This window comes from Trichomycterus rosablanca, chromosome 7 (assembly GCF_030014385.1).
Source record: "Trichomycterus rosablanca isolate fTriRos1 chromosome 7, fTriRos1.hap1, whole genome shotgun sequence".
NCBI classification, from domain to species: domain Eukaryota; kingdom Metazoa; phylum Chordata; class Actinopteri; order Siluriformes; family Trichomycteridae; genus Trichomycterus; species Trichomycterus rosablanca.
In genome coordinates, this window is record NC_085994.1 from 9,647,215 (window position 1) to 9,791,393 (window position 144,179).

General features: G+C 39.0%; 6 protein-coding genes across 8 annotated transcripts; 5 read left to right on the forward strand and 1 right to left on the reverse strand.

Annotated features, from left to right (window-relative positions):
* Positions 1-2,137: 2,137 nt before the first annotated feature.
* On the forward strand, positions 2,138-36,335 carry dnmt3ba (DNA (cytosine-5-)-methyltransferase 3 beta, duplicate a). Its single transcript, XM_062998334.1, has 27 exons — positions 2,138-2,156; positions 6,504-6,638; positions 6,762-6,907; positions 7,404-7,611; positions 8,961-10,678; positions 12,053-12,215; positions 12,874-12,882; positions 14,107-14,166; positions 15,588-15,613; positions 17,170-17,193; positions 22,727-22,807; positions 26,698-26,847; positions 27,320-27,427; positions 27,502-27,631; positions 27,828-27,944; positions 28,997-29,041; positions 29,131-29,210; positions 30,149-30,261; positions 32,362-32,545; positions 32,762-32,846; positions 32,940-33,085; positions 34,010-34,100; positions 34,275-34,423; positions 34,650-34,735; positions 34,829-34,898; positions 34,992-35,110; positions 36,137-36,335. Exons 2-27 carry the CDS (start codon positions 6,515-6,517, stop codon positions 36,279-36,281), a joined length of 4,377 nt encoding a protein of 1,458 aa, XP_062854404.1. The 5' UTR covers positions 2,138-2,156; positions 6,504-6,514; the 3' UTR covers positions 36,282-36,335.
* A 3,133-nt stretch (positions 36,336-39,468) lies between these two features.
* mapre1a (microtubule-associated protein, RP/EB family, member 1a) lies at positions 39,469-47,219 on the forward strand. Of its 2 annotated transcripts, XM_062998335.1 has the most exons (8): positions 39,469-39,527; positions 42,782-42,904; positions 43,174-43,319; positions 43,414-43,609; positions 44,026-44,064; positions 44,137-44,240; positions 46,743-46,895; positions 46,993-47,219. In XM_062998335.1, the coding sequence occupies exons 2-8, from the start codon at positions 42,784-42,786 to the stop codon at positions 47,041-47,043; spliced, it is 810 nt and encodes a 269-aa protein (XP_062854405.1). In that variant the 5' UTR covers positions 39,469-39,527; positions 42,782-42,783; the 3' UTR covers positions 47,044-47,219. The 2 variants fall into 2 exon arrangements, with proteins under 2 accessions (XP_062854405.1, XP_062854406.1); XM_062998336.1 differs by lacking the exons at positions 39,469-39,527; positions 44,026-44,064.
* A 5,968-nt stretch (positions 47,220-53,187) lies between these two features.
* On the forward strand, positions 53,188-57,850 carry si:dkey-16n15.6 (organic solute transporter subunit alpha). Its single transcript, XM_062998339.1, has 7 exons — positions 53,188-53,257; positions 53,821-53,972; positions 54,068-54,141; positions 55,012-55,167; positions 56,047-56,158; positions 56,798-57,050; positions 57,155-57,850. The coding sequence occupies exons 1-7, from the start codon at positions 53,188-53,190 to the stop codon at positions 57,574-57,576; spliced, it is 1,239 nt and encodes a 412-aa protein (XP_062854409.1). The 3' UTR covers positions 57,577-57,850.
* Positions 57,851-59,910: 2,060 nt separating this feature from the next.
* On the forward strand, positions 59,911-71,427 carry suv39h1a (SUV39H1 histone lysine methyltransferase a). Of its 2 annotated transcripts, none has more exons than XM_062998337.1 (6): positions 59,911-59,941; positions 66,276-66,421; positions 66,903-67,562; positions 68,541-68,687; positions 71,058-71,187; positions 71,294-71,427. In XM_062998337.1, exons 1-6 carry the CDS (start codon positions 59,923-59,925, stop codon positions 71,425-71,427), a joined length of 1,236 nt encoding a protein of 411 aa, XP_062854407.1. In that variant the 5' UTR covers positions 59,911-59,922. The 2 variants fall into 2 exon arrangements, with proteins under 2 accessions (XP_062854407.1, XP_062854408.1); XM_062998338.1 differs by lacking the exon at positions 59,911-59,941 and adding an exon at positions 64,289-64,367.
* Positions 71,428-83,796: 12,369 nt separating this feature from the next.
* Positions 83,797-106,790, reverse strand: gpr173 (G protein-coupled receptor 173). The gene is made up of 2 exons (XM_062998340.1): positions 106,369-106,790; positions 83,797-85,307 (listed from the first exon to the last, which is right to left on the reverse strand). Exon 2 carries the CDS (start codon positions 85,065-85,067, stop codon positions 83,904-83,906), a length of 1,164 nt encoding a protein of 387 aa, XP_062854410.1. The 5' UTR covers positions 85,068-85,307; positions 106,369-106,790; the 3' UTR covers positions 83,797-83,903.
* Positions 106,791-132,963: 26,173 nt separating this feature from the next.
* On the forward strand, positions 132,964-140,952 carry foxp3b (forkhead box P3b). Its single transcript, XM_062998737.1, has 8 exons — positions 132,964-133,076; positions 133,330-133,417; positions 135,595-135,669; positions 136,751-136,889; positions 137,071-137,147; positions 137,244-137,345; positions 139,380-139,501; positions 140,815-140,952. The coding sequence occupies exons 1-8, from the start codon at positions 132,964-132,966 to the stop codon at positions 140,873-140,875; spliced, it is 777 nt and encodes a 258-aa protein (XP_062854807.1). The 3' UTR covers positions 140,876-140,952.
* Positions 140,953-144,179: the final 3,227 nt, after the last annotated feature.

The window sequence follows — 144,179 nt, forward strand, 5'->3', positions numbered from 1 at the left end:
TAACTGAAGTTTAATAGCACTCTTTCTTTTCCCTCTACTGCTATTTTTTCTCTTTACTTTTTTTGAAACATTCATTTTCAAGCCAGGGCCTTGGGTGGTGCAGTGGTCTATTATGCTAGCCCACTCTGTGTCTGTAGGGAAGAGAAAGTGACTGAATACCAAAGTAATTACACATAAAAATATGTATGGACAATATGTAAATATGTTTGTACATGTATACCAAATATATATATATATGATGTTTAATAATCGTGCATTTAATCTAACCTACATGCATGTATAAAGAACATGTTATTTTCTACAATGTAGTAGAGCACAGTACAGTATCTTTTCAAATCATAGGCCTAATCACACATGGTCCAAGCTGTCTGCAAAATGCTTAATAATGATTGGGATTTCATGCCTGCATTTTCTCAATGGTTTAACTAATCCACTAGTAGACTAGTAGACTAGGTGGCTCAGTGGGTAGCACTGTCGTCTCACAGCAAAAAGGTCCTGGGTTTGATTTTCAGTTGGAGTGGTCTAGGTCCTATCTGTGTGGAGTTTGCATGTTCTCCCCGTGTCTGTGTGGGTTTCCTCTGGGAGCTCCGCTTTCCTCCCACAATCCAAAGACATGCAGGTGAGGTGAATAAGAGACACAAAATTGTCCATGGTTGTGTTTGACATTAAAAACTTGGTAAAAACACACACTAGCACACCAGAGCAGGGATCTGGTGTGCTGCTGGCTGAGCTGAGCAGCCGCTTGAACAACGATTGGCCTGTTGTTCATATAGGGGTGGGGCATTAAGCATTAAGGGACTCTCTCATGACTGATGCAACTACGACCTCTGCTGGCTGGTTGATGGCGCCTGCACAGGGCCGGGGAAGGAGTGCGTTGATCAGGGTGTGTCTCTCTGTACACAGAGCCGATCTCGTCTAGTGTAGGTGACAAAATGCATACGGCTGCTGCCCACGTGTCGGAGGGGGCGTGGGTTAGCTTCGTTCTCCTCAATCAGAGCCGGGGCCGGCATTAGCGGAGAGGAAGCATGACGCAATCGGGCAATTGGACGCGCTAAAAAGTTGGGAGAAAAGGGGGAGAAAATGTATAAACAAACAAAAAAAAACCTGAACTGATGAATCGTATGTAACCAGTAACCTGTCTTATCATGAATGTAACCAAAGTGTGTAAAACATGTTAAATGTTAAAAACCTAATAAATAAATATTCAGTATGTGTTTTAGGGCAGTTGTAACCTAGTGGTTAAGGTACTGGACCAGTAATCAGAAGGTTGCCAGGTCAGGCCCCACCACTCCCAGGTTGCATTGCCCCCCCCCCAGATTTTCTCACTGCCCTCCCAAGCGCAACGCAAGCAAAAGCTATTTTTTTTAAAATTATCTCTGAACCTGTAACAGGGCGAGCGGCTTCTGCCGCTACCGTGGGAATTAGAAAGTGTTTGGTTATTATTTTAGGTAGTGTTCACTTTCAGTCTTAGTAACGCCGTGTGTGCGCAGGTTATATCAGCTTTACAACTTGTTTAATACACCGCTGTTTGAGTAGCGCAGTGGGCAGAGCGCATCGCGCATATTTTTCCACCCTAGGTTCGAATCTGGCTTAGGGCGAAACTAAAGTAACACATGCGGGGCCGGCGCTATGGGGCGCTGTGGTGGACATTGCCCCCCCAGATTTTCTCACTGCCCCCCCAATCAATGCAGTGCAGAACCAGGGCTGTTGCCACTGTTGAGCCCTTGAGCAAGGCCCTTAACCCTCAATTGCTTACACTATATACTGTCACAGTCAGTACTGTAAGTCGCTTTGGATAAAACTGTCTGCTAAATGCCTAAAATGTAAATCATTAGAAAAGGGCATCAGTCTGAGAGAGTCACTCCTTTATTCATCTATTTAATTAAGAGGGGGTACATGAAGACAGTTTAAATATGGGGGGTGGGGGGGGGGGGTGTCCTAACCCCCTCCCTGTCTCAATACACACGTTTACTAGCAATCAATGTCACGTGACAGCCTGGTCACTGGTAGTGCAGAATAGTCCCGCCTTTGTGAGTTCTCGACCAATCACATTTAGCGATGGTATAAATTGTAAAACGTCATGAGAGGGGGTTGCATGGGAGATTATTTTGTGGAATAGGGGGGCTGGTGGACTTCAGCAGCAGGAGCAAGCAGAGGTAAGTCCCATTCAGATTTCATACACAGCATGGCTTGATTTCCTAAACGCATTACTTGTGCTGCAGTAGTAAAACAAAAAGAATTTGCAGTGAGCTGTATTACAGTCGGTTTGCAGAAATGTGAGTATGTAAGGTCAGTCTGGGCATTTCCAACCATCAGGAGACAAAGACAGTTCTGACACAAAGACAGTCCAGCGGATCTGACACAATCATCTCAGTAAATAATGTGCAATACTTATTTGATTGTTTTTCGTATTCTTCCCTTGTGCTTTTGATGAAACGTTGCAGTAAAGGAACTTGGTTTACCAGCAATACGAAACTAACTATGTTAGTTGTTGCCATGTCAAGCTTAATTCAATTGTTTTTAAAGAGAAAAAACAGCATGGCGTGTTATGAAATATTGTTAGTAATACTACTCAGTTAAAAGTGGTGTAAAGTCATTAAGCTGACGTTGTTCTGTATTATATTGGAGCATTTAAGGAAAGCCGGTTGTCGTGTTCACCGGCTTGTCCTGACTCGGTGTTTTGTTTGTGCTATGTTCACTTATCCGCAGGGTGCGTTCATTCAAATTCCCTACTTTTCGCTTCTAAAACTAAATTAAAATGTAAATAAGAGAGAAAGTCCTGCAGCACAGATGTAAATCTTTACTGCAACTTCCTACCAAAACGTGGACAGTTCGCGGTAAAAAGTGTCCCGCGAGTTTTTTTTCTTTGCATTGAAAGGGGAGGAGAAAGTGCTTCACCGATTCTTAATGTTTGGAAGCCGCAGGCGAACTGAAACTCGGTGTTTATACGTTTTATAACCACAAAAAAACTATCAACACATGATAAACAGTGTAGAGAACTATTTTGTACATGGTTCTCAGAATTTTTACCATAATGTTACCATAATACAACCCCAAATCAGAAAAAGTTGGGACAGTATGGAAAATGCAAATAAAATAAAAATGCAGCGTTCCTTACATTTACTTTGACTTTGATTTGATTGCAGACAGTTTGAACCCAAGATGTTTCATGTTTTGTCTGCTCAACTTCATTTTATTTGTTAATATACCTCCATTCCTGCATTTCAGGCCTGCAACACATTCCAAAAAAAGTTGGGACGGGGGCAATTTAGGGCTAGTAATGAGGTGAATAAACTAAATAATGATGTGATTCCAAACGGGTGATGTCAACAGGTGATTGTAATCATGGTTTGGTACAAAAGCAGCATCCAGGAAAGGCTGAGTGTTTGATTAGCAAAGATAATCAGAGGATCTCCAGTTTGTCAACAGATGCATGAAAAAATGATTGAAATGTTTAAAAACAATGAACCTCAAATAAAGATCGGAAGAGATTTGCACATTTCTCCCTCTACAGTGCATAATATCATTAAATGATTAAGCTTAAGCTGAACGCCCGTGATCTTCAATCCCTCAGACGGCACTGCATCAAGAACCGCCACTCAACAATAGCTGATATAACCACATGGGCACTTTGGCAAACCTTTGTCAAGCACTACAATACAGAGTTACATGCACAAATGCCACTTAAAACTTTACTGTGCAACAAAAAAGCCTTATGTTAATCATGTCCAGATGCGGCGTTAATTTCTCTGGGCTCTGAGGCATCTAGGATGGACCATCACACAGTGGAAACGTCTATTGTGGTCAGATGAATCAGCATTCCAGGTCTTTTGTGGAAATAATGGACGCTGTGTGCTCCAGACCAAAGATGAAAAGGACCACCCAGACTGTTATCAGTAACAAGTCTAAAAGGCAGGGTCTGTCATGGTATGGGGCAGTATCAGTGCCCTTGGCAAAGGTCATTTACACCTCTGTGATGGCAGCATAAATGCAGAAAAGTACATTGAGATCTTAGAGCAACATATGCTGCCTTCAAGATGTCATCTTTTCCAGGGACGTCTATGCATTTTTCAACAAGACAATGTAAAACCACATGCTGCACTCATTACAAAGGCATGGCTGTGAAAGAAGAGGCTACGTGTACTGGACTGGCCTGCCTGCAGTCCTGACCTGTCCCCAGTAGGGAATGTGTGGAGAATTTTGAAACGAAAAATGCGACAACGACAACCCCGTACTGTTGTACATCTTAAGACGTGTTTGCAGGAAGAATGAGACAAAATAAAATCTGAAACACTAAATCACTTGGTATCCTCACTGCCAAAATGTCTTTTAAGTATGGTGAAAAGGAATGGCAACATTACAAAGTGGTAAATGCTTTACTGTCCCAACTTTTTTTGGAATGTGTTGCAGACCTGAAAAGCAGGAATGGAGGTTTATTAATAAATGAAATGAAGTTGAGCAGATAAAACATGAAATATCTCTGGTTCATCCTGTCTGCAATCAAATAAAAGTCAAAGTAAATGTAAGAAACTCTGTGTTTTTTTTTTTTATATTTGCATTTTCCATGCTGTCCCAACTTTTTCTGATTTGGGGTTGTATAATGAAAGCTAGTTTGACCAACACCCATTAAATAGCGATAGAGATGTCTCAGTTCTTTACAAAGAATTCTCTGTTCAGAAATCTTTATAAGTTAAGAACAAATCATGGAGCCATTCCAAAAAAAGGTAAAAAGACCATCTGTACAATTTAATGTCCACAAGTACACAGATTTGGCAGACCTAAAAGAGAAAATGTACATGGATGGCCAGACGTAATCTAAAAAACACAAAAAAAGCTCTGACACACCTGACATGAATTAGAAGCTGCAGCTGCTGGAGCACATGTGTTACTGTCCACAATTAAGCAAACTTTGTATTGCCATGGGCTGTGCAAGAAAGTAGTCCCTGGTCCACAATTAGCAGTTTAATGTATGACTGAGGACAGTTCTATGGTCAAATGAAACAATAATTTATTAAGCCACAATGACCAGAAGTGTTAAGGGAAAAAGGAGAGGCATTTAATCCAGAAATATATATCCAAAAATCCAGAGTCCTGCACCTAGGTGGTGCAGCGGGATATTCCACTAGCACATCAGCACGGAGATTCTAAACACCCCGGTTCGAATCTGGGTTCTGCTACTGGTCGGCTGTTGGCAGTGCCTACAGCATACACAAATTGACCACTGTGTCTGCTGGGTGGCAAGGACCCTGGATAGTGGATAGAGGCGCCTGTGCGTAAAGACTGGGTCCGCTAGGACTGTGCACATGTCGGAGGGCATGTGAGCAGCAATATACCCTCCTCGAAAATGGGAGAAAAAGGGAGAAAATGCATAAAAAATAGGAAAAAAAAGTCAAGAGTTGTGTTAGAAGCATGTGGAAGGTTGTCGAAAGTGGATAATCAAGTTGATTAGAGTTAAGGGAGCTATAAGCGAATTCAGTATTAGGTGTGCTGTATGTATTTTGATGCATACCATACACGCCCTTTACAAATGTAATAGGGAAACATTTGGCTTCAGCTACATATGAAGTAGTTTCACTTTGTAGGTTTAAACTTACTGACTGTAAAGGTTGCTGTGTTCCATACACTTTTGTACAGTGTTACCGCAGAGCAGCAGAACAAATAGTGTGAAACACTAGAAGAGTAGTTACTTTAGTCAACAATATATCCAAATCTCCACTATTTGATTTAATAGCTGAAACACTTACTAGCAAGATATTTACATTAATCAAACAATTTTGTCTAAGTGACTTACAACTGAATACAATGCGTTTAACAGTGATATCTGGTGGTGAGTGGGCTAGAACCGACAACCTTCTGATTACTAGTCCAGTACCTTAACCACTGAGCTACCACTACTTGTCCTTAAGGATGTAATTAATACAAAATTCCTAATGAAAATCAAGTAAACGACTCTTAGACTATCGACTACGAAGGCAATAATACTTGCCTTCTATAATATAATATAATACTATAATATACGAATAAAATACTCCTGATAATGAACCAACAACTCCATAATAAATTGTATGTTTCCACTTGCACTGCTTTGTCTATAGTCAAACAAAGAGCTCTGTCTCACCCGCATTTAAATGATGGCTGTAATGAAGTTGAAATACTGGCAAAACCTGATGAAAGCGAAACCCGATAAAATGCAAATATATGTGTGGTGCGTGTATGGCAGAGAAGACTTTTACTTTATTCTTGAGAGCAGTGAATGCTCCTGAATGTGGTCTGCAGAGAGTAGCTGTACCTAATAAACTGACTCTGTGTGAACAAGTAATTGCTTCTGTTCACATTGTCTGTTTTTACACCTTTTTCCACATTTATTGATTTTGGGTGGTGGAACGGTGGCTTGGTGGGTAGCACATGTTACTATGTAAAAATTTTATTATTACATTTAAATACTGTCATACAACCTGACTGCATTAATTAATTATAACCTGACTGCATTAATTTTCTTACAGGAAGCCAGAAAATGGCAACAAATGTTAGTCCGGACCTAGATAACAATGATGAAAAGTGTAACCGTTATAACCTGCTGGCCTGGCTTAACAGATCACTACAAACCAAGTTCACTCATATGGAACAGATATGTTCAGGTACTTTTCTGTGTTGCAGTAAAGTTACATCATGTTACATTTCACATACATCCTTTCTAATTCAGTAGGACTTATTAATACAGCATTTGACCAGCAACCTCATACTGTTGTGTGTTTCCTCAGGGGCATGTTTTTGCCAGCTGATGGATTGGCTCTTTCCCGGGTCTGTTGACATGACCAAAGTAAAGTTTCAGTGCCAGGACCAATCAGACTTTTTACACAACTACAGTCTCCTGCAGACCAGCTTCAGGAAAACAGGTGTTACAAAAGTGAGTATTCCTACCTTACCATCACAGTTTACAAAATACTTGAAATATATTCATTTATCATACCAGGACTAAACCACATCATATGTGGTTAAATCTACAGCTGAAGTGAAAAGAACATACAAATCTAAAGGGCATGTACACCATGTCAGTCTTTCAAGACTTTTGTAATTCTTGGAATCCTATTGAAATATTGAAATGCCTTTGGCACAGGCTAGCCCTATTTTTATGGGCACAAAAGTAATCTGCTGAATTTACCCATAATCAACGATAAATTCGAAGGTTACACTGCAATTTTTAGTAAAATGTGTTTAAGTCAAAGATGTATTTCAATTATTCAATCACAGAAACAACAGTTTAAGTAATTATTAAAATCCAGACAATGCCATGACAGTACATTTCTTACAACTGTATGTAAACTTTTGACTTTGACCATATATTTTTGTGATATTTAAATGCGTAATCTTTAATTTGAAATCTTGACTCTCTTCTTTTTCAGTCTATTCCAGTGGAAGAGCTTGTCACAGGAAAATTCAGGCCAAATTTTGCCTTTCTAAAATGGTTTAAGAAGTTTTTCCAAGCCAATCTGAATGAACAGGTTTACGATCCAGTGAAGGCACGCTTTGGACAAGAGATTGAACATTCAACACCCCACCTAAAGATATCAAAACAGATATCAAAAACACTGAGAGGCGGCAACAGTTCTGGTAAGACTATTACAGCCAGTGTAAAAACTATGTAATTACTCTATAAGGACAATGACCAATTATGTTTCCACTTTGCATCTTTTACACATGTGTTTGTGGCATGGTGGCTCGGTGGGTAGCACTGTCGCCTCACAGCAGGAAGGTCCTGGGTTCGATCCCCAGGTGGGGTGGTCCGGGTCCTTTCTGTGTGGAGTTTGCATGTTCTTCCTGTGTCTGCATGGGTTTCCTCTGGGAGCTCTGGTTTCCTTCTACAGTCCAAATACATGTAAGTGAGGTGAATTGGAGATACAAAATTGTCCATGATATGTATTTGATATAACCTTGTGAACTGGAGAATCTTGTGTAATGAGTAACTACCGTTCCTGTCATGAATGTAACCAAAGTGTAAAACATGACGTTAAAAATCCCAATTAACAAACACGTGTTTACATATTGGTATTGTTGAATATGCCTAGTCAAACAAACATGAGCTTTGACATGCACACTTATCATTATGTATTCTCACATGTATTCTCAGAAATATACATATATTAAAAAGTGCAAAACTTACTTTGACCCTAACTTTCCCCAAAAGGCAAAGTGTGTAAGGGTATTAATAAATGTAATTTTTATTTGTTTAAATTGTTTTACATAATTCAAAAACACTCTAAAGTAACTTCATTCTCAATACTACATTTTGGATGTGGGCTAGATTAGACTCACACTGGTGTAGAGTACACTGCTCAGTCAGCAATTCAATTTTCCCAGTGGTCTATCAGTCATTCCAGCATGTTTGCAATGATCGGCAACCAGTCATGTAGAGTTCACTGACTAATAAGTATTTACAAGAACAGCAGTTAGAAACTGGCTGTTACATATACATAGGTTTCTGATATAATGTAAGGCATAGTTTGGATTTGTAAGTAGACTCATGTAGTGTGCTTTAGGTCTAATAATGATAAATTAATAATAATTAAAATAATAAAGGGCAGATGAGATGCCTTTATTTGTGGTATATATACACATATTCTAGCTTGTTTGAAACCGAGGGGTGAAAGTGCAGGGTCAGCCATGGTATGGCGCCCCTGAAGCCGAGAGGGTATAGGGCATTGCACAAGGGCTCAACAGTGGCTGTGAGGCAGAGCCAGGATTCAAACCCACACCTTTCTGATGACCCGATTCTCTATTCACTAGGCTACCACTGTTTGTAAATTTCTTCCTAGTACATTACTAGAAAATGAAGTGCATTAAAAGAGTTTTAAATGAAAATGCTGTACAAAACTCTCTTGTCTCATTATGATATTACGATCATGTCATTGTAGAATTATGCAAATGAAAAGGTATGTGATTTTTTTCTTGCTTTGTTTCAGGAAAAATGAAGGAGGATTCTGACACAGATGGCGAAAAAAAGTCCTTTACCTATGACCCCCATTGGGAAGAAGCTCTAAAATGGGTGAAGCCCAGCAGTCTGGGAAATCTCTATGCATACTGCACAATCTGTGACATCAATATTAATGTGCTGAACTCAGGACTGCTTGATTTGAAAAGCCACCAGCAACGTAAAAAGCACAAGGCATTGGCGAAGGGAAACCAGATGGATGACTCCTTCATGTGTAGTGAACTAATGCTGCACTTTATTCAAACCCATTGTCTTCCTGCAGAGACGAATAAGATCTCCCAGCGAATTGCCAGGCATGTTCTTGGATTACAGTACCCAAAAGACATTTCCTCTGCTGCTCAAAAGGTCCTGTACTGTCTCTACTTTTATGGGAATGTGGTACTAGATAAAGAGAATGAGAATGGGAACCCTGCCTGTGTGGTACTTTTAGGGTTTTTTGACGAGAAGCCTGCAAAGCATTGCATACGAATTGTTGATGTTTTTAATCGTTTAGACTCAGTAGACGCTGTTGTTGAATCTTTAGTGGATGTTTTCAAAAAGTTTGAGCTACCTGTGAGCAACATGGTAGCTTTCTATGTCGACGATCATGACGACATGTCTGCAAAGGTTGCCCTAAAGCTGAAGGAACTCAACCCAAAATCTGTGGCTCTTGGTGGACTTTATAGCTTGGCGGACACAGCTTGCTTTTCTGCTCTTGGAAAAAACGTTCAACAGCTTGTTATGAACATTTATCAACATTATTGTGCTTGCTCCACTAAAAATGACAGTCTTAAAGGTCTGTTTACAGATGTTTGTGGCCTTGACAGCTCTGTCCACTCTCTCTCAGGGGACTGTAAAACGTTTTATCTTCTGATTCACAGGATGCTTGAATTATGGACAAACTTGACCTCATACTTTACATCCTGCAGTGAGAATGATGACCAGGCTAAACTCATCAGCTCTCACTTAAGAAATCCCAAAATCAAGCTTGCTTTTATGTTCCTAGACCACAGCCTTGGACCATTGAAAACATTTAACGATCGCTTGCAAAGCCGTGAAGGTTCTGCTCGTGCAGATCTTGTTCAGATCCTTCGAGAAGCCAGTGGTCTACTACGCTCCTACGCTTCTACTTTTCTCCTTCCTCACGGTGTAGTACAATTCCTGAAGAAACGTGACCCAGCCATTCTTGAGAACTCTCAGTTACATCTCCCAAGCACTGAGCTGAACTTCGGTGGCGCAGCAGTGGATGATTTTCTGGCTGAAAATGAAGCCGAGCTGGCTGACTCACTGAAGGCTTTTCAGGACGACTGTACGTCATTCTATAAGACACTTACAGCCTGCATTTCGGAACGACTTCCCTTAAGTGATGGCATCCTGAGAAGTATGTCGCAGCTTTTGAGCCCAGACGGAAGGCTTAAGGTAAAAGGCAAGGCTGTAGAGGATCTTGGTGAACTGTTTGGCCTCTTTACGACCCCAGAGGCATCAGCTCAGCTCACAGATGACTTTCTGGAGTACCAGCTTGTTGAGGAAGGAAATGATGAGGAGAAATTGGAGAATAGAAAAACTGATGGTCAGTCTGGGACTACACTGGAGCTTTATTGGAGCTCTGTGCTCAAAACCACTGGTCAAGCATCTGTCTTCAGGAAACTTATGCTCAGCCTTTTGGCTTTGCCCTGTCCACCTCTGGATGCCGAGAAAGTGTTTAATCAGGTAAGCAGGAGGGTAAAATTAAAGGTTAAAATTGATCATTTAGGTCTTGCTATGCAAAGAGAAGACACGCTGGGAACAGTGCCCTAATGAGTTTGTTGAAATATGATATGATTAAAAAGTTAAAAAGGTTGTTGCAAACATTTTGCAAAAGAATATTTAGCCCCCCCTTTCACTAAAAAACACTGTAAATACAGAATAAACTGGTAAAAGCAAACAGCTTTTTTACTAGGGGTTTTACTTGGGGTGATTAACCAGTTGATTGATAACCAACAAATTAGAAAATAATGTAAAATTAATTTCTACCTGCATTTCTGATTGCTGAGGCAAAGATACAGAGAGCAGGAGCCTTAAGACTTGCTCCTATCCATTATGGCATGACAAGTGAACACCATACTGTAATACACATCCCTTGATGGTCGATATGGCAGACAGCCTTAATACAATAAACCTGTTGGGCAACCCATTCCAAAACCACAGCCAAATGCCAGCCTCCACTTATCTAAGAAGGGTTTCCACAAGATTTGTACCAAATTGTACAATACTGCAGTTGTGAGGAAAGGCACTGGGTTACAATCAAAGTCAGTTGTCTTCTATGAGATTGAAGTCAGAGCTCTTTACATGCACTTGAAGTTGAACTAATTAATGCGGAGGGGCATCTGCATACATTTGTTCATATATAATGCTAAGATAATAATAATGCAGTGTTTATCAAACATTTCAATTCTAAAAAGAAAAACTATCATCCTACCAAGAATTTTTGTTGAACTGCTACTAATAATAAAATGCTACTTAGGGCTAGATGTAGCAAGTATTTCACAAGCAGTGAAACTGTTTTGAGTCCTTATCGAGTCAGCCTGCATGCCTACACATTTGAATCTGTACATAAAGATATTTGTTTACAAATGTCCCATTAAGAATTGTGAATCATTTTATAAAAAGTACTAATTTTGTCAGAAAAAGCTTTAATATATATTTTTCTTCTTTGTTTTAAGATACGCATCTTGAGAAACCCTGGTAACTGTTTATGACTACTGGCTAGTGAGGATTGGTTACTGTATAAAAGAAATTGGCAAAAATGTACATCTTTACTATTTATGTCTACTTTTTACATTAATAAAAGGTGTAATACTTGTGTAAAGGTGTAAAAAATATATTAAAGTATTTCAAACTACAAAGATCAAAACAAATAGACAAATATTAAAATAATAATAACAAGAAAATAATTTCTTTTATTAATAGGCTTTCTGTCATCTGACCATTTTTCTGTGTAAAATAGATAATGCTCTTTATTAACGTTATTTAGTTTAAAAGCTCATATGTATTTTTTAAGTTTTATTAATACAGTGCTTTTAATTTGTCTCTTTATTAACTCAGGCAGTACAGAATGGAGACATTAGTCAGCTGGATACGAGTTTAGATGATAGCGACAGTGATGGTCCCAAAACATTTGAATCCACCAATGATGACTCGTCCTCAGAACTCACCAGTGCTAAGTCAACGCCAGTCAGACCCGAGAGGAAAAAGAAGAAGACACAAAGTAAGTGGTGCATTAGACATTTCAGAGGTACGTTAAAAAAACTCAGTTGAGTTTACTGTATTGAAAGAACACTATATGGAGTGTAACGGGGCAGTGAAGCAGTGCCTGCTATGTTATATAATATTAGGTATAACAACACTTTGGCTAAAATGATCAGAAGAAAATAGCTCAAAACAAAAGAGAACCAAACCATAACCCACAGCCCAAAGGTGAGAGGAAATAAACAAATTGGCAAACACAGTGAGTGAGTGACAGCTCAAGCTTTTGAATAACAGAACAAAGGCAGGGAACTTGGCAAAACCAAAAAGGGAAGACAGAGGACTTCCACTCTATTGCCTGAATGATGGACCGTGTTTAAGTTTCCAGAAAAAAAGATCAAAAGAGTGCTGGCAAAAGAGCTGGCAGGAAAACAGAGCTGGGCAGAAGCAAGTGTCTGGGCATCATAAATAAAAGTAGGTAATATGATAAGCCTGTGGAAAGCTGGTCAACTAAGCTCAAATTAAAAATCCCTGCCAATTAACAGTTGATGAGGTGCGGAGACTGCCGATTAAGGAAACCAGCATTGTCAGTCATCTGTGCTTTCATGCCCTCTGCCAGTCCATTATGGCATGGCAAGTGAACAAGTGTAATCCGCACCCTCTGTTGGTCTATATGGAAGGCGGGTCCGGTACAAAAAGCCTGTTGGGTAACCAAAACCACAGCCATTGATATAAAGTTGCCCTCCCTGTTTGCAGCTGTAACAGTCTCCACTTATTTACATTTACATTTTTGGCATTTAGCAGACGCTTTTATCCAAAGCGACTTACAGTACTGTGACAGTATACAGCCTGAGCAATTGAGGGTTAAGGGTTAAGACCCTGGCAGTTGTGAGGCTTGAACCAGTGAATAGTCTGATTACTAGTCCAATACCTCAACCGCTAGGCTACAGCTGCTTTCGCCCTTATCTGTTGCCCTTATCTATTAAGAGTTTTCAGAAGATTTGTACCTATTTATTTAGTAATGAATTTTTTGAGGACAGGTACAGGCTCACAATCATTTTCTTCTATGGGGTTGAAGTCAGAGCTCTTTACATGCCATAGAAGATGAGTATTATTTAGAATGAGTTACATATATTAACACTAAGATAACACTTAAATGTATGTGGTCCCTCTTTTCATTCTAAAAAGAAAATAAATCCAAACCTACCATGAACTTTCGGTAAACTAATAAACTGCCATTTTTAAACGCAGGGTTAGATGAGATGTAGCAGGTCTTTTTACACCCAGTTTTAGGTGCACTAGGGCCACATTTTGCACAAAAAACATAAGGTGGCCAAATTAACTCAATATATTCAACACATGGTAGCTTTCTTATAAATAAAAAGGCATGTGTATCCATTGACTTATTCCATTTAATCAAAGTAGCAAAGTTAAAGCTTTACTGGCAGCCTTTCACACATCTTTACTAGCTTTAATGAGGACATGAGTCGAAGAGTTTAAGCACTTTTGTTTTTTAAAGCAACTCCTCTATCAACTATCACCTAGCACCTAAAACTTAAGAGTGGCTTTCAGATGGCAGCAAAAACAAGACTTTAGCACTGCTGATGAGCAGCCAATAAGCAGTTGCTCTACATCTTCGACTAATATAATAATTATTTAAACAAAAGCAGAAAGTTGAAAGTTTACAAGATTGGAAGGTGTATTCTTTTTACTCTTCTCAATCAAATGCAATGGGACCTCTCTCTAGTCTCACTGAGGCCCCCTAGTGGGCCGCGGCCCCCTGGTTGAGAACCACTGATATCCTGTATACCCCAGGATATCCTGTATATCCTGGTTCCCGCAGTAGTATGCAAGATAATAAAGAGTGTAGAGTTGAAAGTTTACAACAATTACAACAGTCTGTTGTTTTCCAGAAATGGTTGACGGTTCAGCCTCTGTGAAGCCGTGCACGGTGCGACTGCAGAAGATAACCAGTAAGAGATATTTGAACAGGACATTTCAGCTCAGTTTAAGTTATATGGTAGTTATGGTGGTTATATAAACTGCTTTATAAAGGCAGCTTGATTTTTTTATTTCCTTTTTAAGTTGAAATTACTATTTTTTTAAGTTTACTTATAATAGCAAATTCAGTCTGATCGACTCAAATGAAATGAAATCAGTGGGAGTGTTTAAATAAAGTAATTTTTTAAAGCTCCTCCTTTTACTCATTTAGAACAGCTCATTGTTTTGTCATTGGGTTTCAGTTTTACTTTATGTTTTCCAGAGATGGATTGGAGGAACGATGACTGTGATGTAGAATGGACAAATGAGGTAAATATAGTTTTATTTTTGTTCTAATAATCTGATCATAACATTGCATAGGTCACATCTTTTACAGATGCCTGAACTTAATTGAACTGAACTGAATCCAGTTAAACAAAAACGTTTAACCCATCTTTTTGTTTTTATAATGTTATTTTATTTTTTGTAGCTTTCATTTGTTGCTCAGTGGCTAGCAAATTATTATACAATTGTAACGGGACAAGCGGCTTCTGCCGCTACTGTGGGAAATAGAAAACGCCCAGCGGCACGCCGTAGTTTGAATTAACTACATTTCCCACAGACCACCGCACTCATCAGCGAAGATTTGCAGCACCTGGGTTCGCTGCTATATTAATGCGCGTTCCCAACAGTGCGGTGCTAAGTCTTTGAATTGTCACGGACAGAGCCGGTACGGTATCGGGTTTACCCGAGAGGTATTTTGTTTGTATATCTATAACAGTTAGAAAGAAACAGTGTACTCAGTAAAGGGAAAAGTAGTGAAAGAAAAGAAAGAAAGAAAGAAGTAAAAAGAAAGAAAAGAAAGAGAGAAAGAGTCTAGGGCGAGTTTCAAACGTGAGCAGCGTTGCCGAGGTGATTCGGGGCTGCCACGCCTTTCTCTCGCTTTATTGTTCCGTGCATCAAGCACACATCCGCTATCAGCGTTATCAGGAAAACTCACACGCTGAACCTTTATTTTATTTTATTTTATTTTGAGAGTTTAATCATTATTTTTAGGTAGTGTGTACTTTAGTTTAGGGGTTTAGTTCATAGGTGCGACATAGGAATCACAGGCTGATAAGCTGAACTATCTGCCATTCACTCACGCTGTGCGTATAGCGCAGTGGGCAGACGGAAGCGCGTCTAATCTGCCGTCCCCGGTTCGAATCCCGCGTAGGGCGGAAACTAAAGTATCAAAAGCACTACCACACTAGTTCATACATTTTTCATCCTGCACAGTGGGTCCAACCCGTGTGTTTGTGAATGATAAGTGAAATAATAATATATAATAAAATATTAAAATCACCTCCACTTTATTATTCACCACACACACCCCCCCCCCGTTACAGAAAGACTTAGCCAAACATGGACCCAGCAGAGATGGACAAGGTCAAGGAGGTGGTGGAGCGCCAGGGCAACATTCTTCACCAACATGCCCAGGTTTTGAAGCAGATCATGGATAGATTGGAAGCCATAAATCTTAACCCCCCTTCGACCACCCCTCCACAAGCCAGCAGCCAACCTCCTCCTATCCTGGAGGATGCCCCACGTGCACACCGCTCCGAACCCCATCTGCCGGCCCCAGACCGCTATAATGGGGACCCAGGCCGGTGTAGGGGTTTTTTGTTGCAGTGCTCGCTGGCATTTGAGCTCCAGCCCTCAAGCTTCCCCACCGAGCGAGCCAAAGTCGCCCATATCATTGCCCTGCTGTCAGGCCGAGCTCTTACATGGGCCACTGCGATATGGGAGAACAGGCCCGACCTATGTGCGTCCCTTGAGTTATTTATTAATGAATTTAAGCAAACCTTTGACAGTGCGGTTAGGGGAAGAGAGTCGGCTTCTCGCCTCCTACGTATTCGGCAGGGAGATCGCTCAGTGGCAGAATACGCTATTGAGTTCCGCACACTGGCTGCGGAGAGTGGGTGGAATGCTGAAGCTCTTATTGCGGCCTTCCAGGAGGGCTTGTCGGAAGAACTAAAGGACGAAATGGCCACCAGAGACCCACCATCGTCACTTGAGCTCATGTATGAGCAGGCCATTCGTCTGGACAACCGCCTCCGAGAACGACGCCGCAGCCGATCGTTCAAGCCCCAGTGGCGTCCTAGAACTGAAGGGGCTTTCTCCAGATTTCCTGTGTTAGCTCTGCCCCCCACTGCTAGCCCTGTCGAAGCAGCAGAAGAACCCATGCAGTTGGGTAATACCCATCTGCAGGGCCCTGGCCCAGTTCCATCTAGGGACCGGGGTTATTGCCCAAGACCAGGAGACCGACCAAAAACAGAATCAAATTTAAAAGCCAACGTCCGTCCCAGGAAGGGGGACCTGTGACGGACCATATGGCAACCCCTCGAACCTCTGGGGTATTTTTGAAGGCAAGGCTTACATGGGGCGCTAGACAGCAGAAATGTTTGAATGCTTTTGTCGACTCAGGAGCCGCAGGAAACTTTATTGATGTAGCTTTAGCTAGAGCCCTGGGAATGCCTACCATTCCTTTAGAGGTTCCACAACAAATTTCCACCATTGATGGGAGGGTTTTGGGATCTGGGGCAGTGACTCGCCAGACTCATCCCATTACCCTGCGTCTAGGGAGCCATGTAGAAGAAATCGCCCTACTACTGACCCAGGCCCCAGATCTACCCCTCATCCTGGGGTTTCCATGGTTGCAGCAACACAACCCCAGGATTGATTGGTGCACTAGGTCGATCTCCTTATGGGGGCCACTTTGTCAAAGGACATGCCTAGTAGGAGGAGTAACCTCCCCCACACCCTCCAAGGCACCAAATGAAGTCACTAACTTGTCAATGGTCCCTCCGGAGTACCATGACCTCAGAGAGGTGTTCAGCAAATGCAGGGCCCAAATCCTACCCCCCCATCGCTCATTTGATTGTGCAATCAACCTCCTTCCGGGATCAACACCACCTAGAGGGAGGTTGTTCGCACTCTCGGCACCTGAACAAAAGGCGATGGATGAGTATATACAGGAGGCTTTGGCTCTTGGATTCATTCGACCTTCCACCTCGCCAGCAGGGGCTGGCTTCTTTTTTGTGGATAAAAAGGATGGTACCTTGCGCCCCTGCATAGACTATCGAGGTATGAACCGCATAACCATTAAGGATCGTTATCCCCTACCCCTGATGAACACTGCCTTTGAGTCTCTGCAGCAGGCATCAGTTTTTACAAAACTGGACCTACGCAGTGCCTACAACCTCATCAGAGTAAGACAAGGGGATGAGTGGAAGACGGCCTTTATCACCCCATCGGGCCATTATGAATATAAAGTGATGCCCTTTGGCCTCATGAATGCACCCGCCGTCTTTCAGCGGTTCATAAATGAGGTACTCCGGGAAGCACTGGGGCAATACGTCTTTGTATATCTAGACGACATCTTGATATATAGTAAAGACTTAGATGAACACGTAGCACATGTTCGGCGCGTCTTACACCTTCTTCTGGACAACCACCTGTTTGTAAAACTGGAAAAATCCCAGTTCCATATGAACAGTATATCCTTCCTGGGATTTGTGGTCTCCAGAGGAGGTTTGCAAATGGACCCTGCCAAAACCAAGGCCATTTCTGACTGGCCACGCCCGACCTCGGTACGGCTGGTCCAGCGCTTCATAGGCTTTGCAAACTTCTTCCGCCGCTTTATACGCAATTTCAGCTCCGTTGCGGCTCCCCTGACCGACTTAACTAAAAAGAACGCAGGTCGGTTTCAATGGACATCCAAGGCCCAGGAAGCTTTTGAGACTATTAAGACGCACCTTGTATCAGCCCCAGTGCTTAGACTGCCCGACCCTGAGGTCCCTTTTATCGTTGAGGTGGATGCCTCTGATGCAGGGGTCGGAGCAGTTCTTTCCCAACGTGCAGGCCCTGACAACCTCCAACATCCCTGCGCTTATTTCTCTCACCGACTGACCCCGGCTGAGAGAAATTATGATGTTGGCAATAAAGAACTGCTGGCAGTCAAGCTCGCCCTTGAGGAATGGAGACATTGGCTGGAGGGGGCGAAACATCAGTTCCTAGTCTGGACGGATCACAAGAACTTGGCGTACATCCAAGACGCCAAGCGTCTCAACCCGCGCCAGGCTAGGTGGGCATTGTTCTTTGGCCGATTTGACTTCGTCTTATCCTACCGGCCAGGGTCAAAGAACATTAAGCCTGACTCCCTCTCCAGACAGTGGGAAACCGCAATTTCCTCTTCTCCCAGCGAGCCTATAATACCAGGATCTCGAATAGTGGCCCCACTACGATGGGGTCTAGAGGAAGCTATTCAAGAGGCTCAGCAACAAGAGCCCGATCCTGGTGGTGGTCCTCCAGGGACATTATATGTACCCACATCCGTCAGAGCACGGATGCTTCACTGGGGACACACTTCCCCATTTGCGGGACACCCTGGAGCCACTCGAACTCTTGAGTTCATTCGACGACGTTTTTGGTGGCCAGCCATGGACAGAGACGTACGAACCTATGTAGGGGCCTGTGAAACTTGCGCTCGCAACAAAAAACCTCGATCTTGTCCCACAGGTCTCTTACACCCTCTACCCATCCCGTCCCGTCCCTGGTCACATCTGTCACTAGATTTTATCACAGGTTTGCCACCCTCAGAAGGCAATACTGTCATACTGGTAATTGTGGACAGATTTTCAAAGTCCAGCAAATTCGTCGCCCTACCCAAGCTCCCCACGGCCAAAGGGACCGCCGAAATACTCCTGGACAAGGTGGTTAGAGTCCATGGACTGCCTAGTGATCTGGTTTCAGATCGGGGACCCCAGTTTGCTAGTCAGTTCTGGAAGGCTTTCTGTCGGCTTTTGGGAGCCTCAGTTAGTCTTTCCTCTGGATTCCACCCCCAGTCAAATGGCCAGACTGAAAGGGTAAACCAGGACTTGGAGAGGACCTTGCGATGTCTGGTTTCAACTAATCAGGCAACATGGGCAAAACACCTGCTCTGGGCAGAGTATGCCCATAACACACTCTGGCATTCATCAATTGGCATGTCCCCCTTTGAGTGTCAATTCGGGTACCCACCACCCATGTTTCCAGAGCAGGAAGCCGACGTCGGAGTCCCTTCTGCCCAGCAGCTGGTCAGGCGTTGTAGACAAGCCTGGCGAAGAGCAAGAAATACCCTTAGATCCACCTCTGTGTCCAGAACAATTATAGCAAACCGGAAAAGACGTTTGGGCCCGTCGTTCCGACCTGGACAACAAGTATGGCTGTCAGCCAAAGACTTGCCTTTGTCCATGGAGTCGCGTAAGCTAGGCCAAAGATACGTGGGACCGTTCAAGATTTTAAGAAGGGTCAATCCGGTAGCATATACCCTAGCCCTTCCCCGAACTATGAAAATAAATCCTACGTTCCATGTATCACGCCTCAAGCCGGTGCTTTGCAGCCCCTATAACCCCCCTTCCCAAACCAAACCTCCCCCGCCTCGGTTGATAGCTGGTTCCCCAGCCTACACAGTTAAACGTCTGTTGGATGTTCGTCAGGTCAGGAACTCCAAACAATACCTGGTAGACTGGGAAGGTTACGGCCCGGAAGAGCGCTCATGGGTCCCAGCTAAACATATCCTGGACCCAGAACTTATTCGGGAATTCCACCGTAACCGAGCAGCAGGCATGGGAACGTCGGGAGCCATTCCTAGCAGGGGGGATTCTGTAACGGGACAAGCGGCTTCTGCCGCTACTGTGGGAAATAGAAAACGCCCAGCGGCACGCCGTAGTTTGAATTAACTACATTTCCCACAGACCACCGCACTCATCAGCGAAGATTTGCAGCACCTGGGTTCGCTGCTATATTAATGCGCGTTCCCAACAGTGCGGTGCTAAGTCTTTGAATTGTCACGGACAGAGCCGGTACGGTATCGGGTTTACCCGAGAGGTATTTTGTTTGTATATCTATAACAGTTAGAAAGAAACAGTGTACTCAGTAAAGGGAAAAGTAGTGAAAGAAAAGAAAGAAAGAAAGAAGTAAAAAGAAAGAAAAGAAAGAGAGAAAGAGTCTAGGGCGAGTTTCAAACGTGAGCAGCGTTGCCGAGGTGATTCGGGGCTGCCACGCCTTTCTCTCGCTTTATTGTTCCGTGCATCAAGCACACATCCGCTATCAGCGTTATCAGGAAAACTCACACGCTGAACCTTTATTTTATTTTATTTTATTTTGAGAGTTTAATCATTATTTTTAGGTAGTGTGTACTTTAGTTTAGGGGTTTAGTTCATAGGTGCGACATAGGAATCACAGGCTGATAAGCTGAACTATCTGCCATTCACTCACGCTGTGCGTATAGCGCAGTGGGCAGACGGAAGCGCGTCTAATCTGCCGTCCCCGGTTCGAATCCCGCGTAGGGCGGAAACTAAAGTATCAAAAGCACTACCACACTAGTTCATACATTTTTCATCCTGCACAGTGGGTCCAACCCGTGTGTTTGTGAATGATAAGTGAAATAATAATATATAATAAAATATTAAAATCACCTCCACTTTATTATTCACCACACACACCCCCCCCCCGTTACAACAATGTCTGACTGGCAGGATGCATGTTTATATTATTAAAATTATCTTTATTAGGGTAAATCTAAAAATGTATGTCATAGCAGAGTTTGAACAACAGGCAGACAGGGTCATCACTAGTAGATGCATAATCATTTATTTATTAAAAACAGGTGCACTTGTGGAAAGAAGAGGAAGTGGGAATAAAGGAAGAGAGGGATGAATGGAATAGAAAGGAAAGATGAGAAAGAAACATCACCCATCACATTTTCGTATCAGATTCCAGTCATAATCTTAACACCAGGCAAGGGTCAATACTGAAAGTGAAACAAAGAACAGGAGAACAAGGAACTAGGTGCATAGGTAAATGCATAGGAAAATATGTAAAGTTTAAACCATGAAAACCACAGTTACAAAAACAAGAGGTAAAAACAAGGTGTAACAGACAATAGAACTAAACAATTACACATTGAGGGTTGCTATGGGCATCATGACAGATGAAGTGGAGATCAAGGAAAATGTAACACATTGGCCCCAAATCAGTATGTGACCAAAATGATTTTTTTCCTCTACATAAAAGATACCAGTATGACATACTACTCCGGCCAAAATATCCAGTATGCTATCAGAGCTATCTTTGAAGGGTACTGCATCCCATCATGCAGCACTGCCAGTTTTGAAATGCCATTAAAAAGTGAGCGGAACATTCAAGTGTTTGTGTGCCCTGTAGTATGGTGTGCTTTTGTCTCATTCTCTATACTATATTCCTAAACTAAACAAGAACTAGACTAAGACAAACAGAACATAGAGAGCAGAGCTAACAGGAACAAAAGGCTAACAGACAATGGCTAAACAGGGCTAAACAAGGTTGAACAAAGCTAAACAGGACTAAAAGACAAATGCAAAAGCAAGGCAAACTGACAGGGCAGAGTCTAATCAAACAAATTCAAACAGAGACATGTCACATTAAATACAATTCAAATCAAATTAACATGAGCAAAGAGCCAAAATTAAAGTCATATCAAATAGTCTCCCCTGTAGAGTCCCAAGCTCCATTCTTAAATAACATTCGCTCATTAGATACAGCTGAGGCTAATTAGCCAGAGGCCAATCCCAAAATGGTTGTTGTCTGGAGACTGAGAGTGCTCCCGGAAAGAGGGGCGTGGCACATCTAGGGATGAATTTGTGACGTAAGGTAGTCATAAGGTGCAGATATTGGCTTTTCTTTACTAATTTGGCAGGTCAAAGTAAAACCAGGGCTTTAAATGCAGATTCAAAAACAAAACGTAAAACATGGAAAATGGTCAACGTGCAGACATGCAGCTGGTGTGTAGGTGTGTAAAATAGCATTGTCTATAAGACACAGAGCAATTCAAGTCAATTAGTTTCCACATTGGCGGTGCTGCAGGAGGTGCAGCGTCTGTGTGAGGGATTGTATGTACATGTATTTGTTGTCCTTTAGGGCTCCATTAGGGGGATATTCGGTCTGGAAACCAGTTTGCGCCAAAAGCCACTGGCACGCACTATCTTTCAGGCTGGATCGGGCACCTGGGCCAAACCACAAAGCATTCAAGAAGACAAGCTGGACGAGGCGGTATGTACCTGCCCAGCTGGAGACAGGGTGCTTTGTGCCATAACTTTGATCGCTGTCTTTATTTACTGGCCTTCTGGACAGCTAATGCATTGCTTCTTGATGCTATGAGATTATCTGGATGGCTCTTGGTCTGTCATTGATTTCGTCCTTGCTTTTAGAGCTCTAGAACCTTGCTTCTGTGTTCTTAGCAGCTCTTCCTCTGTTGTGCATTTTGTCATTTGAGTTTCTGCTTATATGCTTTGTTAGTGCAATTTGTTAGGCTTTTCCACTTCAGGTTTTTGAGGCCTGTGATCAGTGGTGGGCTTAGCATGATGTCTGTTTGTCTGACGTTTATTTCTGATTGTGTTTTGTGTCATTTCCTGTATGCAATCCAGCAAGTTGGATTTGCATCTCAACTTCTAATCTAATATTTATTATGAGTTGTTTGTCTCTTGGTTCCAGATGAAGGATGATGACGCCCCTACTGTATCAAACATCTCCACACCAAGCTCCATGGCTGGAAAGAGAGTCAGAATGTACCAGGTAATTTTTTATTATGCATTTTTTGACATAGCAAATATAAGCATTTTTTTTTTTTTTTTTTTTTTCAAGCTTTTGTCAATAGAAACGGAATAGTCTCTTCCTACACAGATTGGCAGAAAACATGAAAACATGCTAAATTATTAGTAACTGTAACAAATAGGCTAGACAGGACAAGAGTGGCGGACATACACGCAGAGATGTTTCTAATACCGTTTAATAATAACAAAAGACAAGACAAAATTACACAAGACAGGTTTAAACTAGGGATGCATCGATACCATTTTTTCCCATCCGAGTACGAGTACAAGTACATGTATTTTTGTACTTGCCGATACCGATACCAATACCTATTTAGAATACCTTTTTTTTTTTTTAACAAAAACACACATGAGAAGTGACGAGAAGTTTAATGATACCACGTCCAAAAATGCACGTCAACAAGCGATCAAAGTGTTTGTGCGCTGATGTGATGAAATCAAGGAGGAAAAATAAATGAATCTGAGTGGATTTGGCAACACGAATAGCATGGATTGTTCTATAGTGAGTTGGAGGTTAATACATTTTTTTGCAAATATAGTTAACAAATATGTTGGTGTTTTGTTGTTATGTTTTGTAGAGATTGATCAGGTCAGAAATACTGTAAAACGTGTGTGTGTGCCAGTGTATTCTGATATAAACTATATTATCCCCCTGTCCCACCTGTTTATACTCCTCTCCTGCGTTTCCCCTCACACCGTATCCTGCGTTCTCATTGGCTGTTCGACATAGCACTCATTCCCAGTCGCACATCTCAGATCAGATATCTGACGCAGAGCCGTAGATTCTCTCTACCGCTCTGATCTGACGTGCTAGAAAACTCGGCGAGCCGGTCGGATCGAGTTGTTGGATAGTTCACACTTAGCGATCGAGAGCCGAGTTTTGATCGCCGAGCGAACGCCGAGTTGCTCCCGAGCCGGCAAATCTAGCGCCGACCAGTCGTCGAGCGAAAATCAGGGCAAAAATCGAGTAGTGTGAACTAGGTATAACGCAGCAACGTGCACTAGGCACACGGTATCGGATGTTTAGTATCGGAGCCTCGTTTGCGAGTACGAGTACAAGTTAATGAGCGCGGTATCGGGCAAATACCCGATACCAGTATCGGTACTCATGCATCTCTAGTTTAAACAAAACAAGACACACACACACACACACACATGAACTAAGCTAAATGCTAAGCTAACGGTAATCACTAAACACATAAAACAGGAACCTAAACCCTAAGCTAAGCTAACAAAGAACATAGACTGACTAAAGCAAAACATGAACAGAACTAACTTTAAACAAGACTCTTAAACATTAACAGGAGCTAACAGGCAGGAGCTAACATGAGCAAGGCCAAAAACCAAACCAAATCAAAATAGTCTCCAATTGACTGATCCACAGGCCTCCTTAATGCCCTGAGCATTTTCCCTAAACAAGGTGCACCTGTGGATCATTAACAGGAGACCAATCACAAAAAGGGGAGTTGGCTAGACTGAACACACACACCATTACACTATAACTAGAGATGGGACGATCGGGGTTTTTGGCACCGATTCCGATCTCCGATCTCCTTTCAGGGACATCTGCCGATAGCCGATTGCGATCGGTTTATTTATTTAAATAAAATAAATAAACTTAAAAAGAGCCTCACAGTGAAGATAAACCGGAGCAGCGCGCGCGCGTGTTTGTGTGTGTGTGTGCCTTTAGAAGAGACGCTTTGTTCACTGTATCGCTATAAGTGATTCATTGATTCACGAGTCATTTTTCGCGAAGCGTAAGTTTCTCTTCTCAGTTATCTCTCCGTGTTTACTGTTATTAATTAAATGTCGTGGTTTTAAATAAACACCAGCTACTACAGAACATTTTGTGTGACTCTCTTACATTAAAAAGCTTCATTAAAAAGCTTAATTAAACTGCTATTACCACAGATCTGTAACCAACCATCAGACTCGTTCCGTCTAAGGAGCTAAAAGTTCAGCAGATGATCCTGAACTAACGAATTTGGTAATGAATAAACTTTTGCCTCTGATTGGCTCTGTAACGTTTTCTGTTCTCATCTACATCACAAGTAAGAACCGCTTACGATTTACCAAAGTGAACCAGGAGTTTATATAACGTGCTGATAGAATCGACTCAGATGTGACCGGGTTGAATTATCTTTTTAAAGTAAATATTACAATCAGCAAAATTACATCGTATGTATGATGCACAACGTTAATGATGTTATTTTAGGTCATGAAGAGCTTTCACTGTGGTTTCTGTACGATGGTTGATGAATGGTGATGTGATGGTTGGTGCTTCGTAGCTCAAAGTCTGGATCAATCCACTGAGCTGTTAACTTAACATGGTCTTTATATATCACACGATCGGTTCGGCTACTTTTAGGAAATATCGCCGATAGCATATTTTGATTAAAAATCGGCCGATACCGATTCATAGCCGATCGATCGTCCCATCTCTAACTATAACCATAAACAAAAATGTGCTCGGAGAGGTGGGCATGGCAGGTGCGCATGACTTCATGAGTTTGCCTTCAGAGGCTGCATTCGTGACAGTAACATTATGTTACACTATGTAAACATTTAATAAAAGCACAAATGGCATTGGCAGGAGGGGTTACAGGATCTGTATAAAAAAACCTGTGTTTATTTAATTTTATGTTTTTCCACTACTTTATCCTGGTCAAGGAAGGTCCGGTTTCCCCGGAATCACTGGGTACAATGCAGGAACACACCCCAGACAGGACACCAATGCCCTCTCAAACAATCATATCTGTATGTAGAAGCCGACCGGCTGAACCCCAGCAGTAGTGGGTTAGCGCAATTTACTGCAATGCCACCCAAGCACTTCTGTATTCAAATACGTCATGTAACTTAAAATATACGTAACAATGATTCAATTTTGTGGAAAATCTTGATATCTGGCAATCCTGTCTGGAGCACTACTACAGGATTTGTTACATTTTGTTTGCTTACCTAGATTCTCAAAGTGAGAGACACCACCCTGTTATTCACGGAATCATTCAATTGTTTTTAGTGTTATTTTGATGGTAAACATGCATGTAATTTCAAATGATTTAAATGGAATTGTGAGTGAGTACAAAGTGTGATGTGATAGAATAATCACAATATTCCCCCTTGAATTAAAAATATGTGTCTTGGACTATTTTAAAAAAGTATTCAGATTATGTATTATTTACTTCTGCCTTGACCATTCCTGATAGTTTCTATTTTCTTTATTTAAACTTATGACATTTAGCAGATGCTTGTATTCAAAGCAGTTTAGAATTGTGACTGAATACAATGCATGCAGTTGAGGGCTAAGGACCTTGCTCAGGGGCCCAATACTGGCATCGTGGCAGTGGTGGGGCTTGAACCAGTGACTTACCGATCACTAATCCAGTACCACTAGGCCACCGCTCCCTCTCTGTGTGTCTGGCTAACTATTAGCTCTGGTTCCAGTTGGTAAATGCCTGCAACAGTATAGTTTTGCGTCTATTAAGGGCATCCTTCTGTTCTTGAGTTTTTTTTCTATGAGTGGTGTGACAGCATCTCAATTTTGTTTACCGCTGCTGGTTTTCTTAGTTTGATTGTTCGGTTTCCATCTGCTTTGAAACTCAAGGGTGAACTGAGTAGCTGAGCAGTAAACTCATCATACACTAATGTGTATTGTTTCTTCAAACAAGGCCCTTGAGCACGACCCTTAATATTGAACTGTATTTGATCACAGGTGTAAGTCGATTTGTTTTTGTTTTTAATAGTAATACTGGTTACTTTAGGCACTAAAAATTAAATTAGATGGAAATTGGAGTTTTAAATTAATATTGCAGTGTGTTGATGTGTACTAATGAGTTTCTGTCATCTTTTCAGGATGGGAAGGGTTTTGGTATTGGAGAGCTGGTGTGGGGAATGGTGAAGGGCTACTCTAAGTGGCCTGGTGTGGTTGTAGCCTGGAAGACGAAGATGTCTCAAGCATCCATGAGACGTGTGAACTGGTTTGGAGATGGCATGTTCTCAGAGGTCAGAATCTTACTTTCTTTTCCAGTATAAATCCCTGTCAGCTCTTTTATTGCAAGGCTCTGTGTCATATGATCACTGTGGTCTGTCAATTCACTGTTTTCACTAAAATCATTGACTTTCCGACAGATGCCAATAATGTACATGTATTTCTTTTCCACAAGCTCGCTCTGCTGTTTTATGTTTACAGTCCAGCACAGCCTCTTTAAATGAGCCTAAAGTCTATAATGATTAAACATTAAAAATAACTTCTAAACTTCAAATACTTTAGATAACCACTGATGGGACAGTTTAATACACCGACTACATGCCAGTGTTTGTTTTATTTTCTATTATTTACACAGTTAATATAGTTTTAGTTGTTCAGCAAGTGTTTATATAAATGTGCCTGTGCTTTTCTCTTTTTTCACTGAAAACCTGTGTTGGAGAGTAATGTGTGTTGTATGGTAATTTTTTATTAATGTTTTGTCTGCAGATTTACACAGAAGGCCTTTTACCTTTCTCTGCATTTACAAAGTGCTTTTGCAACGACTCCTTTACGAAACTACCTTTGTATAAGGATGCCATTTATGAGGCACTTGAGGTAAAGTAGACTCCAAAGTCAAACACCCAGCCAGGATATGGGTTACATACAGCATGCTGATATTCTGTTTGTAGTTGGCAGGTGAACGTTGCACGAAGAATTTTGCATCCTTACAAAACAAAGAACAGGAGTTGAAGGCCATGCTGGATTGGGCTTTTGATGGCTTTAAACCTACAGGTCCAGAAGGCTTTGCACCCCCAGATGGTAAAAATAAAACACTCATGACAGTTATTATTAAATGTTGTGTATCAAATTACATTTTTCTTTGTAATTTGGCAGTTAAATACAGATTTAAGAGAATAAACAAATTGCAGCTTTTTGTTTATACTGCATTTCACAAAATGTAAGTGTATAAGCTTTAGTCTTGGTGAATGCTAAACTCCCGACTTTTAACCCACAGATCCTTCAGTCAACCAAAAAAATGAGTCTTCCGACTCCTCTGTGTCCGATTATCAACCTCCATCTAAAAAGAAATATAACAAAGTCAGACGTACTACAACTCAGGAGTGCACCAGAGGTACAAGCTACTCTTATATTTTTCCTCAAACAAATGGCAGCACTGGCAATTTTAATCAGTGTAAAAACAAAATATATGTCTTTAAATATGTATGTACATTGATTTATTTGACCTTGACATTTTTGGCATTTATCCAAAGCGACTTACAGTAATGTGACAGTATACTGTCTAAGCAACTGAAGGTTAAGGGCCTTGCACAAGGACACAACAGTGGCAACCTGGCAGTGGTGGGGCTTGAACCAGCGACCTTTCGATTACTAGTGCAGTACCTTAATCACTAGGCTACAACTGCCCTTTTAAAACACTGATGTTGCTATGTTGGGCCAGGAGTGTCTGTGTTGTTCATGACCATGTGGGTATCATTTTGATAGTTTGGTTTCCATTCACTTTCCAAAATCATGCAGAGAAGTGTCCTTTTAGGGGTGTGTTACTACATTGTGCCCAGTGAATTTCTGGAATTTCTGACTAGGATAAAGTCGTGGTAGAACATGAAAACATTGTGCAAGTATAAAAAAGCATGTTTGATGGCCGCTCAGGAGGCGCAGCGGTAAAATACGCTAGCACACCACAGCTGGGTTTTCAAATACATCGTATTGAAACTCCGCTCTGCCACCCGGCCGGGCTGGGCGGCTGCATGAACAACGATTGGCTGTTGTTCATAGGGTTAGGGACAAGCCGGATCATGGGTCCTCATAACTGGTGCAATTACGAGCCCTGCTGGCTGATTGATGGTGCCTGCACAGGGCTGAGGAATAATGCTGATAAGGGTGTGCACAGTGCTGATTGGTAAATATGAATTTGACTCGTGCAGACGAAAAATGCAGTCTGTACTGAGCATGTGTCGGAGGGGGCGTGTAGTTGAGAAGCGTCCTCAGTCAGCGGTGGAGGGTTGAATTAGTGGAGGGTTATATCGGTAGAGCGGTAATGCAATCAGGGTAATTGGACACGACTAGATTAGGGGAGAAAATTGGGGGGTCAAAGGCTGAAAAAATAGAAAATTATATAAAAAGCATGGGAATCCTTACTTACATTATGATTTTTTTTCATAACAGAGCAAATGGTTGCTGAAGTGACAGAAAAAGGAAAAAACATTGAAGGTAAGTTCATTTGTATTATGGCTGTTTTGTAATCTGTATAATCGTTTATTTTGATGTAAGTACAAGTTTCTTTTCTACACTTTTTTTAGATTTCTGCCTTTCATGTGGAAGTGCCAACATTGAAACATTCCATCCACTTTTTGAAGGGAGCCTTTGTTTAAAGTGCAAGGTAAACTGTGATTTGTTGTAGTGAGCGATGGTGTGGTTTATATATATTTATTGTGTAACCCAAATTTGCTTTTAGTGGTTCTGACAACAAATAATTTGCACACAGAGAGTCATGATTTCCAGGTTCCTCCACTACTGTACAGGCACATCTGGCTACTAACCAGGGTCCTTACACAGTGTCGAAGACCTCACCCCCCTTTTTTTGTCCGGTTTTGTCTGCTACAGCACTGCCAATTGTGCCTGCTAGGGGGCACACAGTTGACTAGTAGCAGAGCTAAGATTTGAACTTGGAAAGTTCAGATTCCCAGCGCTGGTTCACTAGCAGCCATTCTTCTCTTTTAATGTTACTAAATGGATAGTTTAACTCAGCAACCGTAGTTATATCTTAAGAAAGCCCACAATAATGTAATCTAATAAGTGTGGTCCAATCATTCATTCACAGTGAAATAACAGTTCCTCACAGAAATCAAAAATCCACGCCCAGGTGTCGCAGCGGGATATTCCGCAAGCACACCAGCGCCGAGATTCTGAACTCACCGGTTCGAAACTCAGCGTTGCCACCGGTTGGCTGGGTGCCATCTAGCAGACATAATTGGCAGTGCCTGCTGGGTGGGATGACTGGACTATGTGGGTGTGGTCTTCAAACACTGTGTAAGAACCCTGATTAGCAGCTAGAGAGGCACCTGTGCAGAATGCATGGGTGAAAAAGGGTTCCGTTAAGGGCTGCGCGCGGGTCGGAGAAGGCGTAAGCAGCAATATACCCACCTGCAGTCAGGGATTCCCCCAGCAGCGGAAGACAAATTGACCAAGTTAAATTGGGAAAATGCATGAATAAATAGAAAAAAAATCCCTGACCAACCATGAAAAACTGTCTCTTACAAGTGTATGTGAACTTTGGACTTAAACTGTATGTATTTGTATGTGCTTTGTCCCAAACAGGAAAACTTTACAGAGACACTTTACAGATATGACGAAGATGGTTATCAATCTTACTGCACTGTCTGTTGTGGGGGACTAGAGGTCATGCTGTGTGGCAATGCTAGCTGCTGCAGGTTAGAATCATTGTTTTGCTTAAATACACTCTCTGTCTCTCAGTAAAAATGGCCTAATAACATAAAGGCTGCATTTTTTACATTGGTGCACTTAGTTAAAGCAAATGACCAAAAGTGGGTTTGGTGTGCCTCCAAATGAACTATAGCTAGTATCACCAGCCTTTTTGTGATTGTTCTGGATAAAATGCTTTTAATGTATCCTGGTGTAACTTCTGGCCGGCAGAGGAGGCAGGACACGTGCACATGCAAATCCAAGGAACAAAGCCAAAATTTGTTTAATGTGTTGTAAAACAAACAGACAGACAGAATGATAGCAAGCAAATCTGTAGTCAAAGTCCAATAAACTGACATGGGTCAAAGCCAGGAGAGCAATAAAACTGATGTTATTTATTTATATTTTATTTTTGATGTTAATATTATTTTGAAATTATTTACCTATTATTTAGCACCCATGCTCAGGTAATCTGTTCACTTTCCACACTACGTTTTATTCATGATCAGCAAATATGTTTATTGGAATTTATTGAAATTAACTTCATTTTCTTCCAACTTAGTCTTAATTCCCTCTCTCCTCATTATATCAAGGTCATTTTGGGTATTTTATGTTGTCAAGAAATCCCTGTTTGTCAAGAAATGCCTTTATTTGTCATATATTTGCCTTTATTTATCAGTCATAACATTAAAACCACCTCCTTGTTTCTACACTCACTGTCCATTTTATTAGCTCCACTCTACATGCTTTTTTAACCTGCTTTCACCCTGTTCTTCAATGGTCAGGAACCCCACAGGACCACTACAGAGCAGGTATTATGTAGATGGTGGATGATTCTCAGCACTGCAGTGACACTGACATGGTGGTGGTGTGTTAGTGTGTGTTGTGCTGGTATGAGTGGATCAGACACAGCAGCGCTGCTGGAGTTTTAAAATACCATGTTCACTTACTGTCCACTCTATTAGACACTCCTACCTAGTTGGTCCACCTTGTAGATGTAAAGTCAGAGACGATCGCTCATCTATTGCTGCTGTTTGAGTTGGTAATCTTCTAGACCTTCATCAGTGGTCACAGGACGCTGCCTACGGGCGCTGTTGGCTGGATATCTTTGGTTGGTGGCCAACCTTAGTCCAGCAGTGACAGTAAGGTGTTTAAAAACTCCAGCAGCGCTGCTGTGTCTTATTCCCTCATACCAGCACAACACACACTAACACACCACCACCATGTCAGTGCAGTGCTGAGAATGATCCACCACCCAAATAATACCTACTCTGTGGTGGTCCTGTGGGGGTCCTGACCATTAAAGAACAGCATGAAAGGGGGCTAACAAAGCATGCAGAGAAACAGATGGACAGTCAGTAAATTACAGTCAGTAATTGTAGAACTACAAAGTGCTTCTATATGGTAAGTAGAGCTGATCAAATGGACAGTAAGTGTAGAAACAAGGAGATGGTTTTAATGTTATGGCTGATTGGTGTATGTCAGGTGTGCTTCTTGTCATATTATACCACATAAATCCATTATTATAATACAGTAGAAATAACATTTTGGGTGCAATATTAAGACAGCTAAAACCAGTAACATTTTGTCAGTTCAAATCCAGGCTCTGCTTTCCAGACAAGGGCCCAACAGTGGCTGGATAGCAGAGCCTGGATTTTCATTGTACTGTAATGTCAGTACAATGAGTCTTATTATTGCACCCAAAATGTAATTCCTATTGTTTTATAATAATAGATTTATATAGTATAATATGACAAGGAGCACACCTGACATCAAACTGCAGCCAAGATTCCACAGGCATTAGCTCATGTGCTGTTAAAAATCTCATAGAACTGTAAAAGAGTGTGAATTAAGTACAGTCTTCCTAAATGATCCACAAAGATTCATTAACACAAGCACACAATACTGGTGTGTTATTTTAATCACATCCATACTCAGTTTGTGTGGGTTTGCATGAGTACATACTGTATATTTTCTTGTTAATTTTAATTATTTATAAAAGTGGAAAGTGAATCATATCAAATAAAATTAGAATTAAATTTGAGACTGGACAATCACTTTATTTGTTACTGAGACAAAATCTCCAACGGTCCTCTCTCTTTTTTCAGGTGTTACTGTAAGGACTGTTTGAATGTCCTGGTAGGACCAGAGACCTTTGATAAGCTGAAGGAGGTAGATCCCTGGAGCTGCTACATTTGTCTGCCTTCTAAGAAGTATGGCGTGCTCAAGCTCAGACCAGACTGGAGTAAGCGTGTACAAGAGTTCTTCGCCAATAACAGTGCCTTTGAATTTGTAAGTATGAAATAAGGAGTCATGTTGGTAGCACCATCAATCTCAGCATAATTTCTGCCTGTATTATTAAATCTATGCTGGTAAAGAAAGACTGAACTTTACTTACAGCACATTTTTCCACCCATTTTATTTTGATGTGGATTAATACAATTATTGCTGTGTGTGTGGTGTGTGTGTGTGTGGTGTGACTTGCATAAACATTTTTCTGTAATCTAGGAGCCACACAGAGTTTACCCCTCGATTCCTGCGCAACAGCGACGCCCCATGAGGGTCTTGTCCCTCTTTGATGGAATTGCTACAGGTCAGCTAAAGCTTTGATTCAATCTAAAACTAAGGCACTTATGTCAGATAAAAATGAACATGTCAGGATTTTGCTTCGATTTTCTTTTAATAGGCTACCTGGTACTGAAAGATTTGGGCTTCAAAATTGAGCGCTACATTGCTTCAGAGATCTGTGAGGACTCCATTGCTGTGGGGATGGTCAAACACGAGGGAAAGATAGAATATGTCAATGATGTACGCACCATCACCAGGAAACATGTAAGTACTGGCAACAGGAAGGATTCTGTATTCTGTATGAACTACATCTTCTGTTGTGAGTTATATATGAGTCTTCATCGTACACCTGGATTATTTTTGTTACATTTTTGTAGCAGTGGCACTAACCACTGTTATAGTCCTGGGCTCTAAACCCTGAGCTACCACTGCCCTGGTCACTGTAAAATGTCTTTCATTATTTACCAAACTTTATAATGACTATCATCTTATTCATATCCCTAACTAAAAAATAATTAATAAAAAAAGAGGGGAAGGCACCCAGGTGGCGCAGCGGGATATTTTGCTAGCACACCAACACCGAGATTCTGAGCTCTTCGGTTTGAAACTCGGCGTTGCCACCAGTCGGCTGGGCACCATTTGGCGAGCATAATTGGCAATGCCTGCAGCAAATACTAATTGGCCACCATATCTGTGCGGGGGTGGGGGGCCGGACTGTGTGTTTCTTCATACGCTGTGTAAGGACCCTGATTGGCGGAAGAGACGCCTGTGCAGAATGCATGGGCGAGAAGAGGAGGGCTGTGCACGTGTCGGAAGAGGCGTGTGCAGCGACGTGCTCTCCTCGGATGCAATCAGGTATCCCTTAGCAGCGCTAAATCGGGAGGAAAAATAGGGAGAAAATGAATAAAAAATTAGAAGTGAAATCTTGATTCACTGTCGCATCAAATATACAGCAGTGCACAGAAATGAAGGTGTTTGCTACCTTAATTTGCTCATCATACCAGCTGAAAACATTGTTTAAAAGACAACAAATAAGGACAAGATTTTCAATGATAAGACTGGTTTCAGATCTGATTTGTCTGAGTAAGTGATTTGTCCACCGCTGAGTTTATTAATCCAATGAAAGATTTGGATTTGGACAATTGGACATTTTTTGTCTGCTTAATTTGTGCTATTTTTCTTTTACAGCTGGCCGAGTGGGGTCCGTTTGACGTTCTGATTGGTGGCAGTCCTTGTAATGACCTGTCTATGGTGAACCCAGCAAGAAAGGGCCTTTTTGGTAAGTCAGATTTAGCTTACTCCATTTAAAAAATGTAGATCAATGTTGACCACTGCTTCCAGTTTCTAAAAAACATCCATACTCTTGCTTTTCTGTGCTTTTTTTTTTTTTTTTTTTTGCTTTTTGGTAAGAATATATCATTCTTATGCCATTTAACTGTCATACTTCTTTCAGAGGGCACGGGGCGACTGTTCTTTGAGTACTATCGCATGCTGACCATGTTGAGACCAAGGGAGGATGATGACCGTCCCTTCTTCTGGCTCTTTGAGAACGTAGTGGCCATGAGTGCACGTGATAAGGCCGACATCTGCCGCTTTCTGGAGGTTTGAACAAAGCTTTCTGTTCACTTTGAACTTCTGTTTCTTCTCACCTTTTTTTTGTCTTTTTCTCCAAACCCCTAATCTAGTTGTATCCAATTATCCTGATTGCTGACACATTATATTAATCTGGAACCTTTTCCTGCTTTTGTTCTCTACTGGTTTCTGTTGTTCTTAGTCAGGTGTTGTAGACTTGATTGTTAAGTTTTATTCTTTTCCTTTTTTATGTCAGTGTAATCCGATCATGATCGATGCTGTGAAGGTGAGTCCTGCCCACAGAGCCCGCTATTTCTGGGGCAATCTACCTGGAATGAACAGGTACGTAAACTTAAATTATTTCATCCTGCTAAAGATTTATTATTCGTCTGCTTACAAATATTAAAATGAGGTTATTGTGACTTATTTTATCAGACCGCTATCCATCTCACTTAATGACAAAGTGGATCTGCAAGAATGCCTGGAGGTCGGGCGAACTGCTCAGGTAAGCGTAGTGCATTGGTGCAAACCATGGTTTGGTGCCTCAAGTAGCTACATGTTGTTTAATCCTGGTGTTTGTGTTGCATTTTTTTTGCAGTTTGATAAAGTTCGAACCATTACGACTAAATCCAACTCCATTAAGCAAGGGAAAATGGGGCCTCTTCCTGTCACCATGAATGGCAAGGAGGATTATCTTTGGAGCACAGAAATGGAACGGTAAGAATCTATCCGAAAGGGATATGTACCACATATTTACTGGGTATTTGATTTGACGTTTCCCTCCTTAAGACATGGTCAGCTGTATCTGTTGAGCGCCTGACCAGGATTCTTAGAAGTTGGTGATTTACTCTAGTGACTAAAGTGGCAATAGTATAATGCCCTGTTTATGAGACATTATGTCATACTGGAAAGGACCACTGCAATCAGGATAGAAATATTTTACTATATTCATCAGTGGCACGGTGGCTCAGTGGGTAGCACTGTCGCCTCACAGCAAGAAGGTCCTGGGTTTGATCCCCAGGTGGGCCGGTCCAGGTCCTTTCTGTGTGGAGTTTGCATGTTCCTCCGGGAGCTCCAGTTTCCTCCCACAGTGCAAAAACATGCAAGTGAGGTGAATTGGAGATACAAAATTGTCCATGACTGTGTTTGACATTAAACTTGTGAACTGATGAATCTTGTGTGACGAATAACTACCGTTTCTGTCATGAATGTAACCAAAGTGTAAAACATGATGTTAAAATCCTAATAAACAAACAAACTGTATTCATCTGGTTATCAGTGAGGATAATTTGTTTTGATTTGCTGTGACCCAAACCAACCCATACCAGCAAAATGCTACCCATAGTCTCTACACAACCAATATCTTTATAGCAAGTACAAGATGTAATCTTTCTAGCCATAGTGATGTTCAGTCTGTAAAACGTACACACAGATTTAAAAAAATGCAAAAACACATATGTGGGCGACTCGGTGGGTAGCACTGTTTGCATGTTCTCCCCATGTCCGCGTGGGTTTTCTTGTAGAGCTCCGGTTTCCTCCCACCATCCAAAGACATGCAGTCAGGTAAATTATCTTACCTTGCAGCCAGTGTTTACCAGTGAAACTGGACTTGCATTGGTTCAGAACACGATAAAGAGGTTGATAAAAATGAAATGAAAATAAATTACATGTGTAACTCTGTAATCTGTGCAGTTGGAATTTTGGATTTTCATCTTTGCTTAAATGCAATCTTTTCTATTACAGAGTCTTTGGTTTCCCTAAGCATTACACAGACGTGAATAACATGGGTCGAGGACAGAGGCAGAAGGTTCTTGGGCGTTCCTGGAGCGTTCCTGTCATCAGGCACCTCTTCGCCCCACTCAAGGAATACTTCACATGCGAGTCTTAGTTATCCTTCAGCCATTTGCACTGTGAAACATACCAGAGATTCAGTAGGAATGGAATGATGATATATTGGTATTATTTTTACCTACAATTCCTACAACCCATTTTGCTCTTAAATGGATGATTTTAGATGTTTTAGTGTTGCTGTAGGCTTTGAGCTTAGATAAATTATTTTATTGTTGGAAAATTTTGTAATTTAAAATGACCTCATTATTTCACATACTGTTGATCTCTGGTATTACAACATTTTGCCAGAAAGAGCCACTGAAACTCCACTGCTACCTCAGTGATATGCTGTAACTGGTTTATTGTCAAGTGAAATACCATTTACCTATTTATGCTGTAATGAATGACTACAATTTGGTGCTACAAACTGTCTTGTTAGGATTTTGTACAATTTATAATATTTTACTCATGCAATCATGTTTGTTTAATCATTTTATCAAACGTTTTACTGCCTTAATATACAAACAGTTGCACAGAAACATTTAAAAAACAGTTAACTGGATTTTTGCATTAATTACTGACTAAATGCCATATCAGTAGGCAAACACATTCTGTGTTTTCTAAATGAAAAACACTTTAGTAATCCCTCACAGTCCAGGCTGTGAGCCTACTAATCACAACTGTAAGTCGTAGGGAAGGAAGTGTACATTTACTTTATGTCGTAATTAAACATATTAATAAATCATTCAATGCCCATGGAGGAAAAGTTATGAGAACACCCAACACTCAACCTGGTAGAATCTTTTTTCACATACTTAAAATACTTTTAACTTTTTCTTTTTTTAAACGGGCTGTAAATGATAGATATTTCTATTAGTTAAGGTAGAATGTTTGTCTATTATAACTTTTATTACCATCAGACCACCTTTTGTGAGTAATTAATACAGAAATTACAGTGGTAGTAGGCTAACCGATAGGTAAACAAACTTTACATTTTGAGGTTGACAGTCATTTTAAGCTTCCAGTGATGTGTTATCACTGTGCCTGTTTTTTTTAATAGCATGAGAGGAACAAGGGACATCCTGTAATAGCTAACTGCCTTCCTGTTTGTTTAGTGATGTTATTTTGGTGCTCTTTTAATGTAACTCTGTCTTATTTAATCAGGATATTTTAGGTGCCAACAAAGGACACATGGTGCTTTTCTGTGGAGGTTGTAGTATTTATTCAGTACATAGAATTGTTTTAATTATTTAACAATGTCTATTTAGAAGTCTTTAGTAAAATCAAAACAATGTCTGTTTTATGTTATTGTACAAACTGTGATAAGGTAAGGTTGTCATTTGGCTTTTAAAGTAAAAGACAGTTAATAAGTGGAAGTGTATTGGTGCAAGATGCATGTGGGATTCTTGTGGATTTAGCTTTAGAATTTCCCATTTGGTGTAAACAGTCGTTTATCTCATTGCTTGTGTTCTAGTATAATATAATGTTAGTAAATCAGGTGATCTCTCAACACCAGCATATCTAAAGCCAAACAAGGCCAAAGGACCTAAGGTTTTTAATAGTTTAAATTGTCTTTCAAGACCTAACTTGGTGCTATAATGTTTGTACTGTAACAATTATGTTGAACAAATAATAAGGTTTTTATATTTGGGGTTTACTTTTGTCTAGGTTTATCTTAGCTTAATCTAACACAATTAATTGTGCGATTGTTACAAGGTCTTACATTGTAAAAAGGACTCCTGTTGTATTTTTATACAAAACTTTTACCTTAGTGATTTGCATGTCTCAAATGGAAACTAATAAAATGTTTTAACATTTGTGTGAATAATTGTCTGTTTTCTTATTATCTTGTGATAGAACTTTGTCAGGTTTAAAGAAAGTAGGGTTGTGCATATGATACCTAGTACACCATGCTCACAATAAAGTATGGAGATGGGAGCATCATTATATCTGGCTGCCTTTATGCAAATGGAACTGGGATGGTCCATGTCATGAATCAATATAGTGGGGCACAAAAGAGAAAAAAGAACTAAATATGAATGTTTTCATTTAAAAATCCCAAAGCCAAAATAACTTAAGATTGGTTTGTTTAAGGTGCTTGCATGGACAAGCCAATCTTTAGTTAGAACCAATTAAAATGTATTGAGATTTTAACATTGTTTACATTTTACAAACTGCCAAGAAGAATAAATCAAACTTTGTTGGCAAACAAAGTATTGGTGTGTCTGAATTGTTTTCCTTATCAATTTATTTTAAGCATATCATTGTTTATGCTTATAAATTGTGCTTTTTATATTGATAACAAACTCAAATGTATGAGCGTACACCGATCAGCCATGACATTAAAACCACCTTCTTGTTTCTACACACATTGTCCATTTAATCGGCTTCACTTACCATATAGAAGCACTTTGTATTTCTACAATTACTGACTGTAGTCCATCTGTTTCTCTGCATGCTTTGTTAGCCCCCTTTCATGCTATTCTTCAGTGGTCAGGACTCTCCCAAGACTACCACAGAGTAGGTATTATTTGGGTGGTGGATGATTCTCAGCTGGATAAGACACAGCAGCGCTGATGGAGTTTTTAAACACCTCACTGTCACTGCTGGACTAAGAATAGTCCACCAACCAATAATATCCAGCCAACAGCGCCCTGTGGGCAGTGTCCTTTGTCCACTGAGGGTCTAAAAGATGACCAACTCAAACAGCAGCAATAGATGAGTGATCGTCTCTGACTACAATTACAAGGTGAACCAACTAGGTAGGAGTGTCTAATAGAGTGGACAGTGAGTGGACACGGTATTTAAAAACTTCAGCAGTGCTGCTGTGTCTGATCCACTCATACCAGCACAACACACACTAACACACCACCACCATGTCATTGTCACTGCAGTGCTGATAATCATCCACAGTCAGTAATTGTAGAACTACAAAGTGCTTCTACATGATAAGTGGAGCTGATAAAATGGACAGTAAGCATAGAAACAATGAGGTGGTTTTAATGTTATGGCTGATCAGTGTATGTGTGTACATTTTAATTGTATATACGAACTGGTTTGCCAGTCATAAATATGTAAAGTGTACTTGGCAAAATGATAAATAAGTCTTGATCAAGAAGTTACTTAACAAACAGCTTAACCTGGGAACAGGGTATGATTAATTGAACCATTTTTATGAGAATCAGGACATAGGACCGGTATTGTGAAGAGGTCACGTGACTGGAGGACGTTCCCACAACTAGTAGATTGGGTGGATGCAGCAGCAGTAGAGGCGCCAGCGTCCAAACCGAGGTCTACAGCGAGAGTGAGTTTACCACAGCTTTAACCTGGTCTGTCATGGATAAAATCATTTTACCTAGATATTGTTTACTAAACGGTCCATAATAGGTTAAAATTGAACGGTTTAAGTAGTTTAAATTAGATACTTCAGTTAAATAATGCAGTCGCGAGTTAACAGCAGCGTTATGTTAGGCGTCACCTGGCTAGCTAACACCTATAGCGGTTATTTTAACGGTCAAACAGTCATTTCTTTTGCCTCAGAGAGCCTAACAAGCTAAATGCTACATTATTCATAGTCAGGTTTGTGCATTTTGTAGCTTGAATATTGAAACAAGTATCAATAGTTTGCATTTTTCGTCGATAATACAAATAATACTCAAATAATTAACAGCAATTAACGGTGTTACCTACAATGTGTTTTATTTTTTTTCGAGTAACGTATGTTCACGGTATTACGTACAGTTCTCCAAACCTCATCAGTGTCATGTACTGGTTACCTTTACCACAGAATTTTTACCTTTCTTAATTATATCTGGATTATTAAGTAGTCAGGCACATTCATAAACAAACTCAAAACCATTTTTTTTTGTTTAATGTGAGAAAATACATAAGCAGTAACAGTACAGTAGCAAAAACAAAATATTAGTGTTTGTCATGAGAATAACCAAGGCCCACTTATTCAACCAAAATAACATTCCAAATTATTCCAAAAGAAATCCAAATATTTTAACTGTGCTATATAGCCAAAGGTATCCTAATTATTGAGCTCAGGTGTTTTAGCCACAGCCATTACTAAAATGTGTGATTTTTTTTTTTTTTTTTTTTTTTTTTTTTTTTTTTTTAATACATGCTTTCAACTTTGTATCTACAGTTTAAAAAGGCCTTTCTTTGTTTTAGCTTGATTTGTGCAAATCAATCTGTAAATATCATTGATGGGTGGATTGGTTGGTTGGGTTGGTTAAAAGAATTTTCAGTGACCTTCACATAGCCTAAACCCTACTAAACACCTTTGGGATGAAACCGAACATGGAATGAGGACGGATCATCCAACTTGAGTGCCTGACCGGACATGCTTTTTAACTACATGGACACAAATTCCCACAGACACAATTCAAGATCTTGTGGAAGGTTATACTATTATATTCTGTCCATTTAGTGTACAGATTTACCTATAAAATTGTATTATTCTGTATAGATCGTGCTTGGGAAACCATCTATTTATCTTCAAGAAACCCAAATTACCAAATAATACACTGGAAATTCTTGCATAGATTTAATTTAACACCATTAAGAAGATTTCATATGCGTCTTACTCAGTCACCGATTTGTGATCTGTGTTCCTCAGGGGAGCCTGGTACTTTTTTATAGAGATGGGACGATCGATCGGCTATGAATCGGTATCGGCCGATTTTTAATCAAAATATGCGATCGGCGATATTTCCTAAAAGTAGCCGATCCGATCGTGTGATATATAAAGACCATGTTAAGTTAACAGCTCAGTGGATTGATCCAGACTTTGAGCTATGAAGCACCAACCATCACATCACCATTCATCAACAATTGTACAGAAACCATCGTGAAAGCTCTTACGATGTAATTTTGCTGATTGTAATATTTACTTTAAAAAGATAATTCAACCCGGTCACATCTGAGTCGATTCTATCAGCACGTTATATAAACTCCTGGTTCACTTTGGTAAATCGTAAGCGGTTCTTACTTGTGATGTAGATGAGAACAGAAAACGTTACAGAGCCAATCAGAGGCAAAAGTTTATTCATTACCAAATTCGTTAGTTCAGGATCATCTGCTGAACTTTTAGCTCCTTAGACGGAACGAGTCTGACGGTCGGTTACAGATCTGTGGTAATAGCAGTTTAATTAAGCTTTTTAATTGAGCTTTTTAATGTAAGAGAGTCACACAAAATGTTCTGTAGTAGCTGGAGTTTATTTAAAACCACAACATTTAATTAATAACAGTAAACACGGAGAGATAACTGAGAAGAGAAACTTACGCTTCACATAAAAACGAATCAACTCATGAATCAATGAATCACTTATAGCGATACTGTGATCTCTGCGTCTCTGTAACTCTGTAACTCTGTAACTGCGTCTCTTCTAACACACACACACACACACACACACACCTCAATTTCTGGCACCAAGTTGCCACAGATCTCTCAGCCCTACTAGACCATGATGTTCCATGCTCAGTATCAATCCCCAGGTGGGGCGGTCCGGGTCCTTTCTGTGTGGAGTTTGCATGTTCTCCCCTTGTCCGCGTGGGTTTACTCCGGGTGCTCCGGTTTCCTCCCACAGTCCAAAGACATGCAAGTGAGGTGAATTGGAGACACTAAATTGTCCAAGACTGTGTTCTATATAACCTCGTGTACTGATGAACCTTGTGTAATGAGTAACTACCGTTCCTGTCATGAATGTAACCAAAGTGTAAAACATGACGTTAAAATCCTAATAAACAAACAAACAAACAAACTCAGTCCAGCAGAAACGACTGATGCTCTGTACTTTGACAGCCGCAAAAAAACTGTTAGCCAGCCGATGGAAGCCTCCTCATGTCATCTCAAGACGGCAATGGATTGTGTTTGCACTTGACATTATTTCTTTGGAACTTTCAGTTGCTCATATACATGGAGCTCAGTCAAGAACTATTAATGCTTGGAAGAAGGCGCTGCAATCAGTGGAGTCTTTACTAGGCTCTCACTAGAGCTGTTATTTATTTGCCATTTTTATTTGTATTTTGTGTCTCTCCAAGCTGGTGTTCTTATGTATACGCTCTGCTATGTACTGTCTATCTAAATTATTTAAGTTTTTTGGGCCAACACACCAGGGGTGGGGCTGGATGTTCTATGTTCGTATGTGTTCATGATAACATGCATGACAACATATAAGTTTAAAAACAATAAAACAATTGTTCACAAAAAATTATTATTCTGGATCTTTATATAAAACAAAGTAACATTTCACTAATAATATATTTTATCTGTATGTGTATGATTGTTTTCAAATATACAGTATTATGTAATTACTGCCAACGGGAAATTCTTTTGGATGTGTTCCTAATATCTTCCCTTTTTGTTTATTGCTACATGTCATGTCATGATTGCTTACACCCTCTTCTAAAAAGGTGTGCGTATTCCTCACGTCCTTAAAGACTGATTTAGACATGCATAATCATTTTGTCAGGGTTGATTTAGAAACAAATATAAACATGTCTTTAAAGGATCTCTAAACTTTCTGAATGTACGTTTTACTGTTTTTCCAGCAATGGCTGTGAACGTCTACTCTACTTCGGTAACTAGTGAAAACCTCAGTCGCCATGATCTGCTAACCTGGATCAACAGCTCGCTGCACATGAATCATGCAAAGATTGAACAGCTGTGTACAGGTAAGTGACTTTACACTTCTCAGTCTTACCCCCTCAACCTATTTGTTTCACAGCTTATGGTTAAACTAATATGGCTTTTTGGGGAGGTACAGTTGAGTGAACTGCTGTATGTATGTAACACTGGTTACCATTCCTTGGGTTTGGTAGCCTTGTGTATTTATTTGTCTGTATGGAACTGGTCATTTAAGATCCCTCCTATCACAGTGCACAGTTATTAGAATGGTGTGCTCTCGTTTGGGTGTTTTATTGGTGTTGCTCTTTTTACATAGGTGCTGCTTACTGTCAGTTTATGGATATGTTATTCCCAGCAAGTGTGCCATTAAAGAAAGTCAAATTCCAGGCCAAGCTAGAGCACGAGTATATCCACAATTTCAAAATTCTTCAAGGCAGCTTCAAGAAGCTTGGTGTTAACAAAGTGAGTAATTTGCATGCAATAGGTCAGTTGTGCTTGGTGTTGTGTAATGGTCTTTTTCTTTTATTTGATTGCCTACATATCCTTTTATTTATAGATCATCCCTGTGGACAAACTTGTAAAAGGGAAATTCCAGGATAACTTTGAGTTTGTGCAGTGGTTCAAGAAGTTCTTTGATGCTAACTATGACGGGAAAGATTATGATCCAGAAGCGGCTCGGCAAGGGCAGGAGGCTGCTGCTATACCGTGTGCGGTTTCAGCTGTGGTTAATAAACCTCGTAAAGGCAGCACAGGTGGGAGGACTTAACACTCAAACTAAAATATAGCACAGCATCGTTTAGAATTTTCTATTTATACATTTCATTTATGGTACAATGTTTTTGTTCTTTTTACTTGCTAGCCACAGTAGCCTTACTGTCAGTCCATTCTTGATGCCATAGCCTTCATGTTCTTGACATTAATGAGTCTTGGCCACCCAACAAACTGTCAGCGGTTTATGGCTTGTCTTTTGTTGTACCACTGTCGGCAGGTACTCGCAACAGCTGCCTGTGAGCACCATTAGTTTCAAAAACACTTCAACCCATTCGATTTGGCCCTTATTAAAGTCACTCAGGTGTCATCTCTTGAATAGTTTTGCTCAGGGATGTACCTGAAGACTTTTTTTTACAGGCCTAGGAATATTTTTTTCTAATTCTGTGGTTAATTACAGAGTTGCGTGTGACGCCGGTGAAGCCCACAGCTCCCGTTGGTAAGATGCAGTTTATGTATTTTGTCGTTGGCCTTATTTGTACATGTTTTTGATACTGTTGTTCTTTTTCAGCCCCACAGAGGTTAACCACAGCTGCTAATAAGGCTGCCGCACCTGCAATGCTGAGAACAGAGTCAGGATCTAGGGGTGAAAATACTGAAGAGCTTGCTCAAATGGTAAAGCTATGCATTTACTCACTGACATGTGACACTGACATACATACATACATCTCTTCAATGTAATTCATAGCTTTCAAAATACTATACTTATTGCACAAGTTTTGCTTTTGGAATACAGGTGTATACAGCAGTTCTAGTACAGCTCTGCTTGTGAAGAGATAACCCTGTACAAAAAAATCCCACTATCATTTGTAATATGTTGTAAGATAAAGTAGTAAAAAAAACTTCTTCATTTTAACTGCATTTTAGTGTATACCACTAATATCACTCAGTATAAACCTGGCAGGCCAGTCAAGCGCATGCATTCTCATGTCTATGAAGCCATGCTGTTGTAGCTTGTGCAGATTGTGGTCTGGCATTGACTTGCTGAAATAACCATGAACTTCCCAGGTGATACCTTTACTTACAGTCATGTGAAAAAGTTAGGACACCCCATGAAAACCTTTGTCTTTTCGAACATATTTAAACATATGGACATTTGAGCTTCATTTGAACAGTACTGAGAGATGGAGCTTATATATAACTAAACAAATAAAATGTTAAAAATTACTTTTAAACACAAGGTGTAAAATGTAATGAACAAAAATGGAAATTTATTGTGAGGAAAAAGTTTGGACACCCCCACATTTATTACTACTTAAATGTCTAAAATTAGAATCCGGTGCACCACATCAGCTGCAATGATTAGACCATCATTAGAGGACATTGGAGTTTTATTTAAACCTCAGACATTAGTTTGGTTTGCTCTTGATTGTTGAAGTGAGTGTTCTCACCATGGTGAGATCTAAAGAGCTCTCTGAGGCCTTCAGAAAGAAGGTTGTAGATGCATATGAGTCTGGGAAGGGATTTAAAAAGATCTCAAAACAATTAGAAATCAGCCGTTCCACTGTCCGGAAAATAATTTACAATTGGAGAACATTTAAAACAACTGCCAACATGGCCAGGTCAGGCCGTCCTAGCAAGTTCAGCCCAAGAGAAGACCTCAAGATGCATAAAGAAGTCTCCAATAATCCTACAATGTCATCACGGGACCTACAGGTAGCTCTTGCCACAGTTGATGTCAAGGTACATGTATCTATCATCAGAAAGAGACTGCACAAGTTTGATTTTCATGGGAGGTGAGCAAGGAGAAAACCCTTGCTGTAAAAAAAACATCAGAACAAGACTAAATTTTACCAGAGAACACCTAGACAAGGACCAGGACTTCTGGAACAATGTGCTTTGGACAGATGAATCCAAAGTTGAATTATTTGGGCACAGTAACAGAAGACATGTTTGGCACAAACCAAACACAGCATTTGAGCACAAGAACCTCATACTAACTGTAAAGCATGGAGGTGGAAATGTCATGGTTTGGGGCTGCTTTGCAGCAGCAGCTCTCCATTATAGGACCCACAATGAATTCTTCACTGTATCAGAGGATGCTTGAGGAAAATGTAAGACCATCTGTCCAAAAACTGAAGCAGAGGTGAACCATGCAACATGACCGACCCAAAACATTCCAGTAAATCCACCAAGGAATGGCTCAAAAGAAAGAAATGTAGAGTTCTGGAATGGCCAAGTCAAAGCCCGGATCTTAATCCTATTGAGATGCTGTGGGGTGATTTGATACGGGCTGTGCATGCAAGAAACCCCTCAAACCTCACACAGCTGAAAAAACTTTCTCCCAGTCGATGGCGGAGACTGATAGATGGTTATAGAAAACGTCTAATTGAGGTTATTTCAGCCAAAGGGGGAAATACCAGCTATTAGGGCATAGGGTGCCCTAACTTTTTCCTCACAATCAATTTCTATTTTTGTTCATTACATTTTACAACTTGTGTTTAAAAGTTTTTGTTTTTTTCCAGTTTTATTTATTTAATGATATAAGCTCCATCTCTCAATACTGTTAAAATGAAGCTCAAATGTCCATTTGTTTAAATATGTTCAAAAAGACAAAGGTTCTCCTGGGGTGTCCTAACTTTTTCACATGACTGTATATGCAAGTCACCCATGCCAAGACAAATGTTGGCTTTTGCTTCACCTTCTAACATTAGCTTAGGGTCACAGGGCTTATCAGACCATTCTATTTAGAAATGCAGTTATCACTTTTCATTAGCATGGCACACACCAACAGGCCTGCATTCTTAACCCTCAGATACAAGGTTTGGGTAGCTCTGATATGCTCTGAGCATTTTGCTGATTTGATTTAGGACCACAGAAAGGCATTTTATGTCTCTAGTACCATTCTAAAGAATTGTACAATCTATGCTAAGGCTCAATGAAGCTTTTTTGGTCACTCATGGTTGCATAAACCTTGCGCTGACCATTTTTTGTCACGTCTCTATGATAGATTCTAATAATATTCAGCTGAAAAACTGTAAAATGTATTGGCACTATTTATACCAGAAATGAAAAAGCATGATTATAGCAAATGCAGTAAGTTACCGCAAACCTATGAGGAGAATATCTTTCAATATCTCTTGTAACATAGCATGACTTGTTTTCCCCCCCCACTAGGTCAGTGACCTGAAATGCACTGTCACAGATCTGGAGAAGGAGAGGGACTTTTATTTCAGCAAGTTAAGGAACATTGAGCTCATTTGCCAGGAAAAAGAGGGGGAGACTGACCCTACACTCCAAAAGATTCTTAATGTTCTCTATGCCACAGATGTATGTGTAGCTTAAAAAGTTTTTAAAGATTTTAAAAAATAGAACCATTTAAATATATTTTATACAATTTATTTCTTTTTCTAAAATCTATCAACAGGAAGGATTTGAGATTCCAGAGGATGGTGCAGGTGAACAGGATGAGTTTTGATCAACCCAAAGTGATTGTTTAATCTGTATAATCTCAAGCTTTTGGGCAAGTGTGCATGCTGTAAATAAACATACATACTGCCAATTTGCTTTTTCTTGTTGGGTGTCTTTGGGCCATTGCGGTTGCACATTGACGCTTTGAATGTTTTATATTTAATAAAAGTTCTATTTATGTGCCTTCAGAACTCTATTATTAAAGTAACAGATGCTAATAATGATGTAGATTGCCCATTATTAAAGCTGTTTCATTGTTGCACTTTGTACAGAAGTGACTAGTTTAATTATTTATACTGTAATTGTCAAAATTTATCTTAATTTGATTAAATCTGAGACATCGGTTATGGCAACAGTAAACAGGATATGTGCACATTCTTTATGTAACCAGAGAAGGTATAAAAAAATAAATAAAAATGCCCCTTAGAGTCAATCTGAAGGATTGTCGGCATGGTTATATTAAGGGGTCTGACGTCTTTAGTGAAATTACGCCTCTAGTTCCATAACTTTGAGCCAGTCACGTTGCATTTCTCCAGCTCAGAATATAATGCAAATTATGGACTGATCCCCATTAAAAAAGAATTTAAAAAACAGTTCCTCAAGTGTAATATAACAGCATACTAGGTTTTACTAGGGTTCTGTTTCATGACTGTTCTATGTTAACTCTAGAGCCTGTTGTTGCTGTCTTATTGTTTGTGATCTTTGTTTGATGTGGCCATTAATTCAAGATTTTTGTCAGTGTGTCCATGCCTATATTCATTGTACTGCTGCCACTGGGAACATGAAAGCATGTGTGATTGAATGTAATTTTTAACTTCCTCTGAACACACACAATGGATATAGTTGAACTACTTCCCTTTAGTCAAATGCTACCACTGCATGCCTTTTGTTATCATGGCCCATTTTGTTTTATTCATCTTCTGTTAAAGTGGAAAGTGGATATAATGTAATGAAATTCATTTGTACCTTTAGGGTCCTTACGTATCCATGTGCTGGAAATATGATTTTTAAAAAGGTGTCCATGTCCATAGTGGCTATATGGTAAATTAGATCCTTTTTGCTTATTTTAAATGGCTGGGGCCCCACAATGGATTGGCGTCCGGTCTTGGGTGCCATAACATTTTACCCAGTGATTCTGGGAATACTGGACCCAGTGCATCCCTGACCAGGATAAAGGATTAGGCGGTTTGTGGATTATAGTGCAAGTAATAAAATGTAGGTTTTAAAATAGATTATAGAATGTCTAAAAAAAACCTACTAAACATTGTACTGTCAATATTTTTGGTGAAGCCATGTAATTACATGATTTTAAATGTTGTAAATTAACAATGAAACAAGAACCCGCTCCAGATCTCTTTAACATCTCTTTATATTTCTCCTTAGAAATTTGATTGAATTAAAACACAATTGCAACACAACTGCACATGTTAATTATTTTAGATTGATTGTTAATTTCCAATATGTGTTGTGGCAAGAAGGCAAGGGACATTCCCCCTGCTTACATTTACATTTTCAGCATTCAGCAGACACCTTTAATCCAAAGCGACTTACAATTGAGACTGTATACATTGCAAGCAATTGAGGGTTAAGGGCCTTGCTTAAGGGCCCAACAGTGGCAAGCTGGCAGATGTGGGGGCTTGGATCAGCAACCTTCCAATTTCTAGACTTGTACCTTAACCACTGAGCTACCTCTGCCCCTGAAAGAAAAAAAACCCTGCTTACATTATCGGCCGTAGAAGCGCGGTATCCTACAATGCAGTGCGCCCACGGCCAGAGCATTAATAAGGGTTAAAAATGGGTTGATAGTCGAAATGTTGTAGAAGCATTTATGCTCATTAAGATGTGTTCGATGCATAGTGGGAGGGATCTGCCATATATCAGATCTGGCTCTTCTTTCATGCCTTTGTTATTCACACAAGAGCAATTCCAAATAAATGAGCTGCCCTCTACAATAAAAGAGCAGAAATGTTTCCTTAGGTCTCACCAATGCCACAGTATCATACACGAAAGAGCTCTGACAGTTAGATCTTTTTCACATGAAGTTTTAAAAGCACCATGTGGCAACCAACATCACTTTTCCCCACAAAGGGCCAAAACAGTGTAACTCCTTGAAACACTTGTAACTAAACTGCTGTTTAATGTTTCAAGAGGAAATATAGCCTAAGAGTCAAGCACAAAACCAGCAAACTGGTATGTCAGGAGCTGCTCATGGGTGCTGAATATGTGCTTGTTTTAAACATGAATGAATAAAAGTCATTCTTGGTTGAATAAAGTTAATTATTAAGCAAATGAATTCTCATTACAAGTGTTCAAAATGTATCTTGTACATTGCATCATCAGTCCAAGGATTACATCAGCTATTTCTCCCAAGGTTTTAACTTTCTTGACATCTGTGACACTGTGGGCCGTTGGTTACAAGGTCTGATGTCCAGTTTTTTGAGTCCAGGAATCTCCTCCCCTGCCTGAATCATGCGGAACACTTCTGCAAATGACAGTTGAACATCCTGTACAGATTCAGCATCAGTGTCTGTCTGTGGGGAAGTCAATTTTTCGGAATTGCAACCATTAGCTTGATAACAGCAGTTCTCCTCAAGATGATCTGATGTAGAGGACTGAGCACGACTCTCCAGGTAACCAGTCAGGTCGATGGGTTCAACAAACCTGGAAACAAAGCACAACTGATTGAAGATTTCAGAAGCGGACAATTCCATTAGCAAACTCTGTACCAAATTGTTTATTTTGGATGGCACAGTGGCACAGCTGGTGAAGTGGGTGCGGCAAAGCAACGTGGTTTCTAAGGTTCTGGGTTTAATTCTCATTTCTAGACAGTTGTAGCCTAGTGGTCAAGGTACTGGACTAGTAATCGAAAGGTCGCCGGTTCAAGCCCCATCACTGCCAGTTTGCCACTGTTGAGCCCTTAAGCAAAGCCCTTAACTAGGGCTGGGTATCGCCACTAATTTCCTGGATCGATTCGATTCCGATTCACAAGGTCCCGATTCGATCTTCGATTTTCGATTCAATTTCGATTCAACACATTTAGGCATATTTGAGTTACATTAACAGGTTTTGTTTAAATATGTACAGATGTTCAGAGAACGAATGTGATAATTGTACAAAGAACACTCATTATTAAAAATATTTGTGTATTTTGTTTACATAAATAATTAATCCAAAACAGTAACATTCATTTTTTATTATTATTTTATGTCTGACACGCTACAACATTGTAAATGTAATGTAAACATACACCTGGCTGTTGAACAGCTTATGCCAAGTTTACACTACACGACACTCTGATTAACACCTGGTCGCTGTAATGTTCACACTACACGACTGATCGGCGATGGGGGGTTTTACACTACACCATCCATCACCAGGGGGAATCACAGGCGAGCTTCTCTGCTCTCCAAAACTATGTTTTGACACGAAAACACACGTGAGAAGTGATGAAAGGTTTAATGATACCACGTCCAAACATGCACATCAACAAGTAGCGAGAGATCAAAGTGTGCGCGCTGATGAAATCAATGAATCTGAGTGGATTTGGCAACACGAGCAGCATGACTTGTTCTGTAGTGAGTTGGAGGTTAATAAATGTTTTGTTTTGTAGAGAACGATCAGGTCAGAAATACTGTAAAACTCGCGTGTGCTGATGTATTCTGATAGAAACTATATTACGCTCCACCACCTGTTTATAACCTCTCCCCTGTGTTTCCCCTCGCTGTTTCACACATTGATTGAGAGCCGAGTTTCATAACTAGTGGTCATAACTTGAGCTTCTGCCATGCTAAACTGATGTGCAGGTCAGATCTCGTTGCATGAAAAAACACTGGCTGGTCACGCGAAATTAAAGGGGGTAACAGATTTCCGTGTGCACCGTAAAAAGGGGCGTATTTAAAAGATCGATCTCGCGTTTATATGAATCGATATCGGATCGTTCAAATAAAGATCGATTCGAATCGAAAAATCGATTTTATAAACCCACCCCTACCCTTAAATGCTTAATCTGTATACTGTCACAGTACTGTAACAGTACTGTGCTTTGGATAAAAGCATCTGCTAAATGCTGAACATGTAAATGTAGACATTTTTTGTAGGTGTTTTAACATGTTCTCCCAGTGTCCATGTGCATAATTGCAGGGAGCTTTAAAATTCCAAGACTCGCATGACAAACATGCCCCCATACACGCGTGTATTTGAATATTATTTGTATTGTGTTTAACAGTATTGTCCATCTCTTTCATGTCCCGTGTATTAAAGTTATTATATGTACTAAATATTTACGCTTAATGTAACAGTGTTCCGTACATCACCCTGCTAGTGAACACGTACTTGTTATAAAAGAAGATTTTCAGTTTCAGTAGATGTTCATCAGACACTGCAGAGTTTAGTTTGTTCAGACCTTCCTGAAATCGAGCATCGCCCTCAAAATTATACAATTTAAATCTGCTTTGCACACACTCCATTATTGCTAATCTGCTCCAATTGTGAAACTATCAGCTTCAAACACACGCACACACAAAATACCGTTTTAACGTGTCAAAGTCATGCCGCTTTCTTATTTACTATTGCCTTTTGTTTCCGTATACGCCTACTGGCAGTATTTCAAATTTATTAAATTTAATTATATAGTGCACTACTTGTGGCATTACAGTCATCAGCTCACCCCTACATAGTGCTCTTAACATAGGCTGCTTAGACGTATTTAGACTTTAACCCTTGGCTCTTAAAAGAGGAAACTCTTCAAAATAAGAGTCAGGACCTTAAATACTTCAATATTTAAATTGTAATGCACAATGTAAAATAATGTAAAATCTAATTGTATAAAGTAAAAAACTACATAATCATTAGATTATATTGTATTATATAATTTATATAATTATTTAGTTTTATTATATAAGATTATGTTTAAGGATTTATAAAGTAGTAACTTTGTATACGACCTTCTTGTTATTTATTATATATTTATTTACCTTAAATCTTTAAGTATCTTTAAATAATTTTCCATTAATTTAATACTTTATTTAATTTTAGTTTACCCCATTTCCCCTTTTTCATGATAGGGTTGTTTCCCAACCAAACATACTGCCTGGAAGCACCTGGCCTATTAAGATGGACACTATTTACAGAACCCTCCACCATCCAGAAAAGCTTCCTAAGCTTTTAAGTCTTATATCTGTCATGTACAATCTGACTGGCTGCTGCATATCGCATCCAACCATTATATCCCACCCTCTTTTCAAATTTTGGGTTCTTAGGTACAGTACAGGTCACCAAAAATTATTGTACCATAGTGTCCTATGCAGTGGTAAAATGGGGCATATGCACCCCAAACTACTGTCAATTGGTTAGGAACAGGCATATTTCAAAAAGCATTCCTACAAGACTCTGACATCTAGCTTGGCATTGTAAACCAAAATAAATGTGTTTTCTGTTTATAACATTATGTTCATGTTTACTGCTCATTATGTTCATGTTTACAACACATTAAAAAAATCAGCTGCTCTCGTATATAAATGAGGGGTTGCCACAGCAGATCAGGTTTGCATAACAAACAGTTTTTACTACTGATGCACTTCTTAAACAAGCCCTCCTATTTTATCCAGGTTTGGGACAGACACTTGACAAGTGCACCTCCCAGTCCCCTCCTTCCTGGACATAAGACATTTATTGAAAATGTATTTATATTCGAAGGAATAAGCGTCTTCTTTTATTGAAACCATAGATTAATAATTTTTAGTATGTAAAGTCGGAGATAGTACTAGACTATGGAGAATTAAAAACAGTGAACCAATTTTTATCCTCTATTGTTCAATCAACTCCTACTTGTGCTGTATTTGAAGATGGACTTGGCCCTTTACCTATGGCTCTACCTGTCTTAGTCAATCATTAATTCTTCAGATCAGGAAGACATCACTCCAACTATCAGACATTTTCTGAGCACTAAACCCGTTTGACTCAATAACAATCATTTAATCATGTTTTTGCGTAGATCTTGACAGAACCAGAAAACCTTTTAGCAAAATAATAAAAAAAAAAAAATGACTAAACGAAAGTACAAAAGAGCATAAGCTATGTTGTTCTAAGTTAAAACCTCTTTACATTAAGCAGCTGGTGTCCTGAGACTTTTTTTAGAGAGTTTTTTAAAGTAATGGATAGTAGAGTAGATGACTGCAGCCTGATGGAAGGTGAGATCCCCCTATCATCTACATTCTTCAAAGGTAAGAAACCAATATAAAAATTCTGCTTCTATGCTTCGGAATGAACTTTTCTGCAGTGTGATGCATTGGTGTTCTGATAAGCCTCTAAATTATTTAATCTAAGGTAATGTAATTTGCAGAAGGTAGAGTTGATGCTATATAGCTTCAGGGTCCTGGGGACCAGGGTTTTAATTTTCAGTTGACATAGACTGGCTACATAAAATTGTGAGTGGGTGAGTAAGGTTATAAAGGGGTGAGTAGTGGCCTGTCCTGAACCCACCAACCCATCACTCAAAAAAAGCTAAATTATTTTTCAAAGACAGGAGGACTATATCAGTGGTTCTCAACCTTTAAATGAGATGGCTTGCAATGGGCTGCAGCACAAAAACACAGGCCACACATCCATGTTGCAAGTGGCTTATTGGCTGTAGGTTGACAATCCGTGGACTATATCGTGCTATAATATAATAATAATATTTTGTTATGAGACTGTTCTCTACCTTCACCATTAACATTTTGGCTGGTGGCTGTTTGGCTCTTTTATTAATTTAGATTTGTTGATATTGTGTTTTCACTGTATGAAGTAATTAAAAATGAGCTGTGGTTGTACCTCGTCCCGGCCGTGCTGGCTGTCCTGCTGCTGGCTCTTTTTCTGGAGGAGGTTGGCTTCTTTCTCCGTCACGAGCCTTCAGTTAGACGCAGACACCTTTGCCTATGGATCCTGGGCATGTATCCGGTAAACAACTCTTTTATAGGGCCAACATTTTATAAGTATATGGTTTTGAGCTGTTATTTATTTCTGAAGGTTTTTTATTTATGCTTTTCTTTCAGGTTTTTGGAATGACCTCTATTATTGCATTATATGTACCCCGGTCTTCATCACTGTGCAATTTTATTGCTTCTTTGTAAGTGGCTTTTTAATTCTGATGTATTTTTTTAATGTTTGTTTTGCATAAATTTGAAACAGTAAACTATTCAGTGTAAAATGTATCCAAAGCACACCATATGGCTGAAAGGTTTTGGACACCTGACCACGAACTTGTTAGAAATCCTATTTCAAAAACAAATGGTATTAAAATAGAGTGACTGCTATGTGATCCTTCTAGTTAAAACAACAGCCACTCTTGTGAGATGGCTTCTAACATGACTTTAAGGTATGTATGTGGCAATTTGTGCCTATTCAGTCAAAAGAGCATTTGTATGGCTGGGGACTGATGCTGGTCAAAAAAGCCCCAATTGATGCTGTTCAGTGGGGCGGCAGTTAGGGCTCTGTGGATGCCACTGGGTTTTTTCATTTGTTGTAACCAAACCAAAACAAACCTCTCAGACACACCCTGGAATAGCTGTAAGTAACAAAGTGTGGCACCACGTGGCCAGAGGTAAAGCGAGTGGACATTTAAAATTTGTATTTTGTTAGTACATGATTTTATTAGTGTAAAACGAGCTCCAAAATAATTAAAAGCCTATTATTAATGGTTTCTACAAATCCTCCACAACTACATTTGTGGTAAACCAATAGCGGTCACAACCCCAAGGATGAAAAGCACTACTTTTCAATTTTAATATTATATGAAATTTGTTTTTAAATCTTGGAGCTTAAAATGATTACGCTTCATATTCTCCTACACAAATCCCCAATATATAATCAGAATCATTCTTCCAAGAGGTTTTGACTATGTATATACCATACCTCGAGTCCAAGGGCTCTCAAGAAAAGCATCATATCAGTGTGTATTATTCTGAGAGTATTATTTTTTTTGTTTTTTGTTTCAAAGATATCATTCTAGCACTCTGCTGAAGTTTATGGGTCTTATTGAAAGCTTCTTTGGGGGAAAAGCTCGAATGCTTGAAGTGCTGGCAGGGGAAAAGGTTTCTCCCAATCCATTTCCATGCTGTTGCTGCTGCTGTTTGCCCCTTATCAACATTACCAGGTGAAGTGCTGTGTTACACACATGCAGTGGGGAGAAATGTCTGAGACCACCAGTGAAATTTCTGCTTTGCATTGTTCTCTAATGTAATACCCTGTTTTTAAATCTCAAACATCTTAAACAAAGCACTGCAACAACTACTTGAAGACTAAAGTAAATCAAGCAGTGCTAATTGACTCTCCACAGTCACCTGACCAAAACCCCACTAAGCATTTATCAGGGCAAATAAATACAGAGAAAATCAAGCATTTAGTAACATCACAGGATGCTCTTTTGAATATTGTGAAATGATGCTGGGATTGTATTTAGATTTTGCATGTCCATGTTAGCTCAGGCTCATACTGAGTAGGGCAGGGGTAGCTCAGAGGTTAAAATACAGCACTAGTAATCAGAAGATTGCTGGTTCAAGCCCCTCATCTGCCAGCTTGCCACTGTTGGGCCCTTGAGAAAGGCTCTCAATTGCCATATATGCTCTCAATTGTCGCTTTGGATAAAGACGTCTGCTAAATGCTGTAAATGTAAATGCAATAAGGCAAATCGGAAACGTACCAGATACTAAGAACTTAAAAAAATGTGTGTAATTTTGTAAATATTTAATGTTTCTCTAATATTGTTGTGCTGATTAAATTATTTGTATTCAAACATTTACTTAATTTAAAAAATACGAAATAGAATTACTTTCACTAGTAGTCTCAGAATTTTAGCCCACACTTTAAAGAAATACTTTAAATTCAAATATATAATGATAAAAAACAAACCCAAACTAGTGATTTTTTCTATCTATTTGAGCTGAAGTTGGGGTGGGTTAATTAAATAACTGAACTCATTTAGGACTGTGGTGCTATAATGTAACAGAATAGAATCACTGATCTTGTGTTACAGTACAAATCTGAGATGGATGATGATTGCTGTACTACAGCTCTCTGTGGTCCGAACACTCCTGTTCTTCATCACTCTCGTCCTCTGGACAGACGAACAGTATGACTATGGGGATGTAAGTACAGAGTGCTTTTGCAAGAGTTGCATGAATTCATTTAGTGCATACGCCAAATTTCTGTTAATGTTAATTTACTGTATAATTATTGAATTGTGGGCACCACTGTGGAGCAGCTGGTAAAGGGGGTGCCTCACGGGTCTACATGGGTCCTGTGGAGTTTGATTCTTGCCTTTGGTCAGAGAAGCTTTCTATGTTTTTATGTACGGGTTTCCTCTTAGTACTCCAGTTTCCTCCCACATCCTAAAGGCTTTAAATTGCTTTTGGATGTGAGTTTAGTGTGAATGTGTGATGCTATGCAATTGGCTGACACACTGTCCAGGGTACTACAGGTGTCCAGTTATCGGACTCTGTAAATAATAAAATAAATGAATGAATGAATGAATTGTGGGTCCCATGGTGGTAGAGTTGGGGGTACAAAGGTAAAATTGCCTATAGATATTATAGTTGTATGTGTTGTATTGTGTAATAGTAAGTGTGTGATTTCCTGTGAAAAGTGTATTGCCAACCAGCGTTAAGGCTTAACACTCTTGATGACCTGAACCAAGACAAAACAGTTACTGAAGATGAGACAATCTTTAAACTACTGTATATTAATGATAAACTATAATTCCCTTTTTCTATTTTTTCATGTTCCAGGTGGATTCTGTGGATCCCAACATTTATGTAAATGCAATCATTGGTGTGTCCACTTTTCTCTCCTTCTATGGCTACCTGCTGTTTTATAAGGCAACCAGGAAAGCACTGCATGGTTATGAGCTTCGAGCTAAATTTATTTGTATCATTGTTGTCTTAGTATTGTGTGGACTGCAAAATGGCATTTTGGAAACTACAGGGGCACTAAAGGTCATACCATGTGCACCTCCCTTCTCTGCACTGTTTCGCTCTCAGTGTGAGTACCTGAATCAGTCAAAAAAAACCAAAAAACTTTGTGTTTGGAAATATTTCTTTAACCTTTTTTCTACCAGTAATTCTAAGTAATTCTCTTTTTCTCAGTAATCTACCATTATGCAGTGATTGTGGAGATGTTCTGCATTAGCCTCTTTGCTCGGAACATCTTCCGTAAAGTGGAGCTGAGTCCAGAGTATGCATACGAGCTTGAAGAGGGGCTCACCCATCATAAGGAGGTTCAAACAGAGGATGTGTTGCCTCTTGCAGTGCAGTTGAACTCTCAGACAGAGGACCCGTCTTGCTCGAACCCGGCCTACAGCAGCGATAGTGAGGACAGCCTCTGCAGAATTGAACATGCTCCACTGGACCACTTTCCCTTTCCACTACAATCCAGACATCTTCAGTTCACACGGTCAGAGAGTGACAGTGTGAAGCTAAGTGAAGAGTGTAAGAGCACAGAGTCACCAACTATCACAGTCAGTGCTGAGATCAACTATGTGGAAAATCCGGATGTGACTGTTGTATAGCTGCAGAAGTACAGTGCTGTTGCCCACCTTTTTCATTTGCTTTTACTCCTTTTATTTTCTTATTTGTCACAGTAAATCAACAAAGATGTATATAAGACAGACAATCTAAATTAAAAATATATATAGTTTTAAAATGATTTAAAATTTAATTTATTTATAAAAGGGTATCAACTGACAGTGTAAAACTTAAAAAGTGTTTGCAGCACTTTCAGAGACAAAACTGCAACCAAGTGCCTACTATAACCAGAGGTAAGGCTTTCATATTACAGTAAAGAATTTTGGCTACCACTTTTTGATGAATTGCTTTAATTTAGCCACATTATAGGGCTTTCAAGCATAAACTGCTTATCCAAGTTCCTGCCACAGCATCTTAGTGATGTTCAAGTCAGGACAGCACCCTTGTTGACCAACAAGGCAAACATTTTGAACCATGGGGAACATACTCCATGTTCTCTACAAGAAAGGAATGGAAACGTTGTGACTTTTTCTGACCCATAGTGTACAACGGAAATACATGAAAACATTATCCTAATCATCTCAAAATGTTACTGCATTGTACCTAATATTTTTTCCCCCCACAAATCTAAAAAAATTTAAATATCAAAACATGAGCATGGCATTCTCTGAACCATGACAGAATTTGACAGAATTGGATCCGCATAAGAACAGCTCCAGAACATTACTGCAAAGTTTCTGCAAACATTCTAAACCATGATCTTTGACAAAAATTTGGGGGATATGTTATTACACTATTCTAGAACTTTGTGGCAAAGTTCCTTAAAGCTTTTAATCAGCAAACGTTAACTAAGCTATAATGTTTAACAGATTTATTTCCAATAACATTTCAGAATGCCACTGCAAGGCTCCAGAAATATTTTAATAGCCTGAAGAATGCCAGAACATTAGGGAAACATAACAATGGTTTGGAAAGTATTTCAGAACCATCCCAGAACTTGACTGCTAAACTCCTAACAGGATTCAATGATAAAAATATAATTCTTCTAAACCATGTTAACTTACAAAACGTTATGGGAATGTTGGAGGAAATGTCTGGAACCATGGTGTGTGACAGAAATATATGAAAACCATTATATAATGATAATGATAATGATACCATTACAGAACATTACTGCATCATTTTCAGAAGGTTTTAATTATTCAAAGGTTTAAAGGACATCAGGGAAATGTTTTTTGAAATATAATGTGCAACAGAAAATGATAATTTATCAAACTAATCCCAGAATGTAACAGGGTTTTTATCAATTTAAAGGTTATTAGAATACTAAGAAAATATTCTGAACCATGATGTGCAACACTTAGGGTTGCCAACTTTCGGAACTGGAAATAAGGAACACCCTGGGCTGGCAGGTTGGCGGAAGGCATAGGGTGGGGGTTGCTTTGGCGGGTGTTTACACCTATAAAAAATATTACAGGTCTTACACCGTCATAGGAACATTATCAAAATGTTTAATATAGGCTGTTTAACATATATTATTTTCGCTCTTTATAATAATACATCAGAACCATATTTTAGGCAAAACAACATGCATGAGGAACATCATGTAACATTTTTTCTCAAGAGTGCAAACTATTGCAAATTTCACTCTTTAAAAAAATAAAAATACAACAGATCTATAAAAATGCTGAACATTTCTCACACTTTTTCATAAATACTTGTTTTTTTTTTTTAGTGTTGTTTAGTTTACGTATTACAGTGGGCACTGTTTGAAATAAACTCAACTGTGTGGCATCTTTTGCTGGCATGTTACTTTTATATTTTGTTAGAATTTCATATCACATGTACACTGTCAATTTGATATTTTCTTCCACAGTAATTTTAGTTAAATAAACTAGATTTCTTCTCAGGGTAATTTTGCTGTAGTTCAGCTTCTTTCAGTGTGGAAGTCTCAGTCTAATCTGCAGCATTTCTCTCCCACTGATAAAAATACGGAATAAAGCGAGTCCAGTATCGGTTCAATAAGGAACACCACGTTTAGTTTCCAAATAAGGAACGATTCCGTATTTTACGGGACGGTTGGCAACCCTATGCTAGCACTAGCATTATTTGTATGCTCACAGAAAAGTTACAGCCTATGTTCAATATTAACCACTAACAATGAATTATGTAAAAATGCAAATGCAAAAGTGAACAATATAAATTTTACGTGTATGTAAACTTTTGACTTTTAAGTTTATATATTGAGATAAACAAATGATTTGACAAAACCGCGATGCGTCTCTATTCTTCGGTCCAGTAGGTGGCGGCAATGCATTAATAACTGCTGTACAACTCCAACTACAGCAGAAGAAGAACCAGTCAGCGGAATGATATAAAAGAGGAATAGCATGGCGCTAAATTTAAAAGGTATGAACGTGCAGAGATCAGTGTTGTTTTAAAATGTTACAAGAGTGACATTAAATTAAAGTGACTGTGTATTATCAACACGCCTTTAACACGCGTTCCAGTAACGTGTCATGTTAAATAAATCAGACAGACCGGTTATTGTGATTGTTGTTGTGACTAGAAAAGTTGGGTAACGGTGTTCCGCACATTATTTAGCATCTAAACTTGAGATTGTCGACGCTGCAGGTGGAATAATTGTCTTAAAAGCCGGAGTGTGTTATACCTTGAGTTTATAACCCTTCTGTTTATATGGCGCACTGGAAATGTTAACTGGACCACAAAACACAATAATTATTTTTATTATTATTGTAAATAATAATTATTTCAGCCTGTGATTGGAAACGGTCACATAATAAACATAATACATATTTATGTGACCAACAAAACACTTGATAGATAAATGTCTATGTAAAAATGTGTTGTAGTTTTAGACATACCACCCTGCTGAATAACGGATTACATTTCCCAGACTCCCTTGCGCTGCTGTAGTAATCCTTTACAAGATGGCGACGCACATGCACGATGTACAGTGAAGCAGAAATTTTCTTAATAATTTACCACATTAAATGGAACACATTAAATAGATTAATTGGCAGCAACATGTAAACAACTTCAACAGAAATGTTAACTTCGCATCAAATGACAAGCAGAATGTTCGCATCAAATGCTAAAGGCTAAAAGTTTTTGTATATCTATATATATATATCAAAACATTTTTTTTGGAATAGCTTTTAAAAAATAAAAGTTACTAAAAAAATTACCAACAAAGCCAATTGTGTGTATGTATGTATGTATGTATGTGTGTATGTACAGGGGTTGGACAAAATAACTGAAACACCTGGTTTTAGACCACAATAATTTATTAGTATGGTGTAGGGCCTCCTTTTGCGGCCAATACAGCGTCAATTCGTCTTGGAAATGACATATACAAGTCCTGCACAGTGGTCAGAGGGATTTTAAGCCATTCTTCTTGCAGGATAGTGGCCAGGTCACTACGTGATGCTGGTGGAGGAAAACGTTTCCTGACTCGCTTCTCCAAAACACCCCAAAGTGGCTCAATAATATTTAGATCTGGTGACTGTGCAGGCCATGGGAGATGTTCAACTTCACTTTCATGTTCATCAAACCAATCTTTCACCAGTCTTGCTGTGTGTATTGGTGCATTGTCATCCTGATACACGGCACCGCCATTGGATGCACATGGTCCTCCAGAATGGTTCGGTAGTCCTTGGCAGTGACGCGCCCATCTAGCACAAGTATTGGGCCAAGGGAATGCCATGATATGGCAGCCCAAACCATCACTGATCCACCCCCATGCTTCACTCTGGGCATGCAACAGTCTGGGTGGTACGCTTCTTTGGGGCTTCTCCACACCGTAACTCTCCCGGATGTGGGGAAAACAGTAAAGGTGGACTCATCAGAGAACAATACATGTTTCACATTGTCCACAGCCCAAGATTTGCGCTCCTTGCACCATTGAAACCGACGTTTGGCATTGGCACGAGTGACCAAAGGTTTGGCTATAGCAGCCCGGCCGTGTATATTGACCCTGTGGAGCTCCCGACGGACAGTTCTGGTGGAAACAGGAGAGTTGAGGTGCACATTTAATTCTGCCGTGATTTGGGCAGCCGTGGTTTTATGTTTTTTGGATACAATCCGGGTTAGCACCCGAACATCCCTTTCAGACAGCTTCCTCTTGCGTCCACAGTTAATCCTGTTGGATGTGGTTTGTCCTTCTTGGTGGTATGCTGACATTACCCTGGATACCGTGGCTCTTGATACATCACAAAGACTTGCTGTCTTGGTCACAGATGCGCCAGCAAGACGTGCACCAACAATTTGTCCTCTTTTGAACTCTGGTATGTCACCCATAATGTTGTGTGCATTGCAATATTTTGAGCAAAACTGTGCTCTTACCCTGCTAATTGAACCTTCACACTCTGCTCTTACTGGTGCAATGTGCAATTAATGAAGATTGGCCACCAGACTGGTCCAATTTAGCCATGAAACCTCCCACACTAAAATGACAGGTGTTTCAGTTATTTTGTCCAACCCCTGTATATATAGACTGTATTATAAAGCCATACAGTGCCTTGCAAAAGTATTCAGCCCCCTTGAACTTTTCAACCTTTTGCCACATTTCAGGCTTCAAACATAACGATATGAAATTGTAATTTTTTGTGAAGAATCAACAACAAGTGGGACACAATCGTGAAGTGGAACGAAATTTATTGGATATTTTTAACTTTTTTTAGAAATAAAAAACTGAAAAGTGGGGCGTGCAATATTATTCAGCCCCCTTGCGTTAATACTTTGTAGCGCCACCTTTTGCTGCGATTACAGCTGCAAGTCGCTTGGGGTATGTCTCTATCAGTTTTGCACATCGAGAGACAGAAATTTTTGCCCATTCTTCCTTGCAAAACAGCTCGAGCTCAGTGAGGTTGGATGGAGAGCGTTTGTGAACAGCAGTTTTCAGCTCTTTCCACAGATTCTCAATGGGATTCAGGTCTGGACTTTGACTTGGCCATTCTAACACCTGGATATGTTTATTTGTGAACCATTCCATTGTAGATTTTGCTTTATGTTTTGGATCATTGTCTTGTTGGAAGATAAATCTCCGTCCCAGTCTCAGGTCTTTTGCAGACTGCAACAGGTTTTCTTCCAGAATGGTCCTGTATTTGGCTCCATCCATCTTCCCATCAATTTTAACCATCTTCCCTGTCCCTGCTGAAGAAAAGCAGGCCCAAACCATGATGCTGCCACCACCATGTTTGACAGTGGGGATGGTGTGTTCAGGGTGATGAGCTGTGTTGCTTTTACGCCAAACATAACGTTTTGCATTGTGGCCAAAAAGTTCGATTTTGGTTTCATCTGACCAGAGCACCTTCTTCCACATGTTTGGTGTGTCTCCCAGGTGACTTTTTATAGATATCTTTGAGAAATGGCTTTCTTCTTGCCACTCTTCCATAAAGGCCAGATTTGTGCAGTGTACGACTGATTGTGTCCTATGGACAGAGTCTCCCACCTCAGCTGTAGATCTCTGCAGTTCATTCAGAGTGATCATGGGCCTCTTGGCTGCATCTCTGATCAGTCTTCTCCTTGTTTGAGCTGAAAGTTTAGAGGGACGGCCGGGTCTTGGTAGATTTGCAGTGGTCTGATACTCCTTCCATTTCAATGTGATCGCTTGCACAGTGCTCCTTGAGATGTTTAAAGCTTGGGAAATCTTTTTGTATCCAAATCCGGCTTTAAACTTCTCCACAACAGTATCTCGGACCTGCCTGGTGTGTTCCTTGGTCTTCATGATGCTCTCTGCGCTTTAAACAGAACTCTGAGACTGTCACAGAGCAGGTGCATTTATACGGAGACTTGATTACACACAGGTGGATTCTATTTATCACCATCAGTCATTTAGGTCAACATTGGATCATTCAGAGATCCTCACTGAACTTCTGGAGTGAGTTTGCTGCACTGAAAGTAAAGGGGCTGAATAATATTGCACGCCCCACTTTTTAGTTTTTTATTTCTAAAAAAAGTTTAAAATATCCAATAAATTTCGTTCTACTTCACGATTGTGTCCCACTTGTTGTTGATTCTTCACAAAAAATTACAATTTCATATCGTTATGTTTGAAGCCTGAAATGTGGCAAAAGGTTGAAAAGTTCAAGGGGGCTGAATACTTTTGCAAGGCACTGTATATATATATACAGTGTATCACAAAAGTGAGTACACCCCTTACATTTCTGCAAATATTTTATTATATATTTTCATGGGACAACACTATAGACATGAAACTTGGATATAACTTAGAGTAGTCAGTGTACAACTTGTATAGCAGTGTAGATTTACTGTCTTCTGAAAATAACTCAACACACAGCCATTAATGTCTAAATGGCTGGCAACATAAGTGAGTACACCCCACAGTGAACATGTCCAAATTGTGCCCAAAGTGTCAATATTTTGTGTGACCACCATTATTATCCAGCACTGCCTTAACCCTCCTGGGCATGGAATTCACCAGAGCTGCACAGGTTGCTACTGGAATCCTCTTCCACTCCTCCATGATGACATCACGGAGCTGGTGAATGTTAGACACCTTGAACTCCTCCACCTTCCACTTGAGGATGCGCCACAGGTGCTCAATTGGGTTTAGTCTATCACCTTTACCTTCAGCTTCCTCAGCAAGGCAGTTGTGATCTTGGAGGTTGTGTTTGGGGTCGTTATCCTGTTGGAAAAGGGAGTTTTCGAAGGGAGGGGATCATGCTCTGTTTCAGAATGTCACAGTACATGTTGGAATTCATGTTTCCCTCAATGAACTGCAGCTCCCCAGTGCCAGCAACACTCATGCAGCCCAGGACCATGATGCTACCACCACCATGCTTGACTGTAGGCAAGATACAGTTGTCTTGGTACTTCTCACCAGGGCGCCGCCACACATGCTGGACACCATCTGAGCCAAACAAGTTTATCTTGGTCTCGTCAGACCACAGGGCATTCCAGTAATCCATGTTCTTGGACTGCTTGTCTTCAGCAAACTGTTTGCGGGCTTTCTTGTGCGTCAGCTTCCTTCTGGGATGACGACCATGCAGACCGAGTTGATGCAGTGTGTGGCGTATGGTCTGAGCACTGACAGGCTGACCTCCCACGTCTTCAACCTCTGCAGCAATGCTGGCAGCACTCATGTGTCTATTTTTTAAAGCCAACCTCTGGATATGACGCCGAACACGTGGACTCAACTTCTTTGGTCGACCCTGGCGAAGCCTGTTCCGAGTGGAACCTGTCCTGGAAAACCGCTGTATGACCTTGGCCACCATGCTGTAGCTCAGTTTCAGGGTGTTAGCAATCTTCTTATAGCCCAGGCCATCTTTGTGGAGAGCAACTATTCTATTTCTCACATCCTCAGAGAGTTCTTTGCCATGAGGTGCCATGTTGAATATCCAGTGGCCAGTATGAGAGAATTGTACCCAAAACACCAAATTTAACAGCCCTGCTCCCCATTTACACCTGGGACCTTGACACATGACACCAGGGAGGGACAACGACACATTTGGGCACAATTTGGACATGTTCACTGTGGGGTGTACTCACTTATGTTGCCAGCTATTTAGACATTAATGGCTGTGTGTTGAGTTATTCTCAGAAGACAGTAAATCTACACTGCTATACAAGCTGTACACTGACTACTCTAAGTTATATCCAAGTTTCATGTCTATAGTGTTGTCCCATGAAAAGATATAATGAAATATTTGCAGAAATGTGAGGGGTGTACTCACTTTTGTGATACACTGTATATATAATTGCCGAACCTGACAGTTATATTTTAATTCTTAATTACATTTTTGCTTAATTTAATTTTTGCTAGTAGATGCTGCCTGTTTATTTACGCAAATGACATGCAAAATGACATGAATGAACATCTAAGTTTTAAAAATCAAGAATAGAGACAGTGATGCAGTTTTATCATTTGTTCATTAACTGGGTTATAATTTATTTTAATGTTTTATTAACTGCGTTACAATTCATTTCAGTGTATGAAAGGCCTACAACGTTTACCCCATGTCAACATTTTAAAATACCTCTTTTTAATGTTAAATGACTGCTTTTTTTCCAACGTTCCTCGATTCAAAACTCAGCATTGCCACCGGTTGGCTGGGCGCCATCTAGTGGGCATAATTGGCAGTGCCTGAAGCAGACACGTTTCTGCTAGGGCGGGATGACCAGACTATGTGGGTGGGGTCTTCAAAACGCTGTGTAAGGACCCTGATTAGCGGCTGTGCAGAGTGCATAGATGAAAAGGGTTCTGCTAAGGGCTGCGAGCAGGTCGTGAGCAGCAATATAACCACCTCGACAGCAATCAGGGACCCCCCAACAGGAAGACAAATTGACTATGCTAAATTGGGAGAAAATGGGAAAAAATGCATAAATAAAATAGAAAAAAATGACATTGCTTTGGTGTATACTTACGTTACATGAGCAAATCAGTTAAAATTCTAGACTAAAAAAGATCCATAGTTTGCTGTGTTGTTTGTTTTACTGACCCTCATATACTTGAGATATAGTTGAACAGTACAAGTCAGTTGAAGGGAACACTGTAATCATAGTCAACGTTGATCCAGGACTTAGAGTTCATTTCTGTATGTATGTACAGTATGTATGTATGTACTGAATGTATTTCTTATTTACTAATTAACTAACTATAAATGGTCCCATAGTAGCTCTGGCTTCAGACTTAAGGCAGTGGTAAAAAAGGTCTTTGGTGGTTGTATAACTGTTTAGTTTGTAATAAATGTGTCTGCAGGCTGCAGAGTCTGCTGTAAATACTCATTTGATGAGTTGGGAGCTGTGTGCAGAAGACAGAAACTGAGGTGCAATCAGCTGTCAGTAACCAAGCAGGACTTTGACGACTATGTAGTGGATTACTTATGTAATTACAGAAAAATCAAGGTAAGAATACAATAAAAATACTACAGCATTTAAAATTATTATCTATCCATTCATTGCAAAAAGTTGTATACACCTGTAAAGAACATGTATGTCTTGGGATTTCTAATTAATTTCTGTAACAGATTTTTCTTTACTAAAGAACAGTAAACCTCAGAAAGGCTTGGAAACCTTTAGAAAATCTTTTTTTTATTTTATTTATTTTTTTTTAATCAAATGCCAAGCTTAGGTGCTTAACTTTGAGTAAAAATGACAAACTTGACCTCTAAACAGTGAGGAGTACTTGTATGTTTTGATTGTCAACTTACCATAGTGTTTACATGTGATGGATAGCTTGAGAGAAACTAAAAGATGCCTGTAATCAACAGTTTCTGCTGCCAGATGTTAGTGTAGCCACGTGATGAAAATCATTAGATCCAGTTATTGCTTTACATCTTTTTGTTCTGCTTTGTCATCATGTGTAATTTTCTGTATCCCTTTGTAGGGTCAGGAGTTTTTCTTGGTAAAATGGAAAGGTTACTCAGAGTCTGAGAAAACATGGGAACCACAGGGAAACCTAAAATGCCCCAAAATCCTTCGACAGTTCAAGAAAGACATGCGCTTAGCACTTCTCCGCGCCAACAAGCCGCTAGACTCCAAATCACTGGATGCTTCATCAGTTTCCTTCCTGCTCAAAAGAGCCAAGCAACAGGTCAAGCTGCGCCGCTGGGAGGAAGAGGTGAACCGCGTCAGCAGGCACAAGGGCCGCATCTTTGTGTTGAATGACGTGGACCTGGACGGCCCTCCAAAAGACTTTACCTATATCAGTGACTACAAGTTCGGGAGAGGTGTGAAGCTGAGCCAGGCGGCAGTAGGCTGCGAGTGCATGGACTGTATTAAAGAGCCAGTCAAGGGCTGCTGTGCTGGGGCATCGGAACACTGTACGGCGTACAACGACAGCATGCAGGTCAAAATCATGCCCGGTCTGCCTATCTATGAATGTAACTCACAGTGCTATTGTGGGCCGGACTGTAAGAACAGAGTGGTGCAGAGGGGTCTGCAGTATGACCTGTGCATCTTTAAGACGGCCAATGGAAGGGGCTGGGGTGTTCGCACGCTCGAGAGGATTCAAAAGAACGCATTCGTCATCGAGTACCTTGGAGAGGTGAGTGCTTTGTACTTTACGTAAGCATTATTTGGCAGACACTTATTTCAAGCAACAATTACTTGGAGTCAACATGCTCTGACCCAAACTCACTCAAATCCTCACGCTTGCCCATTTTTCCTGCTTCTAACACATTAACTTTGAGGATAAAATGTTTACTTGCTGCCTAACATGTCCCACCCACTAACAGGTGCCGTGATGAAGAGATAATCAGTGTTATTCACTTCACCTGTCAGTGGTCATAATGTTATGCCAGGTCGGTTTATGCTTAGGCATAAAGTTAACAAATATGGATTTACAAACAGTGTTACTGGCAAGGGCGGGAATGTTATGATACAGGTGTGTTTAAGGCCGTAGTGAATTGTGACTAGCACTAATCTCTTAATTACGAGGGTCCTCTATTTATTAAGAATTTAAAAAACAAATGACATCAATTTTCTATATAGTCACCTTCCAATGCATTTTTCTAGCATCGTACCAACTTTTTAATGCCATCAGCAAAAAATTTTTTTGGTTGACCGAGTAGCCAAAGATTCACTACTGCTTTCACATCATCATCACATGAAAATCTTCTTCCCCTTAAAGCTTTAAGTGTCCAAAAAGGTGGAAATCAAATGGCTCTAAATCCAGACTATGAGCTCTCTCAGTCTCTCAGACACGACCAATTACTACAGTATTCCTCCCACCCTCACCGGTTCCAGCAAAAATATTAAAGTGTGGAAACTTTTTGAAGAACCCTCGTACATTCTGGTTATTTTAAACAAGATTGATCTCACAAAGAGTGCTGGTATTTTAATGGCAAAATGATTTGCAACACCCATGCAAACACACACACACACACACGCACACACAAACACACAAACAATCGGTCCTTAAACCTAATAACTTTACACACAGTTTGCCGTAGTTTGGACATCGCTGTTGTAGAGCATTTCACCTTTTCTGCACGTCAGGTAATCACTGATGTTATGTTTTCAGATTATTACATCAGAAGAGGCTGAGAGGAGAGGAGAAATGTATGATCAGCAGGGAGTTACCTACTTGTTTGATCTGGATTATATAGTAGATGAGTTTACTGTGGATGCGGCTCACTATGGAAACATTTCTCACTTTATCAACCACAGTGTAAGTAGTGCTGGACAATAATTCGATATCGATATATATCGCGATAGAAAATGTTTCAATAACGGTGATATGATTCCTGACCTGCTGGCTGAGGAATAATGCTGATGGGGGTGTGGCCCTCCATACACAGTGCCCGTCAAGTGTATGAACTCGACTCGTGCAGGTGAAAAATGCAGTCTGTACTGACTGTACGTACTGGAAAGGGCGCAAGTCAGTTGAGAGGCGTCCTCAGTCAGCGGTGAAGGGTTGAATCAGTATAGAGGATGCAATCAGGGTAATTGGACACGACTAGACTGGGGGATCAAAAATTGAGAGGGGAAAAAGAGGGGGAAATATATATATATATATATATAAATATAAATATATATATACAGTGGGGCCAAAAAGTATTTAGTCAGCCACTGATTGTGCAGGTTCTCCTACTTAGAAAGATGAGAGAGGTCTGTAATTTTCATCATAGCTACACTTCAACTATTAGAGACAACATGAGAAAAAAAAATCCAGGAAATCACATTGTAGGATTTTTAAAGAATTTATTTGTAAATTATGGTGGAAAATAAGTATTTGGTCACCCACAAACAAGCAAGATTTCTGGCTCTCACAGACCTGTAACTTCTGTTTGACCTCGTTATCTGTATAAAAGACACCTGTCCACAGCCTTAAACAGTCAGACTCCAAACTCAACCATGGCCAAGACCAAAGAGCTGTGGAAGGACACCAGGAAGAAAATTGTAGACCTGCACCAGGCTGGGAAGAGTGAATCTACAATAGGCAAGCAGGTTAGTGTGAATAAATCAACTGTGGGAGCAATTGTAAGAAAATGGAAAACATACAAGACCATTGATAATCTCCCTCGATCTGGGGCCCCACGCAAGATCTTATCCCGTGGGGTCAAAATGATCATGAGAACGGTGAGCAAAAATCCCAGAACTACACGGAGGGACCTGATGAATGACCTGCAGAGAGCTGGGACCAAAGTAACAAAGGCTAACATCAGTAACACACTACGCCGAGAGGGACTCAAATCCTGCAGTGCCAGGCGTGTCCCCCTGCTTAAGCCAGTACATGTCCAGGCCCGTCTGAAGTTTGCCAGAGAGCATATGGATGATCCAGAAGAGGACTGGGAGAATATCATGTGGTCAGATGAAACCAAAATGGAACTTTTTGGTAAAAACTCAACTCGTCGTGTTTGGAGGAAGAAGAATGCTGAGTTGCATCCCAAGAACACCATACCTACTGTGAAGCATGGGGGTGGAAACATCATGCTTTGGGGCTGTTTTTCTGCAAAGGGGACAGGACGACTGATCCGTGTAAAGGGAAGAATGAACGGGGCCATGTATCGTGAGATTTTAAGCCAAAACCTCCTTCCATCAGTGAGAGCATTGAAGATGGAACGTGGCTGGGTCTTCCAGCATGACAATGATCCCAAACACACCGCTCGGGCAACGAAGGAGTGGCTCCGTAAAAAGCATTTCAAGGTCCTGGAGTGGCCTAGCCAGTCTCCAGACCTGAACCCCATAGAAAATCTGTGGAGGGAGTTGAAAGTCCGTGTTGCCCAGCGACAGCCCCAAAACATCACTGCTCTAGAGGAGATCTGCATGGAGGAATGGGCCAAAATACCAGCTACAGTGTGTGCAAACCTGGTGAAGACTTACAGGAAACATTTGACCTCTGTCATTGCCAACAAAGGTTATGTTACAAAGTATTGAGTTGAACTTTTGTTATTGACCAAATACTTATTTTCCACCATAATTTACAAATAAATTCTTTAAAAATCCTACAATGTGATTTCCTGGATTTTTTTTTCTCATTTTGTCTCTCATAGTTGAAGTGTACCTATGATGAAAATTACAGACCTCTCTCATCTTTCTAAGTAGAACTTGCACAATCAGTGGCTGACTAAATACTTTTTGGCCCCACTGTATAAAGTATTGCACGAAGAACTGCAGCAGCAACAGCTTATGTTGATCTAAAGTGCATGATTGCTAAAAGTATGCTTAGTATAGCAAAACTAAGCAGCACAAATCACAAGATGGTTAAAGTGACAAGTGTGCCAGCTGTGTTCAGTATATGGCAGTGTGTACAGTGTTTATATATGGTTGTTAAGATGTGTTATGTTTGTATAAAGACACACAGTTAGAGAGGGACGTGTGCTAGACCGCAGCCCTACTCAGTCCGGGTGGTAATAGTGCAAACAGCACAGGAGTTAATAATTATTTTTTTTTAGGAATTGAAAACTACTAGATTGGGAGCAAAAGTGGAAAAAACATAATTGTGACTGGACTTCATACTGATGTTCTGTCTAGATTGATTGATACAGATAACTTGAGCCACAAATGTAACGGTACTTCATCAACTTTTTTCTTTTAGTGCAACCCGAACTTGCAGGTGTATAACGTTTTCATTGATAATTTGGACGAACGTCTTCCAAGGATCGCTTTTTTTGCAACCCGCCAAATTAAAGCAGGGGAGGAGCTCACTTTTGACTACAAAATGACAAGTATGTGACAGTCTGTTTAAATGGCATTAATTTTTACCAGTTTATAGCAAACATTTTCAGAACGTTCTTTTTTTTATTTGTTTGCTTGGTGTTCCTTGTGTTCCAGTTGATGAAATAGATGCAGAGAGCACAAAAATGGATGCTAATTTCTCCCGAGCAGGGTTGCAGGGCACACCTATCAAACGCAACCGCATGGAGTGCAAATGTGGGGTAGAAAACTGCAGAAAATACCTCTTTTAATTCTGCCTGCACTGACCAAATCACACTGTTACTCTTTCTGTAAAGGTCTGGTTTATTGTTCATTGCTTATTTTAGATAAACTTCATGTTGTTTTTAGAGACTGTGATGCTAATTCCTCAATCATTTTGAGAGGAAAAGAGCACGTGTTCCATGCAGCATATATTTTATATGTATTTCCGTTCTCCAAACTACACTATATGGATAAAACTATTAGGACACCCTTTCAGTTTTTTGAATTTGTGATTTTCAGCAACAACAGTTGTGAAGATGTAATTAATCAATCATATAAATGAAATTGTAATGCTTTTATTTTTATGGAAGGCCTTTTCCTGTTTTAATGTGACTTCTCTGTGCACAAAGTCTATAAAACATGGAGCTCGGTTACAAGATGTAAGAAAATCCCAGTTTGAAGAATGAGCTGTGCACAGAGCCCTGACCTCAGCCCCACTGAACAGCTTTGGAATGAACTAGAGCATCAGTTAAGGCTTTCTTGACCAGCATCAGTGCTCAGCCATAAAAATGCTCTTTTGACTGAATGGGGACAAATTCCCACAGATGTACTTTAAAGTCTTGTGAGAAGCCTTCTCAGAACAGTGGCTGTTGTTATAGCTGCAAGGATCACAAAGAGGTCACTTTATTTTAATACCATTTGTTTTGTGGTATTAAATGGGACATCCCACAAGCTCATGGTCAGGTGTCCAAATACTTTTGGCCATATAGTGTGTGTTGTGATATTTGAATGCAATAGTGCCAAATGATACATTTTTTGATTTTTGAAGTGAATCAGGGTAAGCTCAACCACAGTAGCAATATGATTTCCCTACAAATGCATTGTTACTTTATATATGTATATTTTATATTTTAAATATTTTAAAAATGTAGGATTGTTGCACATACAAAAGTTAGGACTTCCTCTTAGATCAGGATTTATTAACACCACCACGCTAATCTCAGCTTGCCATTTTAATTGCCTTGTTTTGGGAATCTTCACTATTTTTTAGTCTAGCTTTGGTTTTAAAGTTAGTATTGGTTTTACATTGAAGATGGAATTTAGGAGTACATTTCATTTCAGAATATACTCATTTTTAGTGGAATAATATTTTAAATCTAACTGTGCAAGATTTCCTGTGCTGGTCTGTTCATTCATTGTCTGTTTTACCACCGCTTTGTCCTGGTCAGGGTTGCGGTGGGTCAACCCAGTCAGGTCGCTAGTCCATCATATGCCATACACAAAATTTTTGTAGCTCCAAATGACCTGACTGCATGTCCTTGGACTTGTGTGAGGAAACTGGAGCATTTTCTAGGCCCTTCTTGCTGTGAGGTGACAGTGCTACCCACTGTACCACCCTGCCTTTATTTATACCCATACATATATAGGAACAAATATATATTTGTTCACATCTATAACTTCATATGATATTTGTTCCTATTTTGTCCACAGCTCTTGTTTACAATCTAAGTTTTGTATACATCAGAAGACTTGTGATAAGGTTACAGGTAATGTTTTCTTCTAATTACTCATGTTTGTGCAAGCAACGATTGATTTGTTGTCAGTCTGTTGTCATATTAGGCTTTTGCTGTATTTTTTTGGTTAGCATATAAGCAGACCCAGCTGAGACTTACTTGGTATTCCAGATCTTCCCCTGACTTTCTAAACTGCTATTTATTAAAAGGCGTTTTAGACAGACACATCAGACTTTGTTTTTAGATCAGTAGTCAGCTGCTAAGAGGAGCACATGGTAAAGATGACCAACTAAGGACTTAAAAATAAAGAAACATTTCCTTAAAAGAGTTTTACTGCAGAGGTTGTTTCACACAAAATGTTACAGTTTTTTCATTTAAAAATTAACAAAATGTGTCATTTGGCAAGGGCTATTGACCTACAATGACCCAAGAGAGAGTGTATTCCCAGGATTGTTTGTTTGTAACACTATACTGTGAACGTGCATGTTATGAGCCCCTTTTTGAAGATATTTTATAAATGTTTTACCTTTAAATAAAGGACTGTTAAATTATACCACTGTAGCGTTGTTGTGCTCTTTTTCAGCCAGCAGATGGTGCAGTAGTATTCCTGTCGAACTAACATTGAGCCATAAATGTTTACAGAGTTTTTACAGGAGGTTTGTGGACACCCGTCCTAATTGTTGACATTAGTGTTTAGGTTACATTTATGGCTAACAGGTTTATAAAGTCATATAAAATAAATGAGGTGCTTCCAAGTTCTTGGCAACCTTAAGGAATGGCATCGTCATAACTGCTTTTGTCTTTAAGCAGGGACCATACAGACATATGTGTTATGTTAGGTTTAAAAGAACTCCAGTGGCCTGCAGAGTCCTGACCTGAACCTCAGTGAACTTTGGAATTAATTAAAACGTTAAGTGCGAGCCAGGCCTTTTAATCCAAAATCATATGGAAAGCCTTCCTTGAAGAGTGAAGCCTGTTATAGCTGCCTCAAAGCAAAACCTTTGCCTTTGTGTCTGTATACCTTTTACATGTGGTTTGTTGGCATGGACGTAATGTCTAATTAAAGAATGAAATAATATCTCTCTATTTCCTCGGCTGCTCCCGTTAGGGGTCACCAGCAGATCGTGATCCGCATTATTGATTTGGCACAGTTTTTATGCCGGATGCCCTTCCTGACACAACCCTCCCTGTTTATCCGGGCTTTGGACCGGCACTACAATGCACTGGTTTATGCATCCTAGCGGCTAGGTACCTTTAGGACAATTCAGTGTCACCAATTAGCCTGGCTGCATGTATTTTGGACTGTGGGAGGAAACCGGAGCACCCGGAGGAAACCCATGAAGACACAGGGGAGAACATGCAAACTCCACACAGAAAGGACCGTCCCACCTGGGGATCGAACCCAGGACCTTCTTGCTGTGAGGCGACAGTGCTACCCACTTAGCCACCATGCCGCCCCCAAAGAATGAAATAATATCAGCCACGATCTCTAAGTAAATGTTGCTGCTCTAAACATCCTCTTTACTAAACACAAATATCACTTGTGTCTAAAACCAGGCAGGTTTGTTACAGCTGTTTTAGTGTGTTCTTGCATTATTTTGCCCAAGTCCTGCATTGTCACCCTTAGCATTGTGAAAATTCAGTTGTGACATTCCAGTTTAGGTCAGTCAGCTCTTTCTGGCTTTAGGATCCCTTAATGGAGGCAAGTTCTCTAGTCCATCAATCACTCTTGAGCCATTTATCCCTCCTTTTTCATCTTTCTCTCAGCTAATCTATCCTTACTTTTCTCTATCCCCTGCCCCCAATCAATACCTCTCTATCTTTTGCTTTTCTCAGTGCAGCACTTCCATGATGTGCTTTTAACTCGGGCTGAGTGCAGACCTCCCTCTAGCCTTTATTGGATTGGGTGGATTTATGGTGGATCAGTCCTTGCTAAGCATAAAGTCTGAGATGCTAGATGCAGAGCTCACTTATGTGGTCTCAGACCCTGAGCAACCCCATCTTTACCCAGAAAGCATGAATGCTTACTCTGCACTGTTGGTTAAACAGCTTGACCCAGATCTTTGAGCTTTGTTTTGTGTAGTGTGTTAGAGTATTCTTACAGAAAATTGTACAGCTGTCTTGTACAGATGTCTTTTTTTGAGTAGCGGTGTTGTGCAGTCAGGACAGTTCAAGCCCTCAGAAAAAGGGTGATGTTAGACCAGCAGGAGATCTTAAAGTAATCTTGTGGTTCAGATTCTCTTCTTCAGTGCCATTTGCTTGCTGAGTTTGAGGGAAAGAGCCCTGCAAAACCTGAGTGCGCACAAAAAGAAACATCACACACAGACAATCAGAGTAAGCTTCTAGTTATTGTATGAAGGAGGGAGTTTAAATAGATGGAGATAACAGGTGTACTTAAGAATTTGAGCCTGTGTCCAAGCTTAGTGGGATTTTAATGAAAGCAGGGACCAAAGGGAATTATTTACAAGCAGAACCAAGTTAATAGTTAGGGGTGTTGGGGTTGTTCAACATTTAGAGGGGGAAAGGTTCTGTGGTTAACTATTACTGAAATGAGCACCTCTGTAACACAGAGGTCAAAGGACAAGTTACCAAAAGTTTATGGACACCTTGATATTTTACCAGGTAACAAATTTAACAGGTGACAAATGAAAATAAAACAAATTGAACAAATTCTACAAAACTAAGGAAAAAAGGCCCATCTCTGCAAAGTCTCTGCTTAGCAATCTGTTGCTTTTTAGAAGACCTAGGAATGCCACTATAGCAAATTCTTGGTAATCCATACTAATCCCAATAAAATATAGAAATCTCCGGGGTGCTTAGGTGGTACAGCAGCCCAAAATGCTAACCCACAGGTGTGGAGACACAAGCTTATGCCTCAGCAGTGCCAGCAGCCCTGACACTTGACAAACACAACTTGACGTGTCTGAGGGAGGGAAGTTTGGCTGGGAAAGCACCTTTCTGCCACTGCAACAGCAGCTCTCTGGTTATTATTATTGGAAGTATATATAAATGTCTAAATATTAGAAAATAAACCAAACAATGGCAAATAGCGTTTCTATATTTCACAGCTAAGAAACTAAAATGATGTATTACTGAGTACTACAGTATTGCATAGCACAATGGGCTGTTAATTTATTAAAATATGTTTTTCCCTTCTTAATACTTACTCACCTTCCCTCATGGTTCACATACTATGAACTGAATGTCACAGACTTAAGGTTCATTTACAGATACTTAAAGAGAAGAAAACTACAAGCAGGATTTTGAAACCAATTTCAACTGGAGCTACCGAACCTTTAGAAAAACAAATTAGTTTTTTATTACCTTGATGTTGGTACTTCTGTGGCAACTTAATAATGTTTGCAGCCCTAATATGATGATTAGAATGGAAAGCTGTTGTGTATGGCTACAGCCAATCAAAACAGCTCATCAGGACTCAGTAGTGTGCGTTTTTTTCATTTTATTGTCATTAAACTCTTTATCCTGGTCAGGGTCCGGATGGCTTCGGTTTTGCCGGGAATTACGTGGTGGAATACCCTGGACAGGGCACCAAAAGCATAAATTGTGTCATAGCTGATTAAATACATTTCTAGTAGGAGAAAACCATTGGCCATCTTTGAGGGAGGGAGAGTCAGATGGGGTCTCTTTATGCAGATGCTGTGAAATATAACCTCCAGGGCTGGTCCAGGTACCTGCATGAGTGGGAAGAAGGGTGTCACATGGAGCTCTGTATGGGAACCCACCACTGGCTGTAGATCGGATACATGTCAGAGGGGACCTGTGGTTGTGTAAGCGGCAGCAAATACACAATTGGGAATTGGACCTGTGGTTGTGTAAGCGGCAGCAAATACACAATTGGGAATTGGACCTGTGGTTGTGTAAGCGGCAGCAAATACACAATTGGGAATTGGGCATGACTAGACTGAAAGATAAAAAGGGTGGAAATCCAGAAAAAAGATACAAAATAGAAGACCTGATTAAAAAAAACTAGTATTATACATGATTAATGACAACTTTTCAGAACTTTTTAACTGTTGATTGCACAGCAGTGGTTGGTGTGAATGAATCTGAATGGTCTGCACAGAGCCCAGATCTTGGAATGCCTATTTAGAGCTGGTCTCATTACTGTTCCTAAATAGAGTAGAAAGATGTCCCAAAAAGGTGGGATTGTTGAGCAGGAAAGAGGGACCAATCCCATATTAATCTACCACGTATTTAGAAGCTGTCAATATTTTGTACAATGTGGGATAGACTTCTGAAGCGGGCAAGGTCACAGTTCTTCTGGAACAAAGCTTACACCACATTAACAGTCAAAAATGCAACAAAAGTAAACTTTTATTGTTGTGTCAGGGGGGAAAACCCTTTAATTTACAGAACAAGATTCTTCTATCTGATATCCAACTATTTTCAGTCATTTGACAATTGTTTTTTTTTCTTTTGTACATGGTACACTCATGAAAAATGTTACTCTCAAGTTAATTCAATAATTAAATAGAAATTTATAGAGTGAAATGATATCACTAAGCATGATGCTTATCAAGTAATGTGGGCTTGTTGAGGTTTTTTTTATTTTTAGTTACATTTTCAGACATAAGCTGATAAAATCTCTCATGTATCTGTGGCATTTACTGAAAACTAGATTTACTGGAAAACTGATAATAGATAAAACTATTTTTTATTTTAACTAGTTTTATATATTTTCCAATATAGGCAGGTATTCAAGTTAAATAGAGAATTTAATTGTATACTTTTTTTTATTTTTATTATTTGACCAAGCCATAGCCTAGAGGTTAAGGTACTGGACTAGTCATTAGAAGGGCACTGGTTCAAGCCCCACCACTGCCAGGTTACTGATGTTGGGCTCTTTTTTAAAATGCATTTTTTTTCCTCCAGATTTAGCATATCCAATTTGTCTTCTGCTGATGACAGACACCAGATTTTGCATCCAAGGAGAGCACGCCGCTGTCCACGCCTTCTTTACATGAGTACAGCCCTCCTTTTTGTGTGTGTGTTCAATAAATGTAAATAACCATAGAAATCTACATTTGTTAACAGTTGTGTTCATTCTTCTCTATTCATTTTTATTTTAGTTATTGTGTGTTTATTCCCAGTTATTAGTGCAACAAAGAAATTGGCAAAAATAGTGAACAGTTGTGGGAATGGCGCAGTTTAAATCCTCGAAGCAACTAGCATTGTCACTGACTAGATGCGGACCAAACCCAAAAGATAAAATCTTCTTTTTGTCATTTTGTCAGTTTTATAGTAACTGTAGACTTTATTCCACCATCTGTGTGGTGGTATTAATTTCCTAATGCCACCAGCTAAAGTATAAAAACACAAAAATAGTATAATTCATTAAAATGCTATTTAAGACCACCTGCATTTGTCCAACACATGGTCTGTTCATGTCTTACCATACCATGCTTGATAGACACATGGTACAGGACAAAATTTTTTTAAATACTACAATAGTTAAACAAACTTTAACTCCATACAAAAAGTGATAAAGATTTGGCAGATTTGTGTACTGATGCAGTAAATTTGAGACTTTTTCCCACTGTTTACTTTGCAGTTGCTATAGAAGATTGCTATAGTGATTTAGTTTAGTTTTAAATGTCTGACCATCCTGTGGTCAACATTACAATGACTAAATATTATAATTCTGCACCACTCATAGTGAGCTGAAATTACAGGCCCTACAAAACACTGAATTCATTTAAAATGAGTTGAGGGTCATGGTGGGTCTAGAACCACACAGAAAACCTGGGCAATAGGCAGGAATACGACCTGGACAAGGATGCAAATTTTTTGGAGGACCCTACACACTCGATCATTCAGTGTAAACACAAAATTTAAGATTTTACAGGCTTAGTTACTAACTATAGATACAAATCTATGCAATTTTTGGGCATCCCAGTCAAATGTCATTCTTTTATTTAATTCTAAATAGAAATAAGATTTAAAATGAGAACATTTAATACAGGAAATAAACCTAAATATGGCATTTTTCATTTTCTAATTCTGTAGTACAATTTCTATTTATGTGCTGTATTTTATGCTACTAATGCCACACCCACCAATGTGTTAAACAGAAATTGTCCACACTCTATCACGCGGACTATTTTAAGAATCAAGTCAGCTATCTAACTCCAAAGGAAATCATGGTGATATAAATCTTAAGTCCTGGGTTCGATCCCAGATGGTCCGGGTCCTTTCTGTGTGGTTTGCATGTTCTCCCCGTGTCTGCGTGGGTTTCCTCCAGGAGCTCCGGTTTCCTCCCACAGTCCAAAAACATGCAGTCAGGTTGATTGGAGACACTCAATTGCCCTCTAGGTGAATGGGTGTGTGCATGTGTGTGTGTGCCTGCCCTGCGATGAACTGACCAGGGTGTTACTATGTGCCTTGTGCCCATTGAAAAGCTGATAGGCTCCAACAGTGAGTGAGTGAGTGAAGAATGGATTTTAGCCCAAACACTACTATTAGCTCTTAGAACTGAAAAAGTGTTGGTTAAGATTGTAAAACTGTTCAGATCTACTGTTCCGATTATTTTTTTATCTTATTAATCTTCAGTGAATGTGGTTTCTGTTTTTTCTGAACCTAACAATTATTCAGAAGATAATGCATTCACTGACGTCATACATAAAAAATGTTGCTTTAAATGGAAGTGAACTTTGATCAACTGTGGGAGTAACGTTTTTCATGAGACCGTCTCTCCGTCTTCAAATACACCATCGTCGATGTGGCTTAGTCCTCAGCACCCACTTCCCCCCGAATGTCCGCTCCCACATTCATACTTGGCATAAACAATCACTCACACATGCGTGGTAAAAAGATGACGACCGAGAATCTCCCACTCCCTCCCCCGTTCCGCCGTTAGTCCATGGTCCATATAATACACAGGAAATCGCACAGAGGTCACAGTTATTTTACAAAAGATAGGATGCCTGAAGCAACTAAAAATGTTCTACCAGGCATTTTTGCTCATTACAAAAAAATCACTCCCCTTTTCACCCACAAGCCCTCCCTCCCTTCCGATGAGCGCTTTGTCCGGTTCTTTCCACCTATGAATACCACCAGCCTGACCTTTCCTCAAAGATCCAAAGAAACAAATTAAAGAAAAAAAAAAGAAAGAAAGAAAAACTGTCTCAAAGAAATCCACAAGAATGTAGGAAGTTCCTGTTAATTCCACAGGGAAATCAAGTCTCTTGTTTTTATTCAAGTCTTTCCATTGTACTGTGCAAAATTGTACACGCCAGTGTCACAATTTGGCAATTTGTTTCCAGCAATTTAGCACCTTCTGATGCTTTCTTTCCTTCTTGACCTCAGGTTGTGAAGGTGAGTGAAAAATGTCCTCCAGTAGTCAACAAAGACACAGTGATGTTTTCTTGCTTTAATGTCTGTAGAGGCATACGGCTGTCAAATCCTCCGTCCACTGACAACATTTAACCGTTCTAACAGAGTAAGGCAATAAATGCAGGTAAGAAGAATTATTCCCCCTTGATTTAGTAGAAGATGGTTGGATTTAGCTGTTGGCATCACTGTTTATTTTTTTATTCTATGTTTTTTTTCATTCAATATTGTCAAAACTGGGGCTGAAACTAATAAGACCATCTCTACCAACTGAACTGGGCTACCCCACATAAAGATCTGTAACATTCAGTTGAATCATACAATCTCTGTGTCTCTGTGTACACGGTTCAGCATTCAAATCAGCGTTCTCTTCTATATCTGTAATATTTTACTACTCAGCAGTATTTTTTCATTATTTCAAGACTGTTTAGAATATTATCTGATAGGAATCATCAGATCTGTCTGATTTTCTTTCTTCCATTTTTTTTTTAAACAATTCTGATATAAAATGCTCTTAGCATTTTCTGATTTTAATACTGATCTGGTATCAAGATCTTCACAGTCACTAAGCTGACTTGCTTTAAGCAGGTTTTGTACTGTGCCAGCATAAAATCTGTCAAATACAATCCAATACCAAGTCAGCATTTTAGGCCATTCAAATACCTGGTATCTATACCTAGTATTAGGTAAAATAAATCTAACTCTTTTATTTTTGTTTGTTCAATTAGATTTAAGTAACACTTTGATACTGATTTTGTATAATACATCTCAGTAAAACCATTGTTTATGTTGAATCAGTACTTTATAACACCATGTATTGGCATGATTATAATTTAATAACAGAAGTTTAATCAGTATATCACTCCTGTGGAACAGAAGTCACATCGGCTACTTTAGTCTCTTCATCACTTTAAGCAAATTCACCCCTTCTGTATTATCTAATAATAAATAACAGCACTCTAGAACATTTTATGATACAAACTGAACATGTTTTATGATTTTAGTGTATAATTTGACTTTCTTTAACATTTTCTGTTTTAGTAATTTCATTATATTTATCCCAGTTTTAAAAACACACTTCCACATTTAAAATCATAATTTAATTGTTCAGTAGGGCTGTCAGTTTTTTTTTTATAGTAATGGTATAAAACATAAATAAATTCTGATGATTAATAGTGCTATTATTGACTAATATTTTTTGACAAAGTGATTGGTGCTTAAGAATTTGATCATATTACATTAGCAACCATATCAAACCTGTGGTACCACATTTAATTGCAATAGCAGGTTTCTTTAGTTTGTTTGTCATTTTCTCTTCTCATGTTTTTTTAATGGTTCTTCATTGACTTTGTTCTTAAATATTCGATGCACTCATTTGAAGCACACAAAAGCAAAACATTTGTTCAATCCTATCTGATACAGCTAGAGACTGGAATTAAAACATTCCTTATTCTGCTGTCACCAATAGTATTTCTGAAAGCTGAAAATTGTTTAACAGGCTGAAAATTGTGATAACAGTTAAAACAAAAACAAAATTAATAATTATAATTATTAGAACAGATAGCTTTGTTGTATTACAGCTAGTGTGACAGCCCTGTTATTTAGTTGTATAATGCTGATATGAAACTTTGCAGCATTAACCTTTATCCATTCAATACAAATTTTACGCCCACCCACAGAAATCCCAATAAATTACCAAAAGGCAGTCTATAATTTTTCATCATTTGTGTTATTGATCTGTATGGGCCAGCAGCAATGGCTTATGGATAAAAATGTAGGGAGTTCTCCCCACAGGCCAGTTGTGCTGGCCGAAAGATTGCAACGACATTTCGATCCAGGACAATGGGGCTTGGCCGTAAGATAGGTAAAAGGTTAAGGTTGTTTATCGTAACTTATGACACATTGTTCATGTTCCTGGATGTGTGCAATTTTCATTGTAATTAAAGGTTCTAACTTTCATTAATTTGAATAAATATTAAAATAAAACAAATAAAAAAATAAACAAACTGTAATTACACCAAAGCTTACATTGTGTGCATGTGATTATGCATTGGTTAAACTTCAAATTGTTTGAGACTATTGATGTCTTTGGTACAGATAAATAATGTATACTGTACGTATTCTAAACTTAATAACTCAAAAGAAAAATCAAAGTGACCCAGAGGAATTACTTCAGTTGGTTACTAATTCCAAAGGCATGAATGTATTAAATTATGTTGAATAGTTTTATGTCTTTATACTATTGACCATTGGCATTTATTGTTTTCCTATAAAAAATAAAACTATCAAAATTATATGGAAATAAACTGACATTTAAGTTAACACAAATTACTGTGTAGAATATGATGCTTTCTTCATTAATGATGTTTTGAGAGATAAAGAATAGCTGTGGTTCTGTGATTAAGGCTGCATTCACAAGGACCTTTTTTGCTTGTTAAAATGCATTAACGCAATGCGTAAAAATCATACTGTTATTGTAACCAGGTTTAACAATTAAAAAAAGAACTCTTTAATCCAATTTTGGGACAACCAGTCAAGGAGGATAAATCAGAACAAGAGGCTAGACAATAAACCAGCATTTTTATTTGGTTATCTTTTATGTTTTACCAACTTATCTTAGTTATCTTATCTGTCCCAGAAAGCTGAGCCTTATCATTGCTGGTTTTTACCCAGTGCAGGCATGTAGTGTAGATTTGTTTCTAATGGATTTTGGATTATTATTGTCTATTTATTTATTTGGCATTATTATCCACACACAAAAATGCTAGCCATTTAGCAAAGAGTTCCTCTATGTTTGTGTTTGTGAGTAGTAAAGAGGGGATTGGAGTTACAGTCATGTGTCTATATAATGTGATTTCAGGAAGGATGTAAACAAGCAAACCAGACCATAAATTCTAGCTCATTATGTATTGTCACCTGATTTGTTTGGGTAAGAACAGTAAGTCTTGGTTTGGAAATATGGTCTGGAATGTGGTAACATTCTTCATCGATGTGAAAATATTTTACTCCTACCTTAAACATTAACCTACAAGAACCAGCACTAGACACCAATGTGTCTTCTGACAGATGCAAACAGTGACCTTGTAAATGCAGCCTGGGGATTTGGACTACTATTAAGTTCAAATCCTTGCTTTACCAAGCAATCATCATAGGGTTTTGAGCAATACCTCCAGGTCACTTTGTATAAAAGCATCTGCTAACTAAAAAAATTGAAATATTTCTGTCAGAATAATGGTTTTCTGAAGGTCTTTCACATTAGTTGTTGAAAGAAAAGTTGAATTTAGGTATTTTTGAAGGATTTGATCCAATCCTCATACATTCTTACCCAAAAGTGTTTTGGTATAATTATGTTTTTGTATTATAAATGTACCTCTTTCTTAAAGTAACACTACACTTACATTTGTAGTGACTAACACTGCTTTTCAAAATGTTTGTATTTAATTTAGTGGCCCAGAAGGAAAAGATTTTTCCAAAAAGGAAAAAGATGATATAGCTATACGTTGAAAGCAAATGCTATTTCCATGACGCCACACCCCGCAAAAGAAAACAGCCCTCATGCCTCCATCTTTTAATACCTTTTAACCCCAATTTACTGTCAATTGTGACCCCCCTCCTCCACAGAGAAACAAATAATAAAGATAAAAATTAACCAACACTTGTCTTTACATGACACAGTAAGGCTCACGGGGTAGTTGAGGTGTAGTTCTACAACAGGGAGGCAGGTGGGCCAGCAGCCCCTTCTTAAGGTCTTTGTTTAGGAAAAAGCAGATAATGGGGTTCACCCCTGCCTGGGCGAAACTCATCCACACCGTTGTGGAGAGGTATCGGTGTGGGATGGTGCATTCCTTCACAAAGACCCGCCAGTAACAGGCCACAATGTATGGAGACCACAGCACCAGAAAAAACAGGGTGATTACATAAAACATCCTGCCAAGCTGTTTCTCTGCCTTGAACTCCTCCATGCCCAGCAGCCGTCGGTTCTGGTTGTGCAAGTTCTGCCTGATACCCAACAGGGTAGGTGGCATTGGGCCGCGGCCGAATCCTGCAATCCAATTGGCAGCCGCCTGACCGGTGGCTCCCGGCCCATGAAATGTCCAGTTTTGGCTGATGGCTGGCACCATCTGGACAGGCTTCATCTTACGGTGCTTGTATTCGAAGAGCAAGAGCTTCATGTAGACCACGTGAGTGGCCAGGATCAACACGGCCAGCATGAGCATGAAGCCCAATGTGTCATTGGCTTTGAAGTAACGATGCTCAAAAATGCACTGATCTTCTTCCCGGATAAACTTATAGGTGCCTACATCAAAGACTGGGGGAAATGCCATGGCGACTGAGAGCGTCCAGACCATACACACCACGGCAACACAAGTCCAGAAGGTCATGCGCTTAGAGTAAAACCTGTGGTGGGCAATAGCCATGTACCGTGTGACACTTATGCAGAACAGCATGAAGGCAGCGTGGAAGCAGAAGAGCACAGCCATGAAAGCCACTACCTTGCAACTGAGTATGCTGTAGGTCCAGGCTGAGCCATTCTTAATGGACACCAGTACAAAGGGGAAGCAGACTGCCGATCGAATAGTGTCAGCCAAGCAAAGATCCAACAAAAAATAGTATGGGGCCTTGTGTAGGGCCCTGTCTCTTAACACTAGCAAAGAGATGACTAGGTTGCCCACCAGGCTGATGCATATGATCAACCCTAGAAGGACAAGCTTGACATAGGTGGACACATGTGATGAAGGTCCTCCACCTGCCATGCCACCGGTAGTAGCCACAACCGCTGCCAGAGGGTTGCTAGGTCCATCACTACTCTCGTTTCCGTTGGCCATGCCTCTTGGTGCTCTGACTGCAGAGCTCCTTCCTCTTCTTTAGAACCAGCAACTTCTTTTCTGTCGCCACCTTCGCCGCCTCCTCCTCCTCCTCCTCCTCCAGCTGAGCTGTCTTTCGTCCTCGTGGTTGCCTCTGTTTGTCGTCTCACATTGGACAGGAGAAGCTGGTTCTGCATTGCCTCATTTTGCACAGCTCTTTCTGAAGTGCCGTCTCAAAACTGCCACGTCTGGCCCTCACACCTATGAATAGAGGAAAATATTTATATCATGATGGCTTTAGTTAAATAACACATTCATTTCTACACCACGTAAATGTGCAAAATTCATCATAAATAATACAATTCATCATTGTTAATAGCAGATTGGAGGTGTGGTGTTGTATTTTTCCATGTAAACCATGAAAAAGCATTTGTTTTTAAGCCACAATTAGACAAACTTTCAAAACAAGGACTGTTGCTGCTTACTTTAGGGTTATAATCCTGCAAAAGGATGCAATGCAATGTAAAAACAAATAAAAACCCAAAACAGGAGAAAAAGGATTTAAAAATTACACATAATTCTAAAGGGTTCACATACTTTTTACTGTTTGAATGCAGTAAAACTGATCAAAGCAAAGTACACTGTATTATTGTCACAATAAATGTTTCAGGTAATTTCCATTTAGCGAGTCATTGGTATGAAAACATAATGATATCGTTTTATTGGCTAGTGGCTACCACAGTGGTTCAGTGGATATCACTGTCGCCTCACACCAAGAAGGTCCTGAGTTTGATTCCCAGGTGGAGAGGTCTGGGTTCCTGAGTCTGCATGTTCTCTTAGTGTCTGTTTGGGTTTCTCCCAGGAGCTCCTGTTATCTCCCACAGTTCAAAGCAGAGATGTTCACAAGTCACGAGTCATTAGGCTAGAGTCCGAGTCAAGTCACGAGTCTTTAGGCTAGAGTCTGAGTCAAGTCACGAGTCAATATAATCTACACAAAACATATATTGGAAATGTAGCGTAGAAATAAACAAATAATATGTAAGTTCAGATAAAAAACAACAACAGATTAGCGACTGTATTTTGCCATTTTACTTAGTGCCTTTACTTTCCTAGGTACCAGTTAAAAGCTTAAACTGATACGTTTTGTTTTCATTGCAAATTACGGCACAGCAGCCAAAATCCAGATCACAGCAAAATATCCAAAACCACTGCTTACCTTAGCTTATGTTGTTCCAGATGATATTAAATTTATAAGCGTGTGTCCCATTAGTAATATAATCCGTTATTTTGTAAATGTGCTTATAATTAAAAACCTCCAAACTTTTCCCGGTTGTGAAGTAAAACACTAACCCGTTAGAAAGCCAATCAAGCGTTTCATTGACACATCATCTGTGTGATGCTGCAAACTAAATACATGCAAATAACAGCATTTCTTACTAAAAATTAAAATCAGAAGGTCTGATTGGTTCAGAAAGCGGTTCTTTCAATTATTAGCGCCAATTCTGTAGGAGCGTTTCATTCACATTAGCTGTTACTGTGAAGTGCACTATGTATTCCACCATTTTAAGTGAGATTCATATTCAAAGTAGGGAGCGACGCTTTATCACTACACCGGAATGTGGCTGGAACATTTACCCATTGCATGCGTTGCGGGTTAAGACAGCCGGAGCGTTATTGGAGAGCAGAAAATGACACGATCAGAATGATGCCGGATCATATACAGGGGTTGGACAAAATAACTGAAACACCTGTCATTTTAGTGTGGTAGGTTTCATGGCTAAATTGGACCAGTCTGGTGGCCAATCTTCATTAATTGCACATTGCACCAGTAAGAGCAAAGTGTGAAGGTTCAATTAGCAGGGTAAGAGCACAGTTTTGCTCAAAATATTGCAATGCACACAACATTATGGGTGACATACCAGAGTTCAAAAGAGGACAAATTGTTGGTGCACGTCTTGCTGGCGCATCTGTGACCAAGACAGCAAGTATTTGTGATGTATCAAGAGCCACGGTATCCAGGGTAATGTCAGCATACCACCAAGAAGGACAAACCACATCCAACAGGATTAACTGTGGACGCAAGAGGAAGCTGTCTGAAAGGGATGTTCGGGTGCTAACCCGGATTGTATCCAAAAAACATAAAACCACGGCTGCCCAAATCACGGCAGAATTAAATGTGCACCTCAACTCTCCTGTTTCTACCAGAACTGTCCGTCGGGAGCTGCACAGGGTCAATATACACGGCCGGGCTGCTATAGCCAAACCTTTGGTCACTCGTGCCAATGCCAAACGTCGGTTTCAATGGTGCAAGGAGCGCAAATCTTGGGCTGTGGACAATGTGAAACATGTATTGTTCTCTGATGAGTCCACCTTTACTGTTTTCCCCACATCCGGGAGAGTTACGGTGTGGGAAAGCCCCAAAGAAGCGTACCACCCAGACTGTTGCATGCCCAGAGTGAAGCATGGGGGTGGATCAGTGATGGTTTGGGCTGCCATATCATGGCATTCCCTTGGCCCAATACTTGTGCTAGATGGGCGCGTCACTGCCAAGGACTACCGAACCATTCTGGAGGACCATGTGCATCCAATGGCGTTGCCGTGTATCAGGATGACAATGCACCAATACACACAGCAAGACTGGTGAAAGATTGGTTTGATGAACATGAAAGTGAAGTTGAACATCTCCCATGGCCTGCACAGTCACCAGATCTAAATATTATTGAGCCACTTTGGGGTGTTTTGGAGAAGCGAGTCAGGAAACGTTTTCCTCCACCAGCATCACATAGTGACCTGGCCACTATCCTGCAAGAAGAATGGCTTAAAATCCCTCTGACCACTGTGCAGGACTTGTATATGTCATTTCCAAGACGAATTGACGCTGTATTGGCCGCAAAAGGAGGCCCTACACCATACTAATAAATTATTGTGGTCTAAAACCAGGTGTTTCAGTTATTTTGTCCAACCCCTGTATATATATATATCATATATTGTCACACTTAACTAATGTTGCTGACTTTTGTTGTCCACAAGTCATTTATTGCGAGTCACGAGTCGAGTCATTTGAAACAAGTTCGAGTTGAGTCTGAAGTCTGTGTGTGCGACTTACGTGCGACTCGAGTCCCCATCTCTGGTTCAAAGAAGTGTAAGTTACATGAATTGGAGATACAAAATTGCCTGTGATGATGTTTGACATTGAACTTGGGTAACCTGTAACTACCTGTCCTGTCATGAATGGAACCAAAGTATAAAACATGATGTTAGAATCCTAATAAACAACTTTCCTGAAGAAAGTCTTGCCCTGGTGCATAAAAGTATTTTATATTAGTGGTGTTGTGCTCAGATCCTTCCTTTGCATTCGTGTCCTAGGATACTGTGTACTGTAAATCTTGTACTTAGACATTTTAACAAATACTGAAATGGTGCTTGGAGAACAGCTAGGCTTATGGATGCTATACACTAAAGTTATGTAAAAACACTGCTTGGTATGGGAACTGCACCAATGGCAACCACAAGTTAACATATGTTGTGTATAGCTTCAGCCTCGCTGCCAAGCTTCTCACTTCAAGAAATGTGTGTTTATCTTCTTCTATGTAGCAAATAAAACATTTACATTTTCGGCATTTAGCAGACGCTCTTATCTAGAGCGACTTACAGAAGTGCTTCCATAGTGAACATTACCTTACTCTAGTTTAAGTAAACAATAGTCCAAGAACACAAATCTGCTGAAACCCTGTTAAAACCAAATTTTTTTTTTATATTTTTTTGCAAAAAATGAATAAGAATAAAATCGTTTTTTAAAGACAGCAAGAGACTCGGATATTCGGACAGACAAGAGAAGTTCGTTCGATATCGTAAGATATAATTTCACGGACCAGCGGGGGCAGGGGGATTTAAAATAGAATAACAATACTACTCACAAATTATAGAAAATCAGTGGAAACCCTGAGCTTTTTTGCTGCAATGAGACGCTTCCACCTAGGGGTGATAGGAGACAATAAGACTCAAAGTGTGTTGGAAATGGAAGCAGTGTTTTCATTGGTTTGTAGCGATCTCTAATTATTTATTCTTTCTGTGCAGCCCAGCAATAAAAGGTGCACAGACCGAAACTGGTCCGAAACGGCCTGGTGGTTGGGGACCACTGTCTTAGACAACCCACAATAAATGTCTTTTGACTTTGTACTTATAAATATGTGCACAAAGACCCAGTCCCACCATCCCCAAATCACCCTGTTTGGCTCCCCAGCACACAGTTAAAATCCTTCTGCTTCCTGGGCACCATTATCGCACAGGTCCTTAAGTGGGAACAGAACATCAGCTCCGTCACCAAGAAAGCACAGCAGAGGGTGTACTTTTTGCGGCAGCTAAAGAACTTGCCAATAGCACTCATGGTGCACCTTAACACAGCCATCATTGAGTCCATTCTCTGCCCCTCCATCACAATCTGGTAACCTGCTGTCACAAAGGACAAGGCCAGACTACAGCGCATCACCTGCTTCGCTGAGAAGGTGATTGGCTGCAAGCAGGAAAGATAATGGCTGATCCCTTTACCCCAGACATACACTCCTTCGACCACTCCCCTCTGGCAAGAGACTGAGGTCTATCATAACCAAAACCTCCCATTGTAAAAACAGTTTCTTCCTGACTGCAACTGACCTTATCAACAAGGCCCGGAACCCCTACTGACAGCCTCTATCATAGACAGTGCAGATCATATTCATTAAAACATCTGCACATCTTGCACAAAATGTTTGCACATCTGTTATGTATCACTTTAACATGGCACATCATGACACATCATATAAATGCAATTATTTGTACTTGCACTACATACTGCTCATACTGTGAACATCTGCACTGGACACGTTTTCTCCTACTAAAGATTCTATTGAACTTATTTATTATTAATAGTTTTTATCTTTTCTATGTTAGGCACCAGTACACCAAGTCAAATTCCCTGTATGTGAAAACTTGATTCTGAGTATCAGAATACCTAAGTATTCTTAGGTGTAAAAAAATATGCCTATATGCTGATATGCACATTTACACGTTACTTATTTATTTGCTCAGAGCACAATTGCACACACAATGTCTATAAACTGCACCCTTCAGTTTCTGTTCTTTTTTATATGTTCTTATATTCTTATAGATTTTGATATCTTATTTTGCATTACAATACATTTTAACTTTTAATTTATTTCTTTTTGCACTACATCAACGTGGTTTGTGTGATGCTTGTGATGTTTTCAAACTGCTGCTGTAACACTGCAATTCTGGGATCAATAAAGTAATCAATCAATCAATTAAAAATATGCATGGAGTAGCAATTATGCTAAAGCTAAACAAGCTTCCTAAAGTTCCCAGGGACAAAATTATCAAACAACACTAAGAAAAAGCTACAGAGCTACAGTAAATAACTTAAACATCCCTGGCAGTACAACTGTTTTTTTAATGTACAACCCGAAAAATTCATAGAACCACAAACACTCCTCAGATTAAACCCCTCAACTAAAATAGAAAAGAGAAAAAAAGCTGTTTGTATAAAATCACAGTAATTATCACACCGAATTACAACTGTTTTACAGAAATGTAGCATGTAACGTTTGGTAAAACAGGCTGCAAGTTTCAGCTAAGTAATCTTAGTAAAGTATGTAGATTAAAGCATCATGACATGGGACTGGTTTTCTGCAAATTGTAGAGGGAATAACACATCACCAAGAAAAAAAAAAGAAACAAAGTAAAGAGATTTGTATGACCTAGCTAAATTCCAAAATAAATCTCACTGGAAATACATAGAAGTGTGAGGTACAGTGGGGCCAAAAAGTATTTAGTCAGCCACTGATTTTGCAGGTTCTCCTACTTAGAAAGATGAGAGAGGTCTGTAATTTTCATCATAGGTACACTTCAACTATGAGAGACAAAATGAGAAAAAAAAATCCAGGAAATCACATTGTAGGATTTTTAAAGAATTTATTTGTAAATTATGGTGGAAAATAAGTATTTGGTCAATAACAAACAAGCAAGATTTCTGGCTCTCACAGAACTGTAAGCTCTTCTGTCCTCCACTCATTACCTGTATTAATGGCACCTGTTTGACCTCGTTATCTGTATAAAAGACACCTGTCCACAGCCTCAAACAGTCAACCATGGCCAAGACCAAAGAGCTGTCGAAGGACACCAGGAAGAAAATTGTAGACCTGCACCAGGCTGGGAAGAGTGAATCTACAATAGGCAAGCAGGTTGGTGTGAATAAATCAACAGTGGGAGCAATTGTAAGAAAATGGAAGACATACAAGACCATTGATAATCTCCCTCAATCCCGTGGGGTCAAAATGATCATGAGAACGGTGAGCAAAATATCCCAGAACTACACGGAGGGACCTGATGAATGACCTGCAGAGAGCTGGGACCAAAGTAACAAAGGCTACCATCAGTAACACACTACGCCGAGAGGGACTCAAATCCTGCAGTGCCAGGCGTGTCCCCTTGCTTAAGCCAGTACATGTCCAGGCCCGTCTGAAGTTTGCCAGAGAGCTTATGGATGATCCAGAAGAGGATTGGGAGAATATCATGTGGTCAGATGAAACCAAAATGGAACCTTTTGGTAAAAACTCAACTCGTCGTGTTTGGAGGAAGAAGAATGCTGAGTAAACACCATACCTACTGTGAAGCATGGGGTGGAAACATCATGCTTTGGGGCTGTTTTTCTGCAAAGAGGACAGGACGACTGATCCGTGTTAAGGGAAGAATGAACGGGGCCATGTATCGTGAGATTTTAAGCCAAAACCTCCTTCCATCAGTGAGAGCATTGAAGATGGAACGTGGCTGGGTCTTCCAGCATGACAATGATCCCAAACACACCGCTCGGACAACGAAGAAGTTGCTCCGTAAAAAGCATTTCAAGGCCCTGGAGTGGCCTAGCCAGTCTCCAGACCTCAATCCCAGAGAAAATTTGTGGAGTCCGTGTTGCCCAGCGACAGCCCCAAAACATCACTGCTCTAGAGGAGATCTGCATGGAGGAATGGGCCAAAATACCAGCTACAGTGTGTGCAAACCTGGTGAAGACTTACAGGAAACGTTTGACCTCTGTCATTGCCAACAAAGGTTATGTTACAAAGTATTGAGTTGAACTTTTGTTATTGACCAAATACTTATTTTCCACCATAATTTACAAATAAATTCTTTAAAAATCCTACAATGTGATTTCCTGGATTTTTTTTTCTCATTTTGTCTCTCATAGTTGAAGTGTACCTATGATGAAAATTACAGACTTCTCTCATCTTTCTAAGTAGGAGAACTTGCACAATCAGTGGCTGACTAAATACTTTTTGGCCCCACTGTATATCGGGGCATCTACATGGACAACGATTGGCTCCTCTGTTTGGTTGGATTGTCGGAGGGGATTCTTTATAACTGAAAAAATTACGACCTCTGCTGGCTAATCAATGACGTCTGCACAAAGACGAGGGATAATGGAGATCAGTGCGTGACTCTCTCCATATGTGATACTGAATGCTATGAAAACTCAGCTCATGCAGGTGAGAAAAAGCAGTTGGCTACTGCACACGTGTCGGGCGCATGGCTCTCCTCAGTCAGTAGTGAAAGTCAGCAACAGTAGAAAGGAAGTAAATTGCAACTGGGTAATTGGATACGACTAGATTGTATTAAAATACAAAAAAGTGTGAAAAAAATGTGAAAAAAGTGTGGCATATTGAGGGACCCTGGAAAGCTTGTGGCAAAATTAAACCTTATTTCTGCAAAAGGCTAATTATTTCTTACTGAGGAGGTCTTAAAGCTGTAATTGATTTAATCGTTAATTAAACAGCAGCTTTGTAACAGAACTACTGTTATCAGTTTTAAAATACATCTGCTTTTAGAATACCTTTATATCCTATGCATATTTTCGTTCAAATATATTTTATGCTTATGAATACAGTATATATAGTCATTTATTAACACTACAATTCCAGTCGATTTCAATTGTATCTACAGTAGAGATTCTGCAAACCTTTCTGTGTTATGAAAAGATAATTGGAGGCTTCTTGCAAACCATTAATGTACACAGGGTTGCTTTTCATAAAACATGAAAAAACAGTAAAGAACTTTTTTTTATACACCACAGCTGTAGCCATTAATCACACATTCAAATTTACCTGGGTTTAAGATGGACTGGGCATTCTTGCCATTATAAACAATCCTGCCATCAATAACTGATGGGACCACTGATAGATCCTAACATTACACAAAGCTAGTGAGTGGAATATGTTTATCATTTTACATCAGTAAATTGGGTGGGACATTTTAAGCATATCTAAATATTGTGGGGGGACGTGTATATATACTGAATATATATACACTGATCAGCCATAACATTAAAACCACCTCCTTGTTTCTATGCTCACTGTCCATTTTTATAATTACTGACTGTAGTCCATCTGTTTCTCTGCATGCATTGTTAGCCTCCTTTCATGCTGTTCTTCAATGGTCAGGACTCTCCCAGGACCCCCAAAGGACAGAGCAGGTATTATTTAGGTGGTGGATCATTCTCAGCACTGCAGTGACACTGACATGGTGGTGGTGTGTTAGTGTGTGTTGTGCTAGTATGAGTGGATCAGACACAGCAATGCTGATGGAGTTTTTAAACACCTCACTGTCACTGCTGGACTGAGAATAGTCCACCAACCAAAAATATCCAGCCAACAGCACCCCGTGGGCAGTGTCCCATGACCCCTGATGAAGGTCTACAAGATGACCAACTCAAACAGCAGCAATAGATAAGCAATCGTCTCTTACTTTACATCTACAAGGTGGACAAACTAGGTAGGAGTGTCTAATAGAGTGGACAGTGAGTGGAAACGGTATTTAAAAACTCCAGCAGCACTGCTGTGTCTGATCCACTCAAACCAGCACAACACACACTAACACACCACAACCATGCCATTGTCACTGCAGTGCTGAGAATGATTCACCACCTAAATAATACCTGCTCTGTGGGGGTCCTAAACATTGAAGAACAGGGTGAACGCAGGCTAAAAAAACATGCAGAGAAACAGATGGACTACAGTCAGTAATTGTGGAACTAAGTGCTTCTATATGGTAAGTGGAGCTGATAAAATGGACAGTGAGTGTAGAAACAAGGAGGTGGTTTTAATGTTATGGCTGATCAGTGTATATATATTGTGATTACGGCCTTGTTATACACAGGAAAAAAATGCCAAACTCCTCACAGACTGTGACAGGATGAAACAAACCCAAGCCTCAGGAGACTACACTAATGGTAGTGTTTTCATTTGTCAGGCATTTAGTACAGTATAATGAGTATTAGGACACAGCCAGAAATGCATGTCGGCTGCTGGCTTTCCTGTACACTTGAGAGAAGTGAACGCAGCACTCTGTAGATAAACGTCAGTGATTTAAAAAATACTTTTTTATTTTGATCAGATTGATTTTGTGTAGAAGAAAAAAATATTGCTGAATGAGAGCTTATAGCTGTTGATATTTATAGTTTTGGATGAAAGTTTTAGCTGTGATTTATTTCTCCTTCATCTTCTTCTTCAATGAAAATGACTACAGCACAGACTTTAATTCACCGTTACACACACACTATATAGCCAAAAAGTATTTGGACACATGACAATGAGCTTGTTGGAAATCCCATTTCAAAATGAATGGTATTAAAATAGAGTGAGCTATGTGTGATCCTTTCAGCTGTAACAACCCCTCTTTTGAGAAGGCTTCTGTACGAATATGAAGTATGTCTGTGGGAATTTGTTCCCATTTAGTCCTAGGAGCATTTAGCTGGGCACTGATGTTGGTCATCAATCAATCAATTGATGTTCCAGTTCATTCCAAAGCTATTCAGTGGGGCTGGGGTCAGTACATTGCATTGGTATCAATCAGGATGATTTTTTCCTTTTTGGAATTGTGTCCAAACACTTTTGGCACTCTCTTCTCAAAGAACACGACATCCAATATTTTCCAAAACAATCTGAAAGGTGAACTTGTTAGACCACAGCAAATGTATATGGCTTCCGCTTTGTGAATTCAAATCTTAATTTGCATTTGTAGATGCAGCAACGAGCCATGTTTACTGACAAGGTGTTTACTGACTTCCTGAGGTATTTCTAACTCCAAGTGGTTATATTCATGTTTATTTTCTATATTTACAAATCATGGCAATTAGTGCACTGCTATCTGAGCGATCTAAATGTATGGCCATTTAATATTAATGTTCAATATTTCCATTACCCTGTAGGCACATAGATTTGTCTGGATTCTTTAAATCTTTATTTATATGTTTATGTTTATGCATTATATATGTTTATGCATTTTCTCCCCTTTTTCTACCAACCTTTTAGCACGTCCAACTGCCCGATTGCGTCACGCTTCCTCTCCACAAATGTCGACTCCTGCTCTGATTTGAGGAGAACGAAGCTAACCCACGCCCCCTCCGACACGTGGGCAACAGCCGTATGCATTTTGTCACCCACATAGGCGAGTGCATATATGCGAATCTGCCTTGTGTACGGAGAGACCCTGATCCGCACTCTTTCCCCGCCTCTGTGCAGGCGGCATCAATCAGCCAGCAGAGGTCGTAGTGCATCAGGTACGAGGAGTCCCTATCTGGCTTAATACCCCACCCCTATATGAACAACAGGCCAATCGTTGTTCGTGTAGCTGCTCAGCCCAGCTGGATGGCAGAGCTGAGATTCGATACGATGTATTTGAAATCCCAGTTCCGGTGCGTTAGCGTGTGTTTTTACCGCTGCGCCACCTGAGCGGCCTGGATTCTTTAAATCTTTTAATAATGTTAGGAACTGTAGATGATAAATTCCCTCACTTCCTTGTACTGTATATGAACATAGATAACTTTTGTTCTTAAACTGATAGACTAATCACACAGTTTTCCCAAAATGTCAAAATATTACCCATCCCTGCTTGTAAACAATTGCGACTTTTTATACTCAATCATGACATCATGACAGCATAATCTTCTATTTTCTGTTATTTTGCTTTCTGTTTTTAACTGAATTAGACCTACTGTACCAACTGTTTTGATTTGGGTTTGTATGATAAAGCATCATTTTTATGCAAGGCCATGTGACAGTGCATACGGTCTGTCAACACAGTCATTTAATTAAAAACCATGGCTTCTGCGCATTTTTGAATACAACCAAAAATGTCCTTGTCTGTACCACTGTCTGTACCACATTCACAACACATACCGGGGATCCATCAAAAACTGCAAGTGTCATTAGTTGCAGTGTGCGTGGACTGTGGGTGAAGACTACAATTGTGGGTTGGTTTTCCACAGTATGTGAAGGTACATTCTGTTAATGTATCTCTTACAGTTTTTTAACAAACGCTGAGTAATTTTTACAAGGTCCAACATAGTAAGAGTACATTTTAGATGTATGTTGCCTTGTGTACACAGACTTCATCATTTAACATCTTACCCAAAAGGTAGGGGCTGCACATTTGTATATGTCACTTGTAAACTCAAATCAATCAATAGTCCCCTGAAAGGGAAAAGCAGGACTCCAACAAGCATCTGCTGTAACATGCTGAGGAACATCATCTGCCTTGCTCCCAGCACAGAGCACATCAGCTGTTCCCACCACACACAACATGGCATGCCAGCAACTAGTCTGTCACAGTGATTACCTCACTTGTTGCTAGGCTACAACACCTAACATCACTTTTTGCATGTCGCATGTGGGTATCTCCGAGGAAGGGAGGCAGAGGGATGGGGAGAAGAAAAGATAGGTGGGGGAGGGAAAGCTAATCGCTCATGATCTATGCCGAGGCTGAAAAACCATTTGGTTGCAGACGGAGACGCTGGATTCCAATAGGCGGTGATGAAAAACTATTTAATCAGAAATATTGTTCTGATTAATCTTAAGAGTGAGCAATGCTGGACTGTGAACTGACGTGAATACTATTCTTGGTGGTACCATTTGTATTAGCTATGACTGGGTAAAAGATCTTACCTAGATAAATATCTTATTCGGCTATTAAAGAGTATCAGACTCTAAAGACACAGTGAACAACATCAACCTATTGTTTTAGAGCAGTCATGCTAATGCACTTCTGTTACAGCAATTACAGCAGCTTGTTGCTAAGCTACAGGCATCGTGCAGTGTGTGTGTGTGCGTGTGTGTGTGTGTGTGTGTGTGTGTGTGTGTTATGACTTAATGCTCTTAAGTTAGGTGGGAAGAAAGTCTCATCAGATGCAATAAGGTACCAAGGAAAAAATAATTGTTTATGGGTAGTAGCACCCGTCAAATGCAGATTAGCAATTCGACGTTACCTTAGATGACCGGTTCTGTTAATATTTCACAGGAATAGACTGATAATCATTCAATTAAACTAAATAAAGATAATATTATGCAAATGTAAACATCAGTGATCATGAATGGAGAGAGGCGAGAGAGCGTGAATAGTATTTTTGCAACAGGCGTGTCAAAGTAGTTTCTTTCTTTAAATCTAAATTCATACCAGACTTGTTACGTAAGCATTGCATTTTTGTCCCGCAGAGATCATAAGTCTATGCCTAGTCTTTAGGAGTCTATTCCTAGTCTATACCTGAGGAGTCTTTTTGTTCCAGGCATGTTATAGGCTGTTACATACACTGATCAGCCATAACATTAAAACCACCTCCTTGTTTCTACACTCACTGTCCATTTTATCAGCTCCACTTACCATATAGAAGCACTTTGAAGTTCTACAATTACTGACTGTAGTCCATCTGTTTCTCTACATATGTTTTTAGCCTGCTTTCGCCATGTTCTTCAATGGTCAGGACCCCCACAGGACCACCTTCTCAGAACTGCAGTGACTCTGACATGGTGGTGGTGTGTTAGTGTGTGTTATGCTGGTATGAGTGGATCAGACACAGCAGCTCTGCTGGAGTTTTTAAATACCATGTCCACTCACTGTCCAATCTATTGACAGACCATTAAAGAGATAAAGTGTGTGGTCCAACCTCGAACAGGATGAAGTAAGATAAATATGGTACAATTCATGAGCTTTAATGACAAACAGATAAAACTGAAAACAGAACGTGAGACAGTAAACAACCAGCATATTAATGCTTATCTCACATTGCCATGTTGGTCTGAAAATCAAGATCATGCTATAGAGGTACAGATTATGATTATGTCATTTTATCTGAAATCAAGTGCACAAAGCTTTAATTTTTAGTTTTAAAAGCAACTTTACACATTTTAAGCAAGACTTTACTCGTGAGTAAAAACATAAAAACAAACATGAGACATTTAAGAGCATCAGTAAATTATGATTTTGTTGGTGAGTTAATAAGCACACAAGCACAGCTCGTATGTCTGCTCATTTATAACGTACATAAATGCATTTGGTCTGATGGAAAATTGCACAAAAATCTCTAGCAAATTATATTTTTAAGTGGAAAACAGGATTCTTGATTATAGTGTTAATTTAAGAGATGTGAATTGTATTGAGAACTATAATTTTTTCTCTTGTTGTGAATTAAATATTCTACACATTTTAATCCAATAAAATTAATACATCAATTTATCAGTGTGTTCAGCAAATTAGAGTGGCTACTTCAACAGTGAAAGTAAAAACTAAGCAAAAATGAATGGGCATGATTAATATATCTGTTTTTTTCCCTACATATAGTGTATGAAAATGGGCCACACTTACTATACTTTAATATTATAAAGAAAAGCATTATTTTTTTATTGAGCTTTAAATTTTTTTTTCTACTTTGTTCCTGTATTTTCAGGCAAGGAACCGAACAGAGTGAATTAGGTATTTATTAGGTGACCATCTGGTATAGACAAGCTCCTGCTTAGCACCAGAATGCAGTATTATTAGTGGACACCACCAGCTACATTCATTAACAGTTTGTTCTGTATTAGACTGTATACCAGTATGCCATAACATATGTCAAAATCAGTACTACACAATCAGGAGTACAAATTAATACATTTACATTCTATTTTGTGGTATGACGGGATGTTCTGGAGAAACACTACCCATATGATCACCACAAATTGGAATTTTGTCAAATCTGCTGACACTGGCAGTGTAAGATTTTTATATGGGCCTTTAATTATTAAATGATGTTAGAGCAAATTCCAGCAAATTGTATATTTATGCTAAATACATAAATTTATGCAAATTTAGGCAAGCCGTAGCCTAGTGGTTTAGGCACAGGACCAGTAATCCAAAGGTTGGTGGTTCAAGCCCCACCACTGCCAGGCTGCTGCTGTTGAGCAAGGCCCTTAACCCACAGTTGCTCAGACTGTATACTGTAACTGTAATGTAAGTCGCTTTGGATAAAGGCGTCTGCTAAATGCCAAAAATGTAATGTAAATGTAAATACATGGCAGCTACTCGTACCCAAACCCAAAAGGTGTGGCTCCCTCTTCCCAGGGGAATCTTTAGTGGGGTACTTATTGAATTTGTGTTTGTCAAGGAGATCGTGTTTCAAGAACCTTTGCAGTGTGGTTGCATGAATCATGTTACTCAATGTCCTGTCAGTGAGACATTCCCTACGAGACCCACAGATCTACCAGGAACGTTTTGTTTATAGTCTTCTGTATTTCCTAGAATTTGCAAAAAAAATAAGATTCACTTGTTTACATTTTAGATGGTCCATTTGACAACAACATACATCTGCTGGCCTCCAAATGTACACCGATCAGCCATAACATTAAAACCACCTCCTTGTTTCTACACTCACTGTCTATTTATCAGCTCCACTTACCATATAGAAGCACTTTGTAGGTCTACAATTACTGACTGTAGTCCATCTGTTTCTCTACATACTTTTTTAGCTGGCTTTCACCCTGTTCTTCAATGGTCAGAACAGCATGTCAGCAGTGACAATGACATGGTGGTGTGTTAGTGTGTGTTGTGCTGGTATGAGTGGATCAGACACAGCAGCGCTACTGGAGTTTTTAAATACCATGTCCACTCACTGTCCACTCTATTAGACACTCCTACCTAGTTGGTTCACCTTGTAGATATAAAGTCAGAGACGATCGCTCAGCTATTGCTGCTGTTTGAGTTGGTCATCTTCTAGACCTTCATCAGTGGTCACGTGGTCACAGGACGCTGCCCATGGGGCACTGCTGGCTGAATGATTTTGGTTGGTGAACTATTCTCAGTCCAGCAGGGACAGTGAGGTGTTTAAAAACTCCATGTCAGTGTAGTGTAGTGCTGAGAATGATCCACCACTTAAATAATACCTGCTCTGTGGTGGTCCTGGGAGAGTCCTGACCATTGAAGAACAGCATAAAAGGGGGCTAACAAAGCATACAGAGTAACAGATGGACTACAGTCAGTAATTGTAGACCTACAAAGTGCCTCTATATGGTAAGTTGAGCTGATAAAATGGACAGTAAGTGTAGAAACAAGGAGGTGGTTTTAATGTTGTGGCTGATCAGTGTATGTTAGTTTGGTCGAAGAGTAAAACTTTTAATGATCAGAGAAAAATGGTCAATATTTACATTAAAATTTACATTAAAATGGCAGGTGATTAAAGCCAGTAGTCAGAGAACACTACTAGTATTATTATAATTATTTTTGAAAGTATGATGTACATTTAATTGGATCTTGTAAATAATACAAGCATAAATAATCTAATATTTGAATTTTAATTAAATACAGTATAGAATTCAGTCGGTGTGCCAAGATCTGAATCAGCAGCTTCTTGCTACAAACCCAAGATTGGTAATTGGCTAATTTTCTTTATTTTTTATGGATGTGTTTTAAATTCTGAACGTGAGCCATAACTGCACCCATGCTGCAGCTGGATGTTCCTCCTACTTGCTCAGTTTACAATGTCTGCACTGAAAAATAGTCTAGTACCAAGATAGTCTAAAAGGTAATTCATGTTATTTCATGGGTAGACGCTCAGATTATGCAGACACCTAATACGATTCAAATCCAGATCCCAGCAATGCTATTGGCCATCCAGCGTCTATACAGACAAATGGAAATATCTGTGATGGATTGGTGTCCTGTTTAGGCTATTCCTGCATTATGCCCAATGTTTCCCAGTAAAATCGGACCTGCCATGACCTGGCCAGAATAAATCATTTGATAAAAATGAAATGAATTAAAATGGTATTTATTGGCTAACAGAAATAGCCTAAAATAAGCATTTCACTGATTTGATTTAATAAAAAAGAAAGAAAAGGTTGGTAATGTCATATATAGGTTTGCATCTTCATGCATTAAGTAATCTAAAACTACTAGGAATGTAGTGATCCAATGCAAAATATCAGATATGATATCTGATTTGTGATTTGATGCTTGTCTCCAGTCACTGTGAAAAGTTTGGCACATGTCTGTGTGGAAGTACTCCAGTTTTATTTCACCTCCCAAAAACATACAGAATATACACTGGCTGCTTAAAACTCACCCCAGGTGTACGTAAGTAAATTAGTAACTATATGTGATTGTATTGCTTTGCAATGCATTGGCGCCCAATGTTTTTGCGTGGTAGCAAACCCACCATGACCTTGAACAGAAAAAAAGTAATTACAAAGAATTAATGAATAAATAGATTAGTGTTTTTAGACACTGTTCACATAACAGCTTTACACTGACCATTATTTTAATAATTAATTTTCACTAACCTTTTAAGGGTTGCAATGCCATATGAGTATGAAATCTACAGAGGATATTTAGATTAGCCATTACTGGCATACTTTTAGAATGTGGAGGGAAACTGGTGTACCTGAAGGATATTGAGTAGACATCCACCTACTTGCTTTTTTGGTCATGTGAAAGGAAAATAGTGTACCTACGCAGAACTGGGGAGAATATCTAAAACTCCACACTGCCAATAATCAGGAAGATAATCAGGAAGAGACAGGAAGATAACCCAGGATACCAGGACATTGGAACTGGAAGGGTTAATTTACCATATATTTATTTTGGTAACTGCTTAATTCTGTTAAGTCTCACAGTGGAACATCCATGCTGCTTGTTATGCTGATTGCTTTTTTTCTGTTGTTTAGACAGATGGATGGATGGATGGATGGATGGGAAGAAAGGAGGGATGAATGGATGGGAGGGATGAATGGATGGGAGGGAGGGAGGGAGGGAGGAAGGAAGTTTATTAAACCTGAGGGATATTGTATCCTTAAGCTTGAGAAAGACACTATATAAATAACATTATTATTATTATTATTATTATTATTATTATTATTATTTATATTATGAGGCAACCATTGCTTTCAGTTTCTGCAATACTGTGCCCCTATACACAAAGCAAGGTTTGACGTTTTTTTGAGTCTAGGAACTTCAGTGCCCTACACAGAGCCTTGACCATAGCCTTCATTTTCAATCCCCTACATAGAATTCCTCACAAGAGCACACATTTGCAAATTGGGTGTTGTATCAAGCACACCTGATGCAACAAATCAAGGGCTTCTTTAGTTGCATCAGTGTGTTTCAGGTCTTTCTTACATGCCATCTTGAGGCTTTGCATAGCTTACCTGACTGTGGAGCTTTGAACTATTTTAGGTCTGTAAAATATACCTGACCATCCTCAACAAAACAACCCGATTCACCCTCTCTACATTAAAGGAGTTAAATATTCTAATCTCCCTACAGATGTTACTGGACATCCTACTGCACCATCATGTTCCTTTATAAAATTAATTAGCTGCTATAGCAATCCAGATAATGATCAATAGTTGTAATGTATGGTTTACCAAACAATGCTCAGAGTTTCTTACTGCGAATAAATGACAAAACAAACACTGGTCTCAAACATAGGGGTAGTATCTTACCTGCATATCAAGCATGTATTCTGGCAAGTCAATTTGAAAACAAAAGGCAACATCCACAGCTGACTCGCTGCCTGAAACCCTGTATGTGTTTACAGTATTCAATTCTGTATGACTATGTGCTGACAACTCCGCACCTTCTATTTCCACTCCTTCAGTGTTTACACCCACATTACACAAGCAAATTATTTCAAATTCTTATTTAAGTGGTACAGAACTAAGAGTATATACAGTTTGCAGTGTTTTTTTGACATATCTGAATAAAATAAATAAATGAACAAAAAACTTGTTTGAAAATTGCATGAATAAATAATAATGAATGAAATAAATACAAGGGGCGGCACAGTGGCTAAGTGGGTAGCACTGTCATCTCACAGCAAGAAGGTCCTGGGTTCGACCCCCAGGTGGGGCGGTCCGGGTCCCTTCTGTGTGGAGTTTGCATGTTCTCCCCGTGTCTGTGTGGGTTTACTCCGGGAGCTCCGGTTTCCTCCCACAGTCCAAAGACATGCAAGTGAGGTGAATGGGAGATACAAAATTGTCCATGACTGTGTTTGATATAACCTTGTGAACTGATGAATCTTGTGTAATGAGTAACTACCGTTCCTGTCATGAATGTTACCAAAGAGTAAAACATGACGTTAAAATCCTGATGAACAAACAAACAAAATAAATACATGAATAAAACATCTTGACAGTATTGTGTACAGTCCTGATGTACCATAGAACTGATATTTTAAATGAAAATTGTATTAAATACAACCCCAAATCAGAAAAAGTTGGGACAGTATGGAAAATGCAAATTAAAAACAAAACACAGTGTTTCCTTCATTGACTTTGACTTTTGAAGACAGAACGAATTTCATGTCTGGTCAACTTCATTTTATTTATTAATATACATTCATTCCTGCATTTCAGGCCTTTGTGATGTTGCCATTCCTTGTCAAAAAACTTAAGATGTTTTGGTACTGAAGATACCAAGCAATGAAGTGTTTTAGGTGTTATTTTTTCCCATTCTTCCTGCTTCTTCGGCTTGGCATTGTCTTGCTAAAACAATAAGGGACATTACTGAAAAGACCCTGTCTGGAGCATCCAGGGTCCTTAATGTGTGGAGTTTGCATGTTCTCCCTGTGTCTGCATGTGTTTTGGCAGGTGCTCTGGTTTCCAAAAGACATGCAGTCAGGTCAATTAAAGCTACTAGAAAATTCAGACCTTTTGCCCAATAATTTAGACCCACCACAACTAGGATAAAGTGGTGGTGAAACAGATAATGAATATAAGAACATTTTCTGGATTGCAGCATATGAAGGATAAGTATGGACAGGATGGGTCAGACCCCTTTTCCGTCTGAAGGATTAAAGGTCACAGGCACTGAATATTATTTTTTGGCTTTGCCCTATCAGATTATAACAGATTTTTTAAGATTCTTTTAATCGTTTAATAATGTTTGGGAATGTAGATTGGTACATTCTTATATTCCTTGCAGTCATGCATTAAATCACTGTGCTCAAAGTGGTGGAGGATTTGCAAGTGGTGAACCTTGACCATCCTTGCTCACAAAAAACTAAGCCTTATGCTAAGGCTACTTTTATTCCCAAACATAATAGCACCACCTGTTACCTATTCACCTATTTACCTGTGGATTATTCCACAAATTTTCCAGTCTTACATTTACTAATAAACCATGCAACTAGTTTTTGCCACTACACTGATTCGTCAAACTGTTCTCTCTCTGTATGATTGAGGCACAGTGATGTTAGTGGCCTAGTTATTTCTTTGCCTTTGTTTATAAACTAAGGAAAATATTTATTTCTTAAAACCATGGCATTAAATACAATTTTATGATGTAAAAAAAATTGCATCATGTGACAGTTTCCATTAAAAGAAACGGTACAGGTGCTCAGGTGGCACGGTGGTGAAAGATGCTTGCACACCGGAGTTGACATCTCAGACTCCAGCAGGCTGGTCGCCTACACGAACAATGATTGGCCTCGTCCGTTGGGCTGGATTGCCAGAGAGGATTCCATATAACTGATGGAATTATGACCTCTGCTGGATGATTGATGGTGCCTGTGGATTCATATGAATTAGCTTTGTGCAGGTGAAAAGAAGTGGTCGGCTACTGCACTAGGGGGTGTGTGTTAGTCACGGCTCTCCTCAGTCAGGAGTGGAAGTCAGCAGCAGTAGAGAAAAAGTTAAATTCAATTGGGTCATTGGATACAACTAGTAGATAAATGAACAAAATAAAAAATATAGAAATGGTATAATGCCTTGCAATGGACTGGCACTTTAAGTATGGTGTATTCCTGCCCTGAGCCCAAGTGTTTCCCGGTGGCACCAGACCCACAACAAGCCTGAACAGGACAAATGTTACTGATGAAACACTAAACGTGCAGTGAAATGGCATTAGGGAATGCTTTTCATTTGAATGTTTATGTAGGGTAATGATCATCTGAAACTGGACAGATTCCTGTTAACACCTCTTAACCTCCTTTTACCCAAAATTTTTACCAAATAAAGGCTTTGATCTTATTCTGGACCATTATTAGGACTATTATGCCAGTTAATACATCATCATACTAATGTGTAATTGACAAAAAAACGTATCCTTGGGGAAAAAATGAGGAACACCATGGCCCTACATTGCTCGTTCCTGAATTCACCTATAACACACAGTTACGCAAGATGACGGGCATTTGTACTGTGCATTGGAAGGAAGGAAGGTTGTACTTTCATTTCTTTAGCTAATAAACCTCACATTAGTGTATGTGTTCATGAAATAGTCGTGTTTGCAGGGTTGAGCTGGTATGGATATAGAAGAGATGTATAGACAAGGCCAGGCTACAGTTGAAGGCTGGATAGCAACAGAGGAGCGAGTGCGGCTAGCGGCGCTCACTATGGGAGGAGCAGAAGACGCGCAATTCACCAACCAAAAGCCGCCAGATTCACTCCCACCGTCCTACACCTAGCCTTCGACTTCAAAACCAAGACAGGAATGTAGCAAAAGAAAATCATATTTATCTAGGTATTGACAGTGCACTGCGCGTAATGCGCAATTTGAACTGTTAATGTTGCGTCGTTTCCATCGTCCAACATGCGTCTGATTTTGTTCGCGCAGAAAAGAGCTTGAATATGATCGTAATTCATCCCTGAGAGTTGGCTATTAGCCAGACAATGCCAACGCATCCATACATACATCCTGTGTATGTATAAACTACCAGAATTTTGTGCTTTCATTCCGAATGGGGTGGGGTTTTCTGTAGATCAATCCAAATGTACATCATCTGGATTCAAAATACATCTAGTGGTAGTGTTAAATCTGTTTAAAGCTATCCTCATGATCATCCTATGACAGCTTATGCGACAGGCTACTTTGTCTCAGCCCCCCTGAAGGGGTTAAATCTGTTACCCAAGTGCGCTCTGTTTCCCAAGCTTGTGGTATATGTATTAACATTAAGTAAACAGGTATGCAGAATTGCATATAACAATACGTTTATTTCATTAGTAAAAGCAATGTGTGGCCGTGGTGAAGCTCCTACCTGAAAATCTTCAGCGTGTCCTGGACACAATGGCTTTGGCTTGGACAGCAGGCCTAAACAAGAGCTTGTTGCAGTTGTCAACCAAAAACACACAAAATGTGGTGCTTCCAAACCGACACCCCTCATTTAGGGAGAAGAACATGAATCCAAATGTGAGACTTAGACTGTCAAGTGTCGTTTAGGAACAGTGAAAAATAAATATAAAAATAAACGAATACATGGGTCTTTTGGAAAAATAACGCCAAAAATGTCAGGTGTCGAACGGTTATTCCAGAGGTTTAGCTGTTAGCTTATGTAAACACGGGATTTAAAAAGCAAAAAATGTCGTTTCCTCTTTTTTCGTGTGCATGTCATGTCTTCTGGTTTTCCATAAACGCTAGCCTAAGCCTCAGCCATGAATTTCCATCCCACCGTGGCGAAATTAAATCAACATTTAAGTAAATAAAAAAGCACAAAGAGAAAAACTGTGTTTCTAGCCGCTCTGTGGTCGCTAATTTAAAATCCTTCGATTTAGACACGGTGTCATTTTGAATACGCAGCACAGGTTCGTAAATAACGGCTCTGCGCTCGTTAACGGCACTCCAGCACAAGATGCTTTCTCCCAGTCCTCATTTTCCGGCTAAATTTCAACCTAAAGCGGTTCTCCTTCGCCACATAGATATCCACAGTTCGTCTCAGACTGATTTAATCCGTCTGTTGAATTAAGCATAGTTTCCCAGCCTTTCCAGTGCTAAGCACGGTGTCCTTTCGCCCAGCGCATTCATCATCATCTTCTTCCTCACTGGATGTGTCGGTTACACGGCGCAAGTAGGCGCCCTATTTAAAACACATAGGCTATACGCCCCACACTGGCTTTGATGAAAAGCCCGCAAAATGACAATTCATCTCTTATGACAGTTGCTTGCCGTTCAAAGCAGCGACATGTGTCACGGATTTTAACATCAAATAGTCATCACTGAACAGAGAAAGAGGACAGAACATGAAATAAACGGGAAACCGCTTTTCTAAACGGTGAAAAGGAGATTGCGTCTCGGCTTCAATTCGGCTCTCCTTCGGCTGCTTTCGGAAAGGTTCGAGCCGAACTCGGGAGTGTTCGGCAGGATCGCAAAGCTACTGCGTGCTTGACCGAGTTTTGTTTGTTTGTTTGTTTATCAGGATTTTAACATCATGTTTTACACTTTTGGTTACATTCATGATAGGAACGGTAGTTACTTATTACACAAGGTTCATCAGTTCACAAGGTTATATCAAACACAGTCATGGACATTTTTGTATCTCCAGTTCACCTCACTTGCATGTCTTTGGACTGTGGGAGGAAACCGGAGCACCCGTAGTAAACCCACGCAGACACAGAGAGGACATGCAAACTCCACACAGAAAGGACCCGGACCTCCCCGCCTGGGGATCGAACCCAGGACCTTCTTGCTGTGAGGCGACAGTGCTACCCACTTAGCCACCCTGCCACCTGCTTGACCGAGTGCAATGGTTAATATGGGGATTTGTTATACAGAGGCTCATTATGACTGAGCAATGACCCGTTCACCTGTGTAAGTATGTGTGTACTATGGTAACCAAAAGTCTGAGATTGCACATTGAAATGCTTCTATATTGCATTTTTTAAAATGGTAATTTAATGTTTGGCATTACAAATATCAACCTTTAAAGGGCTTGCACAGATAGACCCCAGGTGGTGCACTTTTGGCCTCTGAAGTGCACTTTTTGCAAACATTTTTTTACATTTTAGTTTTTAAATTTGAATGAGTTGAGCATTGAACATCTGCATAAATAAATTATTATGTAAGTATTTTTTTTCATGATATTCAGACCACTCGACTTTTTGTACAATGTGTTGTGTATTGATGTAGACCCATCAGTCTACACTTAAAAACCTGTAACAAAGTGAAAACATGTTTACATACTTTTTAAAAATTAAAATAATCTATTATTCACAAATGTAGCTTCTACATTGTAGACGCTACTTTGACAGCAATTACAGCCACAGGTCATTTTGGATACATTTGGATTTGGTGTATCTCATTTTTTTTACCACAGATCATTTCAGGCTAGGTCAGATTGGGTGACAAGTGTCTCTAAACTAAAAACTTTAAACCACTGATGTTTGATATGGTTTAGATCTGGCCTTTGCCTTGGCCACTCAAGGACATTTACAGACTTTCTGTGAAGTCTCTCCAGTGTTGTCTTTACCCTATGCTTTGGTCATTATCATAATAAAATGGAAACAGACCAACAGGTTCTTTTACTGCACAGGATATTTAAGATTTTTTTTTAGGATTGACTGTTGGGTCGTTTATTATCTTGCTGACCAAGGTCCTTCTTGTCAGATGCCCAAACATTTTTTGTTGACGACCACACTCAGTCCACATGAAATTGGCATTTCGCAGCTTTGACATAGAGTTGATGAAATTACTTTATTTGACCTACTGTATATGCTCCTCTAGATTGCAGGAATACATCTGTACGTCTTCTATTTAGACAACCTAAAAGCTATTGAGTAAGTCATGGAGGACCTCATAAACAAGAGATTGAAATACCACTGGGGCATTGGCATGCCCATTGGGGAAGACCAGAGAATCATAGTGGCCAGTGGTTCGGGAGAAAAGCTGTCCTCTGCTTGTCTCCTTCTTGGAAGCAGGTTGTATGCACTCCTTAGGTCTAGTTTTAAGAAAAATCTTTCTCCATGCAATAGTTTCATGGAGCAGCTGGCAGTGCACCAGTGGCAGGGCCAACTTCATGGTGATCTGGATAAGTGACAGATAGTCAATACAAGGTGGAAGACCACCATCTTTCTTGTTCACAAAGAAAGTTGTAGGGGACTTGGAGGGATGGATAAATGCCTGCCCAAGGTCCTATTGAATGTAAACATTCATAGCTACGGTCTTTTTAACTGTAAAAAGGGTAATCTTGGATTTGGGGAAAACTAGACGTCTGTGAAAGCTTGTGTTTGTATTTGTTATAAGGTGTCATGATAAGTCTTGGGTATATAATTAAATCCAGACCTGGGGGGACTTTTAATAACTGTGGATCCACACTGAAACTTCTCAGTTCTGCTTGAGCAGTTCTTTGACCATTCTGTAATCTTACCCTTTTACAGATGACTTTAGGGTAGTGCTGCTTTTGTTATTTTGGGGATCAATCCTCAGGTGACTTATCTCAATGGCCTTGGGTCTAATTGGGTTGGTACTAGGAAGAAAGACAAATTACAAATATCCTATGAGATTTTACAGAACTGTTTGATACAATTTCAAAATGAGGCAAAGGCGGCGAGGGAGCAATATTTTTCTGAAATTATTTCTCGCAACTATAGTAGACCTAAAGTATTATTCAATACTATTAACTCAGTTCTAAATGACCCTGTTTGTTCTGGTCCTACTGCATCACCTAAAACATGTGAGGATTTTTTGCAGTTCTTTATTGATAAGATTCAGAAGATCAGACCTGCTATAAAACCCCTTGCATATGATTTCTCACTTGATTTTCAGTGTCCTGTCTCTTTTGAACATTTTGAACCAGTTTCACTCACTTTTCTAAAGGACATAGTATCCCAGATGAAATCTACAAACTCACCAGGTGACATCGTCCCCTCATGTCTTTTAAAAGAGACATTTGATGTGACAGGTCCGAGTGTTCTATCCATCATAAATGTAAGTCTGCTCACAGGCAGTGTTGCTACTTGCTTTAAGCAGGCAGTTGTTCAGCCACTTCTAAAAAAACCTAACCTAAACCCAGATGTCTTTAGTAATTTTAGACCTATCTCAAAATTGACATTTCTTTCGAAAATACTTGAAAAAGTTGTATATTCTCAACTGTCTGCACACTTAATTTGCAATGACATTTTTGAAAATTTCCAGTCTGGTTTTAAGGCTCAACATAGCACAGAGTCTGCTTTACTTAAAGTAACTAATGATTTGCTGCTGGCTGTAGACTCAGGTAATTGTGTTGTGCTGATGCTATTAGACCTTAGTGCAGCTTTTGACACAGTTGATCACGACATTCTCATTAAACGCCTTGAGCATTCTGCTGGTCTATATGGTACAGTCCTTGACTGGTTCAAATCATATTTAAAAGACAGGACAATGACAGTTAATATTGGAAATTATTTCTCCTCACCTGCTATTGTTAGTAGTGGTGTCCCACAAGGGTCTATTTTAGGGCCAGTCCTTTTTTCCCTGTATATGCTCCCACTCGGAAACATATTTCGGAAATACAATTTATCGTTCCACTTATATGCGGATGACACTCAGATTTATCTGCCTCTGAAACCCAATGACATGTCTGCGTTAAGCTGCTTTAGCAGTTGTCTTAATGATATAACAGCCTGGATGGCCAGCAACTTTTTACAATTAAATGAGCAGAAATCAGAGATTCTTTTGCTTGGACCACCGAAATTGACAAACAATCTCGTTGGAAAGCTTGGAGTCTTATCCAGCTATGTGAAAACTACAGTTAAAAATCTCGGTGTGACCTTTGACTCAGAACTTAGATTTGATCACCAAGTCAATTCTGTTGTTAGGAGCAGCTTTTACCAGCTCAGAGAAATCTCAAAAATCAAGGCATTTTTACCAGCTAAAGCCCTGGAACAGGTCATCCATGCTTTTATATCTTCTAGAATCGATTATTGTAATTCATTGTATCTGGGTATATGCAAGAAATCATTGTCACGTCTGCAGCTTGTACAAAATGCTGCTGCTAGAATGTTGACTGGAACGAGGAAAAGAGATCACATTACTCCGGTTCTGGCTTCACTTCACTGGCTTCCTGTTTCTTGCAGGATCCAATTTAAAATTCTTTTGTTTGTTTTTAAGGCATTACATGGGCAAGCTCCATCATATGTTTCAGAGTTACTTAGTCCTTACTCAGGATCTAGGTCTCTGAGATCATCAGACCAGTTACTGCTGGCTGTTCCTCGGTCACGACTGAAGCTGAAGGGTGATCGTGCCTTCTCAGTTGCTGCTCCTAAGCTATGGAATAGCCTACCACTGAATATTAGGTCTGCCTCCTCTCTTACAGTCTTTAAATCAAGACTGAAAACACACTTTTTTAAATTGTCATTTAATTCTTAAGTGTTGTGCAATCTTGTTAAGTATTAATTTATGTTTTAATTTTTTTTTTTTTTTTACGTTCTTCGGTGTTTTATGTTTGTATTGTACAGCACTTTGGTCGACTTTGTCATCTTAAATGTGCTTTATAAATAAATTTTACTTACTTACTTACTTACTTACTAGGGACAGGGAACAGTGGCGTGGCATTGAGCCCTTAGTGTGTTATCAAGCCTGATTAAAAGATCGGTGAAATGGTCCAGGGATAGGGAGTTATCTCAGCAGGCTATGTTTGTTTGAACTTCCAGAAGGGGGGTCGTGTCTGTAAGCGGTGGGTGCTTGTTTGTTACACCCACTTTGTGCTGGCAAGGTTTTAAAAAGTAATTTGCGGTGTAGGCACAGGATTCTGTAATGAGGGAGCACTAAGACATGGGTGAAGAACACTAGTGAAGGTGTTTATTACAAAGTGAAACATACACCAATCAGGCATAATATTATGACCACCTTCCTAATATTCCTTTTGCTGTCAAAACAGCCCTGACTTATCGAGGCATGGACTCCACTAGACCCCTGAATGTGTGCTGTGGTATCTGGCAACAAGGTGTTAGCAGCAGATCCTTTAACTCCTGTAAGTTGCGAGGTGGGGCCTCCATGGATCGGACTTGTTTGTCCAGCACATCCCACAAATGCTCGATTGGATTGAGATCTGCTGAATTTTGAGGCCAAGTCAACACCTCAAACTCATTGTTGTGCTCCTCAAACCATTCCTGATTTTTTGCTTTGTGTCAAATGTGATGTAAAAGAAAATATGATTCATTAGACCAGGCCACCTTCTTCCATTGCTCTGTGGTCCAGTTCCGATGCTCACGTGCCCATTGTTGGTGCTTTTGGCAGTGGTCAGGGGTCAGCATGGGCACCCTGACTGGTCTGCGGCTATGCAGCCCCATACGCAACAAACTGCGATACGCTGTGTATTCTGACACCTTTCTATCAGAACCAGCATTAACTTCTTCAGCAATTTGAGCTACAGTAGCTTGTCTGTTGGATCGGACCACATGGGCCAGCCTTCACTCCACACATGCATCAATGAGCCTTGGCCGCCCATGACCCTGTCGCTGGTTTACCACTGTTCCTTCCTTGGACCACTTTTGATAGATACTGACCACTGCAGACCGGGAACACCCCACAAGAGCTGCAGTTTTGTAGATGCTCTGACCCAGTCTTCTAGCTATCACAATTTGGCTCTTGTCAAACTCTCTCAAATCCTTACGCTTGCCCATTTTTCCTGCTTCTAACAAATCAGCTTTGAGAATAAAGTGTTCACTTGCTGCCTAATATATCCCACCCACTAACAGGTGCCGTGATGAAGAGATAATCAGTGTTATTCACTTCACCTGCAGTGGTCATAATGTTATGCCTTGTCGGTGAACATACCAGGTAATGATGTAAACCACCACCAGACATGTTTAGAGTTGCACACACCCAACGTGATAATAGATGTCGATGCTAATCATAATCAAGCTGACTATTGTGCTAATGCTATCTGCTAAATCTAAGTGGCTAATAGTGCTAATGCTAATACTAATCACTAATGTGTTTAAAAGTGTGAACTATTATAACAAGAAAATACTGCAATTTACTACCATTAACTTAGAGAACAACTAAGAAATGTTTTGAAAACACTAGGACACATACAATTTGAAACAGCAGAGTGAAGGTACATGGTGTGTATTATGCCCTACTCTGTGCCCTAGGTAGACTGACTGGAGGAGTGTAAATAGTGCCTTGATGTCATGAAATGAGCTACAGAGGTTACGGCTCAGGTGATTCTGAGCCCGGGGCAGAACAAAGAACAGAGGCTGCTGGGAAATGCAATTTGTTACATACAGTACATGTAGCCCACAAGTGTATGTAAACATTTTGACTTCAGCTGTTTGCTGATAATGCCTATTCATAATCCAATTCATAGAGAATGCACTAGTCCTGTTTTGTTAAACACTAATCTTTTGGCTGCATTCTGTGTGTGTTTGATGGAAATGTACGTTTCGTAAGCCAGCTCACCCTGTAGGCCATCAGTGCAAAATCATTAAGTCTATCTGTAAGTTGCTGGTAAAAAGGTGTTTCATCTCTGCATGACACAGTGCTCTGCCATGCGCCCTTATGGCTGCCAGAACAGCTGTTAAAACTGCTGGAAGCTTCAAGAACAGATGGCCTTACCTCAAAAAAGAAGAGCTAAGGACATACAAGCAGGCACTGGGAAGTATTAAATAATGAGCATGTAATAGCCAGTGTCTTTGTTTGTTTATTAGGATTTTAACGTCATGTTTCACACTTTGGTTACATTCATGACAAGAAACAGTAGTTATTCATTAAGGTTCATCAGTTCACAAGGTTATATGGAACGCAGTCATGGACAATTTAGTATCTTTAATTCACCTCACTTGCATGTCTTTGGACTGTGGGAGGAAACCGGAGCACCCGGAGGAAACCCACACGGACACAGGGAGAACATGCAAACTCCACACAGAAAGGACCCGGACCGCCCCACCTGGAGATCGAACCCAGGACCTTCTTGCTGGGAGGCGACAGTGCTACCCACTTAGCCACCGTGCCGCCCCAGTGTCTTTGTAACACAATATGTGTATTTTGCTGTGAAAAAGTTATTGCCCCCTTGTTACTGTTTTTGTAATTGTATAATGTTTTGTCATAATTAATAATATTTGATCAGCAAAAAAATTATATTAAACAAAGGAATACAGAGTAAAACGTGACATTTTTTAACATAATTTTATTTAATATGCTAGCCCACCTAACACTAAGATCTGGTTTGAATGTTAGCAGTGCTATCAGCCGGCCAGGTGTCCCGCTCAGAGAGGGGATGGCTGAAGGCCTGCAATGGACTGGCGCCCTTTCCAGGGTATTCCTGGCTTGCACCGAGCATTTCCTGAAGAAACAAGACCGGCGGTGACCCTGAATAGAATAAAGCAGTTGGTGAAAACAAAATTAAATTAAAGGTGCAAAGTTATACAATACCCATATCACCACATGTATAGGTAATTAATTTCATTATCTAACCATTTATGCAGTTTTTATTGGTAAGCAAATGAGCCAATGATCCTTAACCTAACTATTGGGCGGCACAATGGTTTGGTGGGTCACACGGTTGCCTCACAGCAAGAAGGTCCTGGGTTCGATCCCCAGATGGGGCGGTCCGGGTCCTTTCTGTGTGGAGTTTGCTTGTTCTTCCCGTGTCTGCTTGGGTTTCCTCCGGGAGCTCCGATTTCCTCTCACAGTCCAAAGACATGCAAGTGAGGTGAACTGGAGCCACAAAATTGTCCATGACTGCATTTGATATTAAACTTGTGGGCAGCACGGTGGCTAAGTGGGTAGCACTGTCGCCTCACAGCAAGAAGGTCCCGGGTTCGATCCCCAGGTGGGGCGGTCCGGGTCCTTTCTGTGTAGAGTTTGCATGTTCTCCTCGTGTCTGCGTGGGTTTACACAGTCCAAAGACGTACAAGTGAGGTGAATTGGAGACACTAAATTGTCCAAGACTGTGTCTGATATAACCTTGTGAACTGATGACTCTTGTGTAATGAGTAACTACCGTTCCTATCATGAATGTAACCAAAGTGTAAAACATGAGTTAAAATCCTAATAAACAAACAAACAAACATATTAAACTTGTCAAACTATCAAACTATCAAGTCAAGCTCTGACTGTATTATTAAATAAACAGTAAACTGTAATTGCAGGACAATCCAGAAGAGCTGAGAAAAATGGTTGTATATCAGTCTAAAAGGGTTCACAAGGTTTACAAAGCATTGTCTAAGGTTTTAGATTTAGCTATTATTGAGCCATATGGGAGGAAACTTGGATAAGTCTACACAAGAGATGACCAACTGCTTACATTTCCTGCTTACACTCTCTTTTCAAGTTTTTTGTGGCCGACCAAGTTTGTAAGTATATTTGTTTTTTTTTAATGTCTGCACACACACTCAGAAACAGCTTAAACTGAATAATGAGAAGAATACTGATGAATATTGAAGTAACACAGTTTTGAAACAAAATGCCAGCATACCTTGCATTGTGACAGTTCAGGTGTGTCAAATTTGAAACTGCCCTGGATGAGTGTGGTGCCTAAGAGGCGGGGTGACAACTCCTTTTCCAAAATGGTTCCCACATAGTGAGGTCATGCTGGGCACAGGCTGCTCCAGTTGATGGTAGTGGGCTTACCACTCGTATTTCGCCATCACCTTAGGGGTCCCTGTCTTTCCTTTTTCCCAAGAACTGGGTTGTTTGGAAAGTTGAAACAGCCTGTTATTCTGTGACAACCAGTTCTCAGTTCTGCACTACCCCTTTTGGCTAACTTATTTATTTGCAGTTGTCTTTTTTTGTTTGTGGATTTGCCATAGTATTGTTCAACCTTGTTCAAGCATTCTGCACTTGGGTTCTTTTACTGTTATTGCAGGTATAGGGCTTCACCTTGCGTTTTAGAAGCGAGATGTGACCTGCCCCGTTACAGGTTTGTGATAGACATTTTGTGTTTCTTATTATTTAGATGTTCCAGTCCAACCCTGTTTTATGAAATTAAAGGGGGCATTGAATAGCATTTGGTGGTTACAAAGTGAACTCCAAAAAACATTTATTTACTTATAAGAAGTCTGTTTTTTTGTGTTTAAAGCACTGTGTGATGTGCCTGATTTTGTGGTCGCTGACAAAACTGCTCATAGTGACAAATTTTCTCATAATTTAATAAAGAAAATTATCAGTGTTCTTGGAACAGAAAATGCAGCATGATAACCAGTGGCCAGCTTAGTGCTGAATAAACGTACACCTACTTAGATCAAATAGATTTATTATTTCTGTTTTGTTATGTTCTTCAGATATTCACACATTATTGGGAATAAAATACAGTAGTACCTTGAAACTCAATGCCACTTGGTTCTGGGAGTGGTGTTGAGTTTAAAAGACGTTGAGTTTTGAGGTATTTTTTCCCATAAGGATGTATGGGAAACCTGTTAATGTGTTCCATGGTCCCGTGGAACTGCATATATTTTAGGCTAATGTAAAATAATGGGGTTGTTTTTGACACTTATAAACTGACAATAACACAAATATAATATAAAAACACTGAAATACAATAAAAGCTGCACATTACATTTACTTCTTATTGTTTCTTTATGCTTCTTAATCGTGGAGATGCTTGATCTTGGAATACCGTATTTTGTTCAGTAATAGTGCATTCATTTCCTAATAGTGCCATTATTTCCTATGTAGTGTGACGATGCACAAAGCTTAATGTGACTTTTTGTACTAAAACAATGAGCAAGGAATTTCATTAGTGGAAAGAACTTATGAGTAATAATTAAGAGAAGTTTAGTCAGTGGCGTAACTAGGAGCTCATGGGCCCCAGTGCAAAAAAAATAATTTGGGCCCTCTCAACAAATTTCATATACAGTATATTTATTCCCTCACCTCCACCACCACACGCAGCAATATATATGAAATTTGTTGAGAGGGCCCAAATAATTTTTTTTAATGTATATTTTTTTAAATATATATTACATGTATCCTGATATTTCATTGTCTTGTAGTTATTCTAATATTATAGTGCTGCTCGTCCGGCGGGGATGCTACGGGTCCTTTGCTGCGTGTGGTGGTGGAGCTGAGGGAATAAAGGCACACAACAAGGTAGAGTTCACTTTAACTGTTTAGTCTGAGCATTACAACACTTTAGACTGCCTAGCTCCAGCACCCAGACTACCTATTGGGTTCAATGCTGGGGCCATACGGCGAGTCTCATATACAAAATTAACTAACTGCAGAACGTCCGAACACACGTATAAACCGGGTGCTGCATTCTGATTGGCTTAGCTGAATGTCACTCACATATTGCTGCTACAATATTGTTGTATAACAACAACAACCTGGCGAGTGCAGCCAATGGGGGAGCAGTGCGGTAGGAGATGAGTTAATGTCATGAAGGGCCCCAGTGCACTTACCCCGTAGTTACGCCCCTGGGTTTAGTGTTCCTGTGTTGTTCTTTTAATACATTAAGTCACATTAAGCTTTTTTTTACTTTAAGCGTTTTAAAGTTACATCCTTGTTCCATCCTTTTCCATTTCCAAAAAATAAAAAAGCACTTTGGTTCTAACAGGTTTTAGCAGATTTGTATTCTTCGACTGTTGTTTACCTAAACTTGAGAAATGAAATGTTCACTATGGAAGCACTTCTGTAAGTCGCTCTGGATAAGAGCGTCTGCTAAATGCTGAAAATGTAAATGTAAATGTAAAGTCTCTCTAAAAAAAGCTGATTCTTACAATTTCTCAGAACCCTAAGCTGTAACACAAGTTTTAAAGTGAAACAGAAGGACGTTTTACTGCACCGTTCAAGCCGAGTGTGCAAAGCGGCTGTTCATTGTTAATTTGAAATTAAATAAATAAATGTATTTAAAAAGCTGGGTTTAAGGTAAATGTTGAGTTTAAGGGTATACGTTTCTCGACTGAGGGTGTTGAGTTTCAAATATTTTGAGTTTAGGGGACGTTGAGTTACAAGGTACCACTGTATATTATATATCAAAATATATACAACAATAAAATATTGATAAGTGCACTTTTAAGATCATTTGACAAAAATTTGAAACCGTCTGACAAAGGAAATGTAGTCTGCATTATCGTTGTGGGTACAACAGCGCCTCCCAGTGGCCAGAAGTTCACAGAAATCTTTTTTTAAACTCGGCCTATTAGCACAGATAAGAAAATCACACCTTTGTGACACGTGACTCATATTAGTCCTAGAGACTGCTTTTCCAGACTTGTTACTCTCCAACCAACATATAGTGTAAATTCAGCATATGCAGATGTAAAGTTTGTGATTCATTATAGTGTGCAAACTAAATGATGCTTCTTTGAAACTGTTTATCTTAGCACGTATCAGCACATTTTTTAGCACCTAAGCGCACGGAACATAATGTTTATGAGACAACTTACTGAAAATGTGGTAACGTTTGCCAACCACAAAAATAAAAAAATCAGGCCGTCAGCATGACAATGCACGTCATTTGCACCATGAGGACAGTCCCACAATAGATGTGTTTTTGAAGATTTTTCTTGAGGTTTATTAAGTTTTGCTCATGAAAATATTTATTAAGTCGTTCATATGTTCCACTATAAAACATTTAACAGCATTTCAATGTCAAGGCAAGTGAAACTGTAAAACTGTAAATACAACAACTGTCCACAATTAGCAATATGTGAAAGGTACTGCTAATTATTCACTTTAGATTTTCAGCCACACATTTGCTAACAGGTATAAAATTGATTAAATAAAACAAAGGGTATGCGTCCAACAGTTTGGGGAAGGCCCCTTACAGTTCCAGCACTAATGCACCCCTGGGTACAAAGTGAGGTCTGGCTAAGTGGGTAGCACTATCGCCTCACAGCAAGAAGGTCCTGGGTTCAATCCCCATGTGGGTCCGGGTCCTTGTGTGGAGTTTGTATGTTCTTCCCATGTCTGCATGGGTTTCCTCTAAGTGCTCCAGTTTTCTCCCACAGTCCAAAGACATGCAAGTGAGGTGAATTGGAGATACAAAAAAATGTCCATGACTGTTCGATATAACCTTGTGAATTAATGAATCTTGAGTAACGAGTAACTACCGTTTCTGTCATGAATGTAACCACAGTGTGTAAAACATGACGTTAAAATCCTAATAAACAAACAAACAAAGCAAGGTTCATAAAGGTTTGATGTGGAGAAACTCCAGTAGCCTGACCCTAATCCCACTAAACATCTTTGGGTTAAATCGAAATGTTGACTGTCATTCAGGTCCATATTTTTCTAGCAATTTAGAGTACAATTTGGATTCAATAGGATATATTTGATGGGATTAATTATATTAGATTTTATTCATTTTATTTTAATAGTAATGGTGCTGATAATGACAGTTATTTTAAGAAGTGCAGTTGTTATGAAGGATAAAACTTGATTCAAAATATTGATCTTTTGTATTGACCTAAGACCTGATTTACACACTCATGCAATAAATGCAAATTGGTAAAATAATGTGTCAATAGCCATATTGTTACTAAAAAATAGCATGCTATCTGGTGTCAGTTAACCACAATTGTCACTATCTGAATCTTACATACATGACACCTACGAAGGAAAATACTGAGTCAAATTTTGATGAATCACTACAACCATGCACACATTCTTATAATGTAGTAAGTTTGTAAGTGTAAAGAATCAGCAATCATTTAACACTGTATGGTAAAAAAAAATCTGCTAACTTTTTTCTTCTTTTTTTAACTTTTAAACTTTGCTAATGTTTAATATTTAAGGTAGATTTGGCATTAAAAAGATTGATGGACATAGAGAAAACAACCAAAAGTTAAAGATTCATTGATGTTATGGTTCACTTTTTACCACTATTGACCACATGTAGAGATGATGAATATAAGTGCCATTTTACCCATTAATTTACAATAAATTACCTATAATTAAAAATTAAAAACTCAAATCTCCTATTCACAAAAGTATTAAGACCCTTTATTCAATATTTTGGTAGCAATTACAGCTGCAAAGTCTTTTTGGTTCCGTTTCTACAGGCATTTTCACTTGAATTTAGGCAGTATATCTCATTCTTCATAGCAGATCCTGTCAACATATAACATGGTAGGATGTGCCTCACCACTGAGGTACCAGGTGTAGCCCCAGATCTGCAAGAATTAAAAATGAATCCAATTTGCATGATGTTTAACCAAGGTAGAAGAATCTGGCACAGGAAAATAAAAGCACTTGAAAGACAAAAACATCTGCAGCCCACAGCGAAGAAAGGGGACAAAAAAAGGATAGCACAGAAAAAAATTTTTGTCTTAATATGTCGAGCTGCTCAGAGCGCCTGTTTTGAAAAGAGGAAAGAAAAACAAAACAGAATTAGCTGGGTACGAAAATAAACTCTATTTCTATTTATCACAATTTCTCTTTCACAGAGTTGCTGGCTCTGCTGTTGGCAACCTGCTTTCTTTAAAATCATGGTATCGGTCTTAATCCGGTCTAGTGTCACAGCGACATGATGGCCCTTTCCGAAGCGCGCCCCGTGTTTGACTCCTGGGCATGGGCTGCGCCATTTGGTGGGGTGAGGTTTATTGCTTTCGCCGGCTTGTTGTGGGTGTCCTTTCTTTCATATGCTTTTTACTTAGCATGTAAAGGCCTAATTTATAGTGTTGGAGAGATAGTTGTCCATCCCCTCACTGTCCATTTTATAAGCTCCACTTCCCATATAGAAGCATTTTGTAGTTCTACAATTACTGACTGTCGTCCATCTGTTTATGTATATATATAAACCATATATATATATATATATATATGGTTTGGGGTGTTTTTAGTTTTAATATATGATTATTGTTTTAATATTTCAGGATTCTTTGAAATGAAATATAAAATTGCAAAGCAGATATAGCAAAACTAGTCTTAACAATATAGAAATGTAGAACAGTGTTTAAATGACAGGGTTTGTAAGTTTAAGAAAGTGTGATAGTGGTTGTCTCTTGCACTGACAATTGTACAATTTTTACACTTTGTTGAGAATGGTTGTAAAATTCATTTATTTGATTGTTTGCTGATTAACTGTATCATGGGCCAGTTGTAATGATCTTTTATCAAAGCATGTGCTAATAAATGGTTCATACATGAAACACTTGTCTCTGTTTATTATACAATAATAGTAAAAAAATATATATTCAGATATAGCAAAGCTAGTCTTAACATTATAGAAATGTAAACAGTGTTTGGTAGTGGTAGAAAACTTGGTAGTGGTGTTTTCCTGCAATAAAACTTTACATTTTGATGAGAACGGTTATAAAAACATTTTTATCATTTATTAGATTAACTGTATCATGGGCCAGTCCTAATGATCTTTTATTAAAACATGTGCTTTTAGATGGTTGATAAATGAAACACTTATGTCTTTGCTTAATATACAATAACATGGTAATTGGTAATTCTTTTATCATCCTAATGTATTCTTATTCATATCAGTTAGTATTTTTATTAAATCTGGATTAGATTTAGTTACTGGGGTGAAACTTTGTTTTTTGCATTGCAATAGATTATTTAATTGTGGTTATTTCCTTATTGATGACTTTAAGCATTTCTGACTATAAATACTGATGATGAAGAAGAATGCTGTGTTTGTGTAGACGGGAGGTGATAACATAAGGTGAGTGCCAGCTATGTAATGCCACTGCTTACTGACATGGTTAATATCTACTACTATCAAGAACTGTTTCTTGTTATGGCTTCACATTTAACAATATATACTTTACTTTTTATGTTGTGGCTAAATACATTTAACAATACATACTTTACTTTTCTTGTTAGGGCTTTACATTTAACAATACATAATTTTCTTTTTGTGGCTAAATACATTTAACAATACATACTTTACTTTTCTTGTTGTGGCTAAATACATTTAACAATACATTACTTTTCTTGTTATGGCTTTACATTTAACAATACATACTTTACTTTTCTTGTTATGGCTAAATACATTTAACAATACATACTATACTTTTCTTTTTGTGGCTAAATACATTGAACAATACATACTTTACTTTTCTTGTTATGGCTTTACATTTAACAATACATACTTTACTTTTCTTGTTATGGCTTTACATTTAACAATACATACTTTACTTTTCTTGTTATGGCTTTACATTTAACAATACATAAATTTCTTGTTGTGGCTAAATACTTTTAACAATACATACTTTACTTTTCTTGTTATGACTTTACATTTAACAATACATAGAAGTAACAGTTGTTGTATTTATAATCTGAGCAGATAAATTGTCATATACTTAGACAATTTAATGTGTTTCATTAAAACACATTAAAGTAACATTTATAAATAAATAGGTTAGAATAATTAAAGCTACAGTGTATCACTGTAAATATTGTACAAAATCTCCACGTATTATAAGTTGTGAAATGTACTTACTAAGATTTAACATGACTTGTGATTGCAGACTTGATTGTATCAATCATAAGCCATTTCTTTTAGTAGAAATATTGCTTGTTTTTTGCACAATAATAAAAAAAACAACTTTTTAAGCTATTTGGTTATTTATAGCTTATTTATTACATACTTTATTATACTTATTTTAGACATGAGGAAATTATATAATATTAATGATTTATTTCAATGAGACTTATTAGGCTTATAGAAAGATCTAACCTCCCATATTAAGTGTAAATGTTTGTAGCTAACTTAAATATTTTTTTCTTTCCATCTGAATCTTTTCTAACCACACAGAGTGTTCTCATAACACCTAGGTGCGCCACAGGTACACAAGAGTTTAGTCTTTGATGATTTAACTTGTCTTTAAAACTAGTTTAAATGCACACAAAAAATCACAGTTTTGCAAGTTGTTTATTATGGCCTAAACCACATGGCTTTTATAAGGATTTTGTTTCAGCAAACTAGATAAAAATAGTATTTTACGTTATAATAATTTGTTTCAACATCAAGACAGGAAGAGAACAGGAGCCACAAAAAGTGTAAAGCGACGCTTGTTGTACGCTTTTGAGCAGGTATTTGCTATTTTAATTCAGTTATTGTAGCACAGAGTAAAAGTATCAAACATTATTTGTAAGTGTATAAATTATAAGCTGTTATTATTATTTTTATGTGCTTGTCCTTACAGGGTTATTTGAGGGTGCTTAAATGAAATGTAATTTTAATGTATGTCTTTGGTTTAGATTAATTAATAAATCAAACAAATAGACCAAAACACAATTTCTGGCATTTAGATGTTGATGTGGTTGATGTGCTGTGATTTCTACATTAGATTAGATTAGATTAGATTCAACTTTTTTGTCACTGTGCATTGTGCAAGGTACAGAGCCAACGAAATGAAGTAGCATCTAACCAGAAGTGCAAGTTAGAGATTATTTACATATAATAAAGTGCAGTAGTGACCAGATAAGTAAAATGAAGAGACATATAAGAACTGTAAACAGATAATGATTGTCCAGTGTTTAGACTAGTATACAATTACAAAGTTGTGAAAGGTGACTACAGTGGCTAAATGAATGAGAATAAATAGAGTATATAAGTATAGCAGATAATATACAATATATACATTATTGTTGTGCTGGTGTGATACATGTATGTACATGTATTTGATTTATTTATTATTTACATGTATTTGATTTATCTTTAATAAACTAGAAAGCATGTGTAAATATCTATTACTCTTTAATTGTAACTTTAAAATACAACAATATACAATATTCATATAATAAATAAATAATAGACATTTTCCAGAAAGTACATAATACATGTTTTCTACATAGTATGGATTTCTAAGCATTTTAGTCATTTAAAAGTGCATGGAAGTGAAGAATTATTAATATTATTAATAAAATTATTACTATTATTCAGTTAAACAAGTCAGAAATTTGTCTTAAAATAAATCTATTTTAACATTTAAGCCATCAGATCAAGTGTGTATTAATAATTCTCTCTCTCTCTCTCTCTCTCTCTCTCTCTCTCTCTCTCTCTCTGTATATATATATATATATATATATATATATATATATATATATATATGTATATATATATATATCTTTATTTTGTGCATGTGCCAGTAGATTCAAGTTTTTTTTTTTTCCCTGAATTAAGCAAGTCAGTAATATTGTGTTGAATATCAGGTTTAATTTTCTGTAGTACTATTCACTGTATAGCTCTATAAGTGAAAGTCGATGCCTGTGTTGGTATATGATCAAAAGGTTTTTAGAGTTTTCGATTTAGTATCATCATGTCGTAGTACAGAGCATCCTGAAAATGATTAATACCCAAAATAGTTCACATCAGATTATTTCTGTGTTTCTGTACACAGCATGTGGTAGACTGAGTGGTTGGTAGAAACTAATTCCAGAAACTTTTACCAGTTTCGGAACCCACTCAGAGCTGAATGTCTTTGTTGGAGAGTTATTTGTCATAACGAAACGTTCCATGGTCTAAATAAACTTTAAGAATAGTAATGAATCATTTTCCATATGTGTGGGTTATATTCAAAACTACCTGCAGCAATATTTGTATTTGTGGGGAAATATTACAAACCACTGGGCAGCACAATAGCGCAGCTGGTACTTTCACATAGCGACATGACCTTAGAACCTAGTTTCAATCAACACATCTGATCACTGTCTCTGAGGAATTTGGCATGTTCTCATGTCCATTTAGAATCCCTTTGGGCACTTTGGTTTCCTACCACCTCCCAAAAACAAGAAGTCAGAGTGGCTGTTCTAAATAGCCCCTAGGTATGGGTATGTCCGTGTCTGTGTGGGTTTCCTCCGGGAGCTCTGGTTTCCTCACACAGTCCAAAAACAGTTAATTGGAGACACTGAATTGCCCTATAGGTGAATGTGTGTGTGTGTGTCTGCCCTGCGATGGACTGGCGCCCCGTCCAGGGTGTTACTGTATGCCTTGCGCCCATTGAAAAGCTGGGATAGGCTCCAGCACCCCCCCCCCCCCCCCTAATTGGATAAGCGGTTAAGACAGTGAGTGAGTGAGTGAGTGAGTGAGTGAGTACTATAGTATACCATAGTAACTATAGTTACTCTAGTAGTTTAATCATATATTATATGCAATATTAAACCCCATTGGGGAGTTTTGTCAAATGCAGTAAAAAGAGGAATCTGATTTGTTAATTCTCTTGTTAATCTTTATTTAACTCACAAAACTTACTGATGAACTTTGTTGTATTATGTAAATAAAACAAATGCAGAATTTGATGCCTGCAACACACTTCAAAAAAGTTTGGACAGAGGTGTGTTTAGCACTGTGTTCCATCAGCTTTCCTATTAATGAGACTTTTTAATGGTTTGTGAACTGAGAACACTAATTGTAAGTAGTATTGTTTTGCAAGTAGAATGTCTCCCCATTATTGCTTGGTATGAGAATTGCTGCTTAACAGTCTGTGGCTGTTGTTGACTGCTGGCCGGCCAGTCAAGCATACGCACTCTCTGTCTACAAAGCTACAATGTTGTCATACATGAAGGATAAGGCCAGGCATCGTCTTATTGAAATAACCCTGGACTTTCCAGGAAAGAAGTTGCCTTGATGGGAGCATTCGTCTCTCCAAAATCCCAACGCATATGCAAATAATTCATGACGTCACTTTTTTGAGTGCTTCTAGGCGTTTAGTTCTAAATTAGTTGATATTAACAAATTCAACAAAGCTGGTTAGTACAACCATTGGAAATCGTCAAGAGAATTTACAAATCGCAAGTTCTTTTTTATAGCATTTTTCTAAACATCCTAATGTATCTGGACATGGGGTTTGTACAATTATTTCCTTGAAAATTTAAATTATTAAAAAAATATATTGAAATAGCATGGTGAAATATCAACAGCCAACAGAGTGTTAACATGGGTCCTTAGAACCTGGCTGTACTTAGTGTTCCTACTTGTGTTCTTCCTATTACCGTGTGGGATTGCCTTTGTTTGTTTTTTTTTACTTGCAAAATGCTCCTCTTAATTGATATGATTGCATGAATGGGTGAGAGTGTGCTGCTCTGTAATGGATTGCACTGTCACGAATCAAGCCTCTATGCTCCTGGAGTTTGTTTGTTTATGTGCCACGCCCCTCTCTCCAGGAGCACATGTTTGGAGTGTTTGTTTTTAGTGGCAAGCCAACACCCCGTACTATGATTGGTCATCTGCTAAGTATCCGCAGCTGCACCTTGTCTCAGGTAAAATACTCGTGGCATATAAGGGTGCAGCCTTGGATCATGTGGTGGAGGCTATTTTGACTTGATTTGGGTTTGGCTTTGTCATGCCTTTGATATTCTTGCTCATGTTAGTTTGTTCATGCTCTTGTTGATGTAGTTTTGTCATGCTTTTGATTTACTTGCTCATGTCAGGTTTGTCCCACAGGCTCCTTTTTTCCATTTAAGTTAAGGCACACCAGGAGTCGTGCCTTTAAGGGGGGTTATGTCACGAATCAAGCCTCTATACTCCTGGAGTTAATTTGTTAATGTGCCATGCCCCTTTCTCCAGGAGCACATGTTTGGAGTGTTTGTTTTCAGTGGCAAGTCAACACCCCCTCACTATGATTGGTCATCTGCTAATTATCCACAGCTGCACCTTGTCTCAGGTAAACTGCTCATGGCATATAAGGGTGCAGCTGTGGATCATTTGGCAGAGGCTATTTTGACTTGATTTTGGTTTGGCTTTGTCATGCCTTTGTTGAGTTTCGATTAGCTTTAGCATTTAGCATAGGTTGTGTGATTGTGTCTGGTCTTGTCTTATGTACTATCCTGTCTTGTGTTTTGTTATTAAACACTTGACTAAAACACCTCTGCGTGTGTGTACTCCCCTCTCTTGTCTCGTCTAGCCCAACTCGTTACATGCACTCAGTTTTTTCAGGTGGAAACCCACTACTTACATGATCAAAGTTGTTTTTTGCATTAAATAAAAAAACTTAAACATACATTTAATTGGAATTGTTTGTCACCTGCCGTGATTGTTGCAATTGGGGGTAAAAGTTTACCAGCTTTGGAGGAGGTCACACCATCAAAAAAGGTAGAAGCAGTAGCGTATTGGAAGCTTTATCATAGATTAGAGTCTGATTATCTATACTATCATTATTATTATTAATATTCATGCCAAAATGAGCAATGTTAATGTTTATTAAGGCCTGTGATTGCAGCTTAAGCGTTTCTTTATTTGTACAAAATGATAATATCAGTAACCACAAAGATTTCTTCTTTTATTTACACATGATGCATTTCCTCTTCCTGGCCTGCTTATCTTGTGCAGGGTTTTGCAGAATGCAAAGTGACTGTGTGCAGTTATATGTAAATGTATTCATGGAAGAATGTGAAGAAAGTGTGTGGTGTGGATGGTTTCCTGAGATCAGTACAGTACGATGTGCTTTTGAACTATAGCGCATCTAGAAATTATAACATCTGTTTCTCTGTAACTTCGGTTGTGTAGGTGTTGCCTAAAATGCATATCTTTGTATTATGTCTTTATTTGTGAGCTGTACTGAGTGCTTTGCATTTCTTATTATACTTTCATGTCTTTACTTTTCTCACCCTCATAATCTCATTAAGAAGGAGGGAAAAAACCCAACAATGCTGTGAAAAAAAACATCAACATTTCAGCCTTATTTTCCTTCTTTTGATGATTTAGAAATTTTTTTTTGCAGTTTGTGCAGCTAAAAACTGTTAATCTCTGATCTTTATCATTTGGTTAATTATAGATTTTACAGCGGAAGTCTTAAAAATAAGTCGTTCTGAATTACAGTTTCAAAACAAACAAATTCTGGTTCAAATGATAACACACAAACTCAGGTTTTTTTATGTCTGTATTGAAATTATTGACTGTTTATTCACAATCCAGTATGTAAAATTTTATGTGACTTTTTATATTTATAACATAATATACATTCCTTTAGCTTATATTCACTCTTTCTGTTGATTAACCAATGAACTACGACAATGACAAGGTACATATTTTACATAAACAGCTTCTTAGGGTCACTGAACAGCATCTCATTTGGGTTACAGTCTGGACTCTGACTCAGCCATTCCAGAACAAACGTACTTTTTCTTAAACAATTTGGCTCATTGTCTTATTGCATTATTTAACATCTGTCAAACTTAGGTGAAGCACTTTTAAAATGCTCTTTAAAATTTCTATACATTTTTAATACACAATATTTTTTTTTATACAAAAATATTTCTTAAGCCATCCAGGCAACAAACAGCCTTTTTTGCCATACTTCACAGATATGATTTTTTGTGTTAATGTGCAATGCATTTTTATCTTTAAGTGTTATGCCTAGTTCACACTAGACGATTTTTGCCCTGATTTTCGCTCGCTGACTGGCTCGCTCAGTGATCGAAACTCGGCTCTAAATCACTATGTGTGAACTACTCAACAACTCGATCCGAGCAGCTCGCCGAACGCTCGGCGACTAAAGAAATATATATAGTTTGTCAGATATCTGGATATGAGTCGCCAAACTGACAATGAGTGCTATGTCGAACAGCCAACGTACAAAACATAACACCAACGTTGCATTGCAAAAAATATGTATTAACCTCCAACTCTCTATAGAACAATCCCTGCTGGCCACGTAGCCAAATCCACTCAAATTCATAAATTTTTCTCCTTGATTTTACGCTGCATATCAGCGCACACACTTGATCAATTACTACTTGTTGCTGTGCATTTTTGGACGTGGTATCATTAAACCTCTTGTCACTTCTTGCGTTTGTTTTTTGTTACAAAATGTAGTTTGGGAGACCAGAGAAGCTCGCCTGTGATTCCAGTTGGTGATAGATCGTGTAGTGTGAAACCCCCTATCGCCGATCAGTCGTGTATTGTGAAAGCCACACCCACTTGAAAGACTCCCGATTACAAGAGATTCAATTGTGGAGTGTGAACTGTACAGCGACCTGATGACTTGGAAAGTTGTGTAGTGTGAACTTGGCATAAGCGGATGGGTTGTGCCTTGTGAGTCGAATGTGAGGTCAAGCCCCGCACCTGTAGGCATGAAAATGAGTGCAAAAGGCCTGACAGAGGTACAAGGTAGTACAACCTTGTGTCTAAACATATAGCACTTTCTATTTTTATTAACATTTGACAAGATTTGTTTTTCAGGTTTATTGCTGTTACCCTTGGATTTATTTATACCTTCCTAAACACTGCAGATAGATACAGGTTCGCACACTTTATACAGACTACAAATCAGTGCCTAATAAAGACAGCAAAATGCTTAATTGTCCTGTCTATAAATTGTGATTATGATCAGAATTGCCCCACATGTTATACGGAATTACTGCAGACACTTGGTCCATTCAAATGGTTTCACAATATTTCTCTTCTGACGGCATGATTTAATACCTGATTTAGGACATTAATACAAAACACAGTGCTGTAAAATAATGAATCATCTGTTTCTTTCACAGAGCTTTGGCAACAGGAATGTTTACAAGTAAGATGAACAGGATGAGGGCTGTAAATGAAAGAGATATACCTGTAGTTCTAAAGGAGGAGCCAGAGGAAAAGGTTCAAAAGCTAACGAACTCAGATTTACTCCAGTCGAGAGAAGACACATCCTCTCAGGTTATTCATTTTAACTTAATTCACTACAAAGAATAAATACATTGGTAAAATTATGTAAGCACTGGGTCTGTACCAGTAATAAATGGAAATCCTACAATCGGACTAAGTCAAGACAGTTGTCCAGAAAGTTGAAAGAAGAGATAGTTGTCTTGCACAAACAGTGAAAGAATACAAAAGGATAGCAAAGGTACTGAATGTTTCTAAAGATAGTTTGTAAGTTTAAAGTTCAAGGAAAACACTAAATACACAATCTGGACATGGCAGAAAGAGGTAGTTATTACTGGCTGTGACCAGATTCCTGAGGATGCAGGTGGTCAAAAACCCTCAAGTGATTGCAAATGACCTGCAGCAAGATTGGCAGCAGGCATGGAGGTTGGGATGGGAACCTGTTGACAACCATCTCTATAGCATTCTGTAAATCAGGCCTTCATGGCAAAGTGGCAGAATGGAAGCCACTGTTCAGTAAAAAGCATATAATGTCAGGTGAAAGACTGTGGCAACATGTTGAAATGAAAATTAAACTCTTTGGGCTCTCTCTATTGTGAAACATGTTGGTCACATGCTATGGGGTGCTTCTCTGCGGACAGGGAGACTGGTAAGAACTGAGGGACAAATGAATGCAACCAAATACATGAACATCCTTAAAAAGCCAAAGAGCATGCAAATTGATAACCATCTTCATCATGACAATGACCCAAAACATATTACCAAAACAACACTGGAGTGGTTGATTGCAGATGGTGGCAGTTCATAGATGCTTGCCATCCATTCTGACGATGTTTGAGATGATTTGCCATGAATAACAAGATAAACTACCAGTTATGCGATGCTCATATATATGTATCCAAGAAGACTTGCAGCTAAAATTGCTGCCAAAAGGGCTTTTACATAGCACTGAATAAAGAGTCTAAATACTGTTGTGAATGATGGATTTTAGTTCAATTGTAAATAAGTTCAATTTTATTGAATTTTTAAAAAGCTCTATTATGAGTTATTATGGGTATTTATGTGTATTAAGTCATTATGGGTATTTAAGTGCAGAATGATGGTCAAAATGGTAATTACATCAGTGCACTATCAAATCCACAACACAATAAAATGTGTAAAACATTAAGAGGTCTGTATTCTGTATATTTTTTTTTTTGGCCCATCAGATAGAAAACCCGGAAATAAACACACAAAAGGACTTATTTTTTAAGTTGTTTTTTTAGCAGAACTTTGTGTTCCATCCATTTATAAATCATGACAAAATGCATAAACAATGACAAACAGACCTCACAGCTGTATTTAAAAACAATTGTCTTTGTATCCTTGTGTGGGTCTACATGAGGCTTGATCAAAAGTGGTTAAACTTACTGGAGTTCTATCACTTCTACTACAGTTTATTTACATTTTAAAATGCATGTATTTTTGTCTGTATGTCTTTAGAATGTTGATACAGCAGAACTCACTCGGTTTCTTCAACTAGAGGCACAAAGTCCTTATGTAACCCAAAGTAGACCATCTGTACTCCGCTCAACCTCTCTGCTACCTCTTGGTTTGTACCAAAGCTTTCAAAATAATAATAAAAAAAACGAGCTTGCTAATTAGAACCCATGAACAGGTCATTATAAACTAATAAAATAATCTTACATTGTTTAGTACCTTTGTTATGACAGGGAAGGTAGTAAAATCCACTTATCTCCACTTATTCCTTATTCTTACACCATATCAGGAGCAGGATACCAGTATCAATAAATATTTACAAATATACCATTTGAAAACCCTTTTCAGTCAAGTCTATTGGCGTGTCAGTTTGCTAACTGCTCAAACTATTTTAGCTTATATGTCAATTAGCATTTGTTTCTTATCATAAAGAGCAACACATCTGTTTAAAATCAACAATTTTGGCAGCATCCCAGGTTTTGTGCAAAGGTTTTAGTACATTTTTACATTAGTGCTTTAGGTATTCTGACACACTACATAATACTGTAAGGTTTGTTAGACTTGCTGACTAGATAGCCTTGTCAGAATACTCACATTTGTACCTTTGTTTAAAAGTGCACCCGCTGTGATACTGTAATGTTACCAACATTACAAGATGGCTTAATAAAAAAATTTAAAAATTTAACTAATAACTTTGAAACTAATCAGTTTCAAAACTTATTATGTATTTGTAATACCTGAAAGAACTAAAATTTTATTCATATCTATATGCAATACATGTGATAACTGAATTTGTGTGCAGTATCTGGAAAAACTTGAATTCTATACAGTTAAATACTGAATCTGTGTGCAATATCTAGGTTTTTTAGTTGTTTTAGGAATTTATTGTATTTATTTAAGTTTTTTTCTATAATGTCACTCTATATTTTATTCTTGAAATTCTTATTTTATTATTTAGTTCTTTCTTTTCTTTCTTGCTTTTGTGTTGTAATCTAATTTCAATCTAAGTTTATGTATTTTGTCAAAATACTTGAGAGGCAGAGGTGCTATTTAACTTGCCTGACTGATGTTAATTCCTAATCCTGGCAGAAAGGTTTTGCTTAATGCTTTATAATAATAAAAAGCTTAGTTTATATTTTGCAACAACAATGTAGTTAATGTTGAAACAAAAGTGACAAATACAGTTAAAGTGACGATATCTGAGTCTTAAGTCTTAAATCCTCATTTAAACCTTAATGTCTTTACTGCTGAAACCTCTGTTGTTCGCCTGTTGCTCTGCACTTTACAGAGAACTTAAGAATTACTGCAGAGCCTTCGTAGACTGATTGATCATGGATAAAAACAAGTAGGATTGTAGTATCATATTCACTAGTAAGGCTAAAATGTTGCAATTTATTGAAGTTTTAAATGGAAAAACACTGTGATACACAAAAATGTCTTATAATATAATTGAGTAATCTAAGAGGGTTTTATTTTACAAAACACATTTTTGTGTTGAGGTTAACACCATGATCAACTTAAGGTAGTTCTTTCTTGTAGAGCAAAACGTCCATCCATGATGTAAAAATAATTCCAAAATTATTCCATTTTGAGTTCCAGTCAAAATAATTTAATTGTATGTTATCTTGGCCTGGCTAACTATTTATTTACCCTTTCATCCTAATATTTCTTTATCAGGACACAACAGGTTTTCTCAGCTCTTACCAAACAATCCAGCAATCAAATGTGGAGGGACAGACACTAGATTCAGCTCTAGTCAAGCTTTCACACAAACTGATCAGCACAAAATTCCCAGAACTCATTCAAACAGGTAATAATAAAGGGCACTTATATCTTCTGCAGATGAGCTTTATTAAAAAGTCTAAATAAAAATGTTATATATTGTTTGTATATTGTTAAGTTCTTTCAAATATACATTTTTCAGATATTTTAAAAATTAGTACAACATAGAGAATTATGTTAATATACATGTTCCCTCACAGTCTCATTCAGTCAGAGGTGATAAACTCCCTGTTTATTAATGGACGATGTCGCTGGCCTGACTGTGACCAAGCCTTTGAGGGCTATCCTGTTTTTCTAAAGTGAGTCTGTATTAGTTTTTAAAGCATTTATTCATCCATCATATTTTGTAAAAGTATTGCTCTTAACATTTTGCTGGTGAAATTGTACCCTTCTGGACCTGGCTTGTAACTCACTTATTCATTCATTAACTCACTCACTCATGTTTAGCAGGCAGGTATTTGTACTTAAGGGGGAACTTCTGGCAGTGTGTTAGTTTAATTTACATCAACAGCATTCCGTGTCCTTTTTAAATTATTTTCCCAAATTTTGCAGACACCTGAACCAGGGACACAGCTGTGGTGAAAAAACTGTTGCACAGTGGAGGGTGCAGCAAGAAAGAGTGAGACATATGGAAAATCAGGTATGGGAATGTGCAGAAGCATGTAATTTAGAAAAAGGTTTATATGCTTTTTGAGGAAAAGTGAAAATGTCTTTCTTTTGCACCAGATTGTCTTGATTAGTTGGTAATAGATATTATTTAAGAAACAGATGATATTATTTTTAATATATTCTTTTTACAGTAACCCTTTATCTTGATTGGGGAGGGCTTTGGGCTATCAACGGAAAAATTGAAAATTTGAATCCCAGCTCCCATGCAGCCACTGTAGGGCCCCTGAGCAAGGCCCTTAATCCTCTCTGCTCCAGGGGCACTGTACAATGGCTGACCCTGCATTCTGACTCCAGCTTCCAAACAGGCTGGGATAGCAAAGAAAGAATATCATTGTACTGTACACCTGTATATGTATATATGATAAGTAAAGGTGTTCTATAAATTAACAATTTTCATTTACAAAGGGGCTCTGTCAGAAGTTTGTTTACACCTGGTATTACATGTCAGTCAAATTTTTTGTAATGTTTGTACCCTTTTTTTAAGTTTACTAATTTAATCAAATGATATTGGGCTTTCTTAAAAATAATAGCATATTTAATAAAATCAAATGATTATGGCTTTTCTTAAAAATATAATAAAATCATATATACATACATACATACATACACTTAAACATATGGCAATATGGCAATACAAATATAGGTATATCAAAGACAGTACAATAAATGACCAGAAAAGGCATGATAACATAAAGACTAAGAATACACTTGCTGATGCTCAGAAATATAGTGTTAATTTTTTAATTAACTATATACAGGGGTTGGACAAAATAACTGAAACACCTGGTTTTAGACCACAATAATTTATTAGTATGGTGTAGGGCCTCCTTTTGCGGCCAATACAGCGTCAATTCGTCTTGGAAATGACATATACAAGTCCTGCACAGTGGTCAGAGGGATTTTAAGCCATTCTTCTTGCAGGATAGTGGCCAGGTCACTACGTGATGCTGGTGGAGGAAAACGTTTCCTGACTCGCTTCTCCAAAACACCCCAAAGTGGCTCAATAATATTTAGATCTGGTGACTGTGCAGGCCATGGGAGATGTTCAACTTCACTTTCATGTTCATCAAACCAATCTTTCACCAGTCTTGCTGTGTGTATTGGTGCATTGTCATCCTGATACACGGCACCGCCATTGGATGCACATGGTCCTCCAGAATGGTTCGGTAGTCCTTGGCAGTGACGCGCCCATCTAGCACAAGTATTGGGCCAAGGGAATGCCATGATATGGCAGCCCAAACCATCACTGATCCACCCCCATGCTTCACTCTGGGCATGCAACAGTCTGGGTGGTACGCTTCTTTGGGGCTTCTCCACACCGTAACTCTCCCGGATGTGGGGAAAACAGTAAAGGTGGACTCATCAGAGAACAATACATGTTTCACATTGTCCACAGCCCAAGATTTGCCCTCCTTGCACCATTGAAACCGACGTTTGGCATCGGCACGAGTGACCAAAGGTTTGGCTATAGCAGCCCGGCCGTGTATATTGACCCTGTGGAGCTCCCGACGGACAGTTCTGGTGGAAACAGGAGAGTTGAGGTGCACATTTAATTCTGCCGTGATTTGGGCAGCCGTGGTTTTATGTTTTTTGGATACAATCCGGGTTAGCACCCGAACATCCCTTTCAGACAGCTTCCTCTTGCGTCCACAGTTAATCCTGTTGGATGTGCTTTGTCCTTCTTGGTGGTATGCTGACATTACCCTGGATACCGTGGCTCTTGATACATCACAAAGACTTGCTGTCTTGGTCACAGATGCGCCAGCAAGACGTGCACCAACAATTTGTCCTCTTTTGAACTCTGGTATGTCACCTATAATGTTGTGTGCATTGCAATATTTTGAGCAAAACTGTGCTCTTACCCTGCTAATTGAACCTTCACACTCTGCTCTTACTGGTGCAATGTGCAATTAATGAAGATTGGCCACCAAACTGGTCCAATTTAGCCATGAAACCTCCCACACTAAAATGACAGGTGTTTCAGTTATTTTGTCTAACCCCTGTATATACTGTATATATATATATATATATATATATATATATATATATATATATATATATATATATATATATATATACAGTATAATATTATTGACCATTATTTGCACTGTAGTTTTGTCCTGTTTTAATTCTGATTTCTTTTTTCAGCTTGTTCAAGAAAAAGAGAAGCTTCAAGCCATGCAGCTCCATCTAAGGCTAAGTGAACACACCCTGGGACAGCCAGTAAGATCGAATTTATTTTAGAATTATTTTATTTTGGCATTTATTCAGAATCTGTATTGGTCTATCGTGCATGATTATATGCAAAACTGCTAACATTCCAAAAATATAATTACATTAAGGTGTATATAAATGAATGCTTTAGTAGAAAGTACTATTATTTTACCATCATAAATACTTCATGGTGTCACAGCTTTTCTAAAAGGAAATTATGACACTTGTTTAAGGTGGACATTGCAATAAAACTGCTTTTAACTGTAGCTTTTAAGAGGGGAGGCAAAAAGTATTTGCAAGTTTGAATGCCAATAGCGATTCATTACCAGGAGGCAAGAGCTAATTGGCCATGCTGGAAGGAATATAATTCCTTTAATATGACAAGCATAGGCTTCTGTGAGCTTATGTGTATGAATTATGCCAGTTGGCCCTCTCTTCAAGCACATTTAGGATAGTAGAAAAAAATTGAATTTTTTATGGTTTATGGTAAAATAATGTCAATTGTCAACTTTTATTTTTGGTTAATAACACACAAATAAAAATTGTAATTTTTTAAAGACAATTTTTTATATGGCGTGCATGGGTGGCACAGGAGTCTAAAGTGCTAGCCTACCACCGCTGAGATCTCAAGCTCCTGAGTTCAAATCTCAGCTTTGCTATCGGCCAACCAGGATTGGCTGTGTCTGAGGGAGGAAGGGCGGAAGGGATGCCTTATTGCTTCTGCAATGATAACCTGTGCTGGCTGGTTGAAAATGCCTGCACAGAGACAGAGAATAATGTAAATCAATGTATGACTCCCCATACATGGCACTGGCATCTGTGTGAATCCCCTTTGGGCAGGTGAAAAGAAGCAGTTGGCGGAAATGATGGGATAATTAAACAAAACTGTCTTGGCAAATATTGTGATTATTGCTTAAATTTGTATGAATACACAAATACAAATTCCTGGCGGGACTGTTAATACCAAACAATATTACGAGGATTGTTAAATCTACATGCCGTGTTCCCATTGAACAGTCGTTGTTTTTACATCGCACTGTGTTTCTCCCGTACAAAGTGTGCCAGTGTGTTTTGTGTGGCTCTCTGTCAGAAAGTATCTCTGGGCTGGTGGAGTCCGCTGGCATTGAGTGTGCCCCCATCCGAGGAGCCAGATGGAGGTGCAGAGTGGGCAATCAGTGTTGCAGGGCGCCAGGAATACTGGCCCACGGCCGCCCCTCACCTACTGACAGGTAACACCTACTCACACGCTGACTTTCCCAGCACTGTCAGCTTTGATCATTTCCATGTCTGTGCATTCATGCTACACAGACCCATGTGCATACTTACATTTGTCTAACCTGAAAATAAATTGTAATACATCTTCATTTAATTTCAGTCCAAATAATCTCTTAATGATTATGTCTGTTATAGATTTTGTTAACAGTATGGAATGCTACAAATATGTCAACATCAGACCTCCGTATACGTATGCCTTTCTCATCAGATGGGTATGTTACTACTTATTTTATGCATTCCTAATATGCAAACATGTATATTTCCAGGATTCTGTTATAAAATGTATATTTCTATGCTTGTTTTTGCAGTCAATATTAGAAGCACCAGAGAAGCAAAGAGCCCTGAATGAGATCTACAGCTGGTTTATTCGAATGTTCTTCTACTTCCGACACAATACTCCCACTTGGAAGGTAATGCACCATACTGGAATACACTCCAACCCAACCAACCCAACCAACCCACTTCAGTGAAGCCAGTGAAGCCAGTTTACATTCTGCATGGGCAGCACAGTGGCTCAGTGGGTAGCACTGTCGCCTCACAGCAAGAAGGTCCTGGGTTCGATCCCCAGGTGGGGTGGTCCGGGTCCTTTCTGTGTGGAGTTTGCATGTTCTCCCCGTGTCTGCGTGGGTTTCCTCCGGGTGCTCCGGTTTCCTCCCACAGTCCAAAGACATGCAAGTGAGGTTAATTGGAGATACTAAATTGTCCAAGACTGTGTTCAATATACCCTTGTGAACTGATGAATCTTGTGTAATGAGTAACTAACGTTCCTGTCATGAATGTACCAAAAAGTATGAAACATGATGTTAAATTCCTAATCAAACAAACATTCTGCATGAATCAGTTCCTTCATGATCACATGAGATCCTGACCAGAAAATATGTTTCTCATTTCTTAAAATGCCCTATACAGGGTGGCAGGGTGGCTCGGTGGGAAGCACTTTTGCCTCACAGCAAAAAGGTTCTGGGTTCCATTCCCAGGTGGAGCGGTCTGGGTCCTTTCTGTGTGGAGTTTGCATGTTCTCCCCGTGTCTGCGGGGGTTTCCTCCCACAGTCCAAAGATGTGCAAGTGAGGTGAATTGGAGATACAAAATGGTCCAAGACTGTGTGTGATATTGAACTTGTGAACTGATGAATCTTGTGTAACCGGTAATTACCTGTTCTGTCATGAATGTAACCAAAGTGTGTAAAACATGACATTAAAATCCTAATAAATAATAAATAAGTAAATAAATAATGCCCTATACAAATACTGGGTGGTGTCAAGTTGAAGATTAAATTTAAGAACATTGTTTAAACTGGCTGAATTAATTGTTTTTGAATTAATAGCACATGTCCTTTCATATCACAGCAAAGAGGAACCCTGCTTCAGCCACTGTCCCTCCCCTACAGACACACAGTGAATCATGTGTCTGTACAGGCGCCTGGCTGGCTGATAGCAGAGCTGAAATTTGTACTCGAGAGCTCGAGATGTCAGCACTGTTGGGCTAGTACGTTTTACCACTGCACCACCCGAGCAGCCCTACAAAAAAAACCCACAATTTTGAAAGTATATTTGTGATAATACGAAAATAACCTTAACTTTGCACTGTTTGTTTAAAATTACACCAGGCAAGACATTGACCAGGAAAGGTGGCTACTTAAAAAAACGAATACAGTTCATGAATTTGGGCAGTACAGAGCACTTATAACCAGTAATAACGGAGAAAAACTGAGTGGTTTCTGTGTAGTACTTTTAGTACATTCAGCCACGTTATGCTTTTTTTAAGTGAAGCTTTTTCGACTTTTCCCAAGAATAGGACTCAGAACTCCGAGCTGCATAAACACCACACGTGAAGTTAATACAGCTAAACACAGATACATGTGGAGCTTTTACAGTGGATTTAGCATTAGTGATGTTTTATCGCTGAAGCTGAGCACTGAGCAAATTGGCTATTTGTGCCGAGGGTGGCGGTGAGAGCGAAGTGCAAAACGCTTCTCACGTCAATGAACTAAAGAAAACAACAACTGCGACAAACACGTCTATGTCTTCTTATCACCAACAGTTGAGCGAAGCTTTTTGCATAAAAACGAACATCTGTAACAACAGCACAAATGCTCGCACATAATCTACACGCTCCGCCATCACATCACTGGTCTTTACTTTCTTCATGTAACGCCCACCGTTGATGACGCGTACTTGGTTCCCAAAAACTGGTGCAAAAGCGGGTCAGTTCTCTACACCAAGGTTCGAAGAAACCTGAACAGAACCGGTTCAAGAACCAGGGATCTTTTGGTGGAAAAGTGCTGTGTACGTCAGACCCGGATGCGTGTCCACTAGATGGCAGTACTAACATATTGAATAAAAAACAAACTTAACCTTTGAACTAATATCTACAACCTCTTGCTGGATGGTTCTAGATTTTAATGATAGTGTTTTACAGTAAATCTTTTGGGTATTTTGTCCAGAATGCTGTACGTCACAACCTGAGCCTTCATAAATGCTTTGTGAGGGTGGATGGAGAAAAAGGTGCTGTGTGGACTGTGGATGAAAATGAGTTTCAAAAGAGAAAGGGCCAAAGGTTTAACAGGTAAAAATCTATCAAGCCTTTTACACATCTATTATGTCTTATATCATGTGGTAAAGAATGTATTGAGGAAGGTAAATCACAAAATTAAATTTAAATGTACTTCAATGGGTAGCATTGAGTGGTGCAGCAGGTAGTTTTGGTGTTGCACATTAGGGCCTCATGTCACTGACAACGTCCTTCCCCTCTCCAAAAGCTTGCAAAATGTGGACTGCCTGATCTAAACCAGTAGTTGGTTTCTTAAAAAGTGTCACTACAAGCCAAATTTTATCAGTGATATGGTTTTGCCACCGTCGATACATATGCAATGTAAATTTGATTTTAAATGGGAATAAATGCAATTTTACCCATGAATCTACAATTAATTACAACTTTTTAGAGTTTTTTTATAAAAATCAAAAACGTAATTACAAAATTATTTACACCATTTAATTCATACTCTGTAGATGCTTGTTTGGCTGCAGTTACAATAGCAAATCTTCTTGCATTCATTACTACAAGTTTTGGACACCTGGATTTATTCCATATTCAAGGCAACTTTTCCAAAGATCAGTTTAGTATACATATGCACAGTATAATAAACTAAAAAGGTATTCACTTCTTTTTGTATGTTGGCCTTGTCTTCCTGGCCAGCATATGAACTGTTTCATCTAAAAATATTCTTGGTCTTTCAGATATTGCCTCAGCCTCCACACTTTCCCTTAACTTACATTTCCTAATTATATTTTTGACAGTGAAAACTGCAGCTAGCATTTTAATATTTAAAGCCCTCCTCTGCTATTTAGGTTTTCAAATAGCCTTGTTTTTAGATTTGTAGACTGCTAGAAGTTTATGGTTAATAATAAGTAAGCTCAACTTTTAAAGAATGAGAGAAGTGATACTTTGGTATTTTCATTAGCTAACAACATCTAATCCAGAGTCCAGATGAGCCACATAAAGCCTAACAAGTTAATTAATTTGTTAATTCTTTACAACTGGAAGGATGTCAAACATTTACACATGCCACTATTTATATTGTATATCATCATTTCTATAGCATCATTATAAACATCCATATCAGACTATTCAGTTCTACTTACTGTAAATTTTTTATAGACTAGACACTTTAAGAACTTAATTAATCAATTAATTTTTATTTAAAATTTTTTATAATTATGTCTTTTTATTATACATGTACCCAATTTTAACCATTTAGTATATTTAGTATGTAATTTCTTATGTACAGTACCTAAAAGTATAACATGTTTGTATAGTCTTGTGTTATGTGTGGAACATGTACATCACCAAGACAAATTCCTAGTATAATGTATTTTTAGGGAATCCATGAGATGGCTGGCACCAGTTTCCCACTCACCTAAATGTCCTAAGCTTTCCTGACTTTAAACACTGATAAACCGTGACATAAGATGTTGGTTGAAACGGACACAGTTCAGTCTTAATTTTTACCATCAATAGCCAACTGATAAACACTTGATGCATTGTTAAGCTAAAAATGTAATACTTTAATGCCTTTTTTTGTTTTTACTATGTCCATCCTTTTTTTAAATGTAATTTACTGTAATACCAAAATGGTTATGGACTTCTATAACATTTACCTTCTTAATTTCTGTTTAGAAAATAAATAAAACTGTAAAAATGTCGAATAATGTTGTATACATTTCAGAAAAGTCACTCTATTAAAGCAGAATTGTTTTATATGTTTCCTGATCTTGGTATGTAATATTTAAAATAATCTTTACAACTGGATTAAAATATGACAAAAAATCCAAACATGTCTGCGTTCAACAACACTTTTTAATGCCTCCCTTAATGTTGATGTTGATGTTATGCCAGTGTTTGACCAAAAGAGGGAGCCTGACAGAGAGCTTTATGAATTTGGGTGTGGTAACCTCTTACAACTGGAGTACATTTTAAAGATAAAATAGAACAGAAAGCTATAGAACTGAGTCGGACAAAAAGCTAAGATATTAGACTAATAAATACAATTGCAAAAAAAATTCAGTTCCTTTATCTAAAAAGGTATTATTGTGATGTGTACAGAATTGAACAAAAATACAACAAGTATCAGTACACAGAGAATACATTTTGACAACATAAATTGACAATTTTAAGTTTAAATGAAAAAGTTCTAGTTTATACAGTACTTTTGCCTCAATAACATCTAATAAGCAAATTCACTAAGTGCTAACAAGCTTCTGACACCTCTTCTTCATGAAATCTTCACCCATTCCTCACACAAAAGCTTCCAGCTCTTTAAGGTTTGATGGCTTTCATGCTGCAACTATTTTTTAACTCCTACCAAAGATTTTTTTATGGAATTTAAATCAAGGGACTGAGAAAGTCACTTTAGGATACAGTATTTCAGGACTGCTCCTTAATTTTCATCATGGTTGCCAGATAACCATCACAAGACTGGTATAACATTTCTTACAGGTGTATGTGAACTTTTTATTTAAGCTGCATATTTTTAAAAATATGTAACCTTTCATAACTGGTACTGAGTCATTTAATTTTCTAATTATTTCAATGCAATTTGTTAAATACACAAAATAGAGTGAATTCAGAAAGTATTCAGACCCCATGACATTTTGTCTATTTTATTTTGTTAAGGATTTGAATTTGATTTAATTGCCATATTTATCTATTAATGTACACTTAATTACCCATAACAATGAAGTAAAAGCTTCTTTTAAAAAAAATATATATAAAACATAAAACTGATGTCACTTACTCACCAAATTCTTAGCCTTTGCTGTTGCACTTCAGATTGTGGTCAGGTGCATCCTATTTGCTTCAATTATCCTTAAGTTGTGTCTAGAACTTTTTTTAAATAATTTTTAATTATTTGGACATAGTTTGGAAAGGCACACTTCTGGGTCTTTAAAGGCCGATGCATTACACTGCATTATCAGGACAAAAACAATCCAAACCGTCTTTGGATCACTGTAATAATTATAATATTTGAAGCTGTGACTAGGCATAGACCAGGGCAAGAATGTTGAAGAGTATCTAAGGATTTCAGTTTTCCCAGAACTTTAGTGCTCTCAATAATTTTGGTCAAAGACGTAAGAAAGAACCCATCATTCACTCTAAAAGTTTTGAGAAGATTTGCAATGAAGAATGGGATAAACTGCCTAAATGAAGGTGTGCAAAGCTTGTCAAAAGGTACCAAAGATGTGCAGCTGTGATTGCTGCCAAAGAAGCTCTATAAAAATTTAACTAAAGGGTTTTTAATACTTTTATATTAAGAGATTTCAGTTTTTGATTAATTATTTTTGAAATTATGAGTGATTAAGTGTAGATTGATGAATAGAAATGCCAATAATCTACGTCTGAAATCAAACACACAAGGCTCTAAAGTGTGCAAAAAGTCAAGGGATTCATTGTATGTTGGCTCTGGGGGGGCGGGGGTGGGGTACAGGAGTCTAATATGCAAGTATACCACCCTAGAGAGATTGTGCTCTAGAGTTCACATCTCATAGGTGCAGTCTGGTTGTATGCTCTACAGACACACTTGGCCGTTTCTAAAACAGGGAGGTTAGGAGTTTCTTTAAATTGTTGCTGAAACAGTAAATTCTGCTGGTTAAGTCACAAGTAAGGACCCACCTTTCATACACAGTACAGCATCCTGTACGAATCTCCCACTGGTTGATGTTGTGCAAATGGCAGAAAATGTAAAAAGACAATGCAGGAAAATTGCCAAAAAATTTAAAATAAATATTATAGTGCAAACTCAAATCTTCATGCACACACACGTACTGACAAACACACACACACACACATCTTTGTGCTATAGTTAATCGGTGGGGTGTAAATAAATCCCCCAATCCCCACCCCTGTTTTGTCTTCCAGCATAGATGAAACCAGCAAGATCCCTCATGATTCCTCTGTGTGTGCCTCTCAGAATATTCTCAGCCACCCTAAGCCTTTTGTTCACCTCATCGTTTCCCACAATCACTACTGTGCACTATGAAAAAATAATTTCTTGCTTTCACTTCAAGCTTTTGATTCTAAAAACAGATCTAAGTGATAGGTGAGTGCAGTATTTACCACTTGCTTTTATTTGTAGTGCTACTGATGAAACTCAACAGGACTGTTTACCATTAGACTAAACCAGCGTCAAGAATACATGTGACATTTTATTGAAGGAACTCTCCTGTCTCTGGGAGCTGTCAAGCAACACATCATTTCATCCTCACCAATGCTGTAAATGTTGTTTACCCAGACCTGTCAAAGTATTTTTTTTAATTTACAAGAAAAGGTTTCCTCAGGCACTGAATTTTTCTAAACCTTAATTATGCTTGAAGCATTTCCTTTAGAGAGATCAGCCCATTATATGGGCTTCTGGACAGCCTCACAAATCTGACAGATACCTCTTGCCCTGTCAAGTGCTTATTAGCTGCTCTTCCTGTAGTCTCAACGCGAGCTTCCTAACAGGTGTCTCAACTCCCAGATCCACCGTGTTATACAGCTGTAGCATTTTCATTATCCAGCCTGTTATAGTACACTATATGTTCTATTGGACTGTTTGTTTTTAATAGATGTATTCAGAGATGTATGTCATAGAAAATTTGCTCTCTCAGGTAGTGAAGCGCACCCATTGCAAAACGTTAAATAAAATCAGGCATACATCCATGCTTATTCTATTGAGATGTATTTTGGCAGTAAAGGGCTGTGCAGT

Coding starts and splice junctions, on each gene's coding strand:
- dnmt3ba (XM_062998334.1), top strand. CDS start 6,515: ATGGCAACAAATGTTAGTCCGGACCTAGATAACAATGATGAAAAGTGT. Junction 27,428..27,501: donor CCATTTATGAGGCACTTGAG/GTAAAGTAGACT, acceptor TTCTGTTTGTAG/TTGGCAGGTGAACGTTGCAC. Junction 35,111..36,136: donor TGGAGCACAGAAATGGAACG/GTAAGAATCTAT, acceptor TTTCTATTACAG/AGTCTTTGGTTTCCCTAAGC.
- mapre1a (XM_062998335.1), top strand. CDS start 42,784: ATGGCTGTGAACGTCTACTCTACTTCGGTAACTAGTGAAAACCTCAGT. Junction 43,320..43,413: donor AGAAGCTTGGTGTTAACAAA/GTGAGTAATTTG, acceptor TTTTATTTATAG/ATCATCCCTGTGGACAAACT. Junction 46,896..46,992: donor ATGTTCTCTATGCCACAGAT/GTATGTGTAGCT, acceptor ATCTATCAACAG/GAAGGATTTGAGATTCCAGA.
- si:dkey-16n15.6 (XM_062998339.1), top strand. CDS start 53,188: ATGGATAGTAGAGTAGATGACTGCAGCCTGATGGAAGGTGAGATCCCC. Junction 53,973..54,067: donor GGATCCTGGGCATGTATCCG/GTAAACAACTCT, acceptor CTTTTCTTTCAG/GTTTTTGGAATGACCTCTAT. Junction 56,159..56,797: donor AACAGTATGACTATGGGGAT/GTAAGTACAGAG, acceptor TTCATGTTCCAG/GTGGATTCTGTGGATCCCAA.
- suv39h1a (XM_062998338.1), top strand. CDS start 64,289: ATGAACTGCAGCTCCCCAGTGCCAGCAACACTCATGCAGCCCAGGACC. Junction 64,368..66,275: donor ACCACCATGCTTGACTGTAG/GCAAGATACAGT, acceptor ATGTGTCTGCAG/GCTGCAGAGTCTGCTGTAAA. Junction 66,422..66,902: donor GTAATTACAGAAAAATCAAG/GTAAGAATACAA, acceptor ATCCCTTTGTAG/GGTCAGGAGTTTTTCTTGGT.
- gpr173 (XM_062998340.1), bottom strand. CDS start 85,067: ATGGCCAACGGAAACGAGAGTAGTGATGGACCTAGCAACCCTCTGGCA.
- foxp3b (XM_062998737.1), top strand. CDS start 132,964: ATGTTCCCTCACAGTCTCATTCAGTCAGAGGTGATAAACTCCCTGTTT. Junction 133,418..135,594: donor TGAGACATATGGAAAATCAG/GTATGGGAATGT, acceptor TTCTTTTTTCAG/CTTGTTCAAGAAAAAGAGAA. Junction 135,670..136,750: donor AACACACCCTGGGACAGCCA/GTAAGATCGAAT, acceptor GCTCTCTGTCAG/AAAGTATCTCTGGGCTGGTG.